The sequence below is a fragment of the Marmota flaviventris genome, chromosome 3 (assembly GCF_047511675.1).
Source record: "Marmota flaviventris isolate mMarFla1 chromosome 3, mMarFla1.hap1, whole genome shotgun sequence".
NCBI classification, from domain to species: domain Eukaryota; kingdom Metazoa; phylum Chordata; class Mammalia; order Rodentia; family Sciuridae; genus Marmota; species Marmota flaviventris.
Genome location: NC_092500.1, coordinates 133,056,250 through 133,200,428, shown reverse-complemented (window position 1 = coordinate 133,200,428; position 144,179 = coordinate 133,056,250). Strand labels below are relative to the sequence as shown.

Below are 144,179 nucleotides of genomic sequence, written 5' to 3'. Positions count from 1 at the left end.
TTATGTCACCTCTCATTCCTGATACAGATACTTTGTGTCTTTGTTCTTATTTTCTTGATAAGATTGGCTATGTTTACCAATTTTATTTTCTCCTTAATGAGCCGCTGTTTTTGGTTTCACTGATTTTTCCCATTGCTTTTCTCTTTTTTACTTCACTGATTCATGCTCTTTATTTTCTTCTGCTTATTTTTCTTCTACTTAGTTCTTAAAGTAGAAATGAAGTTGTTGAGTGAGATGTTTCTTCTTTTTTGAATGTAATATGTTATGCTTACCTATAAACTGTTTTAACTGCATTTCATAAATTTTAATCAGTTGTTGCTTTCTAATTACCCTTTTCAAATATGTAGAATATCTTTTGGAGATATTTTAATTATGTTATTTAGTTTCCAATACGTGCAGGGTATTTCTAAGTATCTTTCTCTTGTTAATATCCAATTTATTTCCATTGTGGTCAGAGAGCATTCTTTGTATGATTTGAATCCTTTTTTTAAAACAATTTTCCCCATATTTTTTTGTGTACTAGTTGTATGTAATGGTGGGAACTGTGGTTATACATATCCAGTCATGCATACAGCATAACAACATAATTTGGCCAATGTTGGCCAAATATTTTCCTTTTCTTCTCCCTCTCCCCCACCTTTCCTCTATTCCATTGATCTCTCTTTAATTTGATTTGGATATTTTTATATTTGTTTGATGTCCCAGCATATGACCTACCTTGGTTAAAAGTTCCACATATACTTGAAAAGAGTGTGACCTGCTGTTGTTATGTGAATATTTTGTATGTCTTTGGTCAAGTAGGTTAATGGTATTTTCCAAATCTTATGTACTCTTACTGATTTTCTTTCTTTCTTTTATTCATCTATTTGGTCCATTAATTATTGAGAAATAAGTATTGAAATCTTCAGCTAAACTTGTGGATTTATCTGTTTCTTTTTGCTTTGCTGCTAGGTGCTGCTCCAGGTATTTCAAAGTTCTATTATGCTAAGGGTTGTTACATCCTATTGATAAATTGTCATTACATCATTACAAGTGGGCATTTTTTATCCTTGTTAATATTCTTTGCTTTTAAATCTTCTATATATTTGATTTCTTTTGATTTGCATTATGTATATAGTTTGAAACCCTTTTGTAACAGTGTTTCACACTATGTATTGATTATAGCCATTGCTGCTCTGCCATTGAGGTTTAAATGGACATGGTTTTTTTTTTGTTTGTTTGTTTGTTTGTTTTCCCTCTTCCTCTCCCTACAGAGAACAAGATTACCTTTTTCCCATCCCAGACCTAGTTATCTGTCCTTAAGCATATAGCCACCTCAGAAGATGTCTCTGGAAGATTTAGGAAGTGATTGTCTCCCAAATTAACAAGTGAATTTCAGTACTCCATCACAGAGTGCCTGGGACCCCATCAGGACACACCTGGACTGTAGTCTTTCAATCCTCTTTAAAAAAACAAAACAAAAAACCCTTCTGTTCTCCCTAATGAGCAGAATCACAGCCTCCTGGGAAAAAGTTCCCTGTGCTTCTCTCTTGCTAGAAGAAAAATAAATCTTTTTTTTTTTCTTCAAAATTGTGTTTTCCTTATTAAATTGGTATCAGGTACAAGTAATGCTTTTATTTTTAGTCTATTTTATGTATGCTTTTTTATTTTATTCTTAAAGTAGAAATGAAGTTGTTGAGTGAAGTGTTTCTTTTTTTTGAATGTAGGTATGTTATGCTTACCTATAAACCGTTTTAACTGCATTTTTATTTAAACTGGGTACCTTGTAGATAGTATACTTTTGGGTCTTGATTTTTCTTTTTGACCCAATTTAGCAATCTCTGCCTCTTCATCAAAGTGTGCTTTGCTGTGAATGTTTGTGTCCTCTCAGAATTTATATGTTGAAATACTAACTCATGAGGAGATGGCATGAGGATGTGGGGCCTTGTGGGAGGTGATTATGTTGTGAAGATGGATCCCCTATGAGTAGTATGAATGTCTTTATAAACCAGGCTGTGGGAACCTATTTACTCCTGCCATGATATGAGGATACAGCAAGAAGATGCCACCTATAAACCAGGAAATGGACTCTTGCCAGGCAACAAATCTGCCAGTGCCTTAATCTTGGGCTTCCCAACCTCCAGAACTGTGTTAAAGAAATTTCTTTTGTTTATAAGGTAGCCAGTCAATGGCATTTTGCTATGGCAGTCCAAATAGACATCGTTTTTTATATCATGTATATTTAATGTTATTGACATAGTTTGCATTAAACGTATCATCTTGATATTTGAGTTCAGTTTGTTTCATCTGTTCTCTGCATGCTTTCTTGTCTTCATCTGCCTTTTTTGGATTAATTGAATATTTCAACATTTCTCTTTATCAAATCTGTTTTCTTAGTAGGTATTGTTCTTTGTTTTGTTTTTAATGGCTGTTGTAGAGTTTATAAGACACACTTACAGTTTAGCACATTCGACTATCAAATAATAATACACATTCCTATGTACAATGTGGGAAATAGATTTTGATGACCTTGATAACCTCTAGGCCTTAGTATTCATGTTCTTGTCTTATTTCCTCTTTTTGAGCCTGGCCTGATTTTGGCGATTTACTTCTTTTAAATGGAAAGGACAAAAGTGATGAGATGTCAGTTTCATGACTTGGTTACAAAAGAGAACTATCTTGCTAGTTGTTAAAGTTAGTATTTGGCATGTCCTCCAAAAGCTCAAAAGGTTTGGCTCCCCAATGAAGCAATGTCCAGAGGTGGGGCCTTTAAGAAATCACTGGATCCTCAAGGCACTGACCTCTCCAGTGAATTAATCCATTGGGTGGATTAATACTTTGGATGGACTACTGGGAGGAGGTAGAAACTGTAGACAGGTGGGACATAGTTGCAAGAAGTAGGTCACTGGAGATGTACCCTTGGGGACTATATCTTATGGCTGGCCTCTTTCTTTCCCTATCTCCTTCCTGGCATCTATGAACTGAGAAGCTTTACTCTGCTGAAGCTTTTCCTCTTCCTTCAACCCATACAGCATCCAATAGGATTTCTCCTAAACCTTGTATCTCGTGGATTTATCAGGAAAAACAAATAAGATTCTGTTTACAAACAAATATTTAATGTTTAGTTTCAATGGAATGATTCCTAAAAGGAACTGCCACTGGTAATTCTCATTTATTCTGCCATGATAAGTGACAGAGTTGATAGATACACACTAGTTCTCTCTCTCTCTCTCTCTCTCTCTCTCTCTCTCTCTCTCTCTCTCTCTCCCCACCCACCCCGCTTTTTTCTTTGGTGCTTTCTCTCTCTCTCTGATTTTTCTTTGGTGCTTTCTCTGATGAAGCAAAATGTTGCAAGGAAGTCAGGATATCCTCCGGTCAACCACCAATAAGGATCTAAAGTCCTCAGTCTGATAGTCCTTGAAGAATTGACTCCTATCAACAACCACAAGTGACTTTGGAAATGGACACTCTCCTAGATGACCTTTCAGATTAGCTCAATGCCTAGATTAGAGCCAGTGAGAGAATCTCAAACAGTTAACTCAGTGAAGTCATATCCAGATTCCTGATCCACAGATACTCTGAAATAATAAATATATTTTGTTTAGAGATTTTAGATTTTGAGGGTAATCTATTATGCAGCAATAAATATTAATATACACAGTCTAATTATACAATAATTTTATTCCATTTCTTGCCTTCAGGTCTTGTGCTATTGAGCTTGGTGTACTGAGTATATTTGTATGCTTTTTGCATGGCAACTGGCTTCCAAAAGGAAGATAGTTGCTTCCTATCTCTTAAAACCTGTTCTCAGAAGTTCCAGAATGGCACTTTTGTTTCATTCTGTTAAAGACAGAAATTAAAACAAATAAAGTTATAAAGTCATGTTAGATTCAAGAGGTGAAGAAATAGACTTCATTTCTTCACTGTAGAAAAAGCAGGTGCAAACAGGGAGGAAAGACATTGTCCGTGGCCATATTTGTTGTACAACTAACCACATCCCAAAGGCTGCTAATGAACATTTTTCCCTCCACCAATTCTAATGACTAAGAGAGGTTGTGTTTGTGATCCTCCAATGTACTTTCATCCAATAGAATAGCAAATTTTCCTCTAAGTGCTTTAAAATCAGATAGAATCTTTTCCTTCTTGCTAAAGTAAGTTCTATTTGGCATCTGTTTCCAGAGATAGGTGGGCGCTCTGGGAGAGAGACCTGGATCTATGAGCATGACCAACCATGCTCACAGAGAGCATAAATTAAAAAAAAAATTAAAAGCATGTGCTTGTACCAGATCAATTAGAACAAAAGCATAATCAATTTAAATGTCAACAGATTCAAAGATCTTCACAATGTGCCCACGGCTGATTTATGGCTAGCTGCTATATCAGGAAGTATCATTCTGAATCCCAAACATCAAATGATTGTTATATGGTTTGATTGTCACGAAATCTTGCCTGGGAACCTGCCCTTTTTTCCCAGGATATATAACCAGAGAGTTCAACCCAGGGTATATCACTCCTCTTCTTTGGGAGGTGAGGGACATCCCACCCTGTCTTTGGGATGTGTATACCTTTACTTTGCTTGTGACTTGCTTTAAATGTGTCTTGAAAATTTTTTCAGCATCTTTAAGTCAAGAACTCATGTGGGCCACATTGAGGTTTCACTGCCCCTCAAAGGGACATCCTCAGTCTCCTGTCCAGTGACAAAACCAGATTAGTTTCAACTGTAATGAAAATTTGTTGGACATGTGTCCCTCTCTAGCATGAGTGTACATGTGTTATGGAGAGCTCTGGAGCAATCAATTTGCTTATGAAAGTTGGCCACCCAATGATAGTGACAAATTGGGGCTGAATCCTAGACTTGGTTGTGCTTCTGTGTAGGTCTGAGTCTACCAGCAGAATAGCAGCTGCTCCATCCACATTGAATATACTGTCACTGACTTCTGCATTGCACAGATGGCCTCAGGATCCATTGCTTTTCACCAATAGTGACTTGCTACTTCACTCACACCTTAACTTTGGATAATCTTCCATCCTTCTTCTTAAACATGCCATGCCCTCCATCTTTTCTTTTCATTTTGATAGTTATTTATGCTCATCTTTTGCTAATAATTGTCAAAGTCAACCAAAAATCTGGGGAAGAATCTCCAATAAAGGAACTTTTATTTGAGAAGAAGAATGGGATTGCCCACGCACAGGCCAGGCAGGCCTCTGGTATGTCCAGAAGGCAAAGGAAAGTTGGGGGTTTTATTAGGTCCCCCCAATATTAAATCTATCCAAGTTTTTTGAGAGAGCTGGCAGGCTCTGTTGGCAAACGACAGCAGTTACAAGGTACCTTTAGTCTTACAGTCAAAGTTGGCACTTTTGTTGACAGTTACCAAGGAAGAAAAAAATACAATCTTAAAGATAAGGCTGGCTGTTTTGCTGGATTTGCCTGGTAAGTAGTTCCTAGAGTAATTGCTTATGGACTGAGGATATTCTCCCACGGTGTGAGCTCTCTTTCAGTTGAATATGACAAGAATGCTTTCTCTTTCAGTTGAATATGACAAGAAGCATGCTTTATGGCATGCTCAATTTCCACCATATTATTGATTGGAGCATCTGTTTTACACATTGCTGTTTTGTATTGAATTGCTCCTTAGAGCCAACAAATAAGGTCTTTTGTACGTTGTCTTTTTCTTAAAATTTTTCTAATATTTCTGTTTTAATTTCCATTGTAATTGTCTACTTCTTCTAACAAGTTCTTTAAGTGGCTTTGTTGCTTTTGTATTTATTGAAGACAATGGAGTAAATGATGCTTTAAAATACCTCCATACTAACCTTAAGCAGAGCAAATACACACTAGGCGAATGGCTAATCCCCTTGGGCAAAACTATAACCAAACTAAAATGTTGTTGCATAACTATTACTGCCATCTGTTGGTAGTAAGCATGTTGATGTTTCTGCTCTGGAAAATAGCTTTGCTCTTGTGACAACTTGTAAATTATAAGTTTTGTAATTATGAGAGTTTCCATATATAACTCTAAAGATTTGGAGAAGAGTCAGGTTTTAAGAGACACCATGGGGTATGAGTCACTGTATAAACAGTAATTGTCTGCATGTAGTCTTGCTTATAATCAAGCCTTAAAGTAAATGTGTTTTGAAAAAATAAAGTTTTCTGATTTGAATGAGCTTGAGAACTTTAGTTAACATAGTCAAATCATCCCAGTCAGATGAAAATCTAACCCTTTTCTGAGAATGAATATTCTATACCATTTACAGCAAATAATTTGTAGATTCACTTCCATTGTAAGGATATTATTGTCTACCTCTTTTGAGGGTACAATGTGAGCTCATTCTTCTCATTTTGAGTATAAGTAGGTCTATTGTTTCTCTGACAGATTCACTTCTTGGCAACACAAATTTTTGGCTTAGTAATTATTCACCAAGAGCTCATCTCTCTTGGGAAACTATGTTCCTTCTTCCTTGGTGTCCCTGTTGGGCCCAGAACATAATCCTGCAGTGTTAGTGAATGTCTTTGTTACGTGTCTGCTTCCTCCTACTTGGTGGTAAGTTCACGAAGGTGGTACTGGGTATCATTTTCATCCCCAGCATCTACTTCAGGGCCTTACTGCATGCTTAATGAATATTCACAGAAGATAATAAGTGTCCTGAACAATTTCTTAGAGCTTTATAGTCCACCACTTCTCCTTTTCTAACTCTCCATTAGCTCTTTAGAAATACATCAAATTGTTTATTTTGCTGATGACAGCTATTTCTAATTTGATCAGTACAGCTTTATAAATGAGAATTACCAGTAGCAGTTCCTTTTAGGAATAATTCCATTGAAACTAAATATTAAATATTTGTTTGCAAACAGAATCTCTTTTATTTTTCCCAATAAATCCATGAGATACAAGGTTTAGAAGAAATCCTATTGGATGCTGTATGGTAGATCTGAAATGTTCACCAAGAGCTCATGTGATGAAGGCATGGTCCACAATGAAACAATTTTCAGGTGTGAGGCTTTGGGAAATGACTGGATAATGAGATCTCTAATCTCATAAGTGAATTAATCCATTTGTTGGATTAATCCATTTGATGAATTAATAGTTTGACTGGACTCCTGGGAAGGAGGAAAACTGTAGGCAGGTGGGGCATAATTGAAGGAAGTATGTCACTGGTGGTGTGCCCTTGGGGACTATATATTATCCCTGGTCCCTTCCTCTCTCTCTGCTTCCTGGTTGCCATGACCTGAGCAGCTTTCCTCTGCCTCGCCCTTCCACCATGATGTTCTGCCTCACCGTGGGCCCAAAGAAATGGAGCCAGCTGACCATGAGCTGAAACCATGATCCCAAATAAATATCTCCTTCTTTAAGTTGTTTATGTCAGGTATTTTGGTCACAGCAATGAAAAGCTGATGTAACACACATGCTAACTCTCTCTCTCCCCAACCCCTCTCCCTGCTATTCCTGGTAAGTTGTATCAGAGAGTCTTTAGATATCAGCTCAAATTCCATACCTTTTAAAATATTTTTTAGTTGTCAATGAACCTTTATTCTATTTATATGATGTGCTGAGAATTGAACCCAGTGCCTCACACATGCTAGGCAGGTGCTCTACCACTGAACCACCCCCCTGCCCCAGCCCCTCAAATTCCATATCTTTAGATGAGAAGTTTGGATTGGATAAACTCTAAGCTTTCTCATAATCTAAGGGGATCCAGTTCTGCTGAAGTTTCATGTATGAGAGAAGTGGAATTGAATTTCTCTCAATCCTCAGACCCCACACCCAGGGACATTTTTACTGACAAACCAGCTCCTCCTGTTTACTCCAGAAGCAAATGAGCTCTGAAAGTCTTGTGCCATCATGCTAAAGTGAAAACATCTTCCACCAGGACTCCATTTTCTTTTTCTTGGTGTTTCATAGCCACATTTGCTTAATGTTCTTTTTCCCATCTGTAGATTCTCCTCTTTTTTCAGTACTCTGTTTTTCTTCTCATTTCAGTTAATTTAATTATATTTCTGTTGTTTTTCCAAATCACAAAGTTTCCTTCTAATTAAAAGCTTATGAATATTCCCTGCCAGCTTCATGAATATTGCACTGTATTTCATCATCCAAGTTATTGGTGGAAATACAATATTAACATGCCAGAGTGAAATAAAGCTTCCTGAAATACTTTCCTCATGCTATTCTCCTACCAAAAAAAAAAGCCTATATTTCATCTTTCCCACAAATTCCTCCCCACATGTTTTGACACAGCAAAAGACACACTGGTAAAGGAGAGAAGGTGCAAGATTTTCAAAAAGGCTGAGACAAGACAAGAAAGTGGGCAATTAGATAAGACTTTTACAAAGGGGCTTACTTAAAAAATGAAGCGTAGGCACTTGTGTGAGATCAACATGAGGCCATTGTTTTGAGGGTGGGAATTGTGGAGGGAGGTCTTGATGGGAGGTATACATATATGAGTCATGAGCACCAGGATGGTATTTGCTGGGATCTCATTGGAATGCTAGCTAAACAGAAGCAATGAAGTCTCAGGACACAACCCTAAGCATCCCTGATTTTTTTATGTGGACGAGATATGAAAAGCCCACAACAGAAAGGAGTTAGGGAGATCATACAAGCAGGAGACATGAGAGGAAACATGCATTCATTCACTGAACAAAAGCAGACAGATCACTACTGAGCCCTGGGAATTCCACAGGGATAAGATAATTTGCCTGCTTTTTTCAAGTTTGGATTCTGGAGAGGAGAAGATCATTAAACACATAACTTGCATGTTTACTTAATTGCTATCTGGATAAGTACTTTTGAAGAGGCAGAGAACTTGTGTGCAAGGGCAAGGACAGCCACTGGACTCTGCCTAGGATGATAGGAAAGGGGTTCCTGAATACATGGGGACTGATATGACCTCAGCAGGATGGGTGGGAATCAACTATGGGAAGGGAGAGAGAGGTCACTTCAGGCAGATGGAACTGCATGGGGACAGGAGAGTTAAGTGTTCTAAGGACTGAAACATGGGAAGAGTTGAGAGCAGAAAGTCAAGCAGGAGATAGCTGGAGAAAAGATGGGCAAACAGTAAGACATGCAAATTGAAGATTGTCCGGTGTGCAATGGAAAGTAAAAGGACCACATTCTGACTTTTTTTTAAAATCTTTTTTATCTTTTGGTACCAGGGATTGGACCCAGAGGTGCTTAACCATTGAGCCACAAACCCAGTCCTTTTCATTTTTTTTATTTTGAGACACGATCTTGCTGAGTTACTTAGGGCCTTGCTAAGTTGCTGAGACTGGTGTTGAATTGTGATCCTCCTGCTTTAGCCTCCTGAGTGCTGGGATTACAGGTGTGTACCACCATACCCTGCCCAAATTCTGACTTTAAAGTCAGTGTGACTGTGGCATTTTTCCTTACAGAGCCATGTATTCTACCTCCTTATGTGCAGTTCGTAATAGCTAGCATGGTACTGTGAGTATTGTCCTGAATAGACACCTTATTAATGATATAAAGGAAGAAACAGCAAGCCCTGCCCTGACCTGAGCAACTCTTACTGCTTCCCTTTGCTTCTAATGAGCTTGAGGTTCTTTGCTGTTTTCTTTTATCTTCTTCAGTCAACATTGGTTGAAGAGAATTCTGTTGGCAGCAACATCCTTGGCAACATGCATTCTTTGCAAAAAAAGAAAAATTATGTTCATTCTCTGCATAGAAATAATGCCTGGTCAGTGATCCATTTTTTTTCTTTAATCTAACAGGTATTTATTGAACACCTACTACGTTCCAGGCAGTACACTTGGTTTTAGAAGGAGCCAAAAATCACCAACAAAATTCACTTCAATACAAAGCAGTATTTGTATTTTACAAAAAGTCTGTCTGCAGTATATATTTGGAGAACTCTGAAAATATTTTCCCACAAGAACTAAATTGCAAGTGACAGTGAAGTTTTCAAACAAGGTCATAAAACCTTATATAACTTGATGATAATGACAAAAAATTAGCTCAAGCTCCCTTATTTTTGTATTTCCGTGAGTGTATGTGTGTGTCTTGCTGGTGAAGAGGTGATACAGTGTTTGTCCCTCTTTTCTTTTTTTTTTAGATTAAAAAGTCTGACTCCAATATTTATTATAAACAAGGAAAACCAAATAATATATACTGTACATTTAAATATGCTAGGCACTATTTTGAATGGCTAGAAAATATTAACATGTTTAGTCCCTCCATAAGGTACATAGGGTTTTTTTTATCCTCATTTTCTTTTTATTTTTTATTATTAGTTGTTCAAAACATTATAAAGCTCTTGACATCATATTTCATACATTTGATTCAAGTAGGTTATGAACTCCCATTTTTACCCCGTATACAGATTGCAGAATCACATCGGTTACACATCCACGTTTTTACATATTGCCATACTAGTGTCTGTTGTATTCTGCTGCCTTTCCTATCCTCTACTATCCCCCCTCCCCTCCCCTCCCCTCCCATCTTCTCTCCCTACCCCATCTACTGTAATTCATTTCTCTCCCTTGTTTTTTTTCCCTTTCCCCTCACTTCCTCTTATATGTAATTTTGTATAACAATGAGGGTCTCCTTCCATTTCCATGCAATTTCCCTTCTCTTTCCCTTTCCCTCCCACCTCTCATCCCTGTTTAATGGTAATCTTCTTCTCATGCTCTTCCTCCCTGCTCTGTTCTTAGTTGCCCTCCTTATATCAAAGAAGACATTCTATTCTACATATAGAATTTCCAGTGGAAATGTTGAAACAGATGAGGTTTACCCGTGGTTTCCTTCCATTTCCTTTCTATACTCTGACATAGTGACATCTCTCCCTAAGCCCCTGCCTCCATGTAGCACAGCACTCAGGACTGGCCCATACCCCATAGATGTCTTGTCTGTTTTGATAGGTGCACACACGTCATCTGATGTGAAAACCAAATACATGGCTAGGGCAGACATGGATTGAGAAAAAAGGAAACAGTGAAAGAATAAAATCTCTAGTTCTTGGGGAAGATAGATATTTACCAATTAATTAATTACAGCTAGAGTTCTATTACAGCTTGGTTATGAAGTGTCCCAGAAGACTCATGTGTTGAAGGCTTGGTCCCCAATGCAGCAATGTTCAGTGGTAGGGTTTTAAAGAACTGATTGGATCATGAAGGCTGTAACTTCATCAGTGGATTAATCCATTTTATGGATTTGCAATTTGAATGGACTTTGGGAGGTAATGGAAACTATAGGAGGATATAGTTTACTGGGGGTGTGCTGTTAGGTACCCTAACTTGGACCCTTCCCCACCACCACCTCTCTGCTTCCTGGGTGCCATGAACTTAGCAATTCTCTTCCATTATACTCTCCTTCTATGATGTTCTGCCTCATCTCAGGCCCAAAGTAATGGAGTCAGTTGACCGTGGACTAAAACCTTTGAAACTATGATCCAAAATAATACTTTCTCCTTTAAGTTGTTTTTGTCAAGTATTTTGGTCACAGAGATGAAAATCAGACGAACACAGGTACACAAAGGAAATTTAGGTCCTAGAGAGAATGTAATGTAGAGTTTGGCCAACTCTGGGAGGTAGGAGGAAAATCTCACTGAGGAAATGGCATTTAAGATTATTCATGAAGGATGAATAAGAGTCTTTATGTAACACAGAGTGAGTCCTACTCACCCCTATGTACTCTGACCTTTATTGCATACGAATTCCTGATTCTATTTGTCCTAGGCCTCCAAAAGCACCTTCCCACCAGGCAAGCATCTGCTCAGAACAGAACATCAGGACTCTGATGGCATTTCTCTTGATTCTCTTGGACTGCCCTCTTCCTTCAACCTTGGGCAATGACCCAGTGGACATTTGCAGGATTTAGATTTACGCACTGTGGAACAGAGAAAGAAGATGCCACTCCTTTAGGGATGAGGAAATACTTTCCTTACCTCTGGTACATGTCCCTTCAAGTCTCCTTGGCCAAAATGTGGTCATAGACTCATTCCTGAGACAGGAACTGACTGGAGGAAGGGGAGAAGATGCAGAATAATCAGGACCACCCTGGAGAAGAGCATGAGGTGAACTTCTTATGAGGCAGATAGCTTGGGGAGGTTGGTAACTTAATTGGAACTATGTAGAAAATAAGAAAGGCGCTCTGGACACGGGGAAGGGTCTCCTATAGAGTGCCAGAAGGATTCAGTGGGAAGTGCTTATAAAATGCTTCTTATTGTGCTTGGCTTGCATAAATAATTAGTCAACCTTAGTGTGGTAAAAGAGCAATGTAGGAAGCTTTTACAGCTCCAAGGATCCAAAATAATTAGTGCACCCACCTCAACTCTGGTGTTTGCTAGAACAAAAAAAATACTGTATACCTTTCCCAACAATATTCCATTCTATCATTATGGACCTGGCAGTTGACTTGCACTTGGGAGTAAGTGGAGGCTATAACACCGTCATGAGTGAGCAATGTCATTAACATAGACTGGACACATTTATGTCTTTCCACAAGGTCAAAATTTATTGAATAACCAATTCTGAAGCTATATCAATTTCATTAACTTTAATTCACTAAATATTCATGGTTCACTTGGTGTCATCACCTTGGCAATCACAAGTTATTTTATTTCATTTCAGTCTTAGTCACTAATATCTGTAACGCTCAAGTCACGGATCATATTCTCAAAATGTATAGAAGTTACAGAAAGGCTAAGAGAGGGACAAGGAAGCCACAGGGTTTTAACAGGCCTTGCCAAGAGAAATGGCAGCAAGCAGATACGAACGGCAGAGTCACTACAGATAGATAAGAGTTTTAATAAACCAATTATTTTTGGAGTCAAGGTTAGGGTTTGAGGACCGTAAGCAGTTTCTAATTGTCAGCTTGAAGTTTACTGTGGTAGTCAAGGGCAGGAGGCAACTGCTGAGCTGAAGCCTGGGGAAAGAGAATTGGAAGTTCCTAGCTATCTTCATTTTCCTAAGCAAGGCTCATGACAAGTGGCTTCACCCAAGGGTCAATGTATGGCTGTGTCCAGTCTTGGGGGTGCTCCTCCTTTTATGGGTCTCAGATGGGGTGATTATATCTGATGAGATTGGTAAGCTCCTGTGTCTGGTATTTCTGATATTATTTGATATGCTCTAGTCCATGTATTCCTGACATCGTTTGATAAATTATTTTCTATTGTCATAAGTTATTTGTCAATTTGTCCTTTATGACTGGGTAGAGGGTACCTATTTACTTATACAAACAAGGTGCAGAGTCTTTGCACTTATATCCAAAATGAAATGACTTACAGAGAACTACTGTTTTACAAAACTGCAGAAGTCAGGACTAGGGACTGCTGTTTTATACATCCTGGAGTAACATAGAATAGGGCATATTCTGTTCACCACAGACTACTAAAAGGACCCCCAGTCAACCCTGTGCCCTGTGTTGTGCTGAAGGTCAAAATTAACCATCAACTGGTAGCTCTCAGTCCTGCAAAAGGACACCTCAGTAGAAGATGTTAGATCTCCTTCAGATTCCTGCAGACCTGACATTTCAGAAACCAGAGGACCACTTGAGTCCTCCATGCCCTCAAAGGCCATTGACCTTTTAGTTTTCCACTCCCAGCTTCATTCTTCTGAAAACATCCGAATCATGTTCCTCATGCAGATCACTGCTGCAGCCAGACCACCCTCCAATAAGACGCTGGACTCCGATAAGAGTTCCAATGACTTACTCACTGTAACAATGGTACCTCCTTCCACCTTAGAGATGGGGTCCTAATTAGAATAAGATATATTCCAAGCTTGTATAATTATATCAAAGTGGCTTCTTCTGAAGTGTATTGCTAAAAAGAACAAAAAGAAAAGAAATGCAAGCTCCAGACCCTACAATGTCTTCTACCCCGCCATTCTAGGAAAACCCTAGAGGAGAAGGCTTAGAGGTGCTGCTGGGATTGGTGCTGGTTCTAAATGCTGAATGCTGTCAGTGTGACTTCAAAGAACTGCATCTTTGGATCCTTCCCGATAGTCTGTCACTCAGCTGTTCCTTTTTATTTTGTTGTTCTAACCCATTTGGCGCCTTCCCTCGGTTCCCACTATTTGGCCCCTAGGATTGCTGACCCAGTTTAGAATGTTTATTTTTACTCTGACTTTGATTTATTTCATTCAGGGACTCGACTTTCAGAATTTACCTGTCTGTACATTGCACCACAACTCCCAGCAGCAGACACTCATTCCTCTGCCCCACCCAACCCACAGTCTGAGTGTACACCTTTGTCAGCCTCGTCTGACTCAACAAGGCTATTTTAGAGATGATTCTAGAATCTACAATCCCTGAGAAAACTGCTGTCCCCTCAGGGCTCTGGACAGGTAGGAGGAAAGCAATCCGATTGAACTGACTTTATCTCATGTGAAAATTGCTAGTACCCACGTAATGCATTTGGTTATATCTTACATATTTTTGCTTTTTAGAAGTTAGTAAATGTAAGAATACTCGGTGAAATATTTAATATTTGATGTGCAAGAAGTCCCAAGCTGGTATGAGTCACTCTTTCATGGGGGATGGAATCTCCCTAAGTCTACCCTTAGTTGGGCCTTATTTTCTTGATGCTTACTCAACCTCTGAATTTACAGATTCTGTAAATGTTTGGGTTTTTCAAATGCTCTCTCTGTCACAGTGGAGAGCAAGATATAGGAGAACATAGATATTCAATTTCTTGTGTGATTGCATGTTTTGATAGTGAAATACATATTTGCTTTAACCAGTGTTAATTCTTTACTGTTTCTTTAAAGTTCTTGCAAAGCACTGGCATAAGAAACTACTTCCAGTAGCTCGAACATTCGCTTCCATTGAGACCTTTGTGTTCTCTGCTTGACTGGAGAGAAGAGCTCCACAGAATGAACAACAGGGAGGGGAATAAAATGAGACTTAAGAAAAGTGTAAGTTCAAATTTCAAATGGAAAATATTTGATGTTTTGCATTTTAGGAAGTATCTATTGAGATTCTGAAGTTCCTTCCTTTCTTTTTTGGTGTGGAGGATTAAATTCAGGGGTACACGACCACTGAGCCACATCCCCAGCCCTATTTTGTATTTTATTTAGAGAGAGGGTCTTACTGAGTTGCTTAGTGCCTCTCCATTGCTGAGGCTGGCTTTGAAATTGTGATCCCCCTGCCTCAGCCTCTGATCCGCTGGGATTACAGGCATGGGCCACCACACCCGACTGTTCCTTTCTTAGGATTTGTTATAATGAAAACATATGAACTGCAGATAAGCAAAACCTGATGTTAGGCATGGCTAACTTCAACCCCCAACCTGTGTGGCAGACCTTTTAAAATGCAATGAAACTATTAGGTGAGTAAACTCACGGCTATCAGAGCCACTGCCAAGAGATGTCTGGTAATGTACATGAACTGCCTGGAAATCCCTGAGTCAGAGATATATTTGAAATTTTATGTGACTTTATAGACTTTAAGGATATAGAAATATCTGTAATTAACTACTGATTGTATCTCTCACCAAGACTTCCTTACTTCTAACCCCCTGAACAGAAGCCTTTGAACTTGTCTACACAGACAGTTCTCTCAGTGACTGCCAAGTCCCCGTCATTAGTAGTAATGACTCCAGATGTTTTTATAAGGCTGAAAAATAAAAGGTTTGAATAGGCATATAAAACTTCCTACAATATATAAGATCTGTATGACTCTTGTAACATAAATGGATATAGTGATGCTATAGAAAGCCCGCAAAGAAAACAGACCGGTTTGGGGATCTTAGTGTCCCTATGCAAGGACACTGGAGCATGACTATTCTCCAGACAATTTCCATAAGCCAACACACCATCTTCCAGTATCTGCTCAGAACTGAAGTCTAGCGATAAGGTCTCATGCTGTGATTGGAGGTGTATATCAATATCAAGTTGATATTGATATTCATTGCCAGTGTGTTTCAATTGGATGGACTGAAAATGTGCACATTCTTGGGGCGGGATGTTTCCTTTCCATCCTGGAGTGATAATAATTTTATTATCTCCAAAACATGGAATTATTTCTGGAGCATTTATCTATGTACCATGGTAAAACCAGGAAATTTGTTTATTGACATTCAAAATAAAAAAGAATTATTTGCAGCTTGGAAAAAAAAGAAAAAAGTAGTGTTTCCAAAAATAAAATCTTTCAAAAGTTTATGGGTTATTTTTTAGTTTGAACTACTGACAGAAATCACATGGCGTGGCCATTTTTGTTTTCCATTTGAGAAGCACAGACTGAGAGGAGCCAAAAGACTGAGAAATTTAAAATTACTATAAAACTGCCCTCATTTTTTCCTAATTAAAGAGGAGGCCAGTCTGATTCATACAAAGGAATAAATTAGAGAATGCTTTATAAGAAATACAATTTATGACAGCCCTTGACAGAGGTAGAAGAATCAAATTAAAAGCCTGAGGATTTAAAAAAAAATTATAAAGACAAATCATTTGTAGCTCATTCATTATTTGTATATAAAGGCTGCTTCTAGGTTGGTTTCACATGTTCTTTCGGAAAAAAAAATGCATTTGCCTCAGCATTTAAGTAGACTAAACATGTCTCTTCTTTGATTATCACTAGCAGTGTGGTCTGCCGGGAGTGACATCGAATTCCATGAGTCCCAATTAATAAATTATGTTGGCTTTGCCAATATTGTGCTGGATAGAATCCAGATTTGTAAACTATGTTGCTTTGTGGATAATATGACAGAGTTGCTGGCTTTGGGAGAGAACTGTCTTAACAATCTCAAGAAAAGAATTGATGGGTGTGTGACAAAGTGTACATTTCCACTGTGGCCACCAGAGGTCTACTCACCACTACAAATGTTCCACGCCTGTCTACTGAATTGTGATCCCAGTGTGTGTATCCTGGCTGCTAAGAAAAAAAAGAATCTAACCTGGTGAATCAGAACCTGCCTTGTCATCTCCCGGTGTGATTCAGGTGTGCATTAAACGTCAAGAAGGACTGTTGCACGTGACGAGTAGGAAAACAGTTTATGGTCTATATAAGATCAGAATTAAGAGATTCACAGCTCAAGAGGAATTTGTCACTCAGTTCCAAGCTTGATCCCCTGTCTTCTGATTTTTTTTTTCTAACAGTGTTATGCCTTAAAAACTATTCCCTTCTTAAAAACACTCGTCCTCAAGTGTTTCTTTCATGACTCATTCTAATCTCATAAATTACCATAGCTGTGGATACTTACTTATTTCTTTTTTTTTAAATTTTTATTGTTGGTTGTTCAAAACATTACATAGTTCTTGACATATCATATTTCACACTTTGATTCAAGTGGGTTATGAACTCCCATTTTTACCCCGTATACAGATTGCAGAATCACATCGGTTACACATCCACTGATTTACATATTGCCATACTAGTGTCTGTTGTATTCTGCTGCCTTTCCTATCCTCTACTATCCCCCCTCCCCTCCCCTCCCATCTTCTCTCTCTACCCCATCTACTGTAATTAATTTCTCCCCCTTGTTTTTTTTCCCCCTTTCCCCTCACTTCCTCTTGTATGTAATTTTGTATAACCATGAAGGTCTCCTTCCATTTCCATGCAATTTCCCTTCTCTTTTCCGTTCCCTCCCACCTCTCATCCCTGTTTAATGTTAATCTTCTTCTCATGCTCTTCCTCCCTACTCTGTTCTTAGTTACTCTCCTTATATCAAAGAAGACATTTGGCATTTGTTTTTTTAGGGATTGGCTAGCTTCACTTAGCATAATCTGCTCTAATGCCATCCATTTCCCTGCAAATTCCATGATTTTGTCATTTTTTAATGCAGAGTAATACTCCATTGTGTATAAATGCCACATTTTTTTTATCCATTCGTCTATTGAAGGGCATCTAGGTTGGTTCCACAGTCTTGCTATTGTGAATTGTGCTGCTATGAACATCGATGTAGCAGTGTCCCTGTAGCATGCTCTTTTTAGGTCTTTAGGGAATAGACCAAGAAGGGGAATAGCTGGGTCAAATGGTGGTTCCATTCCCAGCTTTCCAAGAAATCTCCATACTGCTTTCCAAATTTGCCGCACCAATTTGCAGTCCCACCAGCAATGTACAAGTGTACCCTTTTCCCCACATCCTCGCCAGCACTTGTTGTTGTTTGACTTCATAATGGCTGCCAATCTTACTGGAGTGAGATGGTATCTTAGGGTGGTTTTGATTTGCATTTCTCTGACTGCTAGAGATGGTGAGCATTTTTTCATGTACTTGTTGATTGATTGTATGTCCTCCTCTGAGAAGTGTCTGTTCAGGTCCTTGGCCCATTTGTTGATTGGGTTATTTGTTTTCTTATTGTTTAATTTTTTGAGTTCTTTGTATACTCTGGATATTAGGGCTCTATCTGAAGTGTGAGGAGTAAAGATTTGTTCCCAGGATGTAGGCTCTTACTTAATCATTGACTGAAAGATTTTTTGGAGCTCAGACAGCCCTTAAATATCATTGAACACTAGTCTAAATTTTCTTTTTATAGGAAAAACATCTGGGCAGGGGATTTTCAGAACAATGTTAGTGAAGAGTCCCTTTATCCTCCATTCTAGAATCCAAGGTTATTTGCATCACAATAGCCAGGACTTACAAGGGGTGTCATTGAGACCCTAGGCTCTAGATGGGCTTCCTCCTTTGCAGAAGGAAGTGATAGGGAATTGGATGAGCTCTGAAAAGAAATGACAGGCCTCTCAATTAATATGTGCAGACTCTTGGAGGCTGAGGGCTCACTCCATCCTGCTTGATGTACCAGGATTCCCTAAGGGACACCAAGGATTTGAATGATTTTACTCCACAGACCATCTCTCTTGATTGCTTATCTCTTTCATTTCCATGTTTATTTATGTTATCATCTGCGTAATTTCACCATCTGTTTTCCCAGAATCTTCATTGAATTTCCAATTTCCAGTTTTTCACCTTTTTTCCATGAACTCATATTATATTATCATCCTTTCAATTTGCCTCTTTTTCCCTCTCTAAATATGATAAACATGCTAATTATATATTCTTCAACAACATCAATATCTGTCAGGCTCAAAACAGCCCATGCCTTCTTTCTCATTGGTAGGAGGAAGATCTGGTTTGAAGGGTGCACATTCTTCAAATGATTTGGGAACCACCAGAGGGGAACTATCCCCTCAGAACTACTTTAAGAGATTTAAGAAAAATCTGTGATTTTTTCCAAGTCACACAGATAGTAATAGACATTCTGGCCTTGGACACTTGTTAGCATGCTCTAGTGGTTAGAAATTCTCACAGTAAAGTTTTCTCCTATTTTCACTTAGTCCCACCACAACCCAAACCAAGGCAAGCAGATCTGCTTCCTCTCTGCAGCAAGTTCTTTCTAGTTCAAACGAAACGTGTCACCCATGGAAGTACAGCATTATGAAGGGATTCTCATATGTGATCTCTCACAATGCTCAGACTCTAGGCCACATGGGAATCAAGCTGTGGGGCACCAGGCCACCAAGACACCATCAGGCTGTGGGGTACCAGGCCATCAAGATATTTTCAAGAAAAACTCCAGTGTCAACAGTTGCCCCTTAGACTCAAGATTTCTTATCATTTCTGGATACTTCCTTAGTGTCCACCAGCTAAGTCATGTAATATCTATCTATCTAACCAAACACTCATATACATATATTTATGTAAATACACACCTATGCGTTTTAGGTGAGTTATACGTAAAGAGGTTTATCTGAATATCTTGTCTGCCATATTGCCAGAAAAAAAAAATCTAGTTTACTGCATGTGCATACACATGCAAAACTTACTAGCTTTCTCAAGGAAATCTCTGTAAGACTTCAGAGGATGCTGGGCATGGTGGTGCACACATGTAATCCCAGCAACTCAGGAGTCTAAGGCAGATGCCTGCTTACCTGACCAGAGAAGAAATTTCATCCCTTAACTGGATGCCTCATCCCAGTATCTCCTCTTCTATCCTATCCTGATGCTCTGAACACGTTCTAACATAGATTTTTGCTTTAACTAGATTTTTGTTATAGCCAGTGGCAAGAATTCAGGGACTATTTTCCAGTAGAAATATAAGAATTCCATGCTTCAGTGGGCTTCTAGACTACAGGGTAGTTTAGTAATTACAGTAACTAGTGAATGCCTGCAAAATACAGAAATCAAAGCATGAAAAGAAAAAGGCCATGTCATTAACCTAAAGTCAGACACCTCTAGGTCTTGTAGAACAATGGCATATCAATCATTGATGACTGATTGTGATAAGTATTAAGTGACTTAAATTATACTTGTGTAAGCTCATTTGATGTGTACCTTAAGTCGTGGAAAGAATCCTAGGTCTGGGTGTGCTACATCTTTGATCAGGGAAGCATCTTTCAACAACTATAGACCCACATCCAGTGGCTACTAAAGCATCATACCAATAGTTTCTTTAATAAAATAATTCAATTGCATTCACTCATTTATTCCTTATTCTGTATTTTGTTACTGTTAGCTCTCAATGTTCTAATTTTCACAGTTACTTCTGTCTCAAACCACCGTTACTAACTCTCCCTGAAGGATACTCCTGCCCTGCTCTCACTGGTGCCAATGGTACAAACTTCGGTTTAAGAAGGAAGAGCAAATATTTTATTCTTTGGTCAAAGTGCTTGCTTTTTCCCCCTTTCTTTCTTTTTTTGCAGCTCCAGGGATCTAACCCAGAGTGTTAGCCATTCTAGGAAAGTGCTCTACAACTGAGCTACAGCCCCAGCCAGAGTTCATTCTCTAAGGGCACCTTCTTGAGATAGGGCAAAAGTGGGGTTCCCTTTATGAGAAAAACAGGAATGTCATGGGTCCAGGCAGATAAAGGAGGAGCATTCGCAGATCTTTTTGTGCTTGGCACCTTTTGCGTATAGCCGTGTGTGCTCCACTACCATCTTTGATTTTTCTGATACCAGTTGGTGTTTTGTTTGTTTTGTTTTTGGTGCAGGGTCACTGGACCACTGAGCCACCTGCCAAGCCCGATTCTATATTTTATTTAGAGACAGGGTCTCACTGAGTTGCTCAGCACCTCGCTTTTGCTGAGGCTGGCTTTGATTTCACGATCCTACTGCCTCAGCCTCCTAAACCCCTGGGATTACAGGTGTGTTCCTGTTGATGTTTTTTTCTGACCATCCCTGATTCCTGTCAAGCAAGCTCAGCTAGAAAAGCTGGATTGGAACCAAGAAGAACTACCATTACTACCAGAACTACATTACAAGGTCGTCATTTTATCAAGCTAATTGTGCAATGTACCTTTTAAAGACGTATTTCTGTGTGTCCTGGCTCTGTCTCAACTTCAAGGCGCTATTATGGTTTCTCCACTTTGTTGAGTCACGTGTTAAAATGTGTTTGCCTTCAGAGAACCTCATTTAGAAAAAATGTACTGATCGTTCTTCAGAGTTTTATTCAGTATCATTCTGCAGATTAATTTGCATTCTGTCATTATATCACAGATCTTCCTCATTAAAATCCAAATATAGGAAATTAAGGAAAGAGTGTTGTTCAGGAATTAAGTTTCTCAAATCAAATTATATTTCTTTTGTTCATGAATTTAGGTTTGCAAATGCATGTGCTCCACAAATATTTGTCATAGGGCAGCATCCTCTGTTCCCAGGCTGGCCACACACATGCTGGCCACACTGCCATAGGAAGTTGTAGAATTCAAGAGATGCACTTTGGATAAAATGCATGTGAAAAATCTGTGTACAGTATGAAATGCTGGAAGTAATTATTATTTTTAAAATAAAATACATGTCGGGTATTGTTTAAAAGATCTGGAATAAGAACCTCTTATGAAATAGCATTGGGGTGTCACAAAGTAAAAAAAAAATTATTTTCAAGAGATTTACATAACTAAATTCCTCAGACTGAATTTTGCAACATAAGAAGTCTTTAAAATAGTTCCGGAGTCACCTGGAACAGTGTACTCTGAATCTCAGATTCAGCAATTTCCCTACACTTTATTAATTTTTTTTCATTTGCTTGAACATATGAAATTGTCATTTTGTTGGGGAAATATTATATTCTTTTAACAGTTTTATATAGTTTATCTATATGAATTAAAGGACTTTGGTTTCTGGTCAGATATGTAAAGAGCTTGAAAACTGTCACTCTTTTCTTCTCAACAAGAAAAAAAAAACTGAATAAAGTGAAAATCAACAACTCTTCTCAGAGCTGTCATAGAATTAAGGTCACAAGGCTGACTGCCTCCCCTACAACTGGAGAGAAGAGACAGATTTGAAGAATCACAATTTACTGAGAACAGAAGTCCAAGAAGCAGAAAAAACCTATGGTTAAAGCCAAAATTAATAAGAACACTTTAGCTGGTAATTGAGAAATTGCTGGAGGCTCAGAGGATGAGCTTGAGAGTGAAAAATTCCTTCTTAGGGGACCCCTCCCCCGACTTATGAGTTTTACCTGCAAGAGACCTACCAGATTCTGTGAAAACCAGAAGAAAATTCCCTCAAGTTTCCAGAAAAAAATGGGTGCATAATAAGCATTTTGAAAATTCCCAGAATATTTTGTTCTCTTTACAAAGGCCTGCTCTGAAGGAAAACTATTTTACAGGAGTCTAACCTACTAGGATTTTACCAAAGCCTAATTAACACGGGCAAAGGAAATGCCCAAATGACATTCCTGAAAAGACTTGAGACCTAACCATAGGACTATAAATTCCTCTTCTTCATCGGCTGGCCTTACCACATCAATAGAACTCCTGTATCATAGAAGAATACAGAAGAAGGAATTGCAAGCCGCAGACCCCATTTAAGGATTGTCTAGGAAAACTCAGAAACAACAGAGACACCACAGTTATAGCAAACAGTAAGCACAGCTTCACTCCTATCCAGAAACATAAAACTTTACACCAAAAGCCTGTCTGCCTCAGCTGCTTTTACCCTGTGTAAAAAGATTGGCCAGTTGGAAAACTCTCAGCATCTATCTTGGAGGTGAGGGTGAGCGGATGCATATACCATGAATCATTTCTCCAATATTTATATGCAACTACACACAGGGTATAGCCTGTGTGTAGTTGCATATAAATATCGGAGAAATGCTGCGCATTGCCATAGTTATAAGAGGCATAACCCATCTTGAAAGACAGACCTGGAGTTCTAGAATGAGAGCATATTGGTGCTGAAGGGAATCATCCAGAGTTGGTCCGACCCTTACTTTGAGGAAGAGAAAACCAAGTTCCAGAAAGGATATGCACTATCCTGTATCCTATGAATAATGTCAGACTCATCTCTGGAAACCAGCTTTCCTAACTGAAGAAATATATGTAAAAACAGCACATTTGTTTAATGTGCAGGTCTCTTGGGACATTATCTTAAAGGTAAATCTATATTTCATCTCCCACCATTCCTGTGGGTATATTTAATCAGTGCCGTGGAAGTTCTTTCCTAACTTCTGAAAGAAAAGTGCCGTTCCTTTTAACCATAAAATTTTAATTTTGATAGTGTCAAGGCTTAAGGAATAAGCACAATTTAAAATCTGACTTAAATTCCCACATTGTCCTTCTACTCATAGGGGATCTGCTGAGGGCTGACCCCTTGAAATGGGAAAGAAGGGCAGGTCATTGCCCTCTTTGTCTTTTCCTGCCCGTTTCTGGCCCTAATAGGTTGATGCAAGAAAAGTGAGAAGCCTTTACTTACGTGGTAATATTTTCAAATGGTTGCATGCTCTGAATGTGAAACCTGTTTACGTCTAACTCTTTACTACAGCGACACTTTTGAAGGCTTTCTGAGAACTTATCCCAGGAGTTAGCAGATGTTTTCTGTAGTAAATATTTGAGGCTGTGCGGGCCATATAGTCTCTATCTACTGCAGTTACTTGACTCTGCCTTATAGCACCAAAAACATTGTGTCAGAGAGTGGGTGTGACTGTTCCAGTAACCTGGGTTTATGAAAATAGGCAGCCAGCCCACAGGCTAGCACTTGCCAGCCTCTGACCCGTCCTATCTCAGGCAGCCCCTGCTCAAAGTGCTTGGCTTAGGCTAGTAGAATGGTTGATGACACTCCCTCGGCCCTTTGGGCAAGAACAGAGCAGCTTAGGCCGGGTTCTTTTCCAAGAGTCCACTGGGACAAGTTCTAAGATGTGGGCTCATTCCTTCTCTTCATCATGAGCTCGTCTCTTCAGGTCTACCTGGAACACTCATAAAACCTCTAGGCACTCAAGTTGATCCTTTGTCTGACAATCCACTTTACTCTGTCATTGAAAAGGCCAGTCAGCCAGTTAGGGGTCTCAGATTACTCAGGCCTGAGTCAAATCCAAGTCTGCTGGATCCATCTAGATTCTGGAACATGAGTTTCCTGAATGGTCCCCTGAAGCCCCCCTCTCCGCTTGCTGTAAGAAGCAGGAATGGGTGGGACTCATAATACATGAGCAGCAATAGCCAAATAACCTCAACAAATCCCCTTCAAACTCCTACACCTTTTTTACTCTTGGAATAGTAAATTTCTAATGTGCTTTAAAATTTCCATAGGGTAGGAATATAGCATCCATTATCTTCAGGCCTCAGACAAACCAGGACAGGAGGGCTCCATTTTCACACCTAGTGCTTAGAGGTCTGTGCTTGATAATTGAGGTTCCCTTACTTCTCCAGCCTGCATCCGAATTGCAGTCTCCAACATGTGTCTCACACTGGGGTCATGAAATTCTTCAATTTAGCTTTTAAATGTTATTGTATGAGATTCTAAAAGGTGTGACAAACACACACAAGAATTTAATGCATGCATATTCACGATTTCCTTCTTTCCCCTTTATATTTTTGAAATGGCAGGGAGGGGCTGGCAGATGGGAAGAAGACCGATTTGAGGGGAGAATTATGAGAGAGACAAAGTGAAGAATAGCTGTGGGGGGACTAAGAAGAGGGAGGGAGAGTATAGGGACCTCTGCAGTGGAGACTTTGGGGAAAGAGAGGAGGCAAGAAGAATTTGAGGATGTTTGGTTACATTCATGATGCAGTCATTAAAACCACTCGCTTCAAGAAACCCTGTTTAAAAAAATGTCTACGTCCCTGTCTTCCAGGTTTCTGGAATTGTCTGCACTTTTTTTCTTTCTTTGTTACTCTTGGTGGGGAGGGTTAGCATCAGCAGGCAGAGGGTGGCTTCAAGATGGTCCGGCTGTATTCAAGCTGCATTCCACACTGCTGGATAAATACAAGTGTCATCACTTGATTTCAGGGCTCACGTCTTACCAATCACAAATCACCTTTTGGTGGGGTAACTGTACTTCCCACTTTACTTGAGCAGATCCTGTTATTATCTTTTGTTCTAGCATCTAGCATAATACGTAATAATACCCCTTTTCACTCAAAAGTGTCCGGGTTTGGATGGTAGATTATATGGTCACTCTTCTTTAAGTGACAGCTTTTAACTTTATTGCAGTACTTCTTACTGCAATATGACTTTAGATTGTAGCATATCTTATTCTAGGAAAAAAATAGAAGTCATAAATTATTTCTATTGACAAAATCAATTTGTGACTTGAGGGGGAAAAAATACTGCTCAGAGAGTTGGTTACACATTTGATCCTTACAATCTTGAGACTGAGAAGTAATTGAATTAGCCTCTGTTGCAAAGACAGCAACTGCGGTTCCACATAAATGTAGCCCAAATGTTGCTCTGGCTCGCCAGCCTGGGTATCCTTTAACACCAGCAACCCAGGGAGCCTGTTCTGCCCACACTGCTACACACAGGCATTTCCTTGCACAAAGTCCTCCTGTTCCCGCTCCTTCCCGACCAAAATATTTTTGAGAATTTCTAAATATTCACATGTGTTGCCAAACCAGCCTGGCCACATCAGTACCCCCAAGACATCTGCTACATTCCTCATTTCCTACTCTGTTTCTCCCTTTTCCATGTCTGTTGCCTACAAAGGCACTTGAGCCAACCACTATCTTGCTATAGCTGACAGAGTTCTAAATAAGGCCCAATATCTGTACAAAGGTGTCCTTGCTCATGCTCCCAAATCTTCCCATCTTCAGTAAGGTTACCAAAGAGTTGAGCTCTATGGAGGACTGCAGAGCAGTCTCTCTGCTGGCCACAGTTGGTCACTGGGTTCCCTGGAAGCTTGCTTGTGCTCAGAGTCTTTCTTTTTTCTGGCCTTTAATCTGTATTTCCATGGGAGTTCCAACCAGGCCAAAGGGCTAGATAGGAAATTCGTGTAGTGTTTGTTCTATTTGTCTCCCCTTTTGACTTCCTCCTTTTGGTCAAGGAAAGCTCCCAATCATATCACTTTAGGCACAAAGATAACAGCTGAAGGAGATGCAAACTTCTTGAAGTATCCAATACCCAGCCCCTTTCTAGCACATAATAACTTTGTTACAGAGTATTTGAAAGTAGAATGTCAAGCCTGGTTAGGTCACGATTTGCTCACAGTACTGGTGACATCTCGGGAATAACTGGATCTAGATCACTCTCAAGGGTATTGTAGAGGGAGTCCCTTTATAGAAGGAGAATTAGATGTGAAGGACGTTAGGATACCTGCAATTCTGAGTCTTTATGCTAAAACTAAGCTATTGCTGCCTATTGACATACTTAGAAATATGAAAACTAGATTTATGGTGGGCTGAGGGTGTAGTTTTGTGCTATTATGACCAAAACACCCAATAATAAAAACTGAGAGGAGGAAAAGTTTAGTTTGGCTCAGTTTCAGAAGTCTCAGTTCACAGGTAGCCAACTCCATTGCTGTGGGCCCAGTGTGAGGCAGCACATCATGGGGGAAGGATCCAGTGGAGAGAAAATGTTTCCTTCATAGCAGCAAGAAAGCAGAGAGAGAGAGAGGCAGAAGGGGCCAGGGGGAAGATGCATCCTTCCAGAGCACACCCCCAGTGACCCACCTCCCCCAGCCATGCCTCACCTTCCTACAGTTACCACCCCGATATTCAAACTAGGATGAACTGATTAGGTTCAGCACTCACCATTTAATCGTTCTATCTCTGAACATTCCAGAATTCATACAGGGGCTTTTGGTGGACACCTTGGATTCAAACCAAAGCAAGCTCAGTGGTAGGATGAGTGCTTATCCTGAACCCAGGCCTTGGATTCAATCCCAAGCACAAAAATAAAAGAGTTAAAAAAGGACTCATGGTGTATTGATTAGATCATGTCATTTACAAAAATGTACAAAAGATATATTTTCATATACTCTCTGTTTGCATGATTATCTTCCTCTCTATACTCTTAACTGATAGTTTAGTTTGGGATGAGACTTTCATTTGGAATTCTTTATCCTTTTACTTCTTAGACCTGAATGTTGAGCCCTGTTGGACACACACCTTTAACAGAGCAGAAACTGTCTACAGCAGACTGTAGGATGAATGGACCCAACCCCTGCAGCCTGCCTTGGTATGTATGTGGCACAGGGCCTGGTATGCAATCACTCACCTGCTCCACCTTCTTCTCCAAGGAGATGGGGTTATTAAGATGCTTTATCACTTCCTTGTTTCCGGTCACATACTATTCATCAGGAAGGGATAATTGACAGGATGTATACAGATTTATGAGTAATACTTTTTCTCCAAGAGCATGTGATTTTTTTATTTGGTTGCCGTTGCCATATCACCAGCATTTCTTACTAGGGCAAAAGGTGACAAATTTGGAAGGAAATGAAGTTTCAACAGGGCAATACTTTAATTCCATTTAGTAGGAAACTTAGGACTTCAGAAAATCAAAGTCTGCAGAGTTTCTGAATATTTAGTTACACTCTCACATTTAAAAATATAACTTTGCATAAGCAATGCATTTGCACACCATATGTGATATGCATATCCATTTCTCCTCAGTAAATAGAAGGGGTGGCACATAACCCCTGTACACTTCTCCATCCAATGATTCCATGTGCACACAAGCATTTTGGAAATGGAAATAATTAATTGTAGAAAATTTAACTATCATATCACCATTAAATGTGTCATTTAAGTCATTTAAATCTATACAGATTTTGCATTTACTCTTCAAAAACAGTAGTCCAATATCAAAAATTACATTTCTCTTATCTGCAAATAAATTTGGAGACTAATTGATAGAAGAGACTTTGCTGCACTAGTGCCCAGTGACACGAAACGTGTCTAGCTGAGCCAGGTCTGACCAAGTTGCATGCTATAGTTTGACCTTCCTCTGCCTTCCTGAACTTGCCCTGGTACATTTTTCCATTCCTTAGACTATTTATAAATCTCCTCCTCCAGTTTTTAACTTCATAGTGTTACATTTGGGAATTATGGAGTTCTTTGAAAAAAGCTGAAAGAAAAAGAGGGGGGTTCCCTTTACCTTTTGTGTCATCTATCTCTCCTGCTTTTCTACCCTTGTCATCTCTTTAAAATTGTTAAAATTATTTTATGAAGTCTAAATACTTGAGAAATTGCATACTTTGGGTTCTCTACTTATGCAAAAATATGTAATCATTAGTCAACTGGTGGGACTGAAAAATATTACCCTTTTTTTCATTTTTTATTTTTCTCTTCTGCCCTGTAAGTTTCCATTGCAATTTGGGTTACAGCACAAGGTGATGCACGGGGCATTAAAATTGGTGTTTGGAGACCAAAGTTTTAAGCCTATAACTAGGTTTGACAAGTCACTTAGCCTGCTAACAATTCCTTTGATGTTTACCCATTTCAATTTTGTTATGCAAATATATACACATATAACACCTATGTAACTATGCACATATATTTTATGTGATTATACAGTTGCTATAGTCTTCATTTGCTTCTTTTGCTTTATTCAGTGTAAATTGATAGAGACTTAGCTTGCTCAAAGTTTTACACAACTGAAGATTTTTTTTGAGGATATGATAATTTTTTTTCATTTGGCTTTCAAATAAACAATGAACATTAGGAAACAGAGATCCATTATATGGATAAATATGTGCTCCTTGTGCAGGGATGTCAGATGTATGCTAACTCTTTTTTTGTGTGTAAAGAGATCAAGTCTAAATCCCTTGAGTGGCTGTTCAGCTAAAGTTTAGAGTCTCTTAATCTTGTATTTGATGCTAAACCAAATAGGCCCTTAGGGAAGAATTAAGAACAAACCAGACAGTATAAAATTCTTATTTGTTAAAGTTGAATAGTATTCGTCACATTGGGTATAACCAGGGTAATTACTATAAGGGCTAGTTGAGTACACTGTCTACACACAAGCCCTTTAAAGTAAAAAGAAGGGGATACAGAAAGACTAAAGAGATTAAATATTTTTGCCTTATTATTTGTCAGAGTATTGCCCTTTCAGTATGTCAAAATGTCATTCCGATGAATAGATAAGGCCATGCCTCAAAAAATGAGTTGAATAACACACATTGACCTAAATGCCATGAAACTTCTTTTGTATTCTTGAATGTTAGATTTTTGTTCATAGAAACAAGAATATTGTCCAAAGAACAGGATGTTTTGAAAAGGTTCATTAATAATTAGCAAAACTTGAGGAAAATTCAAATAAACATAAACTCTTATGAAACACTATGATTTTTAACCACTAACTTTAGGCCTGATACTGTGATAACCTAAAATATGTTTTTTCTTCTTGGAAAAATAATTATATATGAACACATTTTTCTGCTAAAACAGATTTTTACCTAAAATCTAAGTCAAAATTAAAGCAACTTCAATATTGTTCTTTAAGGGTATTTAAGCTATTTAAAATTGAAGGTTACATTTACAGTATTTCTTGCTCTTGCCACATATTCAGAGTTTGTTCTTATACTTATTTGGGAAGAACATTATTTTCCCCTGTTTTAGGTGTCACATTGCTAGATGCTTCAGTAATAATCAGGCCTCACCTTCACTTCCAGGTAGTGTGGAAGCTTCTATTTGGTTCCATGGCTCCCATGACTGGCTATGATGTGGTGCCCCTCCATACTTGGGGCTGACTCTCCATGTGCCTCTGCTACCCTCTCCACTCTGCCAACCACAACTGCCTCCCATTGCCTGTTTTCATCCCAGATACCTGGAGCCTATACAGTAGATACTGAGATACAGAACCCTTAGGGGTGGGAGACCTGGGTGATGGGCTGTATAATATTCCTTGTCAAAGTAGAAAATTCTTGGCTGCTGTTAGTGCCAGGCTTCATGAAAACTGGCTCAGAAACTATGTGTTTTGAAAATCAGCTATATTTACTGTTACTTATTTGTTATTCTACTTAGACTCCATTCAGAATAAGATTCAAGGCTGAATCCATGTGGCTGGACTAGAGGACTGATCTGAGAGGCAGACACATCCATCTTCTTCCTGGGTCACTAAACCTTCCATCTAGAAAGAGGCGAAGTCAGCCTGCCTGTCCTCTTTCCCTTAATACCAGTTTGAAGCATGCGTGTGGTTTTCCTCTCTAGGAGATACTTCTGTGTTCATAGAAATAGTCTGCTCGTTGCCTGGCCATGTTTGTGTCCTGGAGTAGGAATTTAGATGAGTTTTAAGGTGGCAGGACACTCCAAAAAATGCAAATGCAAACTCTCCCCTGAGAACAGCAGGTAAATGCTCTGAAAAGAGGAGAAGAGAATATTCCAAACCCCTTACCTAATCTTACTCCTTGTAAACTTGTGTGATAATATATGAATGGCTAGCTGGGCATGGTGGCACACACTCGTAATCCCAGTGGCTCAGGAGGCTGAGACAGGAGTGTCTAGAGTTCAAAGCCAGCCTCAGCAAAGGCAAGGGGTAAGTGACTCAGTGAACCCTATCTCTAAATAAAATATAAAATAGGGGATGTGGTTTAGTGGTCAAGGGCCCCTGAGTTCAATCCCTGGCATCAGCAGCAGCAGCAGCATCATCATCATCATCATCATCATCATAGATGCAGATGGCTAATTCTCACCTGTTGCATATAGTCATAGGTTTTTGTCTTCTCTGTGCCTTAGTCTCCACATCTGTAAAGGGAGAATAATAGTAGAATTCAACTCACAGGGCTTCCCAGAGGCTATAAGAAGTTAATATATGTTTCATGCTTAAAAAAATGCTTATGTGTAGTGACTGCTATTTAAATTTTAGCTACTACTAATTTTTTTTCCTGGCAGTTTCTAATTCATTCTCATTTCCTGCATTTCATTAGACGGCCTAGTATCTTCCACAGGTGACCTCAGTTGCTTATTTTCTCTTTTACATTTTTATTTTGGTCTCCCCACTTCCTGTGCAATGATTGTTTTTAAACATCCTTCCTGCTTTTGTGTAGAATTTCTGATGCTGTTGGTTTTCTGTTTATTTAGCTGTTAGGTGCATTCATTTTTCCTCCTTACCTGAGGAAAAGGGAAGGTAGTGGTACTTCAGAGTCAAATCAAGGACAAGTGGAAAGGGCATCAAGATCCAGATGAGAGGGGTATAGCAGTAAATTAGCTTGGAAGAGGAGAGGAGGCAGCTGGGAGGAGAGTTTTCAGTGCTCCTCTAAGCCCCCTTCAAATTCAGATACCACATGAGCCTTTCATGACTTGATGGAGAGTCAGAAGGCAGAAGACCAGCCTTGGGCCTAACTCATCCTGTAAAGACAGGCTACATCCTTATCCAAAATGCTTGGGACCAGAAGCATTTGGGATTCAGATGATTTTGGGGCAGGGGGGTCAAATTTTGGAATATTTGCATATCCATAATGAAATATCATAGGGCGAGACCTAGATCTAAGCACAAAATTCATCTATGTCTTATGTGTATGTGTGATATATATATATATACATAAATATATATATATGTGTGTGTGTGTATACATATATATAATTTATATTTGTGTTTTAATTGTATTCATTGATATTTTATGCACACATCACCTAAAGTAATCTCACAAGCTCCAGTACTCCAGCACTGACCCATCTCGTAAGGTGAGGCATGGAATTTTCCACTTGCGGCTTCATGTTGGTGCTCAGAAAGTTTCAGAGTTTGGAGCATTTACATCTCAGGATTTCAGATGAAGGATGAGGATGCTCCACCTGGGGAGGCTGCCGTGGACTCGGCATGCTCGGCTGCTCTTGCTCTCCAAGAGCAACATGCTTCTCAGATCCTGGATTGAGCACCATTTTCCTCTTTCGGAAAACCATACTCCACCTTCACCACCCAGCTTGAAGCTCCAGTCTGCTGTTCTTGGAGAAGCTCTTCCCTTCATTGTCTGGTTGTCAGGTCCCTAGTTTTGTCCCCATTGTGATTCCCTCTCACCATCAGCACTGAACTGAACACAGATCCTCAGGGCACTCCTGTGTGCAGCAAAGGCCTTGCACATTGGAATCACTCATAATGGAGTGAGTGAAAGAAGAGGGAGAATAAATGAAAGACAAGAGGAGGAGAGACTGTTGATGTGAAAACAATAAGGACCTAGATTCCCTCTAAGGCCAACAGAATAAAAGATTAGCATGCTGTAAGAAGGAAGAGTGGGGTAAGGCATTTGTAAAAATATCAATGTCTTCTCTTCTGTGAATGAGACGCCTGACTGAACCTTACTGTGAAAATCCCCATGTACCTGGCTGGTTCAGCTGAGGCTTCTACACCTAGCCCTTATGACTTGAGCATGGCTAAAGTCAAGTTCATCACTTTGCATTTGGTCCTTCCTGACTATGCTGCAGTTGGCTTATCCCAGAAGAATGAGGGATGCTGGGAGTGGAGTAAGGTCTAAGCCTGTCAAGTGCATATTGTGAGCATCAAAGGCCAGCAAAATCAGCTGAACCCCTACTGCCAGGAGAGTTTCCCCATCACTGTGCACTGTTCTTCATGCTCAGCCCAACCACACCAATGGCTTTCAGAGTCCTTCAGGACACTAAGCCCATGCTGCAAGCAACCCACTTGCCAGGCTTCAGGTTTAGACCCACCAGCCTTACTCTGGCTAGATACAAGGTAGCCTGTGACACCTCTGTGAAAACTACAGTTGTCCCTTGGAATCCTCAGGAGATTGATTCCAAGAACTCACCCCCCACCCCCAACACATGCACCTGTACCCACAGATACCCAAATCCACAGATATTCAATCCCTTATATAAAATGATGGAGTATTTGTCTATGCACATCTTCCTGTACATGGTCAATCATCACTAGATGATTCACAGTGCCCAATACTGTAAATTCTATGTAATAGCTGTTATACAGAATCACGTAGGGAAAGCTGACAAGAAAAAAGTGTACATGTTCAGTGCAGACACATTTTTTTTCCTAGTATTTTCAGTCTGAGCTTGGCTGAATCCCATTATGAGAAACCCAGATCTAGAAGAGGGAAACTGTAATTTGAGAGAGGGACCGTGTGTTTGAGGGAGAACCATAAACCACATCCCAACCATCACAATCATTATAATCTTCTCTCAGTTGCCAGAGTCTCATCTTTGGAAGTGCTGAGCCCATCTGTGCCATTTCTGAGGCAGCGAATTCTTTAGAGTTCAATCCATTGTGTTGAGAAAATGTGATTCAGCAGGGGGTTGAGGGACAGACCTCTGGGATGCGGTGCATCTCAGTGAATGCTTTAGGTTTGGATCCCCTACTCAGTGCCAGGCAAGACCCTGCCATAGCTTGCCCACCCCTGAACAGTCCCTCGCTTCCTATGGGTTGCTGGTGGCAGCCAGGAGCTTCCTGCACTTACTCCCAAGGGACCTTTCTGGAAAAAGCAACATCCATAGAGCAACAGAAAGGTTAAATTTGATAGAAAAGAATGTGCCAGACTCAATGGGTTGAGAGTCTGCCCTAGGCCCAGCACAGAGCAGAGTGACTAATCTCCTATTCTCTGTCGGAGCCAACAGGCTTCCTCCTTTTCTTTGCCCCCTGGTGTGGAGTTATGCTCACATCTACTCAGGGTGCCTCTTATCCTCTGACTCAGGGACCTTGACCTCTACAGGGAGGGAGTGTTACTGAGAAATGTTCCATCAGGCTGACCTCAGCAGTTGTCACCACCCTAGCTTGCAAGGGCATTCAAGGCACCCATTTGTGACCAATGCTGGCTTGCCACCTTCCCATTCACACACACACAGTAGACAGTTTTCCTAGGAACTCTGCAAGTAATACCTTTTCAGAGACCTTAGCACTTCCCCAAGGAAGTGGGGCTTCTGCAGAGCAGTGAGACAAACCTAGCCAGAGGATTCAGGTACCAGGAAGGGGAGTGCCCAGGAGCAGGGCTTAGGGGATTCAGTGCCACTGCTGGGACACTCTGTAGGATAATGGGACATTTCCTAGGTGACAGGTACCTGAGTGGTGAAAACAGGCTGCTAAGGAACTCTCCCATTCAGTGAGGCGAGGAAGAACACAGGAAAGAGGTGGCCTTGGGGAAGGGGTTGGTGAGGGATGTCTCTTCTCCACATTCATGGTTCTGTGCTAAAAGTCCCAGTATGCATATGAAAACAGAGCCCTCTGAGGGGCAAGGGAAGAGACTGGGTTGGTTCTAAGGACATAATAAGGCCTAGTAATTCAGATGACACCTTGGACAGGATGCTGAAATATTGGGACTTGGCTTGGCCTCCAAGTTATTGTGGAGCCCCATGATGCAGTGGGTGACTTAGATGTCCTCCTCTATTTTCCTTCTTATTTTGTATAGATTTAATGGTTTCTCCAATCATCTTCCTAAAGAATACAGAAGGAGCATGAATACTTGAGCAGTGCAGGCATAATGGACAAAAAAAAAAAAAAAAATCATAGGAGTTCAGTTATGCAGAAAACCAAGTATGGGAGAGAATTCCTCTCTGGCTGTTGGCCACCGGGCTAGGCCTTCAGGATTGAAGCTCTGCCTAACAAGGTGGACAGGCTCAGAAAGACCATGCACAGTGACCCCTGAGAGCTGGCTAGCTGGGAAGGTCTGTAGACTCATCTGGGAAATTCCACTTGATAGGGTGACTCTCTGGTTGGTATTTTAATATCTTCCCCACTCGTGGAAGATAGAAATCAAGAAAAAGCTAAAGAAAGCAAGAAAAAGATAGTGTGAGAAGAAGAACGAAACAATGTCTAGTGCAGAGGCCTCATTGTCAGGGACAAACTAATGTTAAAATGTAAGAAAATCTCTACCAAAGTAAGCCATTTGACCATCTTGAGATGGCCTTAACATTTCAGGGAAAGGTTTAGCTAATAGATATTCAGAAGAATGGTGCTAAGGAAAAGAGCAAGTTAGAGACTCTTCATTAGGGACCTTGATTAATAAAGGACCTTAATCATTTACATTTAAAGGACTTTAATCGTAAGTTAAGAGAATGGCTGTGAACAGTTCAACCTGCACCTCCCTGTGAGGCCCATGACTAGGCCCTCAGTACCTATGAGCACAGGAAAGGTTAGCTCAGATGCCCCTTGGGACAGCTGAAACAAAGGGGTGGCATCAGACACCTCTGCTGAGAGTCTGTGCTGGCACCACAGGCTGGGAAGTCCTTGTCTTTTGTGCTGAGTCCTCAGCTGGGTCTGGCTAATGTTTAACCAGAACCATTATGTTTAGTTCCTTTACAGGGTGGGGTGAGCTGGTTGTCTAAGGAGGCAAACCTCATATACTGCCAGGCATCCATATGAGGAATCATGGTGTAGTAAAACTTGACTGGAAAAGTAAATTCCAGAATTCCGAAGCCAAACAGTTATGTAAGATATAGGATTGCATTCGCAATAAAGTTCCTTAACATCTGTAGAAAATTCACTGCTACCTACATTTACAGAAACAGTAGTCAGCTTTTTTTTTTTTTAAAAAAAAATAAGGGAAATGGTTTTAGAAGAACTGAAAGACTGGAAAAGACATTAGAAATTATCTTCTAATGTAATGCCTGGGCTGAATTTTTCCAAAAAAAAAATGTAGACAGATGATTATTTTAAAAAAAAAAAGCATATTCCTAAGTGATCACAACTAAGTCATGTTTAAGACACAGAAAAATAAAAGCTGTAGCTTTAATCATACTTAAAGGAATTCCAAGTAATTCTATACTTGGGGAAGGAACTAGCTAATGATCTGGAAGTGAGACCTGGATGTTCTTAACAATCCCTTCTCGTTCTCTCACCACAGTCTGCATCTCCTTTCTTCCTCGCCATCTCCCTCCTACCCTGTGAGAGGAGTCTACACTTCTGAAGAGATTCATGAAAGAGCTGGGGGCCACAGTGGGGGCCAAAGACAACATCAAGAATGCCCCCAAAGACCCTTTTCCACACACACTACCCTATTTGAAAGATGATACCTGGCACCTTGCGGTATGGGAATTCTGAGGAAAATGAAGAGAGTTTTAAACGTGAAGGCAGGTCCATGAGATAAAATCCGTGTGAGGAAGGTAAATGAGGGCAGAATTTTATAAATGTCACTTTGTGATATGAAATGAGATTAAAGATTCTTATTATTTCTGTGATTCTCTTCCAGGGGAGTCACCAGATGTTCATCTCCCACCCCCAAAACACAAGCACAGATGTGTAAAATTAGGAAGGTTGGCGATGCCAGGCTACGGACAGGAAATAGTAAGTACTCTCATATGCTGTAGGTGAGTATGTATAATGGTGCAAACACTTTAGAACTCTATTTGGAAAGTTCTAAAAAAGTCAAACTAACGCCTGCTCTCAGAGCCAGTCATTCCACTCTTACATATAGACCCAAGAGAAAAGAATGCAAACATCTGTCCAAAGGCTTGTAGGTGAGAGCTCTCAGCAGTTTTCTTTATAGTAACCTTAAGCTGGAAGCAACTCAGAGATCCATTAAAAGGTGATTATTAATATTATTAATATTAATAATTATGTGCAGGGAACAGTGGCACATGCCTATAATTCCAGTGGCTCAGGAGGCTGAGGCAGGAGGATTGCAGATTCAAAGCCACTTAGTGAGGCCTTAAGCAATTTAGTGAGGCTTTAAGCAACTTAGTGAAATCCTGTCTCAAAATTAAAAAAAAAAAAAAAAGTGGGGGGCATGGTGGTGGCTGGTGTTGCTCAGTGGTTAAGCCCCCTGAGTTCAATCCCTGGTTTAAAAAAAAAATTATGGACTATTTATTTCAAAAATCTAGAAGAAAGGATGTTTTCACCATAAAGAAGTGATAAATATTTGAGGATATATATAAATATATATATATACACACACATATATATCTCCTATATTTGAGGATATATATATATATATATATATATATATATATATATATATATATATCCTATATTTAAGGATACATACACACATGTGTATGTGTGTGTGTATATATATATATATATATATATATATATATATATATATATATGTTTAGCCTGATTTGAACATTGCACAATATTTACATCTATCAAGCACTACATGGTATTTCATTAATAATATAGTTTCTGTGTTTTTATATATCAATTAAAAAAAGAAAAAGAAGATGAATATCACAGACCGTGTTATAACGGAATAGCATTCAACAATAAAAATGAATAAGCTACTGATATACATAAAACATGTCAATCTCAAAATGTTTAATGCTGAATGAGAGAAAAGGGTCTATTTATACCAAATTCTAGAAAAATATAAAGTATTGTGAGGGAAAGCATATCAGTTAAAGAGCATATTAGTTAAACCCCAGGAAATGTTTTTGAGTGATGAATATATTCATTATTTTGATTGCAGCAATGGTTTTATGGATGTGTAGGTCCATATGCCAAAACTTACTAAGGTTTTACTTATTAAGTTCATTTATATTTAAATATATGCAGTTCAATATATATACAATTTACTATATACATATATATAGCACATCAAAACATCTGTTGAAAATAAAATGTCCTTTCCATTCTTGTCTAGATTGCAGACTTCTAATTATCCTTATATAAATATATGCACTTATCCATTATATAACTATATATATGTCATTATATACATATATCTTTCCTCAAAACAGCTGTTAAAAATAAAATGCCCTTTTCATTCTAGTCTAGAGTACAGACTTTAATTATGCTTCAAAATTCACTTCCACTGTCAATTCCTCTGTGTCCTTCCCCAGTTCCTCACCTTCCCCACCACATGTACCATAACTAGTAATCTCTGAACACTTCCAGAGATCTCCAGTTATGGTCGGGGGCCCCAAGAAAGCCTGCTACATGGTCTTCACTTCCTCAGACCTTTCTGGATGAGAGGAGCCAGGGAAAGTGAAGCAACTGCTAATCCGCCTGCTGTAGGCAGAGTCCCTTACAGGCAGCCCCTGGCTCCTCTGCTGCTCCTCGGCTGCTCCTCCTGCTCCGGATGCAGAGAAAATTGTCATTCTCAGCCAAAACAAACACTTCCTCATCTGGGAGGCCCACGGAGTGACAAGTAGCTTTTGATGTAGACATCACTCCCCCAGAGAGCTATTTGTTGGGAAGCTGGGAGGAGAAGGAAGACACTTGCCCGCCAAGATGCTGTGCTATCATATTTGTGCTTCCTGCAATGCGATCTTCATGACTCTGGGCAGAAATGATTGCTCTGGCACTTTAAAAGGAAAGTTGCTTCTGAAACTAGATTCTTCTGGCAGAGCTCTGACATGCCTTTATCAGGCCCGATGAAATAATCTGCAAGGTGTTCATTCGCTTTGATGGATCTTTCATACCAGAAATGGGGGAGAAACCAGGCAGAGGTCTGAACTTTACCAACTACAGCCGTTAGGAGCACTGGAGTGGGTTCAGGAGGTGCCTTTATCCTGGAAAAGCAAAGAAATTATTTTGGAAAACTAATTCTTGCCGTAAAAACAAAATAGGGGGAAGCAGCTCAGAAAGAAGGTGCCTGTGAACCGTTGTCAAGAAATGGAAGCACATCTTTTAAAAGGGATCCGAATTTGAGGAAATGAAAGAGAGAATCACTCTTCATAAATGGATATTTGTCCAGGGAATGGGGACAGTATTCTTTCGGAATCATAGACAATATTTAAGTGATTTGCATCTGTCTGGCATACCCTTCAACCGAGTGCTGTTATTCTGAATCCTACTTCCGAGGTCAATAAAAAATATAAAAAGCTAAGAGTATTGGGACACCCTCCTCATAAACCTGAAGTGCCCACCAACCTGGCATTTTGACAACATTCAAACTTTAGTAGAAAAGTCTCACAATCCAGAGTAAAAAATGAGCAGTATGGGAAGTTTACAGATGCTTGTTCCCTTTATTTCCAGCTAGCCTTAGTTTGGCACAAAAATGAAATTTGATGTTTTATCTCTCTAAAACAAATTGCATGTGCTGTCCATCTACCTGTCCTGCTTGGTGTTAGGTGCAACCATGACAAGCAGAGGGCCACATGTACCTTGAGAAGGTGACTGTGGAGTCAGCAGTTTGAATTAGGTTTGCTACCTAGAGGGGCAGAAGTGAAGCCTGGTGCAGTGCATGGCAGGAGCCGAGGGTGGGTAGGCACCCTGCACACCTCCTGCATGCCCATCTGATAAGGCCCTGCCAGGGTTTGGAGCAAGGGGGACCTGCAACTTGGCTGGGTGGATTGGAGCCAGTGATCTGAGAAAGAAAGTTCTCCTCCAGGGTTACCAGCTGGGCATCATCATGTTTGATTTGAAAGTGTTTTTAATCAAAGTTATGTGTATCTGTTACCTCTACTTACCTCATCAAGACCCCTTTTGGAGAGGCAGGTAGCATTTGCATGACATGCCTAAGAAAATATAAAAAGCTCCCTTTGAATTCAAGTTTTGATGTTAACAATGGAGCATTGAATCATAAGTCACTCTTGAAGAGGAAGCTGCTCAGGGTAAGAGAAGTAACTACTAGGTAAGAGAAGTAACTACTAGAAGTAACTACTACTAGTAGTGTAAAGGACAGAGGCTTTGCAGATCCCTGGGTAATGGCCCTACCCCATTCCTTAAAAACAAGAGCAACAGCTGCCCTGTGGTGGAGGGAACATTGGATTTCAATACCAAAGCCCTCAGTTGCAGTCAGAGTCCTGTTACTTGCCAGTCAGAACTCTGGCAAGTCACTTAGTCTTTCTGAGGCTCATCATCATGCTCTTTATGTAGGGATAGTGTATGACCTTAAAGGGCTGTGGTGGGTAAGGCATGGGAAAGCACTTTGCCCACTGTGAAGTGCTGTATGATTGGTGGGCACCATTTTTCTAAGCAGTTGCCAAGGTCAAGAACTGTAAAAGAGGCATCATCATTAATGTCACCACAGCATTTATTAAACAACTACTGTACAATCCAAGAGGCCAGGGAAGGGGATACCAAAGTAATTTAGGGTATGGTCACAGCTCTCAAGGGACTTATAGACAGCCTAATGAGAAAGAATATGAAATTTAAATTTTAAAAAAGATGTTTCCCAGGTCAAGAATGATCTAGAAGTGAGTGAGTACAGATAAAGGGACACTAGCTTTCATGAACAAAGTAGTACTTGGGCTGAACACTGAAGGACTGCCAAGATGCTCGGGTGCCCATCATTTGGTAAACATTTGGCCACACACATGTTAGCAGAGAACGGAAGGCAGAATCTAAACTAGTTTCAAATTTACCCTTCACCATCAATTTTCCATTTGAGACTTTACCCTTAACCTGTTTTGTCTCATTGTCCCAGATGTGGAACATGTAAAAAATTTAAATATAAGCAGAACACTGTGGCACATGCCTGTAATTCCAGCAACTCGGAAGGCTGAGGCAAGGGGATCACAAGTTTGAGGCCACTCTGGGCAACTTATTGAGAACAAGATAAATAAAAAGGGTTGGGGATGTAATTATGGGGTGAAATGCCCTTGGATTCTATCTCCCATACTGCACACACAAAAAAAAAAAAAGAAAGAAAAACCCCCAAAATCTTCAATATGGTATATAATTATATAATTTGCAATATAATTATATAAAAATAAGAATATGAGAAAAATATTAATATATGCTTTATTAATAATAGGCTCAAGATCATTATTTCCAATCTATTCTAATGCAACTGTATTGAAATATGTGCAGAATTGAAAACTTGGGATATAATGGGTTAAACGGTAGGTTACCTGTTTAGCTTTCTCCATATGTCAGAGAAATGTTGTAAGAAGGTAAAATAATATTTCAAATGCCAGGCCTTTAAGTCTTTTGAAGCAGAGAAGCCAATAAACAAAGAGACTATTATTATGTCATTCATTGTTTTTCAATATTTTCATCAGACACCATACCAAAACCTTCTGTTCATGCAACCCAGGGTGTCTATGAATGATAGGTCGCTGGTATTAATGAATTCCTTTCTTGGTGCACAGACCACAAGGGTATGTGAATGAAAACTAGACAAACGACCCGGATGTCATGCCAGTTTCTATTCACCAAACCGAGTGGTGTCTGTTTCCAGCCGCGGAGATACCGCACAAAGCCAAGCCATGGCCATTCTTTCTCAGGGCTTGCTGCATGCTCTCAACAACTTCACTCCAGGAATATTAAGTGTCTCTCTCCTCTATCCTTTCTTTCCCTTCATGGTAACTTTAGAATTACCACAAAGGAGAAATTCCAGACCTCACAGGGCCTGTCCCTGGAATGTGATAATCTCCCACCCACCCCCAGCCCCCAGCAGAGCAGCTCCCAAGGCCCACACCCTGGTGAAAAGCCCTTTTATAGGAGCTGGGTGTTGTTAGAAATGGTCACCCTACCAAAATAACATTCATGGCTGCCCTCACATCTTAACAATGCCTCGGTTTTCTTAATTCCAATGCTGTCTCCAATGGGCTGTTGCCTTTTCAGAGTTGAAACAAAGGGGGCTGCCGGGTGATAAGCCAGGGCCCAGCAGCTGGCCCAGGCTGGGCCTGTCGGCAGGATGAGGGCTGGGATCAAATGTGTGATTCATAGCTGGGAGGAGGCTGCCAACTCCAGCTGCAGGGCGCAGTCTGTACTGGCCGAGAAGGCGCTCTGCACTGTGCCCTGTGTGTGTGCTCTCCGCAGGGAGCATAGCTCCCACCCCGCCTCCCTCCCCAGCTCTTGTCTCCGCAGGGAACCCTTCTGTTCCACTGGCCAACACCCAGCTAGCTCCTTCATTCTATCCATGTTCAATCAGGTACTGGAAACAGTACATGACTCATGCCAGACTCAGCCAAGACCAACAGCACTAGGCTTTCTTTTGTTTAAGAGTTAACTGCAAGTTCCATAAATGATTTCAGTCAGTGGAGTCTTTGTTGCTTACATGGCTGGTCTCTAAAGTCATGGAAAGAGATGGCCACGTTGGAGCCGTTGAAAAGCCAGGGCACAGTCAGTCACAAGACCTCATTCTTCCTTAAACCCTATCCTGGAAGATCATCATGAAGTATTTTCCTCTGAGAATTGGCCTTGGTCATGAGGATGCTGTGAAAGATCGACTAGGTTTCTTAAGGAAGAGTTGAGTTTTAAGTGCAAGGCTAACAGTGTCACTCCAGGCACTAGTAAGGGCCTGCTGACGGATTTTACCATTGAACTTAGGGACCTTGGGGCAAACCTTAGGATTTCCATTTGAGAAGAAAAACAGTCCTTATCTCCCAGTAGAAATACAATGGTTGGGGGTGTGGTTGTGGCTCAACAGTAGAGCGCTCCCCTCATACATGCGAGACCCTGGGTTCAATCCCCAGCACCACATAAAAATAAATAATTGAAATAAAAGTATTATTTCCAACTACAACTAAAAAATAAATGTTTTTTAAAAAAACACAACGGTTGTCTTAAGGCATAAGTGGAGATGCAATACCAGTAAAGGATAGTTAAGATTAGTGACTCTCCAAGCAGCTAAGGATGCTTTAACACCTGGGAGGGATGGTGAAATCTTGTCATTCTCTGACTTAAGGGAGAGATCAAGTCACTCTCTTAATACCATTCCCACTGAGGTCCTGCTAATTGAGAAAACAAAGATCTCTTATGTCTACTGTACTAACTTCCGTATAAGAAGGAAAGAGGAAATACTCAGTATCTGGTGGTGGGGGGGGGATTGGTCCAGGACCCCCTGCAAACACTAAAATCCTTGGATGCTCAAGTGCCTTACATATAACCTAAGCACATTCCTCTGTATGCTTTAGTCATCTCTCCATGACTTATAATGCCTAATACAACCTAAATGCTCTGTTGATAGTTGTTGCACTGTATTGTTTAGGAAATACAAGGGGGGGGGGGAAGTCCGTACATGTTCAGTGATAGACACAATTTTTTCCCCCAGATATTTTAAATTCCTGGTTGGTTGAATCCCAGGATGTAGGGGGCCATCTGTACTGTGTTGCTCATTTGTGCAAACAAAACATGGAAGGATGCAGCAGGGGCTGAGGGTAAACTCAGAAGTAGAGGGTTTGCCCAACACAAGTGAGGCCTTGGATTTGAATTTTTTTTTTAATATTTTTTTATTAGTTGTTGATGGATCTTTATTTATTTATTTACATATGGTGCCGAGAATCAAACCCAGTGCCTCACACATGCTAGGTAGACAAGTATCTACCACTGAGCCACAACCCCAGCCCCCGCTGGATTTGATCTTTAAACACACACACACACAAAGATAAGGTTGGTACTGGTGAGTCTGGCTACTATAGGTGGTGGAAACAGAGGGGTAAAAACAGAGGAGCAGGTGGAAAGCACAGGGGAATGACACTCCTCTGAGTTTTTAGATCATGAAGTATTTTCCTCTGAGTTTTTAAATAGCTTCGACTTAGTACCATGTTAAGGTTCCCATACTCAAAATAAATAAAATCAAAATCTGAAAGGTAGGCAGAGAAACTTCTATTCTTTTTGGAAAACAGGAACTTGTCTATATTATCATGGAGGTGGGAAGGGTCAGGAAAAAAAAAAAAACAACATAAAGGGCCCTTAAAATCTTCTGGCCTTTAAAGAATCTGCTACCAACTCTAAAATTGAACTCTGTAATCTAAAAAAGGGAAACAGGCATAGCTTCCTCATCTCTGGAGATCTTTGAGAAGAGAATAGACATTCAGGAGTCTGTATCATCCCAGTAAAGGGCAGGCTGACATGAATGGCCTTTCCGGGATGTGGGATGTCATCAAGGCTGGATCCAGGCTCTGAGTATCAGCAGGTTTTTATCTCCAAATCTTATGTTCTCGTTTCCTGACTTTTCTTTGCTCTTTAGTCGTCCACTCAATTTCTTCAACCTGTCTCCATGCCTTATCGGAGGTAATAAGGCTGTAAGGCAGGAGTCAAAAAATACCCTGCAGTCTATGAGAGTGCATAAAAGTCCTGACAGTTTAGACAATCTAGTGTCCAGGACAGTGTTCTTTAAGGAAATAACTATAAGCTCCCCTGGTAAAGGAGTTGGAAAGATTTGAATGCAGCTTTTAGAATATATGACAATATATATGTTCAAATCTCCACTGGGATAGTCCAAGTGAGCCTGTTTGCATGCAGAAGAATCCTGAGTCAACTTGACTTTGCTACTCCATCCTGTAAAGTTGGAAATGGATGCAGTGAAGTCTTGGGAGGAAAGATCTAGATCAGAGAAGATGGAGTACCCTGGATCCAGTAAGGCTCCAAATTGGTCATTGACATTCTGATCTGGCCCCTGTTTCCCCTGATTGATGGTATCATTTTTGGGTTACTCTGGACTCTTCCTGGGCCCTAAAACCCAACAGGGTACTTTTAATTACTTTTCCAGGGTGCAAGTCTTCTCCCGGGACATCTCTTACACACAAGCTGCCCCTTTGCCCACATTAATTAGTACTAGAAAAGAGAAAGAGTAATTTGTCAGAACATTCACTCCATGACCCATGCTCCAAACAATTTATTCCTTTTTTTTTTTCTATTTTTAGCAATGACCTCAGCTGGGTTAAAATTTTGGTTTCTAATGAATCAATTCCATTCATATCATACTTTATTAAAAATAGCAAGTGAATTTACATTACAAATCTACTCCTTTTAGTAAGATTTAGTAAGCTTATCTTTAGCTCTTCAAAGATGCTTAGATATTCAGCAGAGTGGAGTGGGAAGGGCCTGCTTCACTTATTGGTTATGAACTTAAAGAGCAAATTTCAGAGAAGTCATTCAAGTAACTATCTTTCTCCTTCACCATGTTTTGTGTACATGTGTGCATCACTAAAGAGTTTCCTCTAGTCCTAAGCGCTTGAAAAACAAGGAGTGTTATATAAAGTGATAACTACATCTCCCCAGAGCCCAGTCTTTTCAGAGCTAAACCGTGTGTTGTGATAAATACATATTCCCTGAAGAGCCTATCTTGCTTTTGGCAAGGCTATCGACAATTTAGATGGGAGGCATCTTAACTCCTACAGAAAAGAAGATTCCACATCTTGGCATGAAAATGGGAAAGGCCCGTTAACAAAAGCCACATATGTGAAAGGATGTGGGGGCGACTTGTGCCTCCGAGCAAAGAGAAGAAAATTGGAGATTTAAATGCCAGTAGTTAGGTTTAAAGCCAAGAAAAAGGGGAGATTAACTCACAGCAGAAATATTTTTTAAAAACTCTTTTATTATATTAATTGGATTTTATTGTTGTTGGTGGTGGGTGCTGAAGTCTGAACCAAGGGCCTGTGCATGCTGATCTCACATTCTAAACAAAGCCACACTCAACCTCAGCAAAAGTATTAAATAGCTGGACGCCATGTGACAGTTCCCATGAAAGGGTTCCTGATTACTTCTGATCCTCAGTTCTACATGAAATTATTGCTTCTGGACTTGATCATTTTAGTGCTGGAGTTTTCTGTGAGATAAAGCTGTGCATCCCAGATGTATGAAGTTAACAAAAGACCAGTTATATTGAGCCCGTGAGTTTACTGTGAATGAAGCTATTCGCCAAACCTGTCCTTTATAACTACATGACTTACCATTCATGGCAAAAGCCAACCCATGGGTACCAATAGGTGGCAATTACTCCAGAGAGTCACCTTGACAGAACTGGGAATAAACCCTGCACACTTGGATTTTACCAACTGTGGATATAAGAAATTGTCCTATTATAGAAAAATGCTTTCTTCTTGCTTTTAAAAGTTGTTTTTGATCGATTTTCCAAAGTCTTCAAACAAAGACTCCTTGACAAATTTCCTTTAGAATCAAGTGCTGGGCAAAGGTTTGTTCCTCCTGAGGAGCAGTTCCCTAAAAATCACACAAAAGGAATTCTGTCACCCCTGTTTTCTTTTTCTAGGTTGGTGGGCAGCTCAGAAGTTAAGTTTAATTGCTCTCATTCTTCTCAATCAGAATTTATTGCTATAGTTTCTTCTCTTAACCACCTTAATTTTTCACTTCATTTTGGTTTTTAAAACCATTTGTGCAACATAATTTTGCCCCCAAAGTGGGTGGCATATTAAAGAGGTGCAATTAATTCAGGGATTAAAAAGATGCCTCCTGCTACATGTGTTTCCAAATGGCACCACGTATACCCTTGGGGACATGTTTGTTTCCTCCCTCTCATTGTTTGTTTGAAATGAGAAAGGACAAGAAAACAAAAGCAAATCGAGGGAGGAGGGTTTTGCCTAGAAAATTCCCCCCAAAAAAACAACTGACAAAATAACATCCCCTGAAACAGATATCTTGCAGAGGATTATGATTTCCATGCTCAAAAGATTTTTTTTTTCCCTCTTGTTCATAGCTGGGAGCTAACTTTAGCCAGCTCTTTTCCTCAAAAGCTCAGGCAACGATGAAAATTACAATTGTACCCCCAGGTGAGGTCTTAACCACTGATGCATGAAAATGTAGATGTGTTTATGTGTAACCAGATGCATAAGGTAGAGCTTGCAGAAGAGGTGACATTCATATGCAGGAAGACACCTGAGAGAGTTCCCCATCCTGATTGCTAACCACACAGGACATCTATGCATTTGTTTTAAATTGTCCATAGGTCATTAACAAGGTCTTAGAAATTAATTAGTTCACTAGTTAGAAGATTATTTTTTAGGTAAAAATACAAGGGTCTTGGGGCTGTTTCCTTCCAAATTAATTATTTTTTACTTTTTTGTGTGTCTAGTTTCGAGAATGAAAGATCTGCTGACTCCTAATCTACTCAGAGCACTTTTACTTTTTTATTTTTATTTTTTTTGGGTATCTGGAATTGAACTCAGGGGTGCTAAACCACTGAACCACATCCCCAGAGTTTTAAAAAAAAATTTATTTAGAGATAGGGTCTCATTAAGTGCCTATGGCCTCGCTAAGTTGCTGAGGCTGGTGTTGAACTTGCAATCTTCTTGCCTAAGCCTCCTGAGCAGCTAGGATTACAGGCATGATTTGGTGCATTTTTAAGCGTATGGGAACAAATACTGACCTTGGTAGGTAGCAGGTGCCAAGAAACATTTATTCATTTTTTATGACACTGAGAGTTTACCAGGGTGCTCTACCACTGAGTTACATCCCTTTTTTATTTTTTTGCCCAGGCTGGTCTAGAACTTGCCATCCTCCTGCCTCAGCTTCCCAAGTTGGTGGAATTACAGGTGTGAGCCTTCATGCCTGGCTCAAAGCATATGTTAAATAATTTAAGAAAAGGAGACCAGAAGGAACTTAGAACAGCAAAGAAAATACTGGTCTGGGAATTGAAACTCCTGAGTTCCACTCTTGCATTGGCAGTCGGAACAATGGGCTGTTTGGCACATGGCACCCCAATCATTCTCTACTTTCTTCCTGTCCAGGAAGCTGATCCTGCAAACAGCATATCCAAACGTCCTTGCTATGTGGTGTCCCAATTGGTCTGAGCCTGGAGATGACAGAGGGGAAAGAGGGTTACGAAATACATAAATTCTTCCCTCTTCCACCTCTGGACCACAGTGCAAACTCCTCCTGCAGGTGGCATCTGTTCTATAGTAGTTCCAGTTCTTGCTTTTGCCCCATCATCCTTTGTGTGTGTGTGTGTGTGTTTATGTGGTGTGCTGGGGATTGAACTCCAGGGCTTGTGCATGCAATGCAAACACTCTACCAACTAAGCTGTACCCCTAGCCCACCCATCATCCTTTTTTGATTGTTCCTTAGCCTTGTCTAGGACTTCCTAAGTGATTCCCTGTTAAGATCTTTTCATCTGAACCATCTGGGGGTGAACTGTGTTTTCAGCCAGGCCTTTGAAAGATGATCAGTTTTTGCAAACTGGAAATGTGTTTGAAGTAGTGGGTTGAACTCCAAAGGACTGGGATCACCCCAGCCATGTTTGGATTCTTTCTAGGAGGCTGCTAGGTGGGAGGATTAATTGGTATCAACACATTCAGGCCTCCATTGACTGTTGCCATTTCATGAGAAGTTTAAGACCAAGCATTTCAAGAGAGCCCTGCTATGATTGTAGAGGTTTAGATTCAATGCTGTCCAGAGATCTTGGTGCATCCAGGCTCATGAGGATAAAACACAACCTTGGCTTGTGACCCAACCTAAAGCTTTGGTCCAATGCTAGTGTTGCTTTTTAAAACTTTTTTTTTTATTGTTGTTTAAATAACAGTTTGACAAGAGGGTGAAGAGATTCCATAATGGGGTAGTCAGGCCAGAATCTTGGCTTCAGGCTGTTGGCAGAACTTAATTCCTTGCACTGATCTAGAAATTTACATAATTATAGGAGAAAATGGCAGGTGGGGGGGTGGTGAGGGGGGGAGGCTAGAATGGGCAATGATGTCCTTAGTCTTTCAAATTTATATATTATCTGTACATATATTTTACATCCAGGTATGACAGTCGTTTGTACCATTTCCCGGGGAGACATGGATGTTTCCAAGGCAAGGCAAGGGCACAGGGGAAGGCATAGAAGGGGGCAGTAAAAGTGCAAGGTGGGGGCTTTGCTCATAGAAGCTGCAGGAGCTTCAGTGATTGCAAGAGGGCTCCGGGCTCAGCGGACGCCAGGTACTGGCAGCAAAGCCAGTCCTCCAGCTCCACCCCTCGCCGGCGGTCCACCGCCTTCTCTGCAAACTTCATCATCATCAGGGCCCTCTTCATGTCGATCCAGTTATGCAGGGTGCTGCACAGCATCTCCTCAGAGGTGCCCGGTTGCTCCACCAGCTCCCGTCGGGGCCCCCACAGCAGGCACTGCAGCACCCTCTTGGCCTCACCTATGCGGATGCGCTTGATGGGGTCAGCCTCGAGCAGTAAGTGGGCCAGCTGCTGCAGGCCAGGCGAGTAGAGGGACAGGGTGGGTAGTGGGGGCAGGTCTTCCCTCCGGTAGTCCTGTTCCCGCAGCTGGGTCCGCACCTCAAAGGGGTTGGGCTGGTGCAGCAGCTCATAGATGAGAATGCCTGTCTGGAACTCATCAAACTTGCTGTACTGGGAGGCAGACACGATCTCGGGGGCCAGCCGGGCCTGGCTCTTTTTCTGCTGCAGGTTGGTAGTGCTTCCTGGCTTCTGCTTGGCCTTCAGGAAGTTGCTAATGATGAGCCTGGGCAACTGCTTCTCACTAGGCACACCCTGACAGGTGGGAACAGTTGGGGGACTGGGAGTGACACTGGCTTGCGGGGCAGAAGGGCTAGGGGATGTGGTGGTGGGAGGGGCGGGGACATTAGGGGAGGGCCCCGGGGAGGCCTGGGGACTGCAGTGCACCAGCAGCAGGTTCTCCAGGCACAGGTCCCGATGGATGATCCTGTGTTCCTTCAGGTGCTCCAGCCCGTTGCACAGCTGCAGAAGCAGGAAGCACACGCGCCGTTCATAAGCCTCAGGCTCAGCCCGATGGCTGGCAGCAGAGTCCCGCACAAAGTCAGAGGCCGTCTGGTGAGGCACCTCTCGGGTGATGACCACCACACAGTCCTGCTCCTGTGCAGGAGGCTGTAAAGGTGGAGCAGGCAGAGGGTCCTTGGGTGCATCCGGAGAGGTGAGCATGCTGGAGGGCACTGAGGCCACAAAGTGGCCGCAATCCTGCTGGATGTTGAAGTGCACGGGCACAGAGGGGCTGCAGTAGGAGGCTGTTTTGGGCTCAGGGGTTTTGCAGATCTGTGGGGAGAAGGAGAAGTGAGTTCAGAAGTGTGATCCATGGTTCTGTTCAACAGGTGTTAAGACATTTGGGAATCTACATGCAAAAAGCTAAAGTTAACCGCTTAACCTCATACCATACATAAAATTGATTCAAAGTGGATTTTATATACTTAAGGGTAAGAGTTAAAGATATATGAAAGAGAATCTTTAAGACCTTGGGTTGAATGCTGATTTCTTAGATAACACACAAAAAGCATGGTCCACAAAAGAAAATAATTCATAAACTTGACTTCATAATTCTAAACTTTTGTGCTTTGAGAGAGAGCATTAAAAAAAAATGGTGGTACAAGCCTGTCATCCCAGTGACTCATGAGGCTGAGGCAGGAGGATTGCAAGTTTAAGGCCAGCCTTAGCAACTTAGTGAGGCCCTAAGCAACTTAGTGAGATGCTGTCTCAAATGAAACAAACAAAAGACTCTAACAAGTGTCTGAGGATGTGGAGAATGGGCCTACCCTTGGAGGAAAGTGTGCATCATTCACATATAGCAGCTCTGTTAAGGCTGACCTGCAGGTCACGCCACCTAGGAGGCAATGCATATTTACCTAGATCTAGAAACTAGGGCAACATAAGAGAATTTGGCCAAATCCTAAAGCTTGACCCCTGAGTTCCCCCCAAAAAGGAGAATTTCATAATTACTGGTGGGAATATAAAATAGTGCAGCCACTTTAGAACAAGGTTTTCCAACTTCTTAAAACTTCAACATAAAACAACCACATGACCCAGTGTAAGTGGGGCCCCTGCAGAGCAGCCAACAGTGTGGCATTGTGGGATGGTAGGAGGACATTGCCCTGGGTGCTGGATGAATCCTCCTAAAGCCAGATAGGGTTTGCACAGGACTCAGCCTCACTCCACAAACCTCTCATCTGACATGGCAGCTACCTGACAGCTGGTGTGTAATTGGGGAATTTTAGGGGCAGATGCAGACGCAGATGCAGGCTTTAAACCTTTGGGATTTGACCGAGTTCTCTTAGGTTGACCTAGTTTTTAGATCCAGGTAAATATGCAATGCCTAGCTGACCTGACCTGTGGGTCCAGATCTAGTGGAGCTGCTAGGTGGAAGCCTCAGGCTTTTCCTCCAAGGATGAATCACAGCAGCTGAAAGAAAACAGTAAGTTCTCCAGGGAACGGGAACCCCCAGTGCCCAAGGGCATCCTCTGAACTGAAGGTAGGAATAAACAAGATGGGTGACCTCAAGCTCCTCTGTGGAAAGAGTGCCTGGGGGATCTGCACAACTGTGTCTTTCTCACCTCTTCCATCTCTTCTGCTGTATCAACGACAGCATCAGCCACTTGAGCAACACTAATCTTCACTGAGCTGCCACTCAACTGGAGAGTCTTGAGGCAGCCCTAACAGTCCTCTCTCAGGCCTCAATTTCCCTGTAATTACACTGAAAGGGACTGAAGATGGGCCAGTGGTCTCTCTCCGTCAGAGACTGTGCAATCTCACCAAGGCTTTGTAAAAGCAAGGATCAGTGGGTAATCCAGAGAAGAAAAGCACCTCACATCTACCTATAAAATACCATCCGGCCAATAATCCTCAAATAGCCCTTGCTTTGGGCTGCTGCACAAAAATGATTATGGCAGTGTTTCAGAAGCACCGCAATGCTTATGGCTGATGTTTTCAGAAGTTCTACTGCAAGCACCTTTTCAAGGAGATTTATTTATATTGTAGCTATACAAACCTTTCAGCATGAAACCTCACAGAAAAGAATTGAGCCTCCAAGGAAAGTTCTTTTTTTTTTTCTTTTCCCCTAAACTAATTGGGGGAGGGAGAAGGTAGCACATTAATTTAGTAATCTCTCTATTATGGAAGCAGAACAGAAATAAAAGGGAAGTATCTTTACCCCAGGCATTGCTTTCTATTGCACTAACAAAAATGATTTTGGAATACATGCTCAAAGGGCATTATTTCTGGCTCTTTCTTATTCTAGCCCACCTAGCTGTCCTCAGGTTTTAAATGGCAGTCTTCTGGAACACTATTAAGCTAAAGAAAACTTGGGGGGGAGGGGATCTTCAACAAAAGAGTCTTACATATAAATACTCAGTGATTGTGCAACCACTGTCTGTAGTACGCTCAGTGCACATGAGGCAAGAGCACCCTACTACCTTCTCACCGCAGCAGACACACACTGGACCCCTGCACAAGTGAGGCCCTGTGTCAACACCATGCACTTTTCCCACAGTGTCTCATCAAATCTCATTCACCCAAAGTGGTGGATGCTATAACAGAGGAGGAACTAAGGTTTTAGGAGGTGAAACTATTTTCCTAAGATTAGACAACTGGGCAGTATTTTGGTTGTTAAAAGCATGGGCTTTGGAATAAAAAAAATCTCTTGGGCTTAAATACCAACTCCATAAACTGGCAAGTTGTTTGAAGCAGTTATGTTCTATTAAGTAGATGGAAACATCAAATTAACAAATACCGAAGCAGGGCTCCTAGGGGAAGTAAGAGGCTGAGGTTTCTGTGGACCTCTAGTCACAATATTTGTATCAACCGATCACTGCATAAACTTGCTTTATGTGTGCTTCAGTTTGGAGACATCTTATTTAGTATATGGTGCTGATCATTAACATTGCCCTTGTGGCCTGAAGGAAGCCTCCGAGGCAAACTCATTTTCTCTGTAAGCTTGTTTTCTCATGTGCTTGCAACCACTAACAGCATTTAGTACTAGATGTGGGGGCTGTTTTAAATAGCAAACTCACTAACACAAAGCACAAAAGTGTAAAAAAACCAGGGGGGTGAACTAACATATACTGCAAAAAGTGCACTTGCTTCCTTTAGTGTGGTACAAGACAGCAGAGTGACTCTACTCCACCTCAGCTGGGAACAAGTACATGGGAGGACTCCTATTTTTGCCTGTCCTGCACATATCCACAAATGACTCGAAAGTGCTCTGAGTATATTATTTGTGGGATTACAAATAACTTTGAGTGGGTAGGAGATTTTGTAAATGTGGAATCCACGAATAATGAGGATCAGTGGTATTTATCTCAAAGCTCACTTTCTCCTTGATTTAACTGCAAATGACAGTTTCATCGTGACAGGACCATTGTGCAGATTAAGTGAAATAATACAGGTATATGGCTTTCAGCACCAGGCCTGGCCCACGGTGAGCACTCCATGTGAAAGGTTGCTATGGTGACTGCCCTTGCCATTTCGCTGAAGCCACGTGGTGGTGCCCTGCAATCCGGAGCTGGCTTGCAGGTATTGTGCAACTCTGAGAAGACAGCTGCCAGGAGCTGGGAGGTGTTTCCAAGGCCCCCTTTCCTCCAGGGTTTGAAAAGCTTAGGCCCAGCAAACCTGGACCAAGAGCTCCAGTTGAGCAACTGACAATCTGCACAGAGATGTAAATGAAGGAGCAGGGTAAATGGCAATTGGGCTGGATGCATTTCAAAATCAGTGAGCAGGGCCTCTGGCAAGACCTCCAACTTCTTCACAGTCTGCACTGGAGAGGGCTGTGCAGGGCATGTTAACCAGTCCTGGGAGCCCTAGGCAGGGCATCCCCTGAGATCATTCTACAGTGCCGGATGGGGGATGGGGGGATGGACAGAGGAGAACAGCTTCTTCTCCACCCCATCCTCTCCTCCTCCACCCGTTTCACTTTCACAGGGTCCTGCCCTGGGTTTTGGCTTGTGAACTTTACATAGACCTTTGGTTTAGCTCAAATTTCCAACTTTTTGCTGAGCCAAGTCTCATTTTAAACTCTGGAGCCAGGATCTCACTGATGGGTGAAAATCTGGGCTAAGTCACGTCTGTTAAATAAAAAAGGCCCAGAGGCCTAATGCAGACTCCTAATTACGAGCTGGAGTTGGAGTTCTGGTTGAGAAATGAAATAGCTTGGAAAACACCCACAAGCTAAAGATTTTCCTCCGGCCACATGTTCGAGGAGTCAGTCTTCAAGAGCTGGTTTTATCTCCTGACTGCTGCAGGTCCCTCAGCCCACGGATGGGGGATCAGACATCAGGGAAGAACAGGTGCAAGTCTGCTATTGTTCACTGGGGCTGTGCAACCAAGGCTGCCTCACACTTCAGTGTGGGCTCCCTGCTTAACATGCGCAGGCGAAATGAGCTTGGCGACTCACAAGAGGCTGGCTGGGAAGGAGCCCGGCTCCCCCTCCCTCGGGCTCCTAGATGACTATATTACGTCTAGACTGGAGTGCTAATGAAGTGGAACAGCTGCACGTGTGAAATGATGCTCACAACCCCCACCCCCCAATTACCAGATGAGGCACATTTGCAAATTGATATTGTCATTCCTGGTCATCTGGTTCCAAGGTTCCTATTTTCTGAATATTTTACGCTGTTCTCCAAACTCCACTTTTCACCTTTTCACATGGTAGAGGTGGTCCTTGAGCTATCAAGTCTCTGGGAAAGTCCATTAAAAAACCCCTGGGACTCTCTTCTTTGGAGACTGCGGCTTATCTTCTGGTTTCCTTACGGCTTAGACTTCTAATGAAGTAAGGAGCGATGCTTGTTTTTAACATCCTCTCAGAAAGCGCATTTCTTTGCATTATGTATTGGAGAATACGGTTAAGTCTACATTATTATAAAGGCCCTAGAATTCAAATGGCACAGGACAATCACAGATATAAAACAACCCTTTCCTTTGTAAGGTTCAGATCGGTGGCAGAGTCACGTGTCCTGCACCAGACGGCCAGGCTTCTCTGCTGTGGTCCCACCAATTTCTATACCAAGGGAAAGAGGGATTAAGTCTCTCTCACCAGACTTTTCCTTCCGCAAAATAGAGGGACCATAGCCGGGTGCAGTGGCGCATGCCTGTAATCCCAGTGGCTCAGGAGGATAGAGCAAGAGGATTTGGGGGGACATAACACCATTGTTAAGCTGATACAGCAGTCATAATAGGAAGGGAAACTCAGATTTCTTTTTTTTTTTAACTTGGACTGTGGGAGTGACAGGGAAGTATAGCTTACCAAGAAGATAGCTTCTGGGTTTAGATAATAAAGAGGCAATGGAGTTTGAGAAATAGCAGCCTAGAATCTCAGGATATGTGTGCGCTCTTCCTTCCAGTGCCCGCCACCTTGGCCATAAACTTGATTATAAAGCCTTGTATTCTGCACAATAAACTGGATCTTCCTAGTAGCTGCCTCTCTTGTTTTTTTTTTTTTTTTTTTTCATGGTAGGCAGCCAGTAACTACAGACAGCCCCTTGAATATACTAATCAGGATTCTCAATCTCAAATTTCTGAAAAGCAAAATCTCAAAACAAATTCCCTGCAATTTCCTTGGCTAATCATCCTATTTTTAAAAACTTTGCTGATGAGCAAGCTACATCACCAAGGCCATCTCAAGTTACTTCACTCTTTGCATTTTTCTAACTGGAAAAATAACATGTCTTGGGACAGAGACAATGGCAGAAAAAGAGTTCAGGCCCTCTCCTCACTCCCTACAGAAGCCTCCATTTATAGAAGGACCAGGGACCCACCAGGAAGGACTAGAGCCCCTGGTAAAGATCACAGTGTTGCAAATGAGTGTGGGTGATTCTACTAGCTTGCTCAGAGCTGCCTCACTCTGAGAAAGCAATCAGGTGTGGTACCAATACCCATAGTCCAGCATCAAAGATTAAAGATTTGTGTTACCTTGGGCGAATCACTTAACTTCTCTGAACTTTAGTTTTCTTAAGTGGTCATAAATAAATCAGGATTGAAATCCATTTCAGCTACTAAGTAGTTATGAGCAAATTACTTAATCATGTTGAGCCTCAGATTGCCAATCTGTAAAATCTACCTATCCTGCAAAATTACTGTTGGAACTATGAGGTCCTCACACTTGGCCACTAGTCGAGAGTGTATGCATAGTGAATGTTCAATAAATGTTATATCACTAGATATCCCTTGTGTTATTCAAGATGATGTCTAGATCTAAGGGGCTGAAACTCCATTAGAGTTCCCTCAGACTCTAACATTTGAAGAACAATATCTTAATTTTCCATTTCATCCACTAGATTTTAACTCTGTAAGGAATCTCACATTCACCCCTATCTACTGAGATCTTTGCAAAATACCTGGTGTAGAGTATAAGCTTAAAAGTTTGAATAAATGAACGAACTCTGTTGCATTAAAAGATTAACTGTTTCCTTTCCAATGAGACCAGAGGTTCATTGCTGAACGCACAGAATGCATTTTGTACTATAGATCTCATTGTACCATGTCCCGGGCCAGGCAGATAGTGAAGTCATGGAGCACTAAGTGTTAAAAGGAAGCTCGAGAACCAACACTCCTAAAGCATGGAGAGGTGAGGAGATTCGCTCAAGCCAGGACCAGTAGTCGTCCTGGCACAGAACAGAAGGAGGGGGTGGTACCTACTTTCACAGCATAGGTGCTGCCAGGGTCCTCGGAGCAGGTAGCACAGTAATAAATAGCGTCCCCCGAGTCACAACAGGGCTTGTTACAGGTCAGCTTGAAGAGGGACCAGTTGTTCTCATTGAAGTGAAGCTCCTTTTTCTGGCCACCCATGAAGAGGTCCTCACACTTGGCCACGAGACGGGCCAGGGACTGCGTGTAGAGCCCCCCCAGCTTGGCGTAGGTGCCTTCCTTGCTGCTGATGCTGCTCAGGAGACTGTGGAGCTGCAGCTGGGTGCTGCTGGAGGAGGCCTGGCTACACACGCTGAGCTGGGAGGACGAGTTGGAGGTGGCGGCTTTGCACTGGAGGCTGGGGCTCCCGCAGCTGCCTTTGCTGCCCGCCAGCCCTGGGACAGGGACCCAGTGGCCATTGCCTTTGAAAGCTTTCTCCAGAGGCTCAGAAGAGGAGAAAACGTGGTGATGGCGGTTCCCAGGGCTCAGGGAATAGCTAAAGTGAGTCTCATCATGGACACAGACATTGGTTTCCGAGTGGCTAAGGTTCAGCTTAGGGCTTGTGGTTCGCGTCTTGGGGGAGCCTTGGGTCCAGAAGAAGCCATCAGGAGAAGAGGCTGCCCGGCTCACTAACTTTTTCTGGGGCAGTGGAGGGGGCTGAGCAGGGCCACTGTGGGACACATCCTCAGTGGAGCCCGAAGGGAATGGGACAGGAGCAAAAAGCTTCTTCCCACTGATGGTGGGCGAGTGGGTCGGCTCATAGGATGGACCTGAAAGAGAGAAGCAGGAACTTCAGGGTAGAGGCCAATGCCACTCGGCACCAGATCTTGCCAGCTTTTGTTTTCTCCCCACCAAAGTAATTCAGTTTATTTTACTTCTTTTCTATTTCTTGAATAGGCAATGTATGCACACTTGACAAAATTCAAAATGCAAAGAAGGTATACATTGATCATTAAGTCTTTACTCTGTCCCTGTACTCAGTCCTTCTTACCAGACTATTTCCACAGTTTCTCATGCATCCTTCTTACAATCCAAATAGAAGTGTGTCTGTGTGAGTGTGAGCACACACATTTACACAAAATGAGTGCAAATAGTGCCCACTGTTCAGAATACCATACCATAACCATCACATGCATGTATCATAATTTAATTAGTCCCTGTTTTTTAATATTTAATTTTTTAGCTTTAGGTGGCTGCAGTATGCTTATTTTATTTTTATGTGGTGCTGAGGATTGAACCCAGTGCCTCATGCATGCTAGGCGAGCACTCTACCACTGAGTCACAACCCCAACCCCTAATTAGTGCCCTCTTGACGAGCCCTTTGGTTGTTTCTAATATTTTGCAAACCTGAACATGTATGGTTTGAATACATTTTTTTTTAAGTTAGGTGTACTGAAGGTGCAGTTTACCTAAAGCAAAATTTCTCCCTTTTTATTGTGTAGTTCTTTGAGTTTTCACAAACATCTTGCTGGTTTAGGGAACAGAGTTGGTTCATAGATATCTTGGTAAGAAGATTTTATAAGGAAATGAATCAAAGGAAAGCAAGTCTTTCCAAGGTCCCAGGTTGGGTCCCAGGGTGCTTAACATGAGTCACACTTAATCTGATTGGGAGGAGGTTTAGTCAGGGTCACAGATCTCTGAAGAGTGTGGGGACATTCAGACAACCTGTCTAGCCATCACACTGATAGCAAAATGGACTGCTGAACCACATTTTTTATATCAATGTATGAAATACATATTTCACAATGAAACAATAATTAAAATTAAAAATATATATAAACTGGGCACAAATGCACACTTGTAATCCCAGTAGTTTGGGAGGCTGAGGCAGGAGGATCATAACATCAAAACCAGCCTCAGCAAATTAGAATCTGTCTCAAAATAAAAAATAAAAAGGGCTGAGGATGTGGTTCAGTGGTTTAGTGTCCCTGGGTTCAATCCCAAGAACCAAAAATACTCATTTCCTTCAAAGAACTGACTATAAGACGTCTCCACCATTTTAATAACAGCTTTTGAGGGGGGATAAAAGAAATGTTAACATTATTCATATGTTGTAAAATGCATCCTATTATCCTGAATCTTAAACTGTGAATAAAAACATGGGTCTTAGATTCAAAGCAATGAGTACTTAGGATGTATACCTCATATTTAGTCTACTGTGACAGGTCACCTAAAGGGCAGGACATTTAGTACCTCTCTTTACCTCTGCAGTCCTAGCAGTGAGGCCAGGAAAAAAACAGAGAAAATACAGACAACAACAATTAAAAAAAACACAAATCACAGGACTAACAAGGGGAGAAATACTGGGAAAGGAAGCCCCTGACTTTTCTAGGGTTTCACTGAACCTTTTTGGTTTTCTCCAACCCAAATAGGGACATTGGGGGCCTCACTAAAGCCCCTCAGATCAAGACTGGGTCTCCTTCCTTGGGACACTCCATGGAGGGAAGGGGCCCCCTGGGAGCATGTCAGATGCACATGTCCTCTGGGCTCAGGGCAAAGAATGCTGACATTCCTGCCCCAGCCTCTCAGATGCGGCATCAGTGTGTGACAGCCTGCCTAGTATAGCCCTGAATGCAAAGTTCACAGGAGGACAGAGCTGGTGCATGCATCCTGTGGATTCAGGCTGAGAACCCCAGCAGTCAAGCAAGCAAGACTGTCAGGCCAGCTGCACAACACCACCCTCCCTGGCTCCATCTCCTCTCCTCTTCACCCACTCCTTGTCGTAACCACTCTGGCTTGCTAGTGGCTTATCATGACCATAGCAGGCGCTTTCCCATTTCTCCCTGCTTTGCTAAGGGTGGGCAGAGCTCCTGCCAGCAAGGCTGAGTGAGTGATTTATGTCCCTTCCAGGAGGACTCAGGTTAATAATAAATCAGGCAGCACAGGCATACTCTAACCAGCAGCTTGACATGCCCAGGAATTTCTCTCTAATAGTCAGAAGAGAGTGTGTTCAAGGAACAGCCCGAGGAAGAGTGGAGATGCCACTCTCTGCTGGTCTCAGTGGGCTCTGAGACCCGGAAGTTCACAGGTCTCCAGTCCTGGGCTTCCCAGGAAAGCGCCTGTGCTCCAAGAGCTTGGTCAGCAGCGTGAACAGATGATTCACTTCCTCTCCCTCCTCCCTCTGCAGAAGAGGCTGAGAAAGGAGGCCCATTTACTAGCTGTCCTAGGCTAAAGAGACCAGGAAGAAGACACCCAAGCACAGAAATCCTCTCCACCCTATGCATTCTCCCAGCTCTGATAAGCAAGAGGGTGGGAAAAGGCAAAAGTACACCATTTCCCAAGTCTTCAGCCTTCTGGGCAGTAGACACTATTCCCATGGAGACGCCTGATTCTCAATTACCATCATGGCAGAAACCAGAAGTGGAGGCTGGGACTGGAGCAGGAGCCCAGCACCCAGTGGGTGCTTTAATCAAGCCTTTAGTAACAGGGTAGTCTGCCCGGGAACAGGACTCCTGGTCTGGAAGAGGCTCTCAAACATACCAGTTTCTTGACTGCTCCCTTCTTTAAGCTTTGTGTTTATTTCCCCATCTTTACTGGTGGGGTCCTGTCAGCTTTCTGGATGCCTCCAACGTGCCCCTTTCTGCATCTGCCCTGATTTGCGGGCAAGTGGCGGAATGAACCCTAACCTAACTTGGTGGCCTTACCTGGCTTTGTTTCCTCATTAAAAAAAGGACCAGGTTGCATCATTGGAAAGGCCCCCCCTTGCAGCACTAATAGTCTATAATTATAGCCACTCTCCATTTTCAGTCTCTCCCAACATGCATTTTGTCTGAAAAGCTGGTCCAAAATAAAAATACCTGTAGGCAGATGGTTATCATGCATCCACAGTTCCTCCCTCTATCTCTAGTTCCCACAGCTTGCTGCTGGAAAACTTTTTAATCTTTATGAATAGCAGGCATCTTTAAAAAATAATCTTTAATGTTTCTTATTTCTTATATCACCCAAGAGAATCAAGAACTTCTGCTACAGACTTTACAGTAGGGCCCAGAGCAGTAACTATGTGCTCAGGCAGCTGGAGGAGGGCCTGTCTCCCTTACCCTACGCAGTGTTCTCTTGCCTTCCCGTGGGAACTCTGCTGGCCAGTGACTGCAATCAGATCTAAACCTGGGAGCTTCTGGGGTCAATCTGGCAAGGAGCTCTAGGTATCAGGAGGGAGGCATGGCTTCATGAATTAACGGTGTTCATTTACATAGTTAATTCATACCATTTTTTTTTCATACCATTTTTTTTCTTTATTTCTTAGATATATACTATGAGCATCTTCCAACAATAACTCCATGATGCACGTACTACTAATCAGAGGACGGCCCCATGTAAGAAATACTCCGCGATCACACCCTTGCTCAACAGAGGGGAAAGCCGGAAGTTCTACAAACCTTATTAGCGCCTTGGGGCTCATGGGACATGTGGACTTCACACCTATAACTTCACACCTATATCATGTCTACATATCCCGTATTACATGGAATTTCATATTACATATTACATCAGGATTATTATACTGAAAGGAAGGAAGAAATGAAGGAGGGAAGGAAGTGAGGAAACCCTAGTCTGTTACAAGTACGCCTATCTTCCGGCCTGACGCAGGCTTCTGAACTTCTGGAAGCTCAGCTGGTCAGAAGGCTGCAATTCACTGAGAGCCTCCTTCCCCACCAGGGACCTCAGGATCCTGTAACTTCTCAGGTGTTAATATTTTTTGGGCTACTTTGAAACAGATGCTAACATGTGGCCCGTCTGTCTCCACCAGTGACCAGCAGTGGCTGTCTTCTCCAGGATCAAAGGGCACTGTTCTTGACTCTGACTGAGGAACTAATCCTTCATAAACATAGCCATGGGCGAGGCAGGGGCTGAATTCTTACTATATGCAGCAGCTGCTACACTCTGAATTTAGAAAAGCCAGGAAGAGAGAATAAACATGCCCTGACACCGAAATAGTTTGAAATTCATAGGCAAACCACTGGTTCAAAAAAATCTACCAAAACAAACAAACAAACAAAAAAAACACCAACTTTGGCCAGCAGCCAAAAGGGACATCAAACTAATTCATCTATATAACTATATCCTGGTTATGTGTTGCTGTCAGATCACTGTCCCCAAATTCTGGCTTACAATTAAGGATGGGGTGGGGGCGGTGAGAAACCTTCCTGGTAACTATGACTATGTCTTGGTCATCTCTTTGGGAAGTTTTTAATGATTTTGCGTACTAATTGGGTCAGAGGTTCCAAACACCAGTTCCTAAGTTTTCGTTTCAATTCCAATTCTACATCTATAGGAAGGGCCTAGAGAGAAAAGCACTGGCATCTCCTTAGTGCATGTGCTTTGGAGAAGAGACAGCGTTTCTAGTGGGAAACCACCCACCACCTACAGCGCTCAGTGTGGAATCTTAAAAGGGCTGAGGGAAATGTGTACTCGTTTTGTGTTCTTATGTTTAGAAGGCAAAGAAGACTGACTAATCAGGATTTCAGTGGTTGGGAAGAACAGTTTAAAAGCAGAGCACAAGTTCAAACGTGGTACCGTGTGGTTTACCTTAGGAAAGAGTCCTCCTTTTCGGGTTTTGATAGGCACTTACATTGCTTCTACAGCCAAATGAGGACTGGGCTTACAGAGGAAGTGGTCGCTGTGTTTTGAGCTTCTGAGCCATATGCATGAGTGCTGGGTTCCCTCTGTGCAGGGTTCTGCTGCCTCATGGCAGCTGGGTCAGAGCAAAGATAGAGGCAAAAGACACAATCCCCATGGTTTCCCCAAATTCTTCGCTTTTGGTTTGACTCTTCTCCAACTTTGACTAAGATAAAGCAAACCGAATTATTGGAATATTGTATGGATCCATTTTTTTAATGAGGATACCAGTTTGTATAGAAGCAAATGGCTATATAGATTCGTCCACCTATCAGTCCGTGTTTCTTGAGCACACACTAAGTGCAAGGCACTGGGAACAAAGTGGATGAAGGAAAACTTTCTTAGGCCCTGTGGCCTGGTTCAGTCCCCTCACATTAGAGGTGAGGAAACAAGAGCCATCTGTGTAGGCAACCTGCTACTGTCAACATGAAGTGGCAGTCATACAGGTTTCTGCCAGTTCCCTGGGTTTCCCCTCAGGGGACGTGAAGGGTGAGGGTGAGGGGTGCTGGAGCTCCACTTGTAACTTTTTCCTCCTAAGGAAAATTGTGCAACCTTTTGTTTGGGTCTACAGTCAGAACAGGCTCAGCATTCCTTTTAAAAGAATGCTTTGCTTTTTCAAGAAGATAAACGTGGTCTGAAATTGGAAGCATGTTATTAACATTTTACAACTAAATGGAAATGTGGCATTTGTGAGGAATCTCTCCAGACCACTTAATCATCCCAGGAAACAATAATCAAGAGGAGAATGTGATTTACATGCAAAAGATGGAAAGCCAGGAAAACAGGCCCTAGGTACCTCTCAGGCCCTGTCTGTAGTTCAACTGTGGTTCTGAATTGTGATCTTTCAATGTCTTGTTTGACTTGATCATTAAGCAGTTTCTTCCAAAAGAGTGAAAAGTTCATTCAAAATTCCATATATTGTTGACAGAGAGGCAAACTGACGTTTTAGAGGTTAATTTGGTAATATCAATTTGAAATACATATCCACTGTGATCAGTTCAATGTCTTTTAAGAATTTGTCTTACAGAGGTGCTTGCCAAATTCAGCCAACAGACATTGCAGGATCTTATTATAGTCTTGTAATGAAAATCTAAACATGCTTTGGAATAGAAGGGTCTCACCAATTCATCCAATAAAAATATATACAGTGATTTTAAAAAATAAGGTAGATCTCCTTTCTGAAAGACTTCAAAGTACATTAAGTATAAAAATGAGTAGAACTGAATTTTATGATATCCCCAAATATAGATTAAAAACTTCTGGTGGGAAGAGGTAATCCCAGTGGCTCAGGAGGCTGAAGCAGGAGGACTGTGAGTTCAAAGCCAGCTTCAGCAATGGCGAGGCACTCAGCAACTCAGTGAGACCCTGTCTCTAAATAAAACACAAAATAGGTCTGGGGATGTGGTTTAGTGGTTGAGTGCCCCTAGGTTCAATCCCCTGTATGCGCCTCCGCCTCTCCAAAAAAAAAATTCTGGGAAAATATAAAAAATGTTCAAAGTGGTAGAAAGAGGTGGGATGAGGGTTCCCATGACTCACATTTCATTTCGTATTTTTTCTGTATTGTTTGAATTTTTATCATATTCATATTAACTTGATTGATGCAATGTAGTTTAAAACTCAGTTTAAAGATAATAGCTTCAGATGAGAATAGTTTAAGATGAAGCGTCACTTTGCTAATATTGCAGCTCAGGACACCAAAAGTCTGACATATACCCTTTCCTCTGGAATATAACCTTTATCCTTCAGTAACAGATTTACCAGAAGAGAATCCATGATTCAGTTTACCTTCTTGGATAAGGTATACCTTCTGTATTAGGCTAAACACCAGTGTACTATATTAGACTCAAACAGTGAATTTAATATTAAGGGCTCTGATAAGCCTGTTCACTAGTTAGAAAATACACTGAGTCTAAATAGAGAGTTTTAGATGCCTTTTCCAGAATCTTCTTTTTAAAAATAGAATTTTTTCTTACCAAGTCACAGATGAGACTCAGAGAAGGGGAGCCAGTGCTTGCTGAAGGTCAAACTGTCACTTATTCTAACTGAGGTCTGATCTTTGTGGACTTCCCGTCTCTCCTTTTGATAGGGACTCCCCCCCTGCCTACCTCCTTCCTGGTTGGATTTCTCCTCCACAGAATTTACTGCCACCTGACTTACCAGCTACTTGCCCCAAGACAGAAGGGACAGGAGAGTTCTTTCCACTGTTGGATCTTCAGCAGGCTGAACTATACCCAGCATATAGTCTGTGTTCAACACATATCTATTGGATGATTAATGTATGTATAAAAATTCTGTTTGGCATTATTGTTGAGAAAAACGAGCTGATGACTGCCACAATATATAATTAACTTTCTCTAGCTCTGGTTTGCTTTCTCTAAATATAAGAACAGCAGGAGTGCCCTGGCACTTGTCTTTTCGTGGGTTTATACCTGCTCACTGTGAGTCAGACCTCTTTCTTCTCTATCGTGAGTACCAATCATTTCAGTTAAATAGACAACTGTAATTAATCTTATCTCCTGATATCCACAAATACATGTTAACTAAATTTTAATGTCATCCTAAATCAAAGAGGGGAATTATCTTAATGTGACATTAGGCTTGTGTACTTAAAAGAAACAACTTGCAACCGGGTGTGGTGGTGCATGCCTACAATTCCATGGTTCTGGAGGCTGAGGCAGGAGGATTGCAAGTTCAAAGACAGCCTCAGCAACCTAGCAAGACATCTTGGGGATGTGGGATGGGGATATGGGCTGGGGATGTGGCTCAGTGGTGAAGCGCCCCTGGGTTAAATTCCCAGTACCAAAATAAATGAATAAATAAGTAAAAATGACTAATTAAAAGCATAAGAGTCTTCTGAGGACCATTTCTGATGTTCATTTGTCCATCTTCCCTCTCACGTCCACCTACCACAGATAATCTCCCTCTGGGCAGCTTTCGCATGCAGTCTGTCCTCCCAAACCAAGCAGACAAACAACTGCTTAGATGGGTTTTTCCTTCCACAGAGTTGACTCCCTGTTCAACCAAACTGCCCCATGGACAAATGGGGTAACAGATGTGCTGGGAGGACTACAAAATCTGATACAAGTAGAAAGAGGTGAAATTAACATTGATTTAAAAAATTCTATATCTTTACCATAAAAAAATGGGTAAACTCCTGATTTCGAAATATAACAAAGTTAAAGATTTTGGTTGTTTTTCTTATACATTTTATTTTTTTTAGCCACAAAACCTGAGTAGCAGATCACCCGCTTTAAACACTAACCCTGATAATTTTCCAAGAAGTTTATACAAACCACTATGATGATATGCCCCGGAATGACTCTCTCAGCTCACCTAGTCCAGCCCATACCGTGGATATAAAAAGTCAACAAAATTCAGTTCTCATTAGTGAATTCTTACTGACAAATAAATGTACGTGCTAAGGGTATCTTTTCACTTTACGTATACCACTAGGGAGGTTAAACGTTACATTTTAGTTTTGAGCAATTTCACTGGAACTGACTCTACTTTTATTCTGATCCATGGTCTCAGCTTCACTACCAAGTATCAAGTTGTAATACAAGTCAAGAATAAATATTCTTGGGTAAATATTTCAGCTACAAAGGAAAAGTAAGTAACAACTCAAGGGACTGACAGATAATTGTTTAATACAGACCTAAAGCAAGCTGCCTTGGTTCATGGTGCAAACCTGAATGAAGGGAGAAAGAATACCTTTGGTCTCCTGCCAGTTTCCAACCCTGGTTCTGGTACAGAGCTATATGAAAGAGCAGCAGGGAGAAATGGTTGTCCCCTAAGGCTCAGCGTCTGGTGACAAGGTACACATCCCTTGTTGATGTAGGAACCTACATTTTGAAGTGCTTTTCCACTGAATAACTTGTGATAAAGAAAGAACCAGGAAGATACATTCCTTTTAGTTCATGTTATTCAGAAACTAACAAGAAAAACTCTCTTAATTGGGTGACTCCATTGTGGCATGAAGTCCCCTGCAGCTCTCTATGTCCTACCCCACAGACTAGCTTTGAGAGCCTTGAACAATCCAGTCCTGGCTTCTGTCCAGCCTCACGTCCCATGTTCCCATGTTTCCTGCGCCTGTCTTCACCTCTGCACCTTAGTTGGTTTTCCCTTCCCACTCTGCACCGCCACCCTGTGCTTTGGGTTCCTCTATTGTTTCTGTAACCTGAAAAGTCCTCTGCCTCTTGACCCCCACCTCCTCAATCCCAACCATACTGCAGACAGGAGCTGAAGTCCCATTTTCTCAAAAACCCTTTCCCAAACCCTCCCTTGGTGCTCAGCAGGTCTCTGGGCTCTGGAAGCCTGCGTAAGCCTTCATGCTGTGGGCAGCCCAGTTTCCCATGTTGTCCGACGCACCCATGTGTCATGTGTTTTAATCTTATCTTTCCTGGCTAGTCCTTAAGAGCCCTGAGAACAGACATCGTGACTTACTGAGAAGCAAAGTGGTGAGGAAGTGAACTCCAGTTCTCATGGCCACCACAGAAGGGACCATTGTGGATCACACTCTTGGAATTGGTCACTGTCCTCCAAAGAGTGGAGCAGAGCTGACTATCACAGGGGATCATGGTTCAGATGCCCAACATTTCAGCGAGTAATCTGCCTCACTGAATGTTTGCACAATGGGATGGGAAAAGGAAGAAGATAGGAGCCCGGAAAAATCTGCATTTTGCTACCTTCCCCCAAAATCAAGACTAAAATATTTCCTGTTTTTAAGTGAGAGCTATTAGAGGTTTCCCATCAGAACACATTATAGTCTGACTTATAACACATGCTTTTATCTTAGCCAGTGCTCATCTTTTGGATAGAAAAATGTTGCCAACAGTAGAATTACAATGGAACCCTCTACTCCAGAATTGCCTACTGGGAAGAAGTACTGAAATAGGAATGAGAAAAAAAGCCATACTAGCACATGTTTAAAACACAGAAACACAGGAGAGGGCACACACAAAGAAGGCTGAAAGGATGAGAGGTTTTAAATACTACCCATCCATGCCACAGGCACAGAGAATCAGCAGTTCCTTTTTTAGGAAGGTGCCCCATCAAGACCCATTTATTATACTATAAAGTCTAATCTACAAAGGTGGCATGGACCTAATGAAGCCTTCATGCTTTAATTCAGCAAACATTTATGTAAACACCTGCTGTGTCCATGTAAGCTTGTACACGTGTACATGCAAATGAGACACAGAGAGAAATGAGACAGAGAGAAAAACAGAGGATGAGACCAGTGGTTGGTGTGCACCCAGTCCCCTTAGAGCTAACCCTCAGGGGAGGAAGTACACCTGTAAACACAGCTGGCTGGTTACCCAAGGAATCAGGAGCCTTTGTGCATGCTCCCAACTCCAACCCCCTCCCACCCTGTTGCCATGCCAATGCACTTTGGATTAGAGAGGGCAATAGGGATGAGGCGGCTATCATGTATTCACTGGGGAACTAACTGCTCCTTGGAGGAGGAACCAGGTCAAGGCAATAAGTCTTGCTTAACCCTTTTAAATCCCAGCAGTCAACTCAGACCCGCCTTGTAGATCCAGGGGAATCTGAACCTCTTCACCAAAAGGCCAGTCTATTACCTCCATCACTGCAGGTCCTTGAGTCTGAGGCCAGGCTGTCTGTGGAGCCGGTGGTGAAGCTGATGGGGACACCCCTGAAGGACGGGCTGAGGCTCTCTGCAGAGCTCTGGCTCACTTTTTCCAAATCAGAGCTGCTCTTGTTCATTTTTAAAAGGTGCCTGGAAAAGGTAAGAACAAACAATAAAAATAACCCACTTGGTTTCCATTCAGAGACTAGGGTAATGGGTCATGAACCTCCTATGCTCTTGAAACCTGGCCAATGCCTGCAAGTTAAAAAAAAAAAAAAAAAAAAAAAAAAAAATATATATATATATATATATATATATATATATATATATATATATATATACACACACACACACACACACACACACACAAATATGTATATACATCTGGGGGAGAGAGAACAGGGATTCGTCTGAAATCTTATGAACATGGATGGCAGATTTCCTGAGTGGGATTAGAGAGAGTTTACAACAAGCACCAAAGTCCTGACTTGGGAGGAACTGCTTCACATTCTGACCCCATTTACCAAAACATTTATGTCATCTCTTATATCATGTGTTGCATTCCTACAAGAAAAATCAAAACATTATCATATAAATAAAGGTACAGAGAAATATGAGACTGGGTAGTTTTTGAAACCTGAGACATGTGAATTGCAAACTAGGTCTCTAAATATGGGATTTCTTCATTTGCCTGGTAGTCTATAACCATGGCATTGAAATGTCTAGGTTGTTCCTTGGAATTAAGGAAAACATTACTTAAATTTTAACCAGATTACCAATGAAATGCTTAAATAGAACTGAGTTACCATAACCCCTATTTCTATTTTTTTTTTTTTTTTCCTATACCAGAGATTGAACTCAGGGGCATTTAACCACTGAGCCATATTCCCAGCCCTTTTTATTTTTTATTTTGGGACGGGGTCTTGCTGAATTGATTAGGGCCTCTCTAAGTTGCTGAGGATGGCTTTCAACTTGTAATCCTCCTGCCTCAGCCTCCTGAGCCGCTGGGATTACAGGTGGGCACCACCAGGCCTGGCTATAACCCCTATTCTAGAACTATGGAATCTACCCTTCGGCTTTTTGTAAAATCTTTTGTTTTATCTCTAAAACAGCATTATCAACATTCCAGAGATGGGAAGACCAATTTTAAGAAAAAACAAACAAACAAACACAAGACAATTCTACTTGGAGAAAACAGTTCCATTACTAGGTAGAATGTTTAGCTTATTGATTTCTCCTCCCCCACTTTCCAAGAACATGAATATTCACTTCTGATTTGACATTTTCACCAAGAAATGAGACAGACTGTAATCAATCCAGCTCTTTCCCCATAGGTGGTAATGTACATTTGTCTGAACTGATATTTCCTGATGACATTCCTATTCCTACTACAGCAGATCTATACCTCAATATCTGACATAGCAAATACATAATGCAGTATTGATTTGGTATCAGAACTGCCTGATTTAATATGTATGACCTTACTGGCAAAAATTCATTGATTGTTCTTTTGAGTTCAATATTGCTGACTCTAGGTTAGTTTTCATAGTCATTGGAATCCCTTGTTCTTAACAGAAAAGTTTGGAGAAAGTTTGTTTGCTACCATGAAAAGTGCTCTTCAGAAAACATGTCTTTTCTCTAATTCCCAACCCTTTAAACCACACTTTAAAAAAGCTTTTAAAGCTGTCAAATATTATATGACCATAGTCTTTATATTTCAGTATCACTGTTGGGATCTTGGAAATACACTTTAGGAAATGTTACGGCAGTAGATGATTTTCATTTAACACTTGGCAACCTACAGTCATAGAAAGTTTCTTACAATATTTTTATGCTTATCAAATCCATCAATAATGGCTTTTTCAGATGAAGCCAGGATATGAAGCTGATAACGACAATTCCTAAATCTAGGATAGAAGCTGGCTCTAGGGGAAACCAAATACTTTGCCTCTCCAAATCATCTGTAGGGTCTTATCTCCAGGTCCAGAAAGTCACCAAGGGAGAAACTCCCAACCCTGGCTTCTAAACTAGAATATACTATTATCGAGATGCACACCAGAAAGCTATATGAAGCAGTAAGCACTTTGTTCTCAATCCCAGTGACTCAGGAGGCTGAGGCAGGTGGATCGTGAGTTCAAAGCCAGCCTCAGCAACTTAGTGAGGCCCTAATCAACAAGACTGTTCCAAAATAAAAACTAAAAAGGGCTAGGGATGTGGCTCAGTGGTCATCTTTAACTGACACATAAAAATGTAAAAACTGGGAACCATGTGATGTTATTAATAACTTTTCTTAAATAAAACTATGGTTGCACATTTTGCATAAACTTCTTTTACTCTCCATTGCTGGACTTAGTTTTACTAGTATTTTAGGATTTTTACATTTCCATTCAAATAGAGACTAGTCCGTAATTTTCCTTTCCTGTTGTTTCTTTGTCCAGTTTTGATACATTGGTTAAATCAGAACTGCAGAATGAATTGAGTAACTTTTTCTACTTTTAAATTAACTGGTGTAATTGTTACAAGATAAGGATTATGTGATCCCTGAAAGGTCATTAAAACTTTCTATAAAGGCATTGAGGCCCAAGGCTTACCCACAGTGTAAGTGACATCACTAAAGATTTGGTTTTGATCCATCTAGAACTGATAATGCTCTGGCGGAGAGCCAAGAAACAGACCCCATGTATAGGAACTTGTGTGAGAAACAGCACCACCACACTGCTGGGAACAGAGACAGGTCAGTTCCTGTATCTCACACCAGCTATTTAAGACAGAAGTGAAAAAGAGAGCAGTGCCACATCCTATGCCATACACGAGTGTGACTTTTGATTGGAAATATATATATAATTTTAAATTTGTTAGTTAAAAATATGAGAGACGATCTTTACAACCTTTGAGTAGAAAAAAGGATCTCTCAAATAAGATCTATAAATAGAACCATAAAGGAAAAATTTCACTACTTTAAAATGTAAAACTCCTGTCTGAAAAAATGTAAAGCCTTATAAAGAAGGTGAAAAAAATAATGCTCGGAGTAGGCAACCTACATTTTTGCAATCCACATGACTGATAAAGAAAGCATCAGTACTCAAAATATAGAAAAAAATGCCTACAAATGTAAGAAATAGACAAATGAGCCATTTTAAAAAGGGAAAGGCAATTCATAAAAGAAGAAACATGAAAGGCCAGTCAACACAAGAAAAAATGATTGACCTTACCTAGTAACCAATTATCAACAAAACAAATCTCATTTCACACACAGATCAGACTAGCAATACCAGGTATGGTTAAGGATACAAGAAATGGGAATTTTCTTGTTCCATTTGTGGGACCACAGATTAGCTCACGTGCATGTGACTGCTCTCTCTCTCACACACACACATTCTCACAGAGGCTGACACTTTAATGAATCCTGAAAGTTAAATGTGCACATTCCTGTTACTCAGTGACTCCATTCTGAAGTATATATATCCTTGAAAATACAAAAATAAATAAAGTAAGGATTGTGAAACTTTTGTTTCAGCTGTGTCTGTGTGGGATCATAATATTAAATATGTTTCCTGTAGAAAATATATTAATATTAAAAATATTTATTAATTTAATTGCTATAATATAAATATATCTATAAATAAATGCAAAAATATAATTAACATTATTTATAAATAAATTTAATTAATTGATATTAATTATATTAAAGATAGATTTTTGTGGGTCATGTTTTTAAAGAAAGTTTAAAAATCATTACTCTAGAATGAGGATCAAGACTTCCCCTTAAACAGGCAAAAGGTAAGTATTTGAGGCTCATGAACCATATAGACTGTGACTACTTGACTTGCTGCTGTAGCAAGAAAGCAGCTACAGACATTATCTAAATGAATGTGTATGTGTTCCAATAAAACTTTATTTACAAAAAACAGATGGTTGGCCCGTGGTCCCTGAGTTACTGACTCCTGGTCTAGAATGACCTTGTATTGTAGATATATAGTGCAAATCATTTAAGTAATTAAAACATCTTAGTAGTCATATCTAAAAATATTTAAAAAATAGGTGAGGGTTGGAGATATAGCTCAGTTGGTAGAATGCTTGCCTCACAAGCACAAGGCCTGGTTCAATCCTCAGCACCAAAAGAAAAAAAAGTGATATTAATTTTTATGTTAAAATGGTTATGTGTTTTATTTAACACAAAATTTCAAAAATAGTTATTTCAGCACATAATCAATATAAAATTTTTAATAAGATTTTTCTATTCTTTTCTTCATTCTAAGTCTTCAAAATCTGGTATATATTTTTCATTGGCAGCACATTGAAAATTGGACTAATCACATTTTTAACTTGTGGCTACCATACTACACAGTACAAAGCTAGAGAAATTTTCAAATACATGGACAAGGATGTGTTTAGTGTTACAAATACTAAAATTAAAATCATAAACAATCTAACTGTCCATCAAAACAGGAATAGACAAATTATGGTACAGTCTCATAGTGTAATATTATATAACAGTCAAAAATAAATAGAATGGATTATGTGTCAATATGGAACAAAAATCTTAACATGTTAAAAATCAAAAGTAGTTTAAAAAGACTCATGTATAATGTGATACCATTTATATACATTTTCAAAACACATAGTAATAAATATTTTTGTAGATCCACATAACAAAATGTAAAAGATGCTCATCAACTTTAAGTCAGTAATTGCTCCGGGGAGCAGTGGGAAATTAAAATGAGAATTGGGTATAAAGGAATCTTTCACTTTATCAGCAATATTTTATTTATTTTTTTTAAATCTAGGGCTGGGGGTGTTAGCTTAGTGGAGGAAGTGTGTGCTTAGCATGTAAAGGTCCTAGGTTTAATCCCCAACGTGCGTGCACACACACACACACACACACACAAATGCAAAATGTTAGTATTGGAAAAATTCTGAGACATCTGAGTGTTAGTTGAATTATTTTTAGAACTTCATTGGATGATTGAAGTACTTGATAAATGAATGTGTCTAGTAGGAATGACTTCACTAGAGTCTGAGTGAGTCCGGAGATGGCTATGCCAATTAATCCTTCATTGAGCTTCTGAAAGGCACAGAGTAACTTGGAGGAATCTCCTCCCACACGCTCAGTGAGAGCCCTGCCTCAGGATGGCCTCACGAATGGGAAGAGATGCAATTTGTCTGGGACTTTGGGTCTAATCCTAAATCTGGTCTTCATAAGGGAGAAGTCACAGCCCTGAAGATGCTCACTACATGAACACAGACAAAAGCAGTCTCCATTACAGGATATACATTCTCTGTATGGCACGTGTGCACCTGTGTTGGGAAGGCAGAGACCCTTCCCCTGTATAGTTTGGTAAATCTTAGTATCCTGGCCTAGAGTAGAATTCTGGGGATATGACTGCTGCTTCCCAACTGGAAAAGTTCATGAAGCTCAGATTCCCACCAGGCAGCTGAAATTGAACAGGCACTGAGAATGCTCAGGTGTGCACGGGAAGGGAACATGCTTTCTAATACACACTGGGTGACACTTTTCCTTAACAGTAAAATCTTAGGAAGGGCAAGGGGTGTAGCTCAAATGCAGAAGAGGATTGCCGAGCATGCTTGAGGCCCTAGGTTCAATCCCCAACACTGCAAACAGAATCAAAACAAAAGCCAAACAGAGCTCAAGCAACAAAATCTTAGGAGAAATAACTCTTGCATGAACTGCATCAAGAACCTTCCACCCCGCTGGGCACAGTGGTGCAGGGCTGTAATCCCAGCAACTCAGGAGGCTGAGGCAGGAGAATCTCGAGTTCAAAGCCAGCCTCAGTAAAAGTGAGGTGCTAATAAGCAAATCAGTGAGACCCTGTCTCTAAATTTAAAAAAAAAAAAAAAAATAGGGCTGGGGTTGTACTCAGTGGTCGAATGACCCTGAGTTCAATCTCTGGTTATACTCCCTTCAAAAAAAATACCAACCTTTCACCCTGAAAATCTGTGCAATCTGCACTCTTTGAATATTGCCACTCTAATTAGGGAATGAGCAAAACCACATTAAATTTTAAAATGAAAGGAGAGATTGCCATCAAAGCAGAGACTTACAATCAAGATGTTTTTGATTCTTCAGCCTGTGTGTACAATAGACTTAAGAATCCCTGGAAAAGTCTTAATCTCCCAAAGGTGAACTTTCTGAGCTCTCATGGAGGGTTCCGTCAGATGTGAGGCCAACTAACAATATGTGTGCACTTAACAATGTATAGTAAAAATATACTTATTTTTTTAAATGGCATGTTTCCCTCATCCACGTTAATTTGATTGGTCCCTCATAAAACCCGGGCAAATCCTCTATAAAATAAAATCTGATTGTCATGCAATGAAATCTGATGTCATGGCTTCAATGGATGTAAACCACATGCTCTAGTCTTTCCTCTTCAACTGGAGAATAACATTCTTATCAGCTACAGCAAGAGTATGGCCTCCACAGATGTCTCTGCTCACGCCCTGTGATAAACGACTTCTTGCTCAGACTTCCTTTCCCGCCTCCCACTGTTGGTCACAGGAGCTGTGTGAACCACACGAGTCAGTGGCACAGAGTCCTGCCAATTCAGCCCTGCAGCTGCAGCCCAGGGGCTTTTAGAATGGCTTTTCCCCCCATTGTCCTTAGAGAGCAAAGCTTTTTGAGAGTGGTCTCCATACAATGTTGGTAGAAAGCTGGAAAAAAATAATCCAGCCGGAAGAGCCATCTGCCAGACTTCCTCATTCATAGGAACAAGCCTCATCTAAAAATACCCCCAGAGCTTCCAGAATGTCCGCAATCCTTAATGGAGGCCATGCCCCAGCGTGTGGCAGAGACGGGTATCTCCAACTTCACATGGTTGCTAGAACCCTCAGATGACAGCACAGTTTACAGAGTGGCTGAGGCAAATTTTCATTCTCACTGCCTGATTTTGGTTTAGTTAACCTACACTAGGCAGAGAGCTTTCTGCCTCTGGAGCTAAAGATCTGAAAACACAAATGATACCAGCATGCAGTTTGAGACTAGCTCTTTAAATCCCAGCAAACACTCCCACCATCAAGTCTGGGGATTGGGCAGATTCACTACTAAATTTAATAATGATATGGAGAAGACCTAAAGGAGAGTTTTAAAGAATAACATTAATGCTCTGAAAGCATAAATGAATTAAAAAAAATTCTATACATCATTTAAAAATCACCAAGAGGAAGTAAAAAATTGGCTTTAGACTCAAACAATGAATGCTTCAGTCAAAGAATGGGAAAGTCTTACCATCATAGACTCCAGCTCGATGTGCTGTCCTCATCAGTGTGACCTCCCAAACCCTGTGACAGGCTGGCCAGTGACTTCAGGGTCCCGTGGAGCAGCCCATGAGGGTGAAGGGCTAGCTTGAGAGGCAGCCCCTGGGTGTCTGTCAGGCTGCTATGAATTCCCCAGCTCAGAGCTCTCTGTTTCCCCTCAGTTCCTCTCTGACTTTTCTATAAAATGCACTTCCTGCAAAAGCACAGGAAAATAGGGACGGCTCTGCCTCTCTGACCTGCAGCTTTTAATCTCCAATTGTCTTATTTGGCTCCAAGACTAGAAGAAATTCAAACGTTCTAAGATACATTGTTTCTCCTCATTTATTTTCTGCTATTTAGCCACAGTTTGCTGGGTGAATAAGAACACCGTTTTTAATATCTCTTATGCCTGTTATTAACTGCAATGCGTCTTCCTTCCTCTTTATCCTGATTACCATTCCTGGGTTTTTCAACATTAAATACTGCCTGCCTGCCTGCTCTGTGCCAAGTGCTGTGTTAGCACTTAGGGATGACAGTGCACAGAGCTGGCACAATCCCTGTGCTGCAACAGTCTGCAACAGATAACAGAAATATTTATCAAGCTCCTCTAAAAAGAGTTCAAGTGACATCTTCAGAAAAGCTTTGCAACCTTGGGGAAGAGTATCCTGACTCGAAAATTTTCCTAAAATATGACTCTCACCACGATGGCAGAGTCCTACCTAATGCTCCTGTAAAGATACACTACTTTGGCCACTATTTTGGATCAACTTACAACTTCCATGTGACAGAAACACTCATCTCAGATTTTCTTTTTTGGTACCAGGGATTGAACTCAGGGGCACTCGACCACTGAGCCACATACATCCCCAGCCCTATTTTGTATTTTATTTAGAGACAGAGTCTCACTGAGTTGCTTAGTGGCTTGCTTTTTGCTGAGGCTGGCTTTGAACTTGTGATCATCCTGTCTCAGCCTCCTGAGCCGCTCAGATTTTTTTTTTTTTTTGACAGTATCATTTTCAAAAATTCCTCCCCACAGTCTATACATTATAAAAACTGTCTATGCATTATAATATTTTTTTTTCTGATTTATTAAAAAGAAAGAAAGAAAGAAAAAGCAGCAGCAGCAGCACCATTTTGGTTAATATACTACCACTTCTCACAAATCCTTTGTTCCAGTCAGGTTCATCCGATTGTCCCCAAAGCACCCAATATTCCTTCTCTCTTCCCTCTCCCTCTTCAAATTTTCCATCCTTGAGACCCAGCATCAGTTTCACTTACCGACAAATTCCTCCTAACCTATTTCAGTCTTCTCTGACAGGTCCCTCCCCTCTGTAACTCACACTGAACTGAATCACTTCACTGAGCATTTGGTTATAATCCTGGTTAAATTATTCTAATTGTTTTGTGTAAAACAGGCTTATGAACCACACCAAACTTATAAACAGTCTGAGGAGCTGTGTTACAGTCAGAATGTGCTGGAACACAGAGTAATTATTAAATACTTCTTGATTAAGTTTATCTGCCTCTGTTTCAATACCCCAGTGGCATCTGGGAGAATAAATTCTTTCTTTAAGAAAGAATTACACTTGCCGAGCAAAACTTGCAAATGGCAGGAAGGAGGAGCAACTGACAACATCAGGAATACTGATTCAACAGCGGAACCATTTTCATCTCTACAAAATACAAGTCTTAAATACTTGGAATCTGAACAAATCTTATTGTTTAAAGAAATTTCTTTTCAGAAGAAGGAGTGAAAAAGGCAAGTAATGAAACTGGAAAGCCTTTTATCATTTTTGCCTTTTGATGGAAGATGCTGAGAGAATTATTTTGCAAATGCCTAAGTGCCACCTGAAAGGATTCATGGGACCAGTCTGCTCTGGGGCCATGTTTTCCCCACTGAATTATTTGCATGTATAAAAATAGAAAATCTGTTTCATCTTTGGTCAGGTGATCCGTATAGTCCCCATGAGGCAAGCCTGTTAATTTGCATTTACAGTGAATGCCCCACCAATTCTGCTGGGGCTCCCAAGCTGTGGGGATCCACTCAATTTTGCATTCAGTGGAAACATTTTTAAATGGAATTTAAAAAAATCAATGAAATAAAAATGGGATCAAAGTCATATATATATATAAATAATTTTTTTTTTATACCAGGGATTAAACTTGGGGGCATTCAACCACTGAGCCACATCTCCAGCCCTATTTTGTATCTTATTTAGAAACAGGATCTCATTGAGTTGCTTAGCACCTTGCTGTTGCTGAGGCTGGCTTTGAACTTGTGATCCTCCTGCCTCAGCCTCTCCAACCACTGGGATTACAGGCATGTGCTACCATGCCCAGCATAGCCATAAATATTTTAAAAGACAGGGAAACTATGACACCATGAAATATATATTTGTCTTTGCCCAGTTTCTTCGGCACACAGCTTCTGAAATCCTAGGAATCGCCAAAGTGATAGTGTCTTTTTGTGTGCTAATGAGTTGACTGAGGGCTGAAAACCCCTCAGAAGCTTCCAAATGGGGGTCACAGGAAAAACCAGTCAGGATTAGAGGGTTGGGACTACCACCTCCAGGGAAGGAGAAGAGCTCAAAGTTAACTTGATCATCAATGGTGAAGGATTTAATACCTATTCATGAAGCCTCCAAAAAACCCAAAAGGACTGGGTTTGGAGAGTTTCTGAACACTTGGAGGTTCCTGGAGGGTGGTGCACCAGAAACATCATGGTCCCATGTGTCTTGTCCTATTCCCCTCTCCATCTGGGGTTCGTCACTATTCTCTGAAATATTGTTTATGATAAAACCTGTAAATGAGTTAAGCATTTTTCCCAGTTCTGTGAGCTGCTCCAGCACATTAACTAAGCCCAAAGAGGGGGTTATGGGAACCCGGATTTATAGCTTATCAGTCAGAACTGGCACAACCTGGGCCTTGCAACTGGCCTCGGAAGTTGGGGGGAATGGCAGTTTTTGAGGCTGAGCCCTCGATCTGCAAGGTCCGATGCCATCTCCAGGGATAGTGACAGAACAGAATCGAGTTAGAGGACACCTAGCTCATGTACTCTGCAGAATGAATTGCTTGCTCAGTGTGTGGGGTAAACCCCACACATATTTGGTCACAGAAGTCTTCTGTGTCGTTTCAAAATAGAAAGAACAAATATAGCTAGAAAGGAGATAAAAGCAGAGGAAACGTAGACCGGACCTGTAAATCTAAAAGGCCCATGATCAGACTTACTCCCCAAACCTGTTTCTCCTCCAGGGCTGACATTCCCAAATTTATGAGATATTTACGAATCTTAGAGTTATTGTAAATTCACCCCAAATTACCTCATTTTAATTAAAATTAACATGCATGTTAGCCTATCTAATATTTTCAGGTTAGATGACATATTTTAAGAAACCTATAATACAGGCACATTCCAAACATTATCTAGACAGAGGAGACAATGCCAACCTGAGGTTCCTGGAGAGCACCCAGACACTTGTGACCCAGGATCAAAGAACCGAATTCACCAGACTGACAGCTTCCCACATCCCTCCCATGTGCACCCCTCCAGTTTCCTTCAAAATAACAGCCAAATCAGGTGGGCTATAATCCTAGGGTCTCTGGAGGCTGAGGCAGGAGGATTACAAGTTCAAAGTCAGCCTGGGAAATTCAGGAAGATCCTGTCTCAAAATAAAAAGTGCTGGGGATGGGGTTCATGGTTTAGCACTTGCCAGTGAGGCTGAAGGTTAAATTTCCAGGATCAAAGGGTAAAGGTCAGGGAGCAGGAGACCCCCCAAAAGTGCTTCTCACTCTCAAGATAGCCCAAATTCAGCTTTGAGAATTCCTGTCTTCATCTTTCACTTTATTTTTGGTACTGGAATTGAACTCAGGAGCACTCAACCTTTGAGCCACATCCCCAGCCCTATTTTGTATTTTATTTAGAGACAGGGTCTCACTGAGTTGCTTAGTGCCATGCTTTTGCAGATGCTGGCTTTGAACTCATGATCCTCCTGCCTCAGCCTCCTGATTTCACTTTCTAATGAAATTCTTTCTTTGTCAAAACCTGAAGCATCCTTAAATTCTTGTCAGTGATGTGTCAAGAGCTAGGCAGGTCCAGAACCAGGAAGATCTGAGTAGAGAGACTTCTTTGAACCCCCTGAACCCTTTTACAATGACAGTTAGGAGAGTGAGAATAACAGAGAAACTGAATGTGCCTTTCCCTATATTTCTAGAGAAACATGCGCACGTGTGTACACACACATATAGACACAACTTGTAGGTTACTAGTTGGTTTTAATCAGGAATCAAAACGTTTAAGTTGGTCAAATTTGCAGACAAATACACTTTGACATTGAGAGCTATAAATATTTGTTAAAGACTGGCCATTTGTATCTCAGAAAACCAATCTTTTATTCATGGTCCCAGTCTGCATGGTTGTGTACTTTCCCAGAGAAGCTCTGGACTGCCTGCTGCAGGGGTGGTGATGGCAAATGCCTAGAGCTTCCTAGGGCAGGCAGGTTTCAGTTGAGGCAAAAGAGAAAGGGGGGGTGGGGGACTGCGTGCATGCATGGGCGCAACTGCAGCTAAAGTGCAAAGAGGAGTGTTGAAGCCTGTCTCTTCCTCTGGAGATGGCCCACGATCTCCTTTGAATGTGCAATTCTTAGTTTAACCCCCTGAGAGAGTTCACATTCTTCCTTAAATGTCTATCTGCTTTCCTAAATAAATCTGTGTCTCAAAAAAAAAAAAAAAAAAAAAAAAGAAAGAAAGAAATAGAATTGAAGAACTCAGAAGCTGACCTGTTGCCCAATCCACTACACTTTTCATCTATATCACAATCACCTAAGAACAACGTCTCTCCAATCTGGAGCATGGAAAAGTCGAGGAGGAAGTCTACACCTGTTCACGCGAGAGGGGCAGACGGGCAGAGGAGATGAAAAGAGGGTAACAAATGGAAACTAAAGACCGAACAACTGCAAAGCACTGAAGAATGTCTCCCGCCAGCTGCCTTGGCTATGGGTGGGCACCGTGTGGGCAGAGGCCCAGGAGTCTTTGGAGAGAAGAGCTATTCAAGCAACTGAGAACTTCTTAAACGGATTTCAGAGTCTCCTAGGAAGGCCACTGATGTGGTTAAGAGCATGAACATTAGGGCTCCCTGTTTATTGACTGTGGAAGAAAGCGCTTAAACTCTCTGTGTTATAGCTTCCCATTTATAACATGAAGATAACAAGAATGCTTACCTCTTAGGAAGATTCAGTGAGTTAATATTTATAAACTGCTAAAAACTGCACTATGTGTATGGAAAGTACTAGTCAAGCAGAAGGATGGATGGATGAATGGATAGATGGATGGATAAACAGAGAGACGATTTCAGTAGCCTACAGTAAATGAATGATTCCTTTTGCTTCCTGGATGGAAGCAGAATTAGATAGACGGGCTAGAGACTTCACCTTAAGACCTCTAATTTTTCTTTTGGTACTAGGAATTGAACCCAGGGGCACTCAACCACTGAGCTACATCACCAGCCCTTTTTAAGTATTTTATTATGAGACAGGCTCTTGCAAAGTTGCTTGAGGCCTCACTGAGTTGCTGAGACTGGCCTACTCAGTCCTCCTGCCTCAGCCTCCTGAGCCTCTGGGATTACAGGCATGCACCACCATGCCCAGAGTTATTGTAAATTCACCCAAAATTGCCTCATGTGTTATGGCATTTTAGGGAGCCTGAAGGAAGAAAGATAACCAAGAAGATGATTTAAGAAAATAAAATAAACAGAAAAAGTTGATGAATCCATCAACCAGACCTCATTTGGAATCCGTGTGTTCACGAACTTGACAGTTGAGTGTAGCCTCAGATTCAGAGGCCAACACAATCCTCAGCTCAGGTTGCTCAGCTCTGTCACCCTGCTTCCATTATAGGAAGGTCTAGAAAAGGAACAGTCCCTTAATTGTATTAACCTGCTTTCCCCCTGCAAAAAAACAATTTTCCTTGAGTACCTCCAGCCTTGTAGGATCCCTTCTCCCTTCACCCCACCTACTCACCCGCCAGCATATACCTCTGCTGATAGATTAAATCAAACCACTGGTGAGCTCTTATGAACTAGAGAGTCACTGTGATTCTTTTCCTGACCTATTCCTGTAAGAATTCATCCACCAAGATCACCTGTGCCTGATGGGAATCTTCATTTCTGGACTATTGGTTTTGGTAACCCTGCTTTCAAAAATTCTTGGACCACCTGCCCCTTCTCTTGATTGCTAATATTTCAAGACCACTTTGCTAGACTTGAAAGTCCGGCATGTGAGTCCAACTATGTAGGTTACTACCCTTCATTCCTACCCTGCTAGCTTGGGAGACTACTGGGAACAAAGTTGCTGGAATAAGCTACTTCCCCACTCATCTTGCTGGTTCAGCCTATTCCCCAATTATGGATCAGACCTAGGAGGAAACCTAGGAAGTTTAACACCATCTTACTTCAATAGTTCCATTTCCCTGTTTCCAGCATTTGCTGAAATCACCCCACTCTGGGTAACCCCCCAAAACCTGCTACTCTTGCACCTTGTCAAGCAAGCCCAGTATTTCTCTATAAAGGTGCACAGCCATACAGGCTAATTCATTTGTCCTACCTCTCTGGGCTCCCAGGAAATGCTGTACTTAACCCAAAGAAGCTGTTCCAACCTTTCATCACTTTTATTCATTTTCTTAATGAATTTTTTCCCTCAAGTAAGTCCTCTTTCAAGCTCTCCATGAGTCATGATCTCTTTTCCTGTTTGTGCTTCTGTCAAGGGCAGAGATAACCGTAAGTCTCATTTAGTGATACATTTTCACGTTGCTCTGTATTTTAGTTTACCTTTCATCCCATCTCTAATTCCCTACGTCCCCAAATATCTCATATCTACTTTTTGATCTTTGGTTTATATTTTGGATTTATTTATTTATTTTTTAAAGATACAGTGTTAAAGAAGATGCAAATAAATGGAAAGGCATCCCATTCACATAGACTGGAAGACTTAATATTGTTAAGATGCCAACACTACCCAAAGTGATTTATAGATTCAATGAAGTCCATATCAAAATCCCAGGGGAATTTTTTCTTTTTTTTTTTTAAATTTTTTATTGTTGGCTGTTCAAAACATTACATAGTTCTTGATATATCATATTTCACAATTTGATTCAAGTGGGTTATGAGCTCCCATTTCCAGGGGAATTTTTTTACAGAAAGAAATTTTATCCTAAGATTCATATGGAATCCCAAAGAACCACAAACAGTCAAAACAATCCTGATGGAGAAGAAAAGTTATATGTCTCACACTGCCCGATTTGAAAACTTGTCACAAAGCTCATCATACAATGTGACACTGGCATAAAGATAGGCATATAGACCAGTAGAAATGACAGGAAAGCTCAGCAGTAAACCTTTCATATGTGGTCAGATCATTTTCAACAAAGGTGCAAAGACCATACTTTTGGTGCTGAGAAAACTGGGTACCCACACGCAAAAGAATGAAGTTGGACCCTTACCTAATATCATATACAGAAATTAGACCCAAATGGATCAAAGATCTAAACGGAAGACCTACAACTATAACTTGTCAGAATAAAACAAAGAAAAGTGTCATGACACTGGATGTGGCCATGGTATCTAGGGTATTGTACCAAAAGCACAAATAACAAAAGAAAAATAGATAAACAGGGCAGAATGAAAATCTTTTGTGCATCAATGGACATAATCAACAGAGTGAAAGGCAACGCATGGAATGGGAGTTTATATTTACAAATTCTACTATCGGATAAGGGGTTAATATACAGACTATCTAAAGAACTTCTACAACTCAGCAACAATGACAATAAAATAACAATAAGGAACCAAAAAATGGGCAAAGAACTTAAAATAGACATTTCTCTATAAGAAACTGTCGATAAACAAATGAAAAGATTCTTGACATCACTAACTATTAAGGAAATGCACATCAAAACCATGACGAGATTCTCCCTCAGAACCATTAGGATGGCCAACTATCAAAAAAACTAAAAACGGTAAGTGTTGGAGAAGAGGTAGAGAAACTGGATCCCCCTGTGCACCATGGTGCCGCAGCTATAGATAAGAGCAGGGAAGAGCCTCAAACAATGAAAAATAAAGTTACAAAATGATCCACCAATTTTACTCTTAGGCAAAGTCTTGAAGAGACTTTTGTACATCCATGTTCATAGCAGCATTATTCACAACAGCCAAAAAAGTGGAAGCAATTCACATGCTCATTGAAAGATGAATGGGCAAGCAAATCCAAGAAAGGAAATTCTGAAACATGATATAACATGGATAAAAGGTGAAAGTATTAGGTACAATGAAACAGCCATTTACAAAAGGACATATACTATATAACTGCACTTATGTGAGGTATCCAGAATAATGAAATTCACACAGGAAATTGGTAGTTGTCTATAACCAGGAGAAAAAAAAAACAGGGAGTTGTGTAGAGTTGTAGGGTTTTTTTGGCGCTGGAGATCAAATCCAGGGCCTTGTGCATGAAGGCAAGCACTGTACCAACTGAGCTATAGCCCCAGCCCTAGTGTAGTAGAGTTGCAGTTTTGCAAGATGAAAAGAACTCTGGAGATTTGCTGTACAACATGAGTGTACAGTCAGCCCTCCCTCCCCATGGGTCTGAATCTGCAGATTCAAACAACCATAAATAGAAAACATTTAAAAAAACAGAAATCGCATCTGTACTGAGTATCTGTGTAGACACTTTTTTCTTGTCTTTACTCCTTAAATGATCCAGCATAACAACTATTTACATAGCATTTACATTTTATTAGGTATTAAAGTTATCTGGAGATGACTCAAAATATCTGAAATGATGTGTGTAGGTTACACATGAATAACGTGTCATTTTATGCATGGGATTTGAGTTCCATGGATTTTGGTATCCTTCGTTTGTTCTGGAATCAATCCCCTGTGGAATCAATGCCCTGTGGATACTATTAAGCTGTACACTTAAAAATTATTAAATCCAGGCATAGTAGCACATACTTACAATTCCTGCTACTTGGAAGGCTAGTGCAAGAGAATTACAAGTTCGAGGACAGCTTCAGCAAATTAGTGAGATCCTGTTTCAAAATAAAAAAACTGAAAGAAAAAGGACCGAGAATCTAACTTAGTGGTAGAGTACTTGCTTAGAATTTGTGAGCCCTTGGGTACAATCCTCAGTACTGGAAAAAAATAGTTAAGATAATAAAATTTTATATTATATGCAATTTACTACAGCTTTTTAAAAAATTATGTAAAATATCCACAAAGTAGCTTTCCTTTAAAGAGATAAAGTGGTAGGCTGGGGATGTGACTCAGTGATAGGGTGCTTGCCTAGCATGGGTGAGGCCCTGGGTTTAATCCCCAGAAGAAAAAAAAAATACAGTGCTACTGTGTGTTTAATTTATATTAAATACACTCTGCGTGGATCCTCCATCTTCTGTTTCTTATTTCACTCAATACCAGTTTAAGGTCCATTCATGTTTTTGTGCATACTTTCGGTTCACTGCTTCTGACTTCTACTAAGCAATTCATTTCGTACTCATGGCATTTTATTTATCTGTTTCTCTAGAGATGAATACCTGGGTTTGCTCTAACTCCTTGCTACTATAAACAATGTTGTCATCTTTCCTGTAACTGCCTCCTTGTGGACCTCTGTGTGGGTGTCTCTGAGGCACACACTCAGGAATGAGGACTGTGGGGACGTGGCTCTTTCTCATACTTAATTTTCCTGAGTACTGTCCTATTATTCTCTGGAACGACTGGCCCAGCCTCCACCCTCACCAGCAGGGCATGCACAGCTATTTTCCTTGATCTTTGCCCAAATTGGTATCATATGACTGTAATTTTCATCAATCTGGTAGATATAACACTTCCTATTCCTTAATGTCACATCTGTGATTATTGATGAGGTTAAGTAGCTCTTATTCTGTCATACGTTTTGGTTTCTTCTTTGGTTCACTCTGTCTCTCGCCCAATTTGCTCTTGGTTTCTCGAGATTTCTCTAGTTGATTTATAAGAACCCTTAAATAGTCTCTATATTAATCCCTTTCAGGTTTTTATAGACATTTTTTAATCTCTCATCTCTTATCTGCCTATGGCACTTCCAATCCACAGAAATCTTTAAATAATGGGTAATACACTAATCCATTAATCATGTTATGGTTTATACTTTTAGGACCTTAAAACTCCTGTGCACATTTTTAACCTAGATTTTTGGTTTTATCTTACACATTTAGGTCATTAGACTATCTGCAGTCCACCTTCACATATGATATAAAGCGGAGTTTCAATGTGGTTTTGTGTTTGTTTTTTTACATACAGTAAACCAGTGTGCTAAGATCATCTAATGAGTCATCTGTACTTTACCCACCTGTGAATGGTAAGGGCTCACCTATACCCAGTGAGGCCCTGGGTTTCAATTCAATATTTACTGAATCAATGAATGCCAAGATTAAAAAAAAAAAAGTCTCAGATCCTGACCTGCAAGGTCTGGCCCACTTATGGTTTGTAGGAAAAATGGAGAAGCACTGAGTAGGATAAGCTGTGGGGTTAAGTGTCTGAGTTTAGCATTCACTGATAGACAATTTCTCTATTTCAAGTTTTGGAGAGGACATGAGTAGAGAAAAGACATTATGCGAGATGTGAAGGGGGGTTACCAAGTAAATATGACACATCAGCAAATATCTGTCCTGGTTTTCTTCTATTATCTCCTAGGAACATGCCTGTCCCCAGTTGAGCATCTCTAAAAGAAAGATGGTCTAGAGGCTGGGGACGTAGCTCAGTGGTACAGTACTTGCCTAACACACATGCACAAGACCCTGGGTTCAGTACCTAGCACTGCAAAAAAAAAAAAAAATCTACCTTATTAACAGTCAAGAAGTGTTAGAAAACTCTGTGTACTATGTGTTATGAAAACAATAGTTTTGTTCTATTTCCCCAATTGATAATACCTAATTTTCATGCTTAAACTAGCCTTCTAGAGAATTCTGACACACCTTCTGCATCTACCATCTCCTGAACTCACCCTTAATTTTGGACATAGGAAATCAGAGGGACAAGCCAAAGAGGAAAGGCTAAGTGACCAGACATTGCTCAACAATTAGGGACTGAAAAAGTAAATTTAAGTTTGTAAAGGAAAACAATACTTTAAATAATGGGTAATACACTTAAGGGTAGTTGCTGTTTATTTCAATACTGAGTTCTCAAAAGGTTAAAATTCATAGAGTAGTTATAATAATTTCCCTGGGAGGAGACAAAACATTTTGGCATCTTGTCTGAAATGTGAGGCTGTGATCAAAGAGGATGACATCTTCTGCCAAATACTGAGCTTAGGGCCATGGGGCTAGACAGACCACAGACCCCATCCACAAAGTAAGGGAATTCTTGAATTCTTAAGCTAACACAGATAATGGTTATTGACTATCAAATATTTCACATTTTAAATGGTAAATTTTAGATTTTAAGACTGGATTGCAAGTAGCTGGCACCTGTGCCTGTACCCCTACCTCTGCATGACCTGCAGACAGTACCAATTGATGGTGGCAAACTTTGCTATGGGTGGGTTTCCACAGGGAGCTCCAGAGCAGTCTTCCAACTGATCAGGATTGGCATAGAGGATGCAACCCAACTGCCTTCACGGTTCAAGATTATACAGTCACAAAATCTTATTTTTCTTTTGATCAGTACATATGAAGAATTATATTAAATGATGCAAATTCCAGACTTTCCTTCCCTTTTCTTAGTGATCTACAAGTGCATGTCAGAAAAATTTTTATAGCACATGTATAAATGGGTATGAAATGGGTAAAAAAACAAATTACCGAGGAGTCAAGATCATTTGATAGTGACAGATACTAAAATTAACTCAACAGCAAAATATCTGAGTAAAAGGGAAGGTTTTTTTTTTTTTTTAAAGGTAGTCTTCAACCTGAAAGTTCCCCTTATCACTGAACAAAGAAGAATTGTTTCTATTAGTCTGCCTGACAGAGAATAAGCCATCCAGGGTACTGGACACAAGCTAATCAAGGCAAGGAATTTTCCAAAGTTTTATGGGAACAGCACAAACACTCATAACACCCAGCATCTTTAGGGATCTGCCCAAAAGTCAATAGAAGAAATAATGAGCAATTTAAACATAGAGAATGAAGACTTTATCTTCAAGGAGCACCTGGCCTATTTTATAGACCTTCCAACTCTGAAACGTATTAGCTGCAGAAAAGGGCACAAATGATTCTTTATAGTTGATTAAAAGACCCTGATAGAAGAAGTACAAATTCAATCAAAACAACAATCCAATGACAAAACATTCCTTGGGCCACTAGTAGAGAATATTTCTCACCAATTGGTGACCTTTGTGCCAAAAAAAGTAGGCCAGCCATTCTAGGAACAAAGTCCCTCTGTCTGCATGATAGACAGAGGAGGCGCAATCATATAGTCCAAGTTTGTGTTTTCCAACCCCCCTCAGAGACTATGAAAAAAATCTGTTCTCAGAGAAGCAAAACCACACCCTAGAATTACTCGGTAACTTACTGGGTTAAAGAAAAAAAAAAGTTCTTAGATGATTGCTCCCTGAAAGAACATTCTTGTGACAGAGAGGGCTGGCTCTACACACCTGCTCAGCTTTTTTTAAAAAAGGGAGGGGGGGCAGTGTAATAAAACCCACTTGCAAAAGTGAAATGTATAATCATTAGAGAGTAATTAATCCATGAAAGTATGTATTGTGCCCATGTGGTGTTTGCCCACCTTGAAGCATGAACAATTATTAACCTCAACTTCTTTAACTTATGGTGACAATGTTTTATTGAGCATGGACAGCCACAGAGTTATAAACCACATCCAGTGAAAAATCAAATCAAGAAATATTTCATCTATAGTGCCCAATGGCCTTTAAAATTCAATTCTGCATTGAACATCTGTTGGGTGTCAATTTCTGTGAAAGGTACTTTATAGAGAAGTCTAGGAAGAGCTGTGGCGCCTGCATACCCAGAAGTTTACAATTTCTTCAAGAGAAGCAAACATGGACCCATTTTAACGCAACAGAAGACATGCTGTGTTCCATGCAAAAACAGGCATGAACACAGTGTCCAGGCAAGCAGGATGGATCCTTCAGATTCAAAGCCCCACTGGGCTGCTTCTCCCAATAAGTCTTGAGCAACCTATTATGTGCCAAGCCTAAAGTCAGATGCTTTTCTGTAAAATGAAATAAACAGGGCATGGTCTCTGCCTACAACTGTCCCATTTAAAACACATTTCTTGAGCATCTACTCTATGCCAGGAACCAGTCTAGACCTCCCAGAATGGCTAAGCATGCTCTTTATCGTCAAGGAGCACCTGGCCTATTTTATAGAGAAAGAATCCAGATCCTCTGAGAACAGAACTCATCAAAGAAAATCAAAGCAGGAGCGAGCCTTTGGCAGTTGTGCTGCACATCTGCTGATTTAATTCATATCAACTCAACTCTCAGAATCCTTAAGACAGAACCCCAGTAACTGGCATTTTAAACGCCTTGCACAGAGCCCAACAAAAAGCAGGCAATTGGTAGATATTTGATGAATTAAAGAATCTCTAATTCCTCGCCTTAGACAAGGATGTATGCTCAAAATTAGAATGTCTTACGAGTTCATATAAATTACTGTCAGGTCAGTGATTTTTTTTTTCTTGAATATTACAGAACAGGAAGATGGGAATCAATTTCAATGCTTATGGCACATGGACTGTCGCCCATGCTTCCAGGTTCTATCTACAAACTCATAGGAGAGGCTAACTTTTAATTTGCCTCTGGCCTAGCACAGAATATGAACTTGCACTGCTGATACACGGGCTGTTTCCTTCGCCAATCTCTGTGTGCAACTGGCGAGGGACAGTAGGGAGGGGGGAATTTCTCCCACTGGAGTAGGCCCAGGATTCATTTCTCTCTGACCAATTCTAGCCTATTTATTTAAATTTGGTCAAGAAGGCTAAACATAGTTAAAGAAGATTATCTAAATACAGAGCTTCCTTATATAAACTGTGATTTTCAAATGCCACACAGATAAGCTCAAGAAGCACCGAAACTATTGGATTTCCTAGTAAATGGGTACCACCCCCTGAAACTCACTTCAGTACAGGGAGCCTTCAGAACAAAGCACCTGGAGCTTTAATCAGATTGGATATGGAGTCTGGAGATAAACAGCCACCTCACTCACTCTATTGTCATCCACGGGCCTCGTGCTGAGTGACCAGGTTACAAGAGAGACCACACAACAAAGTCATTTTGGTTCCTTGGGTTAGCAAAGCGTCCACTTCTGTGAACAGAAAAGAGCTCTGTTTATGACACTGTGTCTACCTGTCTGCCAAGAAGCAATGCAGGAACAACTGTAAGAGGGCGAAAAAGCCCAAGGACATACTCAGCCTCTGCTCCCCAGCATCCTTGAGAGGAAGGGAAGAACTGACCAGGCAGTGAGTTAAAATTAAAACGGTCCTGAGTGATAATTTTAAAACAAACACATCTCTCACTTTCTTGGAGGAAACTATTGATTAGTCTTATCTCCCTGGAACCAGACTATTTGGGAACTAAAACTATATAAACCTGTTTCATTTCTGATTCACCTGTCATCCTCAATTTCACCTCCATGCTCAGGTCTATCATCCTAATTTGGGGTTTCCTTGTGAAACACTTGTCTGCATTAACTAGATGACTCTCCTTTAACTGACTTGTTAAAGTCATAAGTCATTTCAAACTAGGTCTGCATCTGCAAAGAAACAAAGGGCAGAAAGAAATGTCATTATTTTGCATCTTAATTGTTTCCATAGGTACTGCAGCTCATTAAACTGCCCTAAGTCTTGAAGGTGATGTTTAACAGGCCATGCCTCTTGCCTGCAGGATTTCATCTCTTAACCAAGAGTACTTGTCAATCCTCACCTTATAACCTGCAGAATGACTCAGAGATTGGTGTGGTCCATCATTCTAAGTACATGTGAGTGTTCGGGTATAGGAGGTTGCCTTAGCAGCAGAGGGTCAGGAAAGGCCCAAACTGTTCCTTACCTGCTCAGGAAGAGGGTGCACTCTAAACACATCCAGAGCAAGACCCTTCAGTACATTAAATATACCTGGAGGATCTTTATTCTGCAGGACATTACAGCAAGAGGTTTCTCAGGAATGCAAATGGGAGCTTACAGAAGACAGTATCTCAAACATAGACAGGCTACTATCAAACAGTCGAAACCGGACCATAGGAAAACCAAGTCATTCTTGACATCTATTTTTTCCCCTCCAGGTTGGAGGGGGATGATAGACAACCCAGAAATTCATTCTCTGTTCTTCCATGGTGGCCCAAGAAAGCAGACAAATCTGTCCATCTCTCCATACTGTGTAAGTGGAAAGTAACATAGCCCTGCTTGAAGTAATTCTTTTTCTAGAGTTCAGAGCGCATAAAGCATACATATATCTAATCATTAGATATAGAAACCATTTAACAGATGGGTCCATGCAAGAAATCGGCTTAACTTCCCACATTGCTTGAAGATGTTCCATAACTTCCATTTTGGAAACTAGACATCAGCCTGCCATAATAACTGGTGCACACTGGTGTTGGTACTGAATCAGCTATAGGCTGAATTCTCACTAACCCTCTTGATTTGCCTATACCTCAATCTGCTAGGTTTGAAGGCTTTAGGCTTCATGGTACCCTCTCTCCCCAGAGGAATTCCAGATTTAAAAGTCAGCTTATGGTCCCAAGCCTTCCCTCTTATCTCTTCACAGGGGAGACATGAAGATTCAAAGGATTATGTCAGCAATGCTTAAATGAAAATGCTTTTCAAATGGACTAGTTTGGCTTATTTTAAATAATACAAGATGCTCTTTGCTTTTTTTCTGTGTTCCCTTAAGTTAATTTTACTTCCCACATTTTTCTCCCAAAGTAAGAACTTTTTTTAATCTTTTTGTTTTGTTCTTTAAGAGCTGGAACCTCTGAGATTCCTACCTGATTTGAGCTAAATTTACTCCAAGGGTTTTATCAAAACATATTGGACTGAAAAACTCTGATCTCAATCCAGATGCTAATTAAAACCCTTCCTGAGTCATGCTGCTATGGTTACTGGGATTTCTCCAAGCACTGTGATTCTCAAGTGAGAAAGTTTTAGTTATTTCCCCAGGCTCAGGTGGCATTTCCGGGACCGGACCAGGCTGGTTTCTATTATAGGGTATGGGTGGTTGCTGCCACACTTAACAGCTCTGGGTGGCTTCTGACTACATTACAACTTACCTCCCCCATTAGATTCGGTTGTTCGACTTATTTCAATAATAGGATGTTATGAAAGTATTATCATCATCCCATTTTAGAAAAAGAGGAACCCGAAAACTCAAATCACAGTAAACAGCTTGTGCAAGGCCACTCAATAAAAGAGATGGAGTATAAATTTGGTTTTCTGACACTGACAATGGTACTTTCCACCAGCCTACCAGAAACAGAGGCACACAAATACAATGGGCTGATGCTCCTATGCCTGACCATGTGTCCTGTATGTTTAGGAGCACAGACCTGGGGCTGGACTGCTAGGTACGGTCGTGGCCTTGGACAGGTTACTTCAGCTCTCTATATCTGTCTTGTCACCTAGGGATTGGGGATGGTAATTCTTCCCCTTTAGGACTGAAGTGAGTTATCATGTCTAACATACCTGAAGTGAGTTGTCATGTCTAACATATCATGTCTAACATACCCTTAGGAAGTATTATATAGATGGGAGTTCATTTTGGCTGGTGAATTGTTCATTCATTCAGGGAGTTAAAATTGTAGCCAAAGAGTCTGCAATCACCTGACGATCTGAAAGGTGTCTATTCTGCATGGTAGGCAGCCTGTGCATTACCAGAACAAAGGGATGATGGTCATGAGAACAAGCCCATGTTAGATCACATCACATCCTGAGAGCCTTAACGTTCAAAGTCAAGTGTCACAGCTGCTTCTCTCTGTGGTCAATTCCCTTGTTTCTGACATCAACCTAGGGCACATCCACTGAAACAGAATACTGGCAATGACAGGACTAGAGAAATCTGTCTCTTTTTTTTTTAAACAGCAGGTTTCTTTTTTTCCCTGATAAAATCAGTTTTGCTTTTACTGAGGGATTTTTTCCCCCCTCACAATTTAAATCCCATGCACAGTTCAATACCTTTAAAAAGGCATTTATTTTTCTGGAGCCTTTGAAAGGTACTTTAAACTGGCAGGATAGCAGCGAGGCTGTGCGAAAAGCTGTGAGATTCAACGTGCTAACATGAAACTACATTTTTTTTTTCCTTTAAAAACCACATCTGAGGACTGGGGGTGTAGCTCAGTGGTAGAGCGCTTGTCTAGCATGTACAAAGCCCTGGGTTCAATCCCCAGAACTGAAAAAATAAAATAAAAAAATAAACATCTGAGAGTTACTAACCAAGTGCAAAGCTTCTTCTTTTCTAATTTTAGCCCCAGTACCTAATCACCATCCGGGTAATAGTTTATTAAGCACACACTTGGCTTTGCCTGTTTTGCTTTCTTTAGCCCTCTTTTGCATGCTTATACAAATAAAAAGCTTCAGAGTTCCTTAAAAAAAATCCTGCAGAAGACACTTATAAAAGAACAAAAACCCAGGCCCAGCAACTTGGGAGGCTGAGGCAGGAGGATAGCATGTTTGAGGCTAGCTTCAGCAAGCCCCTGTCTGAAAATTTTTAAAAAGGCAAAAAAAGGCTGAGAATGTTGTTCAGTGATAAAGCAACCTTGGGTTCAGTTCCTAGTACCAGAGAGAGAGAGAGAGAGAGAGAGAGAGAGAGAGAAAGATGTGGAACGAGAGAGAGAGAGAGAGAGAGAGAGAGAGAGAGAGAGAGAGAGAGAAAGATGTAGAACAAAAGAGTACCAGGTATAAAAATATGGATACCATAAGGGTGACAGCCTGGCAGGGTTTCTCACCCCCCCCCCAATACCATTTTTACTTTTTGTGGTGCTGAGGATGGAACCCAGAGTCCCCTGCAAGCATGCATTCCACCCTGAGCTATACCTCTAGCTTTAAAAGATTCATTCTTTAAAAGATTCATTCCTTAGATGTTTATTGATTTATTCATGATTTATTCATTTACATACGTGCTGAGAATCGAACCCAGTGCCTCACCCGCTAGGCAAGTGCTCTACCACTAAGCCACAACCCCAGCTCCTTAAAGATTCATTGCAAATAGCCAATCCCTGCAGGGCTCTGCTTGTAAGTTTGTTTGCAAAGCTCCAGCACAAACAATAATTCTTTTTCTCTAAAGGCTGCACTGGGCCTCTTCAAAATTTACATAAAGGCACAATGGCCTCTGGGCAGACACTGGTGCCCAGAGGGGAGGCCTGGAGGTTGGGCCTAAAGGCCTTCCAGCAAGGCAGCAAAGGCCAAGCTTTCTGGAGAGAGGCCCTGGACCTGCAAACAGGTACTTTTCCTTTAGAGCCAAGTTGTTTTCCCACAGGACACTGTTACTCACCTGGACTTTGGAGGTGGGGGAGGAGGTGAGAATGCCTCCATCCTGCTTCTGTCCTTGGGAAACTCAAAGGCAAAAGAAGCTGATTTGCTCATCCCAGTCCCAGCTTTGCTATTCTGTCCAGAGGAGCCATCCATGCTGTGGAGACGGTGCCAGGTAGAGGAATTTGAATGGTCCATGATGCCATTTTCTGTCTCTCTTCCCCAGCTTTGACTCAACAATTCCTGCTCCACTTCCTCCTCTTCCTCTATCCGGCACTGACGACTCCAGGCACCAGTCTGGTACCTGGGCCGCCTCTGGTCCAAGGCTGAAGAGGTGGCAGGAGGAGGACATCTGGCAGGCTCATTGCTGACAATGCCATTGATACGACAGGAAGAAGTGGGGTCAGTGGGGCCTTGGGATGAAGGCTGGGGTCCAATGCCACTGCCACTGGAGCTCCCCTCACTGGGGTCAGCCAGTGGGGAAGAAGATGGTGATGCACCAGGGCTACTCTTAGACAGCTTGGGGGGGATGGCAGGCCTTGCTTTGGGTGGGCTCTCAGTCGCATCATGAGGATGGCTCTCACTGGAGCTCGGTCCCTGCCCATCTGAGGTCTGCTCTTCACCAGCCTCTGAGTTCTGGCTCACAGGCCCACGTGGCCACTGCACCCCCACTGCAGAGTCAGGGCTACTCAGGTAGATGGTCCGATGGTCCTCTTCTGGGTGGGCCGCCATAACTGTAATGGTAGCTGACACCTGGGGAGTCCTGTCTGAGCCTTCCCTGTCCTGACTCCAGCCAGACACTGTTTTCTGAGTCCAGACATCACCTGTCCATACCTGGCCCTGGCCCTGGCCTTGGCCCTGAGTAGCTGCTGCCTGTTCTGCCTTGGCCTGTGGCCTGGAAGGCACTGGCACTGGTTTCTTCCTCTTGGTGCTCTCGGCATAGATGGGCTCTGGCTGTACAGCCTCCCTGGGGTGGGGTGGGGCCTGGGGCTCTCCAGCCAGCCCTGGGCATCTGCTAGAGGTCACCAAGTGGCAGCCCGAGTCCTGTTGCTTCCCAGACTCTGGTTCCTTCACCAGGGAGCAGTAATCACTCTCAAGGTGGGCAGCGAAGGGGCTGCTGGCGCCACTGTTGGTGCTGCCGCAGGACAGGCCATCAGAAGAACTGGCAGCGTCTGAAGCAAGGGACAGCTTCTTGGGCCCCAGGTGGGGCCTGTTGGCTGTGGGGCCCTGGCCACAGCACTCACTGGGGAAGCTCAGAACCCGCTTCTCCTCGTCCTTAGGCCCAGCACAAGTTCCCTGCTCCCAGCAGGTGGGCGAGCAGGTCCCTGGGCCAGGTCTGCCCCGGGAGCCCTCAGCACGAGCAGCATCCTTGGCGACAGGGCTCCCGGGGCAACAGTCCACAATGGAGCAGTATTCTCCGCCTTCACTGTCCCCAGAGGGGGAGCACCTTTGGTCGCTGTCATCCTCAGAGGGCAGGGACTCCCGCAGGGGCTGAGGAGAGGGGCAGGGCCTAGGGCTCTTGGGACAGCCAGATGTCATCCCGGCAAACGCTGCCAATTTCTGGCGGAAGCTCTCCTGAGCTGTGGGCAGCTCTTGGTAGGGAAAGGAGGGTTTCTCTTCCCGTCCAGGCTTCTCGTCGGGGAAGCTCCCAGGGTGGACGGCGATGTTCTTTTCCCCGCGGGCCTCCACGTTGTGCAGGCCCACCATGGCGTAGGCAGGGGGGCAGCGAGGGCCACCATCCGTGCAGGCAGGGGGAGCAGCAGGCTTCTGTATGCCGCGGAAGCTGCCCAGGTAAACTATGGGCATGTTTTCCTGCTTTGGGAGGGGGAGCTTGCCCGGGGCTCGTCTCCAGAGTGCCTACACAGTCCAAGGTGAAAAGACTTATATTAGACCTTGTCAGAGGAAAAAGAGAGAAAAAGTGACAACCAAGTGCCATGACACTGTCAACTGCCTTCTATAGTGCAGTGCGAGCACGTGGGAGCAGGGACTCCGGGACACGCCCCCCTTCTGATGTCCCCACGCTTAGGAGCATTGCTGGGGCACCCACTGAGCCCAGCTTCCCACACAGGGTCTGTAATGCTTTTGGCTTAAGTCTGTGAGATAGGAAAAAAAAAAACAAAAAACCCACAAACCCTCAAAGAGAACATTTTCCCTTTGTCACAAGTGTTGGGTGAAATAGGTCTCTAACAGGCTTGGAAAATAGAGGGTTTGGTTTTAAGTTTTTGCTTTCTGTTGGTTGGCTTTTTGATAACCCTGTCACGGTGCATTCCAGAAGAAACAGAAGTCATATGATTTTTAAACACCTGGGGTGTGTGGCCGGGCAGGGCAGGAAGTGAGGGATCACTCTTAGTTGGGTCCAGGCTTCTTCTCTCCTAGCTGGGTTCTGCCTCAGACAAAGCTAAAAAGCGGCTCTTTTTCCCAGTTAACAATGGTTACCTCAGCCAGAGCTGCCTAAGTGACTGGACCAGTTGGGCTATGAAAGAGAGATGTGGACTAGCCATTCCCATCCCTGTTCCCTTTTCCTTCCCTTCTAAAGTCCCTATTTCACCACCCCTTTTAGAAACAGTTTCAAAGTAGGGCCTGCATTTGGCTCCTTTCCCAAAGGATTCAGAACTTAGAGAGTCCCTGGCTTATGTAGGTGAAGGTTGAAGGTGTAGGGAATGGCCTGGGGAATGGGTGTAACCAGTTTAGGGAAAATGGAACAGCCCTGTGAGGGACATGGAACTCATAGCAACCACAGGAAATGCCTCTCTTCAATTAAGCCTCCTCCGATTTAAAATTGACCTTTGTTTTCACATAAAGCTCACACACCCTTCCTGATCCACTCACCACATTGGCTGAGAAAAACTAGAACATGCAAAGAGGTCAACATGGAGCAAGCAGTTCTTAGGAATGTCTTAGACATACAGCCTCCAAGATGTGTCCAAATTCAGCAGATTCCAGTAGAGCTGGGCTATGTGTCATCTCAATTATTATACCTTTCTAAGAGTTATCTGTGAGATGAGCAGAAAGATCTAACCTTTAGGGATGTAACTGTTTCAACAGATTCTAGATCAAAACTGTTTGTTAAATCCAAGCTTCAAAATTATAAGCTGAATGTAGTGGTGGTATGTGTCTGTAAGTCCAGCAGCCTGGAAGGCTGAGGGCCTAAGCAACTTAATAAAACTCTGTCTCTAAATAAATAAATAAATAAGGGCTGGGGATGAGGCTTAGTAAGTATTTAAGCACCCCTGAATTCAATCCCTGGTACAAAAAAAGGGGGGGGATTATGAACCCTCCCTGAGTATTAGATGATAATAAATAATTCGTGTTAATATTTTAAGTGTGGTAATGGCATTGTTTTTTTTTTTAATAAAAACCTTTATATTTTAACATTACTAAAACGATATGCAATTGGTGCATAAGGTCAGAGACGAAACAAGATTGGTCATGAGCTGATGGATTTTGAAGCTTATGTTGATGAGTGTTGTATGCATGAGATTAATTATGTAATGACTGCTAATTGTGTATAAATTTAAAATTTTCAGTTGAATTTTTTATTTTTCTTTTTTGGTATGGGGGATTGAACCCAGGGGTGCTTTAACACTGAGCCACATCCCCAGACCTTTTTTTAAATTTTGTATTTTGAAACAGGGTATCACTAAGTTGCTTAGGGCCTTGCTAAATAATCAGTTGAAATTTTTAAAAGAGGTTTTTCATTTTTGGTCTGCCCTGAGACAAGTCTCCATGTCATAGGAGGAAATCTGAGGGACTGGAGACAATAATTAGCCTAAAGGGACAGATACAAAGGAGGGTGGCAATCGCCAAATAGCAACAGTCAGGGCAAAGCAATCTCTGGGCAAGCCAACGGGCAGCCATCCTACTGGATTCTTGCTCCAACAGCCCTCCCTGGCTGCCAGCCAGTCACCAAGTGTTAGAAAAGAAGCAGCCCCTATTAAAATACCACAGGGGTTAGTCAGCCTCACCTGCTGGACGTCAGCACTCAGGTTGGCCTCTGTCCACAAGTCGGAAGTCTCTGAGCTCATCATGGTGGGTTTCACAGCAATCGTGGGCTTGGAGTAGGGTGAGCTGTTCACACCTTCATCTTCCAGGCGGCAATTCTCAGGCCTGGGGGGCAGGCGTGGTGGAGGGGGCAGGCTGCCTGCTCTGGGCTGGGGACAGCCAACTGCCAGCTGGTGGTCGCTCCGTAGGCAGAAGCAGTTCTTGCAGGACCCGGGCTTCCAGATGTGCTCCACAAAGTCACTGCACGCAGACATTTTGGGGCTCTCAGGGTTCAGTCGGATGGTCTGGAGCATCGTGGGCCAGTAGTGTGCTGGTTCATCTTGTGCCCAGCCCTCTGGCGTAGTCTTGTGGAAGACAGAGGTAGGTCCTGGAGCAGTCTCCTGGAAAGGCAGATCACTGGCCTGATTAGAAGATGGGTGTATTAGCAATTAGAGTCTAATTACCTGATTAGGGAAGAGAACAGAGGACACAGTGGGGTAAGGAGGAGCAACAAGGTAAAGACGAGTATTCCATTTATTCTGGGGCCCTCACGCTCTTGTCACAATGTTCTTGGATGCTCTCTAGTGGAGTGACCTTATCAGGAGCTGCAAAAACTAGACACAAAATAAAAGACATTTCAGGTCCCTAAAACACTGAGTACTTGAGGGTGTGGGACAGTTATAAAAGGGAATCATGGAGTTTGAGAAGGGAAGCCTGTACCTCCTTGGTATATTCTTTAAGATACTGCAGAGGGAGTCCAGAGCATAAGGCGCTGCCCCAGAGAAAGAAAAACCTCAAAGTAGTACACCAAATAAAAACAATGGCTTCCAGATGATAACTCACAATTTTTTTCCAGATTTTCTAATATTTTATTACATTGACTTTCTTTGCTTTATCTTTTCACATACACATACTTTTCCCCCGAACCATTTAATAATTTGCATGTCTAACCACAATACCCAATTCACAACCAGAAAGTAATATTGATTCAATACCTTTACGTAGTTTTAAGATGTTGATTATCCTAGTAACGTCTCTTATAGCAATTTAAGGGCAGATAGGTGGCCTCCAGGACCCAAGCCAGGATTACATGTTTCATTTAGATAACTCACAATTTTTGATCAAGAACTCTATTAAAATAAAATCAGGGCCAGGCACAATGGCACACGCCTGTGATCCCAGTGGCTCCAGAGGCTGAGGCAGGAGGATCCTGAGTTCAAAACCAGACTCAGCAAAAAGTGAGGTGCTAAACAACTCAGTGAGACCCTGTCTCTAAATCTAATTCAAAAATAGGGCTGGGGTTGTGGCTCAGTGACCAAGTGACCAAGTTCAATCCCTGGCACCACCCTCCAGCCAAAAAAAATAGAAGGGCTGAAATGGGCATTGTCATCCGTATGCCGGACAGGTGGAGGTGGGAATGGTTGAGGAAGAGGTGTGGTGCTGGTCCACCCTCCAGGGGCACCTTGTCAGGAGATTTGACATCTGGGAATTCTGGCCCCTCCTCTTCCTTGGGTTCAACCCTGCCTGAGCTGAGTGAGGTCATCAAAGCTGGGCGCTGCAAGCCAAGGAGGAAGACAGAAGAGAGAGAAATGCATGGTCATCACAGTCCTGGCCTGAAAGTGACTGGACAGAATATAAGAGAAGCGATTATCGGATAGTTATTTTCCCTATCGTAGCTCAGGGGTGAAGATCAGCTTCTTGAAAGAGATCAGTTCTTCTGAGAATAAAGCTGGAAGCCCAGTTTGCATCATGCCCCCTGTAAATTCACCCCCCCCAGGAGATCAAAGAGCTGCAAACATTAGCCAGTTAATCTGAATAACATCCCATTGGCAGCTGTGATCCCCATTCTACAGGTGGGGAAACTCCAGCAAGGACAAAATCTGACACTCGTCCAAGGACACGGGGTTTGGTGCTTCTGGCAAGAGAAGGCAACTTTGCTGGCAGTCCTTCACCTCACCTCATGGTTCCAGATACTGAGGAAATACTGAGGAGCTTGCTGCTCCCTGTTCCTCATTCCTGTTCTTCCTTGAGTCCTGGAGGTAAACAGATTCTCACTACACAGAGAGGGTTTCTCCTGAGGGTTTCACTCCACTTTGCTCCGTGAGAATCTGCTTGAGGTTGATGTTCTCTAAACAATCAACAGGACTAACCAGGTGGAATGTGCCAGGAGCTCCAAAGAAAATTCCAGAGCCTTTGTGGGAAGCGCCCTCTTTCTTGTCTCCCACACTCACAGACGGAGGTGCTTATACTCAAGGAGTGCTGAAGCTAAATGGAACACTTTTTCCTCCGAAGCTAACAATGAAGCCAACTCCATCTTTAAGCTAAAGGAACAGCCAGAAGAACAGACTGTCAGTGACCACCTAGAGCCTTTGATCCTTTTCTTTAATGATTGCTATTTCAATTCTTCTTCTCCAACTACACCCAAATAGTAGGTTCATTCCCTGCCAAGTTCTCTAGGACAAGTCATCGGCTTCAACAAGCAGAGGAGGCATAGCCCAGGGCTTCTCTTTCCCTTACAGTCTCAGAGATGCAGGCTAGCTGGAAAGTGGAGGGAGTGTTTTGGTCTTCAGGGGAGGGGAGTGGGTTCTTCCTGGGAAGCTGATGAGCCAAGGCTGACTAGACCTTCCCAGTCACAGAAGACACTGCCAGGCTCACATCTATTACAGGCAGAGGCTCCCACGGCCCCTCTGTGGGATGGAGGAAGAGAGCTTGGAAACCAGCTCTGTGTGGGCTCATCAGCTTCCTGCCAGCTCTTGGTCAAGCTGGGCTATCTGAGGAGGTTGGCATCTAACCACTTCCTCAGCGGCTACCACAGATTCACAAAGAAGCAGTTTTGCAAGGCCACATCTCATTTCCTCCCCAGCAGGAACCCAAATTTGTGATGGGGAGGTTGCTTGGTGCCAGATGCCCCATTTTCTAAGCCCCCCACTCACCCTCCTTTATAGCCATCGGCCTGCAATAGCCCTGGGAGTTAGGTAGGCTCGGGATTACTATCCTGCAGGTTTCCTTGAGACCCCCCTCCCTAGTTTATGATGTTGTCTTTGCTCTCAGCGTCAACTCTGAAATTCTCTGCAGGTCAATTTCAACTTTCACCAAACTTCCCAGAGACACAAAGGTGTTTAAAGGGGCCAGTTGCCCTGGTGCACACCTGCAATCACAGTCCAAGGCCAGGCCCACTGACTTAGCAAGATCCTGTCTTGAAATATAGAACAAAAAGGGCTGAAGGTGTAACTCAGTGGTAAAGCACCCCTGTCCAGGATGGAGGGTGGAGTGGAGAGGTATTTAAAGGGGACACCATTGAATAAGGGGACAATGGATTTGCCATCATCACTAACTATATCCTGTTAAAACTGGTTTTTCAGTCAAAGCAAACAGAATTTACCACCATATCTGTCTGGCCAGAAAGGGCCCTTTTCATATTGCACTTCTTTGCCTGGAAGTACCTCCTATTTGTTTTAAGTAAAAAATGGTGAAGCATGCAGCAAGTGGCGCTCACCATGCAGGAGTGAGCTGACACACCTCACAGGTGCCAGCTCCTCAGCCTGGGAATGGCACCTTCTCAGCCCACATTCCTTACCTCTGAGGGGAGGCGCCCCCAGAATTATGCAAATTCCCCCATTGCAGTGGGAGGCAGCAGTGTAAGATTAGAAAAAGATTTCAACATTCTTTCTGATCTAAGCCATGACAAAATAGCTTCATCTCTGCAAACTTCTGCGCTAGATTTGTGGCTACAATTTACAAGACCAAAGCTGTCAGATACACTCCCACCCCATTTCTTGAACAATCTGAAGAAAATGGGTGGTCAGATCCATAAAATTAAATATCTTGGCTCAAAATACCCCTCATATTTACAGCAAGTTACTTACGCCTTACTCTAAAGTGACAGAATTCCGGAAAACTCTAACCAAAAAAAATCTATATATGGCAATTAAATTAATGCAACATCTGAAAAAGGAAATACATGTGGATTTCAACACACTCTTGCTGGCGAGGGTTAACCAGGCAGAAGAGAGAAAGTGACAATTGTAACTACCCCCTAACCAACACACACAGAGGATAAGTTGTTATATTCACACAACTTTCTCTTTTCTTTTTTCTTTCTCCAATGCTGTGTAATCTAATCTCAGCAGGAAGAATGTGGTTCTGCACCCACTACAGTCTAAACTGATAAGAAGGACACCTGAGTTCTACAGGACCCCAAGATAGCAAACTGCAGAATTCCCTAGGGTTTCCTGTCACATTTCCTTTTCAGAAAAGGAAGAAAAAGCCTTGTTAATGATAGTTCAGCCCAGTGATCAATAAAGCCTTTCAAACCCGACTCAGGGCTAAATGCATTGCAAAACTCCTGGCCCCTAGACCTTTGGGCTTTGCTACCGGCTCTGCAAACCATGTGCTGGCTGAGCTTTACCTGGGAGAAATACACACAGTGAGCCAGTGGCCGCTGCTTGCTGCTAATACTCAGGCGGCTCCATTCCCACTCACAAGACATAAAGTAGAGAGGTTCTATTTTCCGTGTGTGTGTGTGTGTGTGTGTGTGTGTGTGTGTGTGTGTGTGTTTCGCCGGTTAGGGAAGGGGCAGCACAAGCAAAGGTTAAGAACCTGCTCACTGCATTTAGGGAGCTCAGCTCGGGCTTGGAAAAAGGTATTACCTAGTTGCTTCTCAAGGCCCGCTGCTGCAAAAGAGGTAACTACCCTAACTCCCAAATCGTCTTAGGGAACTGTTCCGAGCAGCCCCAGCGATCTCTCCTTCTCTGCTCCTTTGACAATGCTCGCGGTGGAAAGCGTTTCAGTTTCCCATCGCACACAGCAGCCAGACCAGTAAAACCATGAGAACAGTCGGTTCCCCGCTCCCGGAACTCGAAGGAAAGTTTCCCCCTATAAAGAGCGCGATACTCGAATGAATCGAAAACCACTCCGGCTCCCCAGTTCTCCCCGCTCGGCGCCTCCACCTTCAGCACAACCCCGGGTGCACGCGGTTCAGTCGCTCCACTCGCCGGGATCCGCCGCATGTCACCCAGGGCGACACCGACAGGGGCTTCCCTGCTCGGCGACCGCAGCGCTCTTGCAACCCACCACCACCACCACCACCCCGGGAGGCCACGTTTGCCAGACAAAAAGAGCCCGAATTTGCAAAAAGCAGCATGGACTCACCTCGGGGTTGCGCTCCTCTGGCCTCGCCGTCGGTGGCCTCGCCGTCCGCCACCCGACTGGGCGCCCCGGAGCATTGTTTGGAGAGTGTCTGCGCGCGGTGCGTGCCCGGCGGCGGGCGGGTGGCCTCTGCCTGGGCCCGGCGGCCGGGTGGCAGCTGTGAGCGCGGCTCCGCCCCCTCCGCCTCCGGTTACACCGCCCTCCGCGGCTCGCGCCGCACCTCCGCAGTCCCCGCCGCCTCTCCGCGTCCCCCCAGACCAGCGAGCCCGCCCCAGCAGCTACAGCTCTCCAGCCCCCATCCTTCCAAACTCCACGCCCCGCCCCTCCCTCCTGCTCCCTGCCCACCAGCTTGCAACAGCGAAGCTCCGCCCGACTCCTGGCGCCAGCTGACCCCCGCCCCCCCACCCCCATCTAACCCCCTCCCCCCCACCCCCCAGCTAACCCCCTCCCCCCAGCTAACCCCCTCTTGCCACCCCCTCCTCAGCCACGACTCTGCTCAGTTCTGCAGGGGCAAGCAAGCTTCCGTGTTTAAAGGCTTTCTTAGCCACAGCTTGCACAGGTATAGTTATGGGAATAGGCGCTTTGCATCCATTCATCCAGTTGGCCTGGGGAGACCCTGGTCAGGGAGGGAGAAGGAGGAAGAAAGAAGGAAGAGAGGGGCGAGGAGAGGAATAACCAGGTTTGGGTCTGAGGCTCTGAAAGCGGCGTGGGTACAGTCACTGCCAGTTCCTCTTACCCTGGGAGGAGGGTGGTGGTGCGGCTGGAGGAGCGAGGCTGGGAATCCCGGCTGCAGATTCCAGGTCCTGCTGGGTGCCTCTGGCAAATTGCTTAACCTCTTTGAACTTTAGTGTTCTGCATGTGGAATGCAAGGGTTGGAAGAGAGCGCTGGCCTACCATCGCGCTGGGACTTATAAGTCCTAGGCAGGCCCATATTACACCTGTGTTTACACGAGTTCCAGTGAGTCATTCACCGAGATAGAAAGAGTTCGAGATATTCCTCCTCGGCGAAAAGTCTTTTAACTCCGAGTCCCTCCCTTCCTCCAGCTACCTAGGTTGGACAGGCTTGCACCTTGGCCTGGGTGTTTCCTCAGAAAGCCCAGCCCAAAGTCACCTCCCAGGGCTCTAGGCTGAGAGAAATGGAACAGGAAAAGACCCCACAAAAACGCTGAGGCAGTGTTTGAAATTCCAAATAGGGTCCTTTTCCAGAATGAGCCTATGAGTCACCAACACCACAGGAGGAAGCTGGGTCCTTAGATTCCTTTACTGTCCTCCCTTTGTGGCAGTCATATAGCAGGAGTGAGGGGGAGGGGATAGGTGGAGGGAACAGAAGGAGAAGACATGTTTGAGACATGTTTGCCTTCTGTGGGGGAAAAGAAATGGCAAAAGGGGACATAGGGAATACTTCCCTGCCCCAATGTCACCAATTTATCCTAAGAGTATGGATAGAATTTCAAGGAAGGTATAGAGAGAGGGCAGAGGAACTAACATTTGTGTAGATATCCTGTGTCAAGCAAGCCCATGCCTGGTTAAAAAAAAAAAAAAAAAAAGTCCTCCACCCCATTTTACAGAGAAAAAAACTGAGGCTCAGAGGGCCACATTATTGCCAGGGTTTCTCAACTGAAAACTGGAATTGGAATCAAGGGCTGTCTGATTCCACTGACAGGTGAGTTCACAACACCCTCCCCAAGTAGTGATAGTTCAGCCCTATCTCTCTTCCCAGTGCAAGGGGAAATCGTTTGAACAAATATGTAAGGAAAACTTTGGTTAGGCTCTATCAGCATCCACATAAGCTGAAAGATCCAGTCCATGCATCTACCAAGACCCAAGAGGGGAATGTATTGATAAGCAGGTAGGTACAAAGTCATTTACACTAAAGAAATACAAAAGTCACTTGGGAGGTGCATGCAATTCAATTATACTGGAATCTCTATCAAGGTTTGTGAGAAGTTCATGATTCCTAGGATTTAGATTAGCTATTTCACTTCTTCCTTTGTAAGATCCACTAGAAGGGGACACCCACCTTACAGGATAAATAAAGGTCATGCCAAACACATAAGAGATACTTTAATTTTTTTTTAACCTAAGTGTATCCTTAATATAGGAACAGACTAAAGAACATAATAATAATAATCATAACAATAATAACAATAATAATACAAGTAAAAGTCTTTGCGTGACAAGTCCACTGGCCCTATAGCTTGGGACAGCAATTGAAGTGTTAATCCCATGTTTCTGCAAAATAAACTATTCTCAAGTGGTTTGCTCCACTCACACAAAATAAATGCATTATACTGTAGTTGCTGACATATAATGTGCATCTTTTTATGCCAGCAACATGGCCATAAAGATGGATTCATCTTGCCTAATGAAAAGAATCAAAAGACATTTCAAAAGAATCACTTAGATGCACATAAAATCCCCATCCTCTTTTGCAGTGCTCAGCCAGTGACTGATAGGTATGAGGTATCCTTCATCAAGCTTTGGTAAACTCATGAACAATTCTCCTTGAACTTCCAAACTGCACCCTGCCTGCAATGCAGTTCAATTTGTGTGGACACAGCATTCTGCTACTTATCAGTCCATTTTCATTACACTTTTAACTGCTGGGCTTGGGCTTCCTGAAACAGATCAGGCCTTTAAGAAGAGTGATTCTCTTCAGCATTTTAGTTTACAGGCACCATTCTGTGCAAGACGGAAGTTAAATTTTAGGAGATTAAGATAAGGAGTTGGGACAGGTAGGGCTTTTGGGTGAGCAAGATAAGGTAGTTTGGAATTGGAAAAGCAAAAAGGCAGAATTAGAAAGAACACACTATTCAATTATCCTGGAAAAATGCAATCTGGGATGTTGGAGAAGGATTACACAGCAGCATATAGACTGGGCCAAGGCATTTCCGTGAGTGATATTTTCCCAGCTGGAGGATAGATCTCAAATAATAGAGAGGAATTTCTCACCTTAAAGTGTGAAAGGTGTTGAATTTTAGTCAGTGGGTATTTATTGAGTGCTTTCTCCTTATGAAGCACTAGATGAGGTTCCACAGGGAAACTAAAGAAAAATGAGTAAGAGACAAAAAAGGTAAGCTCTAGGAAGGAGAGGAAGATGAGCTGGGGACAGAGCAGATTCAAAACAGGAAAAAAACAGAAACACAAGAAGTAGTTTCATGAAAGAAGGGGGCTTTGCACCATAAGATAACTACTTGTGGATAATGGAGACTTTCTAGACTGACAGAAGGTTACCCACAATGGAACAGACATGGGAGAGGTAGAAGACTTTTTCCGAGTTCCCACTATAATCTGGTTGAAGACACACTGGGAAATTTGAGGTAGTACTGGATAGGAAGGGCTTGGTTTCAAAGCAAGCCAACAAGAAAGCATTGACATTTCTGAGCAGCAGGGTAATATTATCCATATTAATTAGGGAGTAGGAGAAGAGATTGGAGATAAGAAGACTGGCTTAGAATTTCTATCTCTGGTCCAGATGGGAGGCAGTGGGCTTTGGTAAGAGGATAGTGAAAGAAATAGCAAGGTGGATGGTGTATGGATGGTTTGGAGAGATGTAAAGAGGGAGACTTGGAGAATGTAACTAGGTTACATAATGGAGCACTTACTCTATGTCAAGCCCTGTGTACTCAATTGTTGACGGGGTTTCTCCCACTTAAACCTCACCCAAACACTGTGATCTAAACCAAAACACAGTGATCTAAAAGAGGCCATGAAGAAAAGAAGGGTGGCCCCTTTTCTTCCAGACCTTTGAAACTCCAGAGCAGTCTGCAACAAGGTCTCTTGAAGAGGACAGATAGCCCGAAGGAAGAGGTGTTACCAAGGGAATTCCAGGCTTTAGTTAATGGCATCAGGTTGAGAGTGCGTGACACAAGATTAGGCTCTTAGTTACTTTGTTTATAGCAGCAGGAGGTTGTGAAGGCCCCCATGGAAGAAAGGAGGACAAATGGGATGGCTAAAGAGGGCTTGATAGGGGTGCAAGTAGAGATAAGGAGTATTTTATAAACGGAGAGAGCAACTGCAGAGAGAGTTTAGTGCATCTGCAAACCATTAACACGTGCTCATTAAACACTGGGCTTAAAGCCAGGCCTGTCCTGATGCTATATGGGGTCCTAAAATCACCATGGAAGAGATTGGAAATAAGGAAAAAGGTCTTCTGAAACCTTGCTGTGAGGAGCTCTTCTGGGTTCCTTCTGATCTGCTAGATGGTTGTATCCCTGCAAGCCTGTTAAAGGTTGGTCTAGCAAGCATACAGGGCCCCACTCAAAGTCTTTCCTCCCACAGTGACAATCAGCTCATTCGGTGGCAAATCCCAAGCACTCTCTTCCTTCTCTGAGGTGTAGAAATTCAAGTCATCTTATCAGTTGGTCCTGTTCTGTGATCATGGCATCACAAATTTGTGTCCCAATTTTTTAAAACCTTATCCAAGTTCTTATTCTTCCTTCCTGATTTTAGTCATAGGAAGCCCTTAGGAGGATAAAACATTATAAATAATTTATGGTATTATATTCCAAGCACTGAATAGTTTATTTATTTATTTATTTATTTTTTCCTGCCCAGATGGGAAGGTATTATTTAAAAATAACCATGGATGTCCATGTCTCAGATCACACGGGATTGAGAGCCAAAGGTTCAAGGTCCTTATGATCTTTCTCTGTGCTCAAGCACTATAAAGCTCATGTCATTGCTGAAGAAAGAAAACACATTTTCCCTTTTTGTATATAATTATGATTACAGGTGCATTCAATGTTTATTAAATTTTTAGAAACTTCATTTTTGAAAATCTTACTGTTATGGATTGTATACCCTTCCCCCTAAAAAGACATGTTGATATCCTAATGGCCAGTACTCTGTGATCTTATTTGGGAGTAGGGTCTTTACAGACTGAATCAAGTTAAAATGAGGTCATTAGGGTAGACCCTAAAACATTGTAAACAATGTCCTAAAAAGAGGAACTTGAACAGAGACAGACACATGCAGAGAGAAGACAGCATAGAGACACTGACAGAGTACACAGTCACATGACTGGTGTGATGCCCCTATAAGACACACGCTGAATGCCAAGGTTCACCAGCCATCACCAAAAGCAAGGAGATAAAAGGAAAGACTTCTTTATGGCCATCGGACAGAGCCTGGCCTTGCTGACACCTTGGTTTCAGACTTCTAATCTTCAGAACTATGAGATGATAAATTTTTGTTGTTTTAAGTCATCCAGTTTTGGGTACTTTGCTAAGGTAACCCCGGGAAAACAATCCTAGTTATCAATACAAAATCATCTCAAAAAGCTATATATATATATATATATATATATATATATATATATATATATATATATGATTGTTCCTGGTCTTTTCAGAAGATCAACTCATAAGAATGTGATGTATGGGAGCCAGGTCAATTGATGCCCACCCACTCTGGATGAATTGCTGAACTACTTTGTAATGGGAAGGTCAGGTGTCACTTCCTTCTCTCAGTGGGAGCTTTGGCTTGTCCTATGAAGAGAATGGTCATTCTTTTCCCTATAGCTGCTTTCTCCCATTTCAGGGTGTATGGTTAGGAGAAAGGGCTGGTTTGTTTACTGGATTGGCATGTGCACAGGTGAAAAACTCTGCCTCGATACTGTGAATGAGGCATATCGAAGGCATACAGGACCACTCTGGGTCCACAGACCCTTCTAGAGACGCCAGTGGCTAAAGAGGACATTAGAGATCACCTGGGTCTAATCCTTCCCCTACAAATATGGACTCTGAGGCTCTAAATGATCAAGACTCATCTAAGTTCTCATAGGATTCTTCTGAGGCTTCGAAGTTGTTTGGATTAAATGTGAATTTAGCTGTGAGCTAAGGATACGAAAACGGGAAATATTTGAGGAATTAATTCATGACTCCCTGGGTTTGGTTTTCTGTCTGAGCTGAGGTCAAAGTCAGGAAGAGGCAGAATCAAAGGAAAACATAACCCACTTGAAGTTTCAGTTCATTTGCCCTAAAGAGAATCTTCAAACAATAAAGCCTCTTTGGAAAATAATTTGACAATTTCTTTTAAAGTTAAATGTAAGTTTTGTTATATGACCCAGCAATCCTACTACTAGGTATCACCCAAGAGAAATGAAAATTTCTGCACACATAGTTAGGCACACAAATGCTCATATAGAGTCATTAGCAACAGCAGAGTGAAAGCAGCTCAAATGTCCCTCAATTCATGAAATGAACAATAATGTGAAATACTTAATACAATTGAATACTATTCCGTAATGAAGAATGTTACAACACGAAAGGAGCCAGACACAAAAGACTACTTATGAGGGCTGGGATTGTGGCTCAGTGGCAGAGCGCTTGCCTTGCCTTGCATATATGAGGCAATGGGTTCGATTCTCAGCACCACATAAAAATAAATAAATAAATAAAAGACTACTTATGATATTATTCCATTTATATGAAATGTCCAGAAATGCAAATCCATGCAGATAGAAAAGTAGATTAGTGGTTGCATAGGGCTGGGGAGGTAAACAGGAAAGGGCACCAGGATCAACTGTAAATAGGCCTGACGGATCTTGCTGAGATAATGGAAATGTTCTAAACCCACCCTGAGACCATTGTGAAACCACTTGACAACTTTATGAAAAATTGTTGAATTGAACATTTAAATGGTTGGACTTTAAATTAAATTATGTAAATTATACCTTGATAAAGTTGTTTATAAAAAGGGAGGGAATGAAGCCAGGCAGGGTGGCACACACACTCCTGCGATCCCAGTGACTTGGGAGGCTGAGGCAGAAGGATCACAAGTTCAAAGCCAGCCTCAGCAACTTAAGTGAGGCCCTAAGCAACTTAGTCAGACCCTGCCTCAAAATCAGAAATAAAAAGGGCTGAGGATGTGGCTCAGTGGTAAAGCCCCCCTGGGTTCAGTCCCCAGTACACCCTCCCCCCCCCCAAAAAAAAAGTCAAATGTTGTTGCCAAGGGCTGAAGTAGGTAGGGGTAAGAAGAAAATTCATGTTTAATGGATACAGATCTTGTTTGGCAAGATGAAATATTTTGGTGATGATACTTTTACAATAGTGTGAACATACCAAATGCCATTGGTTAAGATGGTTTTGTGTGTGTGTGTGTGTGTGTGTGTGTGTGTGTGTATTGGAGATTGAATCCAGAGGCGCTTAACCACTGAGCCATATCCCCAGCCTTTTTTCAATATTTTCTTTAGACACAGGGTCTCACTGAGTTGCTTAGGGCCTCTCTCTAAGTTGCTGAGGCAGTCTTTGAACTGGCAATCCCCCTCCTGCCTCAGCCTCCCAAGTCACTGGGATTACAGGCATGTGCCACTACGCCTGGTTATATTGTATATATTTTATTGCAATTTAAGAGAGAGAAAGAGAACACCTGTGTGAATTGGTTTTTAGTTGAGACAAGTCTGAGAAATCTCAATTTGTTTGATTTAAAAAGCCATCAGTCTTTAAACTGAAGGAAATAGATCAACATATCTTTCTATAAAACTACAAAAATTCCAGGTCTACAGCTGCTTGGTAAATCCTAGATGAGAAAGCGGCACATGCTCTGCTGTGGCTCCACGGTCCCACCCTGAAAGTTGTCACCCTAGGTAGCTGTAGTCTGGGTTTTACTAGGTCAGCAGACTCCAGCAAGTCCTGGCCTCTGGGCTCTTTGGCTGGCTTCTACCCAAGGCTCCTTTGTAACGTTGCCTTTGACACCTCCTTATTGTTAGCCAAAACCTAGTTGTGAAGATGTTGTGACATGGACCATATCTTAGGATTGCAAAAGGGAAGCTGATGCCCTCAAACAAATATTCCTGAGTGTTGATTCGTGGCAGAAAAAAAAAAGAGAGAGAGATTTTTATTTATCCAAAAAGAATGTTATTTGCATATGTTACAAGTTTTATAAATCTGTTAAAAAAATCAAATGTTTTCTTTACTTATTCATCCTTAATGCGGGATGGCCTTTTCTCTTTCCCTCCCATTTTTCCTTTTGATTTTCACAGTAAATATGCCCATAAAGAATTTTAAGATAATTCTTTGGACTCTTAGAGCATTTTACTAAGAACTAACACTGAGGAAGTCGCATTTTGATACAGCACAGAAATTTCCAATTTCTGTCCAGGGCACACCACACACCCAAACAAAGCAAAACAAAAAAGACTTGAATGTGCTCTCTTCTTTTGTGATTCTGAGGGCATGAATTCATTCAGGAGAAAGATGTCACCTGATGTCGACATGGGTAGGGTGGGAGTGGGACTTGGTGACACATGGGGAAAAAAACCAAAACCTCCCCCACCCCCCAGGACCTACAGATCCCTGCAACTTTCCTCCATTTTCAGGTCCACAGTACATAACGGACACAGGTCATCTCTAACCTAGCTACGCCAACTCCAAAGCCTTCTACAAACACTGGCTCTTATTAGCAAATAACCTCTCCCTAAGTCATCATGCATGGAATTAATATTCTCATTTTCCATCCCAGGAAAGTGAGGGAAAGGACTTACATAGCCAGACCATTGAGTAATTAAGCACAGAAGATGCTTAATTTGTCTTCCAGGTTCTCGGTTTAAATTCCCCAATAGCATCTGTCTAATGTCACGGTTGCCACACTTAGGTTAGGGAGAGGAGGGTATGCCTGTGGATTTACATTCCTATTGGTTCTGAAGGGGAAGACATACAGTAATGGTGGCTGAGAGGCTTCCAGAGGGACACTGGGTAGAATGTCCAGCGGCCACAGAACATAGCAAGCTTTGCAGTGACCTAAGAATGGGGGTTAAGGGGGGATGTCTAGAAAGGAGGAGGGAAGCAAGAGATTGGACTAATTTACTGGAAAGCCCAGGCCTTGTTAAGGAGTCTTTAAGATAATAGCTCTTTTGACTGGCTGTTCAGTTTTTTTCCCTTTTAGAAGTGGTAGTGGTGGTTGGCTGGGAGAGATGTGGAGAAAGCCGGGTAGGAAGGGGGTCAAAAGACACGTGATGGGGCTGATTAACAAGTAGGCTTTGTGAGCAGGGACTGAGGGACACCTGCAGCGCTGCCAGACAGGCTTGCCCAGTGGGGGTTGTTTGAATGAGAAAACAGCTTCCAAAAAGATGTAGCCAAAGAATATAAAAGCACAAGGAAAATGTGCATTTGCGAGATGAGGGAATGGTGGAGTTTTATCTCTGACTCTCCTTTAAATAAATCTTCCATTATCTATATTCTCACCCCTAGGTCAGCATCCCAAGATGCGCGCGCGAGAGAGAGAGAGAGAGAGAGAGAGAGAGAGAGAGAGAGAGAGAGAGAGAGAGGATTCAGACAGAGCCGGGCCTGGGAGCTGGTGTTTTGATCAAAAAAGGAATTCACTTTCAAACAGACATGTATTCTTTAAAAAAAATAATAATAATAAATTAAATAAATAAAACAAACAGAAAATCTCTTCCAACTCAGCTAAGTCCGAGTCGGGATGACAGCAGCATTCACTTGCGAGATCCCACAGAGCTGGGGTCCAGCAAGAAAATAAATGTGACTTTCATATCAGAACATAGTGCTGCTTTGTTTGTCATCCAATGAAAGGACGGGCATTACAATGCTATTGTATTGCCGGAGGTCATCCGGAGACCCACCAGCTTCGGGGGTGAAATACAGCTAAACCTGTGTTTTGGCAGACTGGCATCAGTATCTCACAAGAACCAGAGGGCTCAGTTCTTGGTTTCCAAGGAGCTAGGTTTGGGTGGGATGAAGGTGGGAGAGCAACACACACACTCAAAAAAACAAAAAAACCCAAACCTTCCATGGATAATCATCTTAGCCAGATTTAACCCCATATGGCTACCTCATTTGTTGATATTTCCTGCAGTTAATAAAGTCTTAGTAAGCATCAATTGACCGATTGATTTGTGTGTGTGTGTATATATATATATATATATATATATATATATATATATATATGTGTGTGTGTGTATATATATTCATATATATACATACATATATATATATGTATATATATATATTCATATATATACATACATATATATGTAGGGATATAATACATACACAAATATATGTAGGGATATAATACATACACAAATATATGTTGGGATATTTTATATATATATATATATATATATATATATATATATATATATATATATATTTATATATATATAATATATATTTTTAAAAGAGGCTGAGTAGGATGGCACCTTGCTTAATTCCTTCCAAGTCCCGCTTAAACCAAATTTAATTGTGGACCTTATCTGGCAACTTGTCAATCTCAGTAAGGATATAATATATATAATATATAATGTGTGTGTGTGTGTGTGTGTGCGTGCGTGCGTGTACATTTGCCGTCATACTCAGCCCCTTTGAAAAGCCTTCCCTGCCTCCTGGAGCCGCCTTGGATGTCCCTTCTTGGAACTTTCATTAGCTTCCATTTCCTTCCCTATAAAATCAGACTTATACCTTCTTCAGGGAATTGTTTTAAGAGATAAACAAGCTAAGTTAGGTGCTGTGCCTAGTTCAGAACCTGACATATACTGTGCTCTTGGTAAACATTGGATGTTTTTGAGCATTCATCAGAAGGTGGAATCCATTCCTTCACCCAAAGGCACACTTTTATTGAGGACTCACCCTAAGCCAGGACCCAAGGGGAGTCTGAGTGGTGCAGTGATGAGGGGGACAGTATAGTGGGAGGAAGGACAGAGCCAAGTGGGATCACGAGTTCTTTTTAAAAATTTTGTTGTTGTTGTTGTTGTAGATGAACACATACCTTATTTTATTTATTTGTTTTTTATGTGGTGCTGAACCCAGGGCCTCACACAGGCTAAGCAAGCTCTCTACCACTAAGTTATAACCACAGCTCCGGTCACGAGTTCTTGATGGCAAATTGTGACAGGAGCTCTGAAGGGACCATCCTCTATAAGGCCATAGAGCTAGGGAACTCTGTAGTCCAGGGAGTCAAGGAGGCCTTCCTTGACATTGGATTGAGATTGCAAGGATGCAGTTTGGCTACTTGGAGGATGGGATACAAGAAAGGGTACCTGGTTTGTTGTCATTTAATTTCATCCTTTGGAGGATCAGAATATTTATTGGTATGCAGTGGGAAGAACTAAATTTCAGGGCGCTTGCCAGGATTTGATTTGCTATCCTTTGGCATCACAAGGGCACAGACAATGCCAGAGAGAAGGTCAGGTGATCTGCAGAGAAACACCTGGGGAGGATTATGGATGCAAACAGGAAGGTGCCCAGAGGATACTCCAGCAAACACAAGGATCCTGGCACTGAGAGGCCGGAGCTGAATTCTCTCCCTGGTCAGGAGAACACTGGAGTTCCAAAAGGTTGTGCATTCACCCAGGGCATGCACCTAGTTGTGGTGGAATTTAGTTTAAATGCAGAGCTGTTTGTTCCAGGTTTTTTGATGATACCACATGGCTGGTCTATGATGGGAGGGTTTGAAAAAAAAAATCTACTAAGGTTCCTATAGGTCTAAAGTACAATTTATTTGAGATCCCCATCATGTCTCCTCAATGCTAGAAAAAGAAAAAAGAAAGAAAAATAAGATGAAGTAAGAGATAAAAGAAAGAAAAAGATACAAAGAAAAAAAAAGAAAAAATCTTAATTTCTATCTGTAAGCTTTTGACTTTATAATATGCTCCATTTAATTATTTCTAGAACATTAAAATCCATGTCAGAACCATCATCAACTGAGTATTCTGTCTCCATTGCTCTTTAAGGGGCACTCACTAGGAGAGATGCAGGGGCTTCTCCAACATATAACCATAGGGTTATTTCTGCCAGTTCTTGATTATCTGTGCCAAGCGCAGGGCAGCCCACAGAGACATGAACCCCTCTGAGGGTTCAAAACTTCAAAACCATTCTGAATCACGAGCTCCAACATCCTTGTAGCTCCCAAAGCAGCTAAGCTGAAGGCTTTTGCTGAGCTCTGTTCCTTCAACCTCTTCCCTGATATCATTTTGAACCTATGGGTAAAAAAACAGGGAACAACACCTTTCAGAGAAACAACTTCCTATGTATTAAGGACACACAGCAAGTTAAACCACTCACTTGAAATTTGGGTCTCAAGGCTATTCTATCTGTGCTATACCTTCTTGTGGCTACTCCAGGTATAAAGACAAACGTGCTTTTCCTGAAAGCCTCTTTGGCATTTCCTTAATCCCTAAGCCACAGTGACCAAAGACACTGTGCCAATGTGCTTCCCCACCAGCCTCAGTCATATGCACCAAGCTATCTCTTTGCACTTTTGTAAAAATTTTAAATGCAGAGCCAGTTAAATATAATATTAAGGACCCCGGGGTTTTCATTGTTTCTCTACTAGAAGAAAGGAATAAAAATTATGCTTTGCAATTCTAATGTAATTTAAATATTTTTAACATAAAAGTGGTAAGAGACATATTCTCTCTCCCATAAAAGCCCTCTAACTTTATAAAATAAATAATTTAAAAAAGTAGAAACTTCTCTTTCTGTGGAATAGAAACATGGGCGTGATAGGGAAACTTGTTATCGGTGACACACAGCTCTTAGGCTCTCTGTGGTGTTGGAAGAGAAAGCAAGTAACTAACATTGAAATACCAGGATGGGGTGCGTAATACCAAAATAAATCATCTATCCAAATGGCATATTAATAGTGCACTTATTTTTAACCAACATATCATAAACCAGAAGGCTCTTCTTTAGGCTTACCTCAAAATCTGTTGTTTAATACTTTTCAAGTGCTGGTGGAATATCTAGAAATGTACAGCACAGAAAGTGTCATGGATAAACAAGGTAATAGAGAAAGCAAGGTTCCTAACACAAATTGCTTCAGAGAAAACTGGACACTTTTAAAGGATCGAGTGTTCTTCTGGGGAAACCAAGCTGTTAGAAAACGTTTCTGTTCAGAAAATACAATCTGTAGAATCCTGTTTAAGACATGCAATTGGAAAAATGGCTTCATTGGGTCTTGTCATTGGATAGTAACGTTCAGGAATGATTTAAGAAAAGATGTTGCTGTCCTTTTAGATGCTAATACCAGTCAGGGGACCGACACACCCCTGGCTTCTCTTAGTAACCCATCAAGTGTGTATAAACTACGAATTTGTATTCATGCCTTTTGAAACAACAACAAAAATATAGTCTTTTAAGATTAAGAAGTCCTATAATGTTTCCAACTACTTTGTAAAGTAATACTTTATCTTACTTGCACCAAATTTTGTCGTTTTCTGCCTTCAAAGGGTAATCCTACTTCCCCTCTGGGTTCCAGAGAAACAGTTCACATTCTCTCATCTCATCTGCAGGTTTTCTCCCAATCCCTCTTGTTTGGTCTTTCCTAAGCTTCTGTATATAAGTTCACCCTAGACAATGCTTCCTTAAATATGTCACCATTGACCCCACCAATGGGTTTTTCTTCCATATGTTCTGTTTTAATCAGTTCTGCTTAGAGAGCCCTTTTTTTGGCTCATTCCCCCTCCCCCACTTAATGCTATTCATTTTTCAAAGTTCATCTTAGGTCATACCCTCTGACCTCCATGTCTTGCCCTCTTAATTGAATCTATTTTAAACTCCTGTACCATTTATATCAATGGTTTATTTGCATGCTTTTAAGCATTTTACAGTTTTCTCTCTTGTTCTTGTCTCAACAGTAGCAACAACAACAACAACAAAAAGCCCAGAGATCAGAAATCCTGATTTATCTCATTTTATATGGTCTTAACCTGCAGGGCTGAGTTTAACCATAGGCTGTGTTCTAGAGAATTTGAGGGTTCCTTGTCATTCTTTGTCAAGAAGATGTTTAGTCTAACTTGATCTTATTAGATCAAGCTTATTCCCACTTGGATCTCTATTATTTCTGTCTATGTGCAAGAGGATACCTGAAGTAACTGTGGAGGCCAATTATTCCCATATGAAGAAGGTGATTTAGTGGACTATCATGCTGATGGATGAAGGTCATGCAGTATTGCTCTGCAATGCATGGGGGCATTGAGTAAGAATTCCATGACATTTTTGTGTGAAAGAAGAGGAAACGATTGTGTTGAACCTGAACCATTTCTGGACCCTAAAGCAGCCAATGATTGTTCATTGTAAATTAATCCATTCGCTTTTCTGGTGTTTACATATTGTCAATCTCATGGGCTCCTCCTGCCACAGACAGCATGATTGACCTTCAAGGTGCTGATAGAATCTGGTGCTCTGTCCCAGTCTAACCACAAACACTGGGCTTGTTCCACCACTTTTCTGAGTCAAGGGCTCACCACTGTTCCTTATGCAATTTCTATCATCCCAAGTTCAGTGGTCAGCGAACAGCAAAGTGATGGGCTATCTAGAATATTCCATACAAGGAGCCTCACGGCAATGTTGGATGTGGGGTAATAGCAGAGCTGAAGGTCTAACACAGCCAAGCTCCTGGACACTGTTATCAGCCAGAGAAGAGGACTTGGTGGACTATGATGGTGGATGAAGACCATGCAGGATCGATCTGCAATACACGGAGGCATTGACTAAGAATTCCATGACAGGGAGGGAGTAGCAGGATCACAATTTGCCTCCACATGTTAGAAGTCACATGGAGGTGGGACTTCATTTTATGGAAGCTAGGACCAGTGAGGGAGGTTTATCCCTTTAAAAATTGAAGGAGCTGCTTTGTAACATGGTGAGTGAGCTCCTAATATTATTAAGATAGAAAGATTGAGTTCAGATAATTAATCCAGATATTATGGAAGAGATTCTTGTACTGTGCAGAACTAAAAATTGATTGCTCCCCAATGGTACACAGAAATCAATTTTGTTCCCAGGTGTTTCCAGTCTGTGATGCTTATGTCTTTCAGGAGATAGAGTATCACCAATAAGATTCTAGCTTCAAATTAATGGATGAATCAAGATTTTATACAAAGGCAGGATTTGGGGTGGTGTATGGGAAGGGAGAAGGTTTGTCCCAAATCAGTCTTGATGTCTTCACAGTAGGAGATCTTTTCTGAAAAGATGGGAGCCATGCAGAAAGCATCTCTAATTTCCTTCCCTCCTTTACATCCAGTACACAATCGAATACCAAGACCAGGATTCTCATTATTCTACAACCTTTCAAAGTTTGAGAAACACTGGTTTCTTTATGTGCGTCCAGATTTCTTTTTCTTTTTATGTCAATTTATAAGTTCCCAAGCTGCAGATGTAGCTCAGTGGTACAGCACATGCCTAGCATGCTCAAGGCCCTGGGTTCAATCCCCAGCACTGCAAAAAGTAAATATCCAATAATTTGATGTTGGGGAACTTTTTTTTTTTTTAAGAAAATGCACCATTTTTTGAGATAATGTCACACTTACTATCCCATTAAATTGGATTATTTATTATAATAATTAAATGAAACAAGCACAATTATTTTAACTTTAGCATTTATAGAATTGGGGAGAGCAAACAATGTATTTAAGTTTACGTGATCATTAAATTGCTGTGCCTAGATCTGACTCTAAACCTGCCTGATGCCATAGTCCCTTTGACAGGATCCTGGAGCCCTTAATTATATTTCCTTCATATTTTGAAAGATGGGAAGCAATGTTTAGAGGTGCCCATTACTGGTTTTTGTTTGTTTGTTTACTGAGGACTGAAAGGGGTACTTTAACACTGGGTTACACCCCCAGCTCTTTTCATTCTTTGAGACAGGTTCTAGGTTGCTGAGGCTGGCCTTGAACTTGGGATCTTCCAACTTCAGTCTCCCAAGTTGCTGAGTCATGCTCTACCATGCCCAAAACAGAGATGCCCATTACTTGGGAAAGAAATGACTTTACAAAAATGAAACAGTCTTTGCTTGGGGAGCGAGAACTCCAGCTTCGGTGATACACTGACCAACTATCATCTTTACCCTCTAAGTAGCTGAATGTCCTTCGGCAAGTTTGTTAACTTCTCCAGGTCTTTGTGTCCTTATCTGGAAAATGGAAGTGCTAATACTACCTTCTTTGTAGCACTGTTTTCAGCAGTAAATTAATAGTATATGGAAAGCACCCAGCACAACATGAACATAGAAAGGAAGTTTTAGCTATTAAAAAGAATATAGAAGCCGGGCGCAGTGGCTCATGCCTGTAATCCCAGAGACTCAGGAGGCTGAGGCAGGAGGATTGTGAGTTCAAAGCCAACCTCGGCAAAAGTGAGGTTGTCTTTAAATCAAATACAAAAAAGGGCTGGGGATGTGGCTCAGTGGTTGAGTGCCCCTGAGCTTAATTCCTGGTAACCTCCCTGCCAAACAAACAAACAAACAAAAAGAATATAGACTCTTTCTTATACTTCTCTATTCTGAAGTTTGCTGGCGGGGGCCAAGAGGCATCTCTGAAGAGCCTAATTATAGAGCAGCACCAGAAGAGAAGCACCACTTATGGTTTGCCCAAGTGTCTCCCGAGAGGCCCACGTGTCAAAGGCTTGATCCTTAGTGTGGCACTAAGGAGAGGTGCTATGAGACTTTAGGAGATGGGATCCAGGGGAATAATCTTAGGTCACGATGGACATGCAATGAAGGAGACTGTGGGACCCTCTCTCTTTTGCTTCCTGTCCATGAAGTGGTTTTGCTCCACCCTACATTCCTGCCAAGATGTGCCACTTCCCTACAGGCCCCAAACAATGTAACCAACTGATCTTGAACTTGAACTTCAAAACTGGGAGTTACAATCAACCTTTTGTCTTTGTAGGTTATATCAGGCATTTTATTGTAGTGATGAAAAGATGACCAACCGAAGGGGAAAGGTAAGACAGACAGACTGTTCCGTGGAAACTAGACTTACTAATAACAGCAGCATTCTCATGGACTCAATTGATTTCTTAGATAAGGTTATTCCCTGTAATTAGCTCTGATAGGCTTTTCTCCACTCCTGAAGCTCTTAGCACAGTTGTCAAATGCTGGTTCCTGATTCATTCAGGTGAGTACAATGAGTGGTCTCAGGTGTGGAAAGGAAAGAACACACGCACATGCACACGCGCACACACACGTTGGAAAAGGCAGCTTTATACGCTATGCAAATCTGAGCTCACCAACTAGCCTGGTAATAAAAATAATGGTTTTTGGTTTTTTTGTTTGTTTTGCAGATCTCAGGTACGGATTGCAATCCCAATGCAAGTCAGCAATATATCAGGACTAAAAAAATGGCTTCATCACATTCCCCTGTGGGGAAAATGTAGAGAGTTTACTAATGACCCCATTTTGCCGAGAAATAAAGTTTAAAAATCAGCAAATCAGGGGTCTAGTTGGTACTGGGAAAGGAGATATTTAAATTATACTCTGGAGATAGCTCTATAGTTAAGTCACAGTGGGATGCAATTTGAGATTCATTTCAACCTATGGAAACCTAGATTTGCTTATCTTTCAAGTCCCTCTTCCCACCCCTGTCCAGCCCCCCGTTTCATTACCTCTCCCCATTCTTATAATAATCAGGGTTCAATTATTCTGCTTCTGCTCACAGCCTGTGACTGTGTCCAAATGAAACATTGGCTGGCACTTTTAGTGGCACGTCGCTGTCCCTGAAACTCCTTGGCTAACTTATTCTGGCAACTCTTCTCCTTTTTTTTTTTTCTAATTCTTCAAGGCAAATGAAAAACACATCTTTTCAGTTTTCCTGGTACGACAGATCACTGTGCTGAATTTACCCATTTTCTGGTATTGTGACACAATACCACAAACTGGATACATTATAAAGAAAAGAAGTCTGTTTTGGCTCACATCTGGAGATGAGCTTCTTGTTGGCAGAGTCCAAAGGGGATAGAGAGCAGCATGTGAGAAGAGATAGGTAGAGTGGGTCTCTCTCATAAAGCCACCACGATTCAATCATAGAGGCTCCACTCTAATAATCTTATCTGGTTATTAATAATCCTAATCAGCTCCCAGAGGCCTCACCTCTAAACAGCAGTTAATTAAATTTCCACCCCCTCGAAGAGGACAAATCAATTCAAACTAGAGTAGACAAGGTCCAGAAACAGAAAGAAGAGACCAGGACTCACGAGCTGAGAGTCTATTTAGTGCAGAGAGTACAGCATCTGGGGCAGTGCCTCTTCCCAGGGGCCACCTGGCATCCTCTGTATGCACAAAGAAATTTAAACTTGACTCCTGTGTTTGCAGCCTTCCAAGAGGTAGGGGAAGTGTTGGATGTGTGAACCACAGCCCAGGCCAAGCTCGGGCACCAGGAGAGTCTAGGATTGCATGGGGAACTCTGCTCCACCCCTCCCACCTCCCTTGCAAACCAGAGGCTGGGGTTCTCGGTGGCCCCTGGCAGGCTGGGAGAGCAAGGCTTCCATAATGGGTCATCCTTTTTCTCAGGGACCATTTTCCAGGAATTACTGTCTCTTTCTCCAGACATTGACATCCCCATACATCATTTTTCAGAGGTCACATTTCCCAAGGCATAATTTATGTACGGTAAACTGTTTCTCCGTGTCGTGGTTCTATGATTTATATGCAGTAGATTCACGCGTGTTAGGTGTTACATTTCTAAAGATTCAAACTGATAAAGTCTTGGGACTACCACATTCAAGATATAAAACCCATCCTTCCTTCAGCTTCCCAAGTTCCCTGTGCTCCTTTGTTGTCAACTCCTCCTGCCATCCCACACCATGGCAGCTGCTGCTCTGATTATAGCCCTACTACAATTGTGCCTTTTCCCAAAAGTCATTTAAGTAGAATTAGATAAAAGTGTTTAACATATTAGTCTGGCTTCTGGCAGTCAGCATAATACTTCTGAGTTCTCTCCAGGTTGTTCCCTGTAGCCAAACACTTCAGCTGACTGGGCTTGGACAGTCTTATGGTTTATAAATCCATATCCGTTCTTTTTCATTGCTAAGTAATATTCCGCCACAGGAATGTACTACAATTTCTTTCTCCATTCACCAGTAACCGGACATTATGTTGTTTTAGAATTTGATAATTCTGAATAAAAATTCACTTGGAGGTTTTTTGTTTTGGTAAGTTAATTTACCTTTTGTTTGTTTTTGTGCAACTTATAATTTACTTATGTAGCAATTAGCAATTGCATGTTTAGTTTGGTGTGAAATTAAATTGTCTTTTGCACTTTTCATTGTACTTTCCACTGGAGTATTTGTTATGACACATGACCAAAACCAAGGCAGCCTGGTCTGGGCAATTTGTGTTCCGACATAGATGAAACATAGATGTCCCAATAGGTGCCCTTCCTTCTGTACTTGTCATTCCAGGCCCATGACTTTCCACATGAGGAAGAGAGCACTGCTTCTTGCCTGCTTCAGAACCTCTTGCAGAGGGATCTCCAGTTGAGGAGGCTCAGACAACAGAAGCCACAGGTGCCTGGGATCCAGCAGTCACAATTGCAATAAGAGAAGATATAATCAGGTGTGAATGATTTTTAAACTTTTCCCATAGAAAATTGGGAGCCAAACTTTAATAGTTCAAACAGTTTCATTTTGAAAATTACCTGCCTGAGTAAGAAGAAAAATACTTATAAAGACATCAAAATGCTAAGGTCTGTAAGTGCTGACTTCTCGTATAGCACGTGCACCCAAAATGGAATTCGTCTTTTAGATGCATTTGCCTCCGGCATCATGGGGTGGTAACATGCTGTGGTATCACCCTGTAAAAGTACCCGTGTTAAAACTTTTCTTTCTTTTCTTTATCCAACCTCTTCCTCTTTCCAGAAAAAGAGGTTTGGGGGAGAAGACACAGAAGGAGCAAAGGGAGGAGGGAGTGGAGGAGGAGGAAGTAGTAAACCTGGGTAATTATACAGCAGCTTTTATCTTAGAATCTTAAAAGTTGTTTTCAAAATCAGAGTCACTTGATGTTACATGATTGTCAGGCCGTGGGAAACCAGGAAGGATCTGGAATGAGTTTCTGTGGAAAACCACAGAAGGGGTGATTAATTTGGCTCAGTTATGGGGTGCCCAGATATATGTCAAACATTATTCTGGATGTTTCTATGAAGGTTTATTTAATTTATTTTTTGGATAAGATAAACATTTAAATTGGTGGACTTCAAATAAAGTAGATTATCCTCCATAATGTGGGTGGGGAATAAATTAGAGACCTTAAATTAAAGATTGGCATTCCCTGAGCAAGAGGGAATTCTGCAGCAGTGGCTTTTGGATTGAATTGTAGCTTTTCTCTGGGTCTTCAGCCTGCTGACTTTCCCTGAAGATTTTGGATTTACCAAGACTCCACAATTGCATATGCCAAATCCTCTTTCTTTTTATCTTTCTCCCTTTCTTGCTCTCTGTAAACTCTCTCTCTCTCTCTCTCTCTCTCTCAGTTTGAAAATTACCTGCCTGAGAATCACATTTAAGAAAATATTGAAGACAATTACTTCTCCTTTGTTCATACATCTCTTCTCTAGCATCTGTCTAAGCAAGCGTTGGACCTCAGCTAAATATTTTCTGACCAGTAACCAGTGGCCACTGAAGCAGCTACTTTTGGACAGCTCAAAGGATCTCCTTTTGTTTGTTTCATGTAGTCCAAACTATTTCCCAATGTCTTCTACCCATTAGTCCAATTCTGTAACTAGGAGTCATGCAGGACATTTGCACACAGGTAGACATTCTCCTCGTTCAATTCATCTGCATTTGGATGATCTATGTGGCAGAATAATTCCAAACTATGAACTAGTTTTCTTTGCGTGTTTGTGTCCACCACATTTCCACGTATCCTTGGCCTTCCTCCATAAATGACCTAGGACATTCAGGCCTCCTGCCCAGCGATGGGAAACAAGCAGAGTGAATTCTGTGACTTCTGGAAGGGGCAGAACAGAAAGAGTGCTGCGTTGGAAGAATCATCACAGTGGCCATGAGGGGTGGCACACTCTGCCCTCTACGCATGATGACCAAGGCTAAGCAGGACCCTGGGTCTCTCAGGGATCCAGCTTGGTCAGGTGATGTCTGACGACTAGAGGAACCTCAGATCCCACCATGCCTTCGAAGCAAGGACGGATCAAGAATGAGAAATTGGAATGACTGGGTTAAGTCTCTTCAACAGAGGGGGGAGGAGAGGCACAATTTTAGTTGAGTTTACAGTAAAAAATCTAGAAACATTTCATGCCCAGCTGAGTGTAAAGAATGAGTGCCTGCTTTGTCCATCGCCAGGAAGAACCTAGAGAAAATGACTCCTTGCTTTGAAGATAGTCCTCTTCCTGGAAAAGTCTGGATACAGGGTGGGAAATCCTGGTCCCAAGGAAACAACCTGCGACTCACCAACAGGGACTTTCTCTTATACCGGTTCCTTTTCTCCATTCCATCCTGTTACCGATATTCCTTTAAAAGACATTTGTTAAGTCCTTACTGTATGCTAGGCACTGTGCTAATTACTGGAAGATAAAAGTCCCTTATTCCCAGAAGAGGGAGGAGAACAGAAAACTGTGATCATGTGCAACTAAATGACAACATTAAATTGGTTTTAAAAAAATGCAGAAAGATCCCAGGTCCTTTTCCTAGGCGGACTTGCTTAAAGGCAATTAGTGAATTTTTATCCTTAAAAGAGATCATTAGATGAGCCAGTGCACAGAACTTCCGGGGAGCAGAACTTTATACCAGCTGGGACCACCTGTGGAGTTCAAGATCATGCGGAGTTCATGAGCAGGTGAGGCAGCGCTTGGCTCTCTTGGTGATAAACACAGATATTTTGGTGGATTTCCGAGGATAATGTAAATGAGTGTGACAAGCATTATTGTGCAGTTGTCATGCTTGACACCTATTATTTTATTTAACCCTCCCAGCAACTCCATGAAATCAGTACCATTGTTAGCCTGGATTATTGATAAGGAAATCCAGCTTAGGAAGTTAAATGACATCCTCATTGTCACACAGCTAATGAGGGGCAGTGTAAACATTCAAATCCAGATCTGATCCAGAATAAAATCCTTTACCCTAGAGGTGTATTATTGTAACCTAGAGGAAACAAACAAACAAACAACAAACAGAATAGGCATTAAAAACTCTAAAAAAGTCAGAAACCTAAATTCTTCTAAAAAAGTTTGTTGTTTTTTGTTTGTTCATTTTGTACCAGGGATTGAACTCAGGGGCACTAGACCACTGAGCCACATCCCCAGCCCTATTTTGTATTTAAGACAGGGTCTCATTGAGTTGTTTAGCACCTTTCTTTCGCTGAGGGTGGCTTTAAACTTGCAATCCTCCTGCCTCAGCCTCCTGAGCTGCTGGGATTACAGTGCTTCTAAAGTTTTATTGAAACATAGCCATGTCCATTTGTTGACATATTTTCTAGGTTTTTTTTTCCATACTACTATGGCAGAGCTGTGACAGAAACAGTTTGGCCTGCAGAGTTGACAGTATGTACTATCGGGCCCTTTCTAGAAAAGTTTGTTGACCTTTGACCTCTGACTGGGGAGAATGCTACAGTAATACTTCACAAGTAATTAGACTGGATAATAAGAAACCACATTGTTACATATTTATCTTGAAGTTGACCTCCTTGTATTACATTGAGAGAATTTTAGAGACATCGGACAATCTTGCCAGGTCTCTGTGGCCCAGTTTCTCATGTTTGAACAGAGATTAGTCATCCTATGTCTTTCTGAGCAGAGTCCTTCTGAATCTATGGAAAGGGTCCATATCACGAGTAGCAAACTTCTCAAGGATCTCATTTTGATTAGACTGTGAATTAGTAGGGTGGCCTCATCGCCTTTGAGAGGACAGAAACAATTACTTTAAAACTTGGAACCTTTTCTGGGTTTTGGAGTGACAGGGTAAGCAATTCTGCAGGCATTATCTTATTTGAATTAATGCCAGTCATGGCAAGCCAAGAAAATTCCCCTAAGAGGCAAAGGGAAACATGCCCCAGGTCTGGCTCATGGGTTTACAGAGCAATGTATACAATGTATATGTTGTGTGTATGTCTCTGGGCCCACAGGCATGTACCTGTACACACACACACACACACACACACACACGTTTTGGGTGTGCCAATCTATTCCCTGTGAGCTTTACTTTGATATATCTCCTCCATGGCTTCCAGAAGGCAGGGTTGGCTTTATCTTCACCCCCTTCTTCTTTTTCTCCTCCCATGTGAGAGTGACCACATTTGCCCTGGCCTTTTTCCTCCCGTGCTGAGACCTACGCTGGTGACTTCAGAGTAGGTTGCATCAATCCTGCAAGTCTCTCTCCTCCCCGGGAACTTCCCCTCACCCTTCAATGTCACCATTCTTACTTCTCTTTAAAGCATTTGCCTGGACAAATGTTCAGGCGGTGACTGGGATAGTCATGCACAGACAGCTTGATGATACCATCAGGAGGATTCAGGGGGTGCTCACCCGCCCTGAGGGTGGGACCTGGTAGTGGGAACCCAGGGACATCTGAGTTATCCTGGAACAAGAGCTATTTCTTGGTGAAGGTGGTGTCTGATTAGAATCTTAAAGGATGAGTAATGGCTATTCCCAACAAAGTGAAGGAGAAAGGCAGGAAAGAGAGGAAGGGCTGTAGGTGCTCAGGATTCTGGGGCCACCACTTGGCCACTGCTTCTGGATGACTTTCCCTGGATGGAATTCTGCCTCTCTCTGTTGCCCACAGCCACCCTGTAGATGGTGCTGGGGGAAACAGGGGAAATAGGCCTATGGATGAGGAAGTGTCTTCTGTGGATCCATGAGCCTCTCCAAACCCTCCCTGCTGCCTGTTTCTTCCTCTGGTAACAGTGGCTTAGTCAGTAGGAGACATACCTTCAGCTTCTCCCTCCATAAACTTGGAAGGGTCCCTCACTTGGGGTGAAGCCAGTGCTCCCTCTGTCCCCAAAACACTCTTGGTCTGGACTGGAGCAGAGGTATGAACTGCCTTTGGGACCTTCCTTATTTAGCAAAACTATTGTAGACAAACCAAAACTGCACCCAGACTCACACCCATGGTTGACTCAAGCCAGGTAATGTAAGAAGCTCTGTGTGTATAACAGCTTCTTTCCTTCCAGAAATGGTTGGCTCTCACAAGGGAGAGTTCAGATGACACCCTGGTGGTTTCCTAAGTATCTTCAATTAAGAGTCACCATTAGAAAGCTCTCTGCAGGAGGCAGTTTATGCAGTAAAGTGCAGCGGGGCAATTAGAATTTATATGTAAATAATTTTTCTTCTTGGATGTTGAAAAAATCTTAAATCTGTCTTTCCTCTATTAAATAATAAATAAGAATTTTAATAGCATACTCCTTGCATACAAATCTTAGAAAGTGCACTGCCAAGTTTGATGGTCGAAAGACTGAGCTGATTGATGGGTTTGGAGCTCACGCCACTATTAATATTTGTTGGTGGCTCTTATCTGCTCCACATAGTATGGTTTTGTGTACTGACACAGGCACTGCCTTACACAGTAATGTGACACGAGCCCATGATATTCAGGAGGTTTTGGAGCAAAAGTGTGACACTAAGACCTTTTGGACAGGCTTCCACTTTGCCCCTTGCAGTGTTACAAAGGGGACATTCTTTTTCCAAGACAGTCATTGAGTTCAGCATTATCAGATGATAGTTTGATAGCTGTTTATCACTTTGGTTGATGTAAAATCCAGGCATCTCAAATCATCCACAACTCAAAAAGGACAAAATGTTATCTAAGAAGAAAATTTTCTAAAAGTATTAAAAATTATTTCAGTAGATTTCCCATCCCTTAAAAAAATCTGTCTTTCTAGACAAATATTAGTCTAAATAATCCAGGAATAGTTAAATCTGATCACTTTTCTAAACCCCTTCTGTTTTATGTGTTTAATATGGAGAAGGCCAGTGGACAGAAAGACTTTCACTGTGTTTGGAAGGATTTATTGCAAATAGTTTAGTGTGTCCTTGTAGAAGGTGTTGCAAAGAGACGTGGGGACATGATTAAAAGAAAGTTTGATTGAGTCCATTACATCTGATGCATTGACAGTTGATCAAAGTGATCAGGTTTCAGATGCATCTCAGGACAGAAGAAGGAATCTTCTGGAGGTGCTAGCCAAGCTTTGGGAAATGGGAGGAAGTGTAGAGAGGACCCTGCCTCGTCTGAAGCAGCCTCCTGTCCTGTGTTTCATCGTGAGCATCTTCTGCACTTCTGGCCTAACCCTGGTCGTTGCAAGGAGGTTTCATTATCTGCCTTTTTATCCACTTCTCTCACTAGACTATGAGCTCCTCAATATCAACTGTATGCCATTTTCCCAAATCCTAACCTCGGTAGATGTTCAATAAGCATTTTAGAAGAAAAAAAGGGCTGGGGGTTGGAGGTGTAGCTCAGTGGTAGTGTGCTTACTAGCATGCGTGGGTTCCATCCCCAGCACCACAAGAAAAAATAATAATTTTATAACCAAGTATGATTTACTTAGGATTAAAACAGTTATAATTTAACAGGTACTATGGGCCATATGCAATAAAAAAATTAAGTGCAATACATTTCAAAAGGCTTGAAAAAATAAATATAAATTAAGCGGATAAGTTTTTCATCCTCTAGAATTACCTGGAATATTACCTATTTTAAAGTAAAAGAGGGAAATTACTGAAACGAGTTTGAGTAAATTATTTGAATAACTATGTACAATCCTATAAACTTTCCCAGGATTGTAAAACCAAACAAGGAAATATTGCTAAAATAAAACAGCTATGCTTATCATCTTTACATGTTATGAAAACAGAATATTTTATTAAGTCTTACTGATAAGTGGTTGACTTAACTCTCTGTAAATGAAGAGGGTTTTTTTTTTTTTTTAAGCCTAGATAATGTAAACATGTTGGTTAATTATTAGAGGACTCCAAGTCTTTCTTTTTGTCCCACTCCTTGGACAATAAAAAGATCATAAATCCTTAAAGTTGCCTTGGAGTTGTCTTAGGTAAAGTCCAAAGCTGAAGATAGTGTTTCATAAACCATAAACCTCGCCACCAGAATACCTTAGTCTAGCTTCATAAGAGAATCAACACACCCTGACATTCTGGGGTGGTTCCTAATCAGTCTGCATTCAACACACTTATTTAAAGATTTGGCCTTTTCACCATGACCTGTGTAGAGTTTTAAAAAATCAAATATTTTAAAGAGGTTTTTAGATTTATAGGACAATTACGATAGTACTGAAGTTCCCATATACCCTATAGCCAGTTGCCTCCATTATTAACATTATATATTAGTATGATAATTAGTGGATCAATGTTGACTCATTATTACAAACTAACGTCCCTAATTTATTCAGATTTCCTTAGTTTTTAACCTAGTATTTTTTTTGTGTGTGTGCCTCATGTATAAATATATAACATGGAATCCCACTCTTACGTGTAATTACAAATCACCAATAAAAATATAGGGGAAAAAAAAAGAATGTCCATTGAGATTTACTTCCCGTCTTTCTGATGATTAGACAGGGTTGCAGGTTTCTAGGAGGAAGACCTCAGCTGAAGTGCAGCTTTACCAAGGGGACAACTGTCACTGCCACTTACCACTTGATGCTGACCTTGATCTCCTGGCTGGGGGAGTGCCCATCCGGTTGCTTCGCCCTGAAGTTTCCTTCCTCCCCTTTCTATACTGGGCTCTTCTGGAAGGAAATCGCTTGGCCCAGCCCAGGTTCAACAAGTGGGGAAGTATAGTCATGTCTGAGGGAGGACTACACAAAGTATTTGGAATTTTTCTGCATAGATTTGTCTCATTTCTTTATTCATTTCATCATTGACATTAGTATAGACCTATGAATACTTGTTTTATGCTTTAAGCTGTAATCCAATTCTACTATATTTACTCTGGTGCTCAAATGGTTCCAATTTTGGTCATTAGGAGCTCTTCCAGTTGCTTCAGTCTCCCTTTGACACACTATCACTGTGGGATTTCATAGGCTTTTTAAAGTGCGTCCTTACTTTCTGACCTTATGTGATACTCCAGTCTCCTCTTGTGGATTTCTGGCCCTCGGCTGTTTCTCCAAGAAGTCCTGGTTCCTCTTACTGGAGAAGGGTATTAGAAGCTGTGTGAGGTTTCTTTATTCTAGGCTTCTCTTAGCTGATAAAGGAAACAGATCTATAAATATTTCTACATGTACCTAAAGTTCATCCAGACACATTGGTATCTATATTAAGATTAACATAAATCAACAGAGCTTCCAGTTCAAATCCATTGATACATGAATCCTTCTGATCTCTCTTTGCTTATCTATAAACTCCTTTCCAACTGAGAAGTCTGACCCCACCATCTGCCACCCATTTACTTAACTATTCATTTTCAGAATGTATGTATAGCAGGACCTGAATCATTACCCTACACCCCATGGGTAACTCCCTTATCAGCCAGAGCACAAGTCTTGTGTGCAGACAGCTTTAGTCTTGCAGTCTTTCAGACTTATGGACTCCACTAGTTTCCAGGGTTACCAAGGTTAGCACGTTCTCCCACCTCCTCAATAAGGTTGTTTCATGGGGATGTGGCTCAAGCGGTAGCGCGCTTGCCTGGCATGCGTGCGGCCTGGGTTCGATCCTCAGCACCACATACAAACAATGATGTTGTGTCCGCCGAAAACTAAAAAGAAAATAAATATCAAAATTCTCTCTGTGCCTTTCCTCTTAAAAAAAAAAAAAAAAGAAGAAGTCTTGGGTGTGAGGACTTTGTTTTTTAAAAAAAATAAGGTTGTTTCATTTGATACAGTTAGATCAAAATACAGTTAATTGTTCTGTTACTTTCTATATTCCATTCTGGAAATCTCCTAAAGGATTTTTAACGTATATTTTAAAGTCTTAATAGACACATAGAAATTGAACAAAGCATGACATTTCAATACATGTATAAATGTGTCACGACAGAACAGGGTAATTAGCATATTAAACACCTCAGACAATTATCATTTCTTTGTGTTGGTAACATTCAAAACCCCCTCTACTAGCCTATTTTGAAATACACAATTACTTATTGTAAACCGTAGTTACCCTATTGTGTTAAGAAGTTATTCTTCCTATCCAATTGTATCCCTGTACATTAGCCATTCTCTCTCTATTCCTGCTCCCTCAAACACTTCCCAGACTCTGGTGACTACTATTCTACTATCTACTGTTATGAGATTAACTTTTTAGCTTCTACATGTAAGTGGGAACTTGTGGTATTTGTCTTTCTGTGCCCAAGTCATTTTATTTAACATAATGTCCTCCAGTTCCATTCATGTTGCTGCAAATGACATAAGTTTTTTTTTTTTTTTTTAATAGCTGAATAATACTCCACTGCGTACACATACCACATTTTCTTTATCCATCTACCGATGACCACTGAGGTTGATTCTACAGCATGGTTATAATAGTGTTTCAACAAATGTGGGAGTGTAGATATTTGTTTGATATCGGATTTACATTTCCTTTGGATATATTCTTAGAGTCAGAGTGCTGGATCATATGACAGTTATATTTCTAGTTTATCAAGGGACTTCCATATTCTTTTCCATAATGGCTATTCTAAAGGGTATATGAAGGTTCCTCTTTGCTCACATCCTGTCTGGTATTTATTATTTTGGTCTTTTTTATTATAGCTGTTCTAACTAGAGTAAGACAATACCTCATTATGGTTTTGATTTGCATTTCCCTGATGCTTACTGATGTGGGGCATTTAAAAATATACTGGTTGGCCATTTGTATATCTTCTTTTGAGAAATGTCTATTCAAGTCATTTGTCTATTTTTCAGTTGGATTGATATTATATTTTTAATTATCTTTGCTGTTGAGTTTCTTATATTTTCAAGATGCTAATTCCTTGTTGAATGAATAGCTTATAAATATTTCTCCCACTCTGTAGGTTGTCTCTTTACTCTATGGATTATTTCCTTTTTTTGTTTGTTTGTTTTTTATTTTTTTGGTACCAAGGACTAAGCCCAGGGGTACTTTACCACTGAGTTATATCCTTAGTTCTTTTTTATATTTTATTTAAATACCAAGGTCTTGCTGAATTGCTTAGGGCCTTGCTAAGTAGCTGAGGTTGGCTTTGATCTTGAAATCCTCCTGCCTCAGGCTCCTGAGCCACTGGGATTATAGGATGTGCCATGATGCCCTGCAAGATTTTTGTTTTGATGTGATTCCAACAGTCAAATTTTACTGTTATCCCCTGTGCTTTGGGGTCGGGGGTGCGGGTCATAGCCAAAAAACCTTTTGTCTGGACCATAGAACAGTGTTTTTAAAATTTGAATACATTAAAATTCATTCTTTGTTCAGATTTATTTTAGCAGGAAAAGAATGTTTTAAATTATTTAGCATTCAGTGTAACTAATAAATCAGGGGGATTCATCAATTCAACAGATATTTCCCAAGTACCTACCCCTGTTCAGTCCTAGAATAGCATCAGTCTGTGGGGCTTTATCTCATAGTTTCTAGTTCCTGTTAAATCTGTGCATAAGCAGGGCATAGGCATCCCAGTTTTGAAAGCACTGACTAAGAAAACTGGATTGTGATATTTATAGTCACATGTCTTAAGATTCTAGGATTCCTTAGATCTGTGTAACCAAATCTCCCTCAGTGGCTCCAGAATCTGCAAAAATAATCTATTTGGGGACTATCATTTGCATAAGGTTAGAATTCGTTTTTCTTCTACTGCTCTTTTGCTTTTAGTTAAAAAAAAAAATCTAAACTGCAGAGGAGAATAATGACTATTAAAGTCAGCAGTAGCTTTTGTCTAATACAAATGCCATCCCACAATTTAAATTATAATCCCCTTTGTCAATCTGGGATTGCTGAAAACAACAATTAAGCCACTCTACAGTTGCAAGTGATCTACCATATTGTTTTTTTTTTTTTAATGGGTTTATTTGTTGCACCAACCACATTGTCTAAACAGCAAATGTAAATGTAAAATTTTGCCAGTAAAGGAAGCAAAAGCAATTGTTTGGAAACAGGAGAGGGAATGAGTTTGCTGGCATTAATAAGTTAACACACAGAGACTCTTCTTTAAGGACATAGATCCTTTGTAAATCTTTCTACCTTCATCTTGCCTAATTCACAGGATGACCATGAACCATATAGTTGCTTAAGGTGGTCTTGGATGAGGGCTATTTCCACAGCTGCCATGGCAAGTGGATCTGATTGAAGACTAGAGAGGAAGATTACTATGGGATTGTATGACTGAGTTGGAAAGTTTAAGAACAATTTACTTAAACTATTAACATTTATGAAATAGGATGCTCAGTTGACCCTGAGCTCTCTGCTTTGATGTGTAAATCACTGCCACACCGGGGGTGGTACACAGTATCTGGGAGGTGGAGCCTTGCCTTGTGGTAGGAGGGACTGTTGGGTAGGATCTTTGGATACGTTAATTATAAGCCAAACAACTGTCCCTTGTTTATAGGAAACTTGGAACCCATGAAAAGAATCCTAGAGCCTCAGGATGAGATGTTATTAGGTGCCTGACAATGTTGATTAGAAATAGTAACAGCACTCTACGACTGATGAGGTAGAAAAATGTTTTCCCAGAAAATTATTTTTGTTCATGGGAGGCATGTGTACTTTACTATCCAAACAATTATTTTCAAAAAATTGGGAGCCAACCCTAGTTTAGGGAGGAAGGATGTAGTTCCCTGAACTTCTCTTTCTTGCAGGCTGGAGGGAGGAAAATGAGGAGAGGAGAAGTGGCTGGTGGAGCTCACGCCCCGCCAACTGCAGCCATTGCCTGCATGGGCCAGTGCTGGAGGCAACATGAACCAGAACTTGGGTCGTTCATGTGGCTTCTGTGATTGCCATGCCTTAACTATGGGGTCTGACTAGTCTGGGAGAAGGGCACTCTAAGAGAAAGAAGAGTGATCAGTTGTTTTAGGAGAGGAAAGGGGTTGGGTTTTGGACTAGGAAGGAAAGTTTCTTTGGAGACTGAATTGGGCTTAGACTATGAGATACCTTGGGGACGCCCCAGTCTTGGGGACACCTAGGTTCCATAGGTATACAGAGGCTGGGTCAGAGCCTGAAATTATAAGTGTATAATTCCAGAAGCAGTTGTGAGCGACACTTAGCTTACAAACAAAAAATACTAGTAAGAGCCTGATGCCTGGTAGCTTATGTACTATATGTGGACATACTATGGGGAGTTGAAGTGACCGTGTTGCTCCTAGAGGCAGACACAGCTGTGCTTATGATGACAGAGACGCATGGCCCTGGAGTGCAGCAAGAAATAGAAAACAAGGAAGACTCAAACTTGTCCCTGAGAACATCCGTTATGGTGACTGGAGAATGTTGATGGATTCATATCTTGGGTGCAAAGACAGTGCAATTGTCATTGAAGGTCAGAGTTTGGGAACGCCAGGGATGCAAAGGTTGAACTTAGTTTTTTTTTCCAGCCCCTTAACACTGTTCTATGCATTTTGTCCCAAGAGAGGCATGATATTGCTCATCAGAAACAAATTCCGTACATAATTTGGAGGGCAAAACCCCTAGCATTTAAAAATAGAACACTATTTCAAACATTTTAAACTAATGGCAGCCCTTAGGAACAAGGCCTCCCCTTGGTCTCTTTCACATGGGCCCCAGTGTGTGTGCGCGCACACACGTAAACACAGTCTTCTCTCTCAAACATCCTCCATGCAGGTGGAGGACTGTGTTCTCACAATCCTAAAGCCTTTGCTATAACCCACACTAAAACAACAAAGGTAATAAAATGTGTAAGTGGAAGCTTGCCAAACACTTGTAGGATACTGAATCGTTCATAAAGTACTTAAATGTTGATCTCCTCTGAATAACACTTTACTGCCAGTGTAGCTGTGTGGGTTTCTTTCTTTTTTATTTTATTTTTAAGTAAAGGTATAAACAATAGTTCATTGCAAAAGACGAGGTAGACATTAGCAGCTCCGAGGAGCTTTCTAGCTTTAGCACAAGTGACAACTGTGTTCCATTTCCTTTTTTGGTATCACAGGTCTTGATCTCCAAATAAATACTGAAGTGGGTCTTCTAAGTCTGGGTAGAGGTAAGCTAATCATTGACATTTGAGATGCTCTGTTACTTGACACAAACAATGAATGCCCAGCCACTCTGAGGACTAAATTTCTTTGGTGGCAGAGCATTACCCTCCAAAAAGGCCCATATGATTCTGCCTGGGTGCTTGGCTGACTGTCATCTGTCTCTTTTTTATTTTCTGCATCCCTCAGAATGCCTGGCTCAGAGATTGGCACAAAGGAAGTGGTTGCTGTGTTCTTATAGAAAGAGGAAAGATAAGGTAATTGTCACCAAGGGAGCACTTCCTGGGTCCCATGTGTTTGCCAACAAGTGACAGATTGACTTTTCTTAACTACCGTGTGACATGTTGATTCTCATCCTCATTTCACAGATGGGGAAACTGAGGCCCAGGGAAGTTAATTTGCTTAACTTCAAACAATGTGACTGTGGGAGAGCTGGAATTTGAACCAAGTTCCCTTTATCCTATAATACCGTGCTCTTTACTCTTTTTATTTGTTTATTTCTTTATGTGGTACGGGGGATATGCTCTTCACTCTTAAAAAAATACTGATCAACTTCTGGAAGGTTTGTATTAATCCTGTATTAAAACTGTATTTGTATTAAAACTGTATTTCAAAAGGAATTCACAGTAGCACTTCAAAAATATGTATTTTTTAAAAAAATATTTACCAGAAAAAAACAAAGCTCAAGTACCCCATGGATTGTCACCATGAATTTATGTGGCTGCGGGGATACGTCTAGAAACCAAGGCTCTGGTCTCAGGTTCACAATGAAAGCCAAGGACAACTTCTGATAATGTACACCGTCTCACTCTTTGATTCATTTTCTTCCAATCTTTCAAAACGTTAAGTGACTCATTTTTGCTTCTGAGGTAATTTGAAACTTCAGGAAATCATGTTTTCCACTTTGGGGGAGGCTCCTGAGAGAAAGGGCCCCACACCTCTGAAATTTCAGCCCCACACTAAATATTCCACCACCATCAGCAACCATCGTCATCATCATCATCTCAGACTTTCTTACACTAGGACAGAGGCAGCTCTTTCTCTTCCTCCTGTGACTATCACATGGATGGTTTTCGTTGTTGTTGTTGTTTTAGGAAAATGGTATTTCCCACAATTAGCCATGCCTGTTCAAACTTCAACTGTTTCAACATGACTTTGACAGGATACAGACTTCCAGAGAGCAAAAACAAATATCCAAGATGCATTAATGGCAGAGGTTGTGAACAAACTCCTTTCTTTGATCACTCAAATTCTTCTTGTTGTTTATTTGGAAGTGGTCAGCCTTTAAAAATGTCTTTGAAGTAAATTTGAATATATCCTTTTCCTAATTCACACCATTCCCGACCTCCTAAAACATACATGCACCCATGTGAACAGCATATGCACACACACACTCTCTCTCTCTCACACACACACACACATGAGCACACACACTTCTATAAATGCACTTCACTCTTGCTTTTGAATTTGTTATATAAATACAATGCCTTCTCCCATTGCCTGTCCCTCCAGATCTCAGATTTATATGCTGTATGGTTGATAAACTAGGTATCAGACTCTTTAAACACACAGGGGGTCTCGTTCCAATGACCTGTGTTATAAGAACATCTATGTTTAATAACTATAACTAACTAAAAAGAGCTATTAGCATTGATTTTTAAAAACCAGCCTGTTAGATTTGTAGCACACAAATAGGTACTGTCCTTTTCTGACATAAGAACATAGAAATCTTTTAGGCTCTGTCTGAACTGCCTTCCAGAGTCTGTGCCATTTCTTAGTTTATCATAGAAAATTCTTGTTCAACATGCATTTGAATTTTGAAAAAACCCTCCATTTATAGGCAAGCTGTTGACCCAAGTTAATAATCAAGCTGAGAATTAAACTTTTATTTTGATCAAAAGCTTTGACTAAAATATAAGGCTATGATTCTCAGTGGGTAAATGAAAATTCTGGGGATGTATTCTGTGGTGTATTTTGAAAATATATTCATAGTTAAAAATGAAAAAAAGTCTTATTTTCATTAAACAACAAAAATAAATTTCAACTTTAAGTTTTCTTAGAAGATACAATAAGTGATACAGTATTTGGGATGGAGAATGGCTGAGGGTCCCCCCGCCCTTAATATCTCAAAAAATATATGAACTTTAAAAAAGGTTAACATATACTGTAATAAGACTGATTTTCTTAAGTGGCTCCCAACTTGACTTTAAAGGAGTCTATAAATATTTTGAAAAATGACAGCTGCATTGTAATAAAGACTTACAGGATGACTATTTTTATTCTTGTTTTGTACTAGGGATTGAACCCATGGGTGCTTTACCACTGAACTACATCCCTAGTCCTTTCTTATATTTTATTTTGAGATAGGGTCTCACAAAGTTGCTGAGGGTCTTGTTAAGTTGTTGAGGCTGACCTTGAACTTGCGATCTTTCTGCCTTAGCTTTCCAAAACACTGGAATTACAGGTGTGCACCTCCCTGATTATTATAATGTGACTATTTAGAAAGTAATTCTTATTTTAATACTAGAGTTGTACTATATTCATTTAAACATTAGATTAATATATGATGATCTTGTCTTTCCTGTTCGATTATTTCCCCCCAAGTTGAAGGGCTTTGCGGATTTTAGACTAAACATTTTCACAATCTTTATGAAAAGAGCAAGCTATATAATGTCTTTTTATTAAGTTCTCACGGGTTCTGAAACTTCAGATTCTAGAGAAAGACCAAATATAACTACCACAATTGAGTTGTTGGTTTTTTGGCTAATGCGTAGTTTTTAATGTTATTTTAAAAAAACAAACAAGAAACTACAATCCTGCAAACTTTGTCAAAACAAATGAAAGTATCCTTATTATGTCTTCCTAAAAAAAAAAAAAAAAAAAAAAAGAAAGAAAGAAAAAAGACCTCAGAACCATCTTACCAGGACGTTTATGTCCAAATGGAATCATCTGGAATTTTTTGACACCATCAAAAAACACTCTGATTGAATCTGGATAAAGCAAGCCACATCTACGGGTTCAGCTTCCTGTGCCCAGCCCACTTCTAACCTGAGAGATGGGCTCGGCACAGGAAGAAATGCATTGCCACATTCAAAATGAAGATAGCAATGCATTTGCTACTCTGCAGAACTCTCCCATTCTGGACATTCAGGTTTTGCCAATGCCCAAGTTCTTGGGCAAATAAGTAGCCAAGTCACATGTGGGGTCATTAATGACCATTATTTCTAAAATATAAAGCTCTTTGTTTTATTACATTTCCCCAGCAGCTGTGCATGCATGGAAATCCATTGAAGCCAAGTGTCAGGAAGGAATTCCCTGACTGGGCCTAGGACATGATGCATTTATTTTTAGGGTTTCAGCTGGTGTCTCTACCAGTCCCACATGGTCCTTCTATTGAGGTAATTTGGGAGATGAGTGGTGGATGGAATTTTAGTCTTTGCATTATCACTGCTGCTGCTTCATGACAAACAAGTCCTTAGAATTCTTTTTTCTTTTTTGATAATAGAGATTGAACCCAGGGTGCTCTGCCACTGAACTCCATCCCCAGCCTTTTTATTTTTAAAAGTTTGAGACAGGGTCTTGCTAGGTTTCCCAGGCTGGCCTTGAACTTGCAATCCTCCCACCTAAGCCTCCCAAGTCACTGGGATCACAGGCGTGCGTGACACGGGCTCTCAGCAAGTTCTCAGATTTTTTTTTTTCTAACTTGATAAAATCAGGTTGCCTCATCAGGTTCGGAGCTATAGAAAGCTTACGGTAAAATGGACTAGCGTTAGTTGAGAATCGGAGGCCTCCTTCATTTCATTGGTGACTCAAAGAGTGAAACTGACATGAGAACACTTGCATGATGATTTTAAATTTTCACACTGGGTTCTGCAGAGGATGGGCCTCAGGCCACTAGCCTACTCCTCTCCTGGGGTACTTGTTAAAATTTACACTGTCAGGGCCTGGGATGTAACTCAGTGGTAGAGAACCTGCCCAGCATATACAAGGCCCTAGGTTTGATCCCCAGCACCTAAAAAATAAAAATAGACTGCCAGACCCCACTCAGCCCTTCTGATCAGACTCTCTAGGGGTTAGATCCAATGATTTGCCTTTTTCTGGACTCCCAGGTGATTCTTACACCCACTGAAGTTTGAGACCACTGCTGACTGAGGGACCCGAGGCTAGGAGTTGAAAATTGGAGTTCTGAGCTGTCATAACCCCTTGGGATTCCCTTCTAAACTTTTGTTTAAAGAAATGCTTCTGTGGCAAGACAACAAAAAAGTTAGAGACAACTCTGCCATCATATACATTTGAAAGGAACCTTCTCATGCTCCTCTTCAATGATTACATCTTGCTGGTTAAGTTTACAAATGAAGGCCGGGCTTGGTGGTGCACCCCTGTAATCCCAGCAGCTCGTGAGGCTGAGACAGGAGGATCATGAGTTCAAAGCCAGCTTCAACAGTGGTGAGGTGCTAAGCAACTCAGTGAGACCCTGTCTCTAATAAAATACAAAAATTGGGCTGGCATGAGAAGAAGATTACCATAAATAGGGAAGAGAGGTGGGAGGGATAAGGAGGGAGAAGGGGAATTGCACAGAAGATGGAAGGAGACCCTCATTGTTATACAGAATACATGTATGATGTTGTGAGGAGAAAAAAAAAATTGGGCTGGGGATGTGACTCAGTGGTTGAGTGCCCCTGAGTTCAATCCCTGGTACCCCTCAACCCTCCAAAAAATATACACATGAAATGTGCAAGAAAGTGATTTTTGTCTATGACTTTACTGATTAAGAAAGCCACTTACTTAATCAGTGCCTAGGACACAGTTCAGTACCTGCAGCTGCAACTTATTTGTCAATTCAGTGGTTTCTGAAGACCTTCACGAGTGTTGGCTAGTGTATCTGGGATTAATGCCCTAATTAGTTGCATGCCCAAGACCCTACTGCTCAAGCAGTGCTCAGTTCTGGACTGCATCCCAAGAGTTCCTCCTCATTTCTGATAAAGTTTAAGAATGTGACATATACAAACACGACCACAGAATGCATTGTATATGCCAACTTTTAAGTCACACAGAATGAAGACATTTAACCATGCTAAAATAGTGTCTTTGAGACAATTTTGTAGTGTGCATGTGTGCACACATGCTTGTGTATATGTTTGCTTTCCTAAATGCCTGAAGTAAGCCTTTTTTATTGTGCCAAATTTAGCAACTAATCTAGAAGTTTTAAAAAATGGATTTTCAGCTAAGCATGGTGGCGCATGCCTGTAATCCCAGTGAAATCAGGAGGCTGAGGTAGGAGGATTGCACGTTCAGTAACTTAGCCAGCACTTGTCTCAAAAAAATAAAAAGGACTGGTGATGAGGCTCAGTGGTTAAGTTCCCTGAGTTCAATCCCTAGTACCTTCCCCCACAAAAAAAAAAAAAAAAAAAGAATTTTCAAATTTCAAAACCATCCTAAGGACAGCAGAATAAAATAGACATTATTATTGCTATATGTATATATGTGACTGCATGACCAATGTGACTCTGCAACCTGTACACTCAGAAAAATGAGAAATTATACCCCTTCTGATTCAAATGTATGATATGTCAAGATCATTGTACTGTCATGTGTAACTAATTAAAACAAATAAAAAAAGAAAAAAATTTCAAAACCACCCAAAACTTATGTATGCAGTTGAATTTCATACATTTTTAAAAACTCCTTAATATGATTCAGAAAGATATATCAGTAGGTTAAAATCTCAAACTCAGAAAATATAGCACATCCTAGCATATATAAGGCCCTGGGTTTGATCCCCAGCAGCACCTAAAAAATAAAAATAGATTCATATATATTCATTACTTATTAAGCTCCTTTTATGTGTTTTGTGAGATTTAGAAAGGAAATAATAGACTTGAGTCAGGACTTCAAGAAATGTGCAATTGGAAGAGGCACAGAGAAAATACAGGGTGATCCTCATAGTAGATATTATAGACAATGTAAGGATTAGAGAGCTCTGTCATTATATAGGAGAAAAAGGCATTGAAAGTGCTTCTTTTAGCCACTTTTACCCCATAAATTTACACTAATGTAGAAAATTTTGCCATAAGTTCCTTTATGTATTTTTATCCATGTGTGTTTGCATATATGCATGTCTCTGAGTATTTGTTTCTGCATGTTTTTCCCCTGTTTTCATTGCTGTCTATCTGATAAGTTTTTAAAAGAAAAAAAAATCTTGTTGTAATATATGCACTAGAAAATTCAAAAGTTAACCTGGAGGCAATTACTGTTGTCAGCATCCTGTGAACCTTTCATTAATACCAGTCAAAACGTAGGCATGTGTGTATGCATATAGTATCTATTTTGGTCGTTTAAAAAAACACAAAGATAGGGCACATGATATTCTGTACTTCCCAATCCATTTTTAAAAAATTACATTTCTAAAATGACAACATAGCATCTTATTGTCATACCACAATTATTTTAACCAATTCTCTGTTTATAATCATTTATAATGTTTCCAGTTTGTTTCTATCCCTATAAATTCCTAGAAGTAGAATTGTTGGATATGTGTCTTGTGTTCCTTTTACAATGGTTAGCTTGGCATTATTTTTAGTTTTATGTTTTGGTAGTATTGGAGATTGAATTTACCACTGAGCTGAATCCTGGAGGTCTTTTTGTTTTAAAATAGGGTCTTGCTAAGCCAACCAGGTTGGCCTCAAACTTGTGATCCTCTTGTTTTGACTCTCAAGTAGCTGGGATTACAGGTGTGTGCTACCATGCTCAACACCTTGTCAATTTTTTGATTTGAATGCAAACTTAAAATCTAAAACTAATCAATATATTTACCATTGTCCCAAACAATCTACTTTATGAGCACCTTAACTGCAATTATTTTCTTCTATGACATCATGTATTTAGTAATATTATTATTAGAGGATATTATTCTTTTGCACGTTAAAATTCACTTATGTACACCCACAATTCTACTCATTTCTTTCTTAAAACTTCTTTTCCTTCTTTCATCTCAAACCTTGTGTCTGGGGCTTGTTTATATGTTTATTATGATTATTAACTATGGATACATGTTTCTTGGGGTTTTTATCGTTAGTCATTTTTGAGGTCCTGTTTGAAGAGAAGTTCTATCAGAAGGAAGATGCCTTTACTTATACTTGATACCAGAAGGGGACTTCCAGCCAGTGGATATTTTAAAATCAATTCTAGGTTGGTAGTGTGAATTTGGTTTGAAAATTCCTATGAAAACTAGATGATGCTTTGGAATTCTCAGTAGAAATATTTTTCCCTTCAACCTATTGCCAAGGTTGAGAAAAGGTCCTTTATGGTAGTCCTTTCTGTGGGTTCTTAGCTTTGTCTAATTTTCCCAGACTCCTCTGAGGTTTCCTTTCAGACTGTCTTCCTCAGTTGGTTCAAGGATTTGTCTCATGTCTCCCACACTCTACACATTTGTTGAAAACAGAAGTTCAAAGTAATCATGGTTTAAAATATTCCCAGGACAAAAGCCAAATTCGGTGCTTTGTTATCTACACGCATTTCTCCCTTTAAATAACGTTACTCTCCAATAATTTTTCCTCTCTCTTTTTTTTTTGTTGATGAATTCATTTAGCAAGAGGTTTACTTTTTAGAAGTTAAATAAACAACACCAGCGTCTGTTTTTGTTGTTTTCAGTGGAAGAACAGATTAGGCTATCTCCTCAGAATCATGTCAAGAAACAGCAGCTCATAAAAATTTCAAGAGCAGAGCTTCAGTTTCTGACTATTTCCCACAGCCCCTTCAATTCTTGCCTCTCAGAGACATATGCTGAAATCAAGATACGGGAGCAATTACTACATAGCGCAGTGGGAAAGCCTGCACACTTCTGAAACTCTATAAATTCCCTAGATTATTCCTTTCCTCTAAAGTCTATAAATGAAAGCATTCATTCACACAAACAAACAAACAAACAATAAAAGCAACAATAACATACAACATATGTGTATTTGTATTTAAATATTTTCTTCAAAGCTGACCATAAAATTGGTAACAGATAACAAACTTTATAGAGTTTATAAAATTTTAGAGGAAAAAGAATAATCTGTGTTTACAGAGTTAAGAGTAAAGGAAAAATAGGATGGGTTTTCTGGTCATTTCTGATGAATTCAGCTATAGGAATGGAAGGTGATGGGGATTTTACACAGCAGACCTGAGCCAGTGACAGCCAGCTTTATACCTTTTGGTGGGTTTTGCTCTGCTGTTTACATGCTTGATGTTACATAGTTCTATGTTCCAAACCATGATGCTTAAACCCTTAGGGGGCATTCATAATCTATTATGAGAAAGGGTAAAATATTGGAGTTCCATTTATAATGGTTTCATCTAATCTTTTTATAACATTTTTTTGTGGTATTTTATAATATGCAGACTGTCATCATAAAGTTTTACATATATGCAATTTATGTAATCATAAATATAATGGGGAATATATCAAGCACAATTACTGAATCTGGAAATGTGGCTCAGAGGTATAGCACTTGCCCACCATATACAAAGCCCTGGATTTGATCCCCAGCCCTGCAGCGGGTCAGGGAGAAGTTACCAATGGATATGCAATCATAAAGGATCAGAGATCACTGTAAGAAATAAAGATGCTCTTTTCCAAGGTACATATAAAAATTCATGAATACAGTTAAGATCCTAAACTTTAATGACAGGAATAGATCATAAGAAAGAAATCACCAAAGAAACAGAGAACGTTCATAGGAATGAACAAAAAGGATAAACTATGCCAACCCAACACCAGAGGAAAGGAAAAGGAGAATGGAGAAGGCATTCTTATTATTTCCCAAGATCTTTTTAACTGCCTCTGCCTTCTTTGCCTCATTTATTTATTTATTTTCTTGTACCAGGATTGAACTCAGGGGCACTCCACCACTGAGCCTCATCCTCAGCCCTATTTTGTATTTTATTTAGAGACAGGGTCTCACTGAGTTGATTAGTGCCTTGCTTTTGCTGAGGCTGGCTTTGAACTCAGGATCCTCCTGCCTCAACCTCCCAAACCACTATTTACAAGCATGCACCACTGTGCCTGGCCCATTTATTCTTAATAATGGCATGAACCCAACTAATCACAAGACATATATACGAGTTTGTACTTGCCGGTACAATGATTCTTGCAGAGGTCTCTGAGTTGCATACAGTTTATCCTGAACCACCTCTGTGTTTCCTTCAAAGGGAGAATAATGTTTGGCCTTGACCCAAACATTCTGTCTGCTGCCTGATTAGAGAAGTGAAAAGATGAGTTAGGTGAACTTCCAGGGTCCTCTTAAGGCACAGGGTAACTAGTTTTCTTTGAGAAGGTGTTTTAAAATTTGAGATGGTAAAGTCCCTTCTGAGAGGGGAAAAGTCAGAGGGTGGCTGTCCTATAGTAATAGGGTGGAAAGGAGTCCTCCAGGGGTTCTAAAGAGGATGAGAACCTCAGTGCCTTCCATCCCATATCCCTCCCATGGGACAAATAGAGCTGTATGTGCCACCCCAAAATTGTGTAGAAACCAAAGTCATCCCTTCTTATCAGCTCCTGCAAAGAGTAAGTGCTTGGGCCTCTGAGGCTAATGTACAGGCATACAATAAACAAAGAACAGTCCTTTGTTAGCACCAGGCATTTGCAGAAAATCTGGGTTGGATGAAGAATAGGGGAAGAGTTTCTTTCTTTTATGGTACCACAGAGAGACATTATTGATGGGCTGGGGGCTGGAGTGGGAACAGAATGTATCTAACTCAATTAGTTTAATCTTTGCTAGGTATTGAAAACACAGAAATGAGTCAAGTGACTTCCCTTCTGGGAAGAATTTGCATGTACAGAACTTAGTAATTTGCTTAGCATTTTATGACAAATGGCATGTGCATTTGGATCTATGCACTTATTTTTCTTGGAGAAGTATTTCATAGATTGCAAAAGTTCTAAGATACAAAAGTATTGAAAATGATTGTTCTAGAGATATTAGAAGCCCACAAGTGTTCTTGGGTACCTTTTCCTTCAAGATGATAATTCTCAGAATTAGCAGAGCTATTAAGGGCATGCAAAGTGAAGTATATGGAATTAGCAGATCTTTTCAGAGGTCAGGCCTTATAACTCTTTCCCCATGGCTGAAGGGTTTAATAAAGCATCTGCAGGCAGATAAAGGCATTAGTGATGGTGGAGAATTTTTAAGGACTTCTAGACTTTTTCTATTCCTTTTTTTTGACAGGCACACAGATGACTGATAGATGTCTCACAACAATCAAAATTAAATCCCAGCATAAGAACTTTGAGTAGGAAAAGAAAGACACCATCATAATATTTAAAACATATTTCTTCTCCTACACATCTTCAAGGAAGAATCTTACAATAAGAACATGTGTGGCAGGGTTCTGGTTTGTGAGAAGCTGTCATTTCAGTGCTTGAGGGTACAGACTCTGGAGCCACATTGCCTGCACTGAAGTTCCAACTCCTCCACTTGGTCACTGCTTAACCTTAGTTTCCTAATCTGTAACATAGGAATGAT

General features: G+C 41.3%; 1 protein-coding gene across 1 annotated transcript; it reads right to left on the bottom strand.

The window, feature by feature from the left end:
• Positions 1 to 46,919: 46,919 nt before the first annotated feature.
• Prag1 (PEAK1 related, kinase-activating pseudokinase 1) lies at positions 46,920 to 102,053 on the bottom strand. The gene is made up of 6 exons (XM_027954683.2): positions 101,914 to 102,053; positions 96,747 to 97,163; positions 92,804 to 94,638; positions 67,084 to 67,241; positions 55,898 to 56,655; positions 46,920 to 49,534 (listed from the first exon to the last, which is right to left on the bottom strand). The coding sequence occupies exons 2-6, from the start codon at positions 97,074 to 97,076 to the stop codon at positions 48,398 to 48,400; spliced, it is 4,218 nt and encodes a 1,405-aa protein (XP_027810484.1). The 5' UTR covers positions 97,077 to 97,163; positions 101,914 to 102,053; the 3' UTR covers positions 46,920 to 48,397.
• Between the last annotated feature and the right edge of the window lie 42,126 nt (positions 102,054 to 144,179).

Excerpts from the sequence above, each read along its gene's own strand:
- Prag1 (XM_027954683.2), bottom strand. The coding sequence starts at position 97,076 with ATGCTCCAGACCATCCGACTGAACCCTGAGAGCCCCAAAATGTCTGCG. Across the intron at positions 94,639-96,746 it reads TGAGTGCTGACGTCCAGCAG|GCACTCTGGAGACGAGCCCC; the intron begins GTGAGGCTGACT and ends TGGACTGTGTAG. Across the intron at positions 49,535-55,897 it reads GCAGCACCTATGCTGTGAAA|ATCTGCAAAACCCCTGAGCC; the intron begins GTAGGTACCACC and ends TTCTCCCCACAG.